The sequence below is a fragment of the Furipterus horrens genome, unplaced genomic scaffold, assembly GCF_987537825.1.
Source record: "Furipterus horrens unplaced genomic scaffold, mFurHor1.1.pri manual_scaffold_11, whole genome shotgun sequence".
Lineage (NCBI taxonomy): Eukaryota > Metazoa > Chordata > Mammalia > Chiroptera > Furipteridae > Furipterus > Furipterus horrens.
In genome coordinates, this window is record NW_028327181.1 from 46,407,123 (window position 1) to 46,517,093 (window position 109,971).

General features: G+C 48.2%; 1 protein-coding gene, 4 long non-coding RNA genes and 1 pseudogene across 8 annotated transcripts; 3 read left to right on the forward strand and 3 right to left on the reverse strand.

The window, feature by feature from the left end:
• Positions 1–7,510: 7,510 nt before the first annotated feature.
• On the forward strand, positions 7,511–86,367 carry TNFRSF13B (TNF receptor superfamily member 13B). The gene is made up of 7 exons (XM_090257479.1): positions 7,511–7,538; positions 7,725–7,996; positions 46,944–47,021; positions 48,919–48,984; positions 81,921–82,032; positions 85,302–85,499; positions 86,022–86,367. Exons 1-7 carry the CDS (start codon positions 7,511–7,513, stop codon positions 86,273–86,275), a joined length of 1,008 nt encoding a protein of 335 aa, XP_090113605.1. The 3' UTR covers positions 86,276–86,367.
• On the forward strand, positions 53,441–57,953 carry LOC149997503 (uncharacterized). 3 transcript variants are annotated; one of them, XR_016514257.1, is made up of 5 exons: positions 53,441–53,734; positions 53,837–53,991; positions 54,467–54,584; positions 57,350–57,484; positions 57,794–57,953. It is a non-coding gene; the product is annotated as an uncharacterized LOC149997503 (long non-coding RNA). The 3 variants fall into 3 exon arrangements; XR_016514256.1 differs by lacking the exon at positions 54,467–54,584 and having other exon boundaries at positions 53,456–53,734; XR_016514258.1 differs by lacking the exons at positions 53,837–53,991; positions 54,467–54,584 and having other exon boundaries at positions 53,476–53,734.
• Positions 86,368–89,557: 3,190 nt separating the features above from the next.
• On the reverse strand, positions 89,558–90,200 carry LOC149997504 (uncharacterized). The gene is made up of 2 exons (XR_016514077.1): positions 89,945–90,200; positions 89,558–89,863 (listed from the first exon to the last, which is right to left on the reverse strand). It is a non-coding gene; the product is annotated as an uncharacterized LOC149997504 (long non-coding RNA).
• Positions 90,201–90,257: 57 nt separating this feature from the next.
• LOC149997505 (uncharacterized) lies at positions 90,258–93,001 on the reverse strand. Its single transcript, XR_016513938.1, has 3 exons — positions 91,479–93,001; positions 90,701–91,382; positions 90,258–90,604 (listed from the first exon to the last, which is right to left on the reverse strand). It is a non-coding gene; the product is annotated as an uncharacterized LOC149997505 (long non-coding RNA).
• Positions 93,002–95,394: 2,393 nt separating this feature from the next.
• On the reverse strand, positions 95,395–108,292 carry LOC149997506 (Golgi apparatus membrane protein TVP23 homolog B-like; annotated as a pseudogene). The gene is made up of 6 exons (XR_016507229.1): positions 108,176–108,292; positions 106,413–106,495; positions 105,097–105,241; positions 100,221–100,310; positions 99,135–99,266; positions 95,395–95,406 (listed from the first exon to the last, which is right to left on the reverse strand). The product of XR_016507229.1 is annotated as a Golgi apparatus membrane protein TVP23 homolog B-like (transcript).
• Positions 108,293–108,365: 73 nt separating this feature from the next.
• Positions 108,366–109,727, forward strand: LOC149997507 (uncharacterized). The gene is made up of 2 exons (XR_016514099.1): positions 108,366–108,464; positions 109,502–109,727. It is a non-coding gene; the product is annotated as an uncharacterized LOC149997507 (long non-coding RNA).
• Positions 109,728–109,971: the final 244 nt, after the last annotated feature.

The following is a 109,971-nucleotide window of genomic DNA, read 5'->3' on the forward strand; positions in this document are numbered from 1 at the left end:
GCCTGGATTTGGGGGTCAGCCTTGTGCTGATTAAGAGAAAGCAGAAGAGATACTGCACTAATGTCAGGCCTAGCCTCTATGACAACTGGTAGCTTCTGCTTCCCACCTCTTGGAACACTCTGAGGAATGCTGAGGAGGGACTTAAGAGACTTGGGGAGAGCCCTGGCAGAGTGGTTGGAGTGTCCTCCAATACACCAAAAGGTTGTGGGTTCGATTCCTGGTCAGGGCACACCCCTTGACCAGTAGCAGGTTTGAACCTGGTTGGGGTGCATAGAGGGAGTGGCCAACTGATGTTTCCTTCTCACATCGATGTCTCACTTCTCTCTTTCTCTCTCCCTTCCTCTGTCTCTCAAATCAGTGAATGCATCCTTGGGTAAGGATTAATTGATTAATTAATTAAAGATACTTAAAACAGAGAGAGAGAGACTCAGGAAGAGACCATGGGGAAGGAGAAGCTCTGAGGAGCAGGGAAGGGAGCAGTTCAGCCTGGTCACCACCTGATTGCACGCGCATTAAAGAACCCCAAGCAGGACTCAACAGAACTGCTCAGCTGAACCCAGTCAACTCACAGAACCATGAGAGGCAAAAAAACAGTGGTTAAGCCACTGCTCTCAGTAGGGATGGGGTGGTTTTATGCAGCAACAGCTACCTGAGACGTGACCACCATTGGGATTATCCTGAGTCTGTGTGACCTCAAAGCCTTTTCCTCTCTACTGTCTCTTAATCACTGGACATCAGAATCTCCCAACCAAGAAGCTTTTTCCAGATGTCAATTAAATCAGAATGTCTGGGAATGGGGGCTTTGAGTAGATATTTTTTAAATCCCCCAGGATTTGAAGACCTTGGCTCCAATCACTGTTTCTAAAACTTACCTAAAGATAAGAAATCCTGCCTGGCACACTTATTAAAAAAAAAAAAAATCCTGGAAGTTCCGATTGTTTTGTTTTGAGATTAGTTGTGATCCTTTTTATGGTTGTGCGAGGAGGCGAAGTGTGTCTACCTATGCCTCCATCTTGGCTGGGAGCCTGAAATCACCAGTGCCTCATTGGGCCCGTGTGTTGCAATTGCCATGTTGCAGCCAACAATCAAAAATTTAAGAAAGAAATATTTATCCAGATGACCCCACAAAGTGATGAAACGGGTCACCCAGCACTGACAAATACCTAAGCTCTGCCCCTTACAACATAATAGGATGCCAAGTAGCTCTACTTAATACACAGGAACAAACACAGGGAGGCTGCCAAATTGAGGAGGCAAAGAAATACAGCCCAAATGAAAGAACAGATCAAAACTCCAGAAAAAGAACTAAGCAAAACAGAGATAGCCAACCAATCAAATGAAGAGTTCAAAACACTGGTAATCAGAGTGCTCAGAGAACTCATCGAGTACAGCAAATGCATAAGCGAAGAAATGAAGGCTACACTCAGAGAAACAAAGAAAAATCCATAGGGAACCAATAGCAAAGGGAAGGAATCTGTGGTTCAAATCAATGACTGAAACACAAGGAAGAAATAAACAGTCAACTAGTACAGAATGAATAGATAAGAATTCAAAAAACAAGAAGAGAATAAGAAGACTCTGGGACATCTCCAAAAGTGCCAACATCTGAATCATAGGTGCTAGAGGAGAAGAGCTTCCTCTTCAGCAAGAAATTGAAAACTTATTTAAAAAAATAATGAAAGAAAACTTCCCTAATTCAGCGAAGGAAATAGACATACAAGTCCAGGAAGCACAGAGTCCCAAACAAGTTGGACCCAAAGAGGACCACACCAAGACACATCATAATTAAAATGTCAAAGGTTAAAAAAGATAAAGAGAGAATCTTAAAAGCAGCAAGAGAAAAGAAGATAGTTACCTACAAAGGAGATTTCTCAAAAGCAACTTTGCAGGTAAGAAGAGACTGGCAAGAAGCATTCAAAGTGTTGAAAAGCAAGGACCTACAACCACAATTACTCTATCCAGCAAAGCTATCATTTAGAATGGAAGGGCAGATAAAGTGCTTCCCAGACAAGGTAAAGCTAAAGGAGTTCATTATCACCAAGGCATTATTACATGAAACATTAAAGGGGCTTATTTAAGAAAAGAAGATCAAAACTGTAAACAGTAAAATGTCAAAAAACTCACAAAATTTAAGAACTGAATCTGAAAAAATAAAAAACAAAACAAAGCAAACAACTAGAACAGGAACAGAACTGTAGATATGGAGATCATATAGATGGTTGTCAGCAGGGAGGGGGCATAGGCAAATAGGTGACAAGATGCAGGGATCAAGAAGTATAACTGGTAGGTACAAAATAGGGGGATGTTAAGAATAGTAAGGGAAATGGAGAAGCCAAAGAGCTTATATTGCACAACCCATGGACAGGAACTAAGGGGGTGGGATTGCTGGAGGGAAGAGGGTACTGGGAAGTGGGGAGGAAAAGGAAAAATAATTGGGACAACTGTAATAGCATAATCAATAAAATATACTTAAAAAAACTAGATTCCTGAGCTCCAAAAGATATACTGATTCAGAATTTCCATGAGAGGGCACTGGTAATCTATAGAGTTTACATGTGTGTCCCCCACCCCACACTCCTGCCTGGTGAATTTTATTATCAGTTATTAAAAGATAAAAGGTAAGAGGAGGTCCTGCTCTCAGGTTGGGAGAACTGTTTAGCAGTTTCCTATTAAGGTAAATATACATTTATGTTGACCCTGAGAATCAATGTACCTGTTAAGAAGGGCTTCTGGTGGCTGATTGGGTTCAAATTTAAAAACAGAGCCTAGCAGCCATTGCTAAAGACACTTGCAAATCACACTTCCAGGAGAAGCCTGCACTGAACTGCCTGCCTGCATGCACTGTGTTCCTGCCCTCTGAGCCAGCCCTTATAAAGGAATTTCTGGAATCTTATTTCAACCAATAGGACTGAGTCTTTCCCTGTCTAATGGGAGCTGTGCTACTATAAAAGTCTCATTAGCCTCTTCACCAACCAATTAGAGTGGCTCCATTCTGACCAATCAGGGCAGTGCTTTCTGGATCAAACTGTGAGGATTTGGAGTCCTTATTTGAATGAGAATGGATCAATCAAGGCCCAGGGCTGGAGATTTCTGTCTCCATAAGTAAACTCGCCTCTGGCTCAGAGAGCAAAGTCTCAATTCCTGTTGAAGACTATCTTTCAGGCTCTCACCCTTGCCAGGAATAGCCATGCTGTTCCATTATTGGGCTGTATCACAGTTGTGCTATTACATAGCCAAACTACATTACATTTGAGATGTTTTCAGGCAATAAAATCTCTCCCCCTTCACTGAATCCCAAACTGGGGACTCCTGTTGTTATTGAGTTGACAACTATGATCTTTGGTTGACACCAAACAACCCCACAATCCCCCTCTTGGGTGTTCCCAATGGAAATAAATACTTACGTCCACCAAAAGACATGTACAAGGATGGTCTGAGATCTTTATTCATAATGGCCCAAACTGGGAACATCCCAAACGGCCAACTACGGAAGCATGGATAGATGAATTGTAGTATGGTACTTCCACACAGGCCCTGGCTGGTTTAGCTCAGTGGATTGAGCGTCGGCCTGCGAGCTAAGTGTCGCTGGTTCGATCTTCCAGTCAGGGTACATCAGAGAAGGAAAACTCTGACTCCAAAAAACCTCCGCTGCCTTGCGGCATACCTCTTCAGGGGAAAGGCTAAGGGAGTAAACCCCGACAGAAAATCCGGAGCCGGAGTCCCTAAGGCGGTTTGACGTTGTAGTCAACACCGGCAACTCCTGCGGCGCACCTGAAGCCAAGCTGTATTGACTCCGTCTTTCCCTTGGACCCTTCAGCTGCGAAGAGAGGGGGGGTCTGCTGCATGGGCAACAGCAGACCCTCCATATCACCCTGCCCAGGCTCTGTAGCTTCAGTTTCACTGGAGAGGACACTCCAGCGTCATCGCAAGATGTCGATTCAACACGGGAGGAGACAGATACCGTGTCACTCCCGAGTCGGACTGCACAGCCATTCTCGGCGGTGCAGATGGACTCTTAAGAAGCTACACCATCGTCTCTCGAGACGGACGGCTGCCGACGACGACTTCCACACAGTGGACTACGTGGCAGCATGAAGTACCAGCACACACAACACAGATGAATCTCACAGACCTACTGCTGAATGAGAAAAGCCAGACACAGAGAGTGAAGAGTCTACTGATAGAAAGTTCAAGAATAGACCAGACTAATATGTGGTGATGGAGATCAAATAGTGGCTACCTTTGTGGGTGTGTGCCTATGTATGTGTGTGGGGGTTCTATAGCTTTCTATGAGAGTGGGTACTCCTGTATGTAATTCTGCTCCCTCACAGGATGCAGGGACACTTTCCCGTGCAGCTGTCAGGTGCACAGAGCAGAATTTACCTGCATTTGGGGCCCACTTGAGAGCCCTTTGCATGTTTGTTTCTTTGTTTATTATTTTTTTGAGATGTACATTATACTCATACATTGAGATGTATACAATAGTGTGAACACACCTTAAGTGTACAGCCCATGAATATGTTCATGCTATTTGCCCTTGTGCATAGTGTTGTTCTAGGCCCCTGGAAATGGAACCCAAGACTATAAAACATAGACCCTTTTCCATGGATTTTATAATCTGGGATGGGAGATATGAGAATAAAAGACAGAACAGTAAGTTTTCATTTATTTACTTGTTGTGTACTTTTTGAGAGTCTACCCTGTGCCAGGTACTGAGTTCGGTACTAGAACTGCAGCAGAAAACTGGATCCAGTCCTGCCCTCATGGTGTTCATAGTATAGTCAAGTTTTGGAGATAGTACAGTAAAAGGTTAAATGTAGCTATTCCACCTCCTAAATATTTCCTACATTCATTCTCTTCTCCCACTGACCCTTTACTTAGTTCATGTCCCTACCTTCTCTACTCTCTGGGCTATTGTAGTAGTTTCCTGATTGATAGTGTTTCCAGTCTTCTGCCTCTGATTCATTCTCCAGAACAACAGCACTTATTATTTTTATCTTAAAAAAAAAAAATGAGTTAATGGTCCTCCATTGCCCAGGCAACTCTGGTGTCAGCCTGTGAGGGTTTGAATCCTCACTTAAAAGGTCTATATTCTGACCACAGTTAAGTTCTTTAAATACCCTGAGCCTCATACGTGTTTTCTGTAAAATGGTGATAAAATAATAATTATACAATAATAACACCCATCTCCCTGAAGAAGCTGAGCTCTAATCTGCTAAACCTCCACATGCCTCATCTATTTAATCCTCCCAATCATTCTCATTGCTTGTTACTCTCATCTCTCTGCACTACCCAGTAATATCAAGGTGCTTGTATTCATGGACACACCCACTGCTTTCCAGGCCCTGAGCCTCTACCCTGAGCTCCTCTCTGGAATGCCTTCCCTCTCCCTCCTCCTGGCTGGATCTTACTCAGCCCAGGCACTGCCTCCTCCAAGGAGCTGTCCCTGAAGCCAAACGTGCACCTGGGTGCCCTTGTCTGGATAGCCGCAACACCCTGGATGGAATTTGTCTGCCTGCTGATTCTCCACTTGCTCAAGTTGAGCTCCTTCCAGGCTTGAATCAATTGCTTCTGTATACCCCCAGCTGTGGACCCGTGCTGTGCAGGGCAGGTGCTGGATGTGTCCACTGACTTGAGCAGAATATGCCAAGCATTTTCATAAGGGAAGTGGCCATTGAGTTGACCTTGAGGCATGGATACAACTTCTAAAAATCGTTTTAAAACAAGTCGTACATTCATACAACACCAAATCCAAAGGGAACAAAAGGGCTTACAGTGAGAATTAAAAGTAGGTCACCTCTCAACCACCCAGCTCCCCTCCCTAGAGGCCACCATTGGTATCGGTTTCTGAGTATTCTATACAGGCAAGAATTGTCTGTCTTCCCTGACACACACACACGCACACACTGCAAAAATTTAAACCAATAGAAAGTCACATTAATAGTACAATCAATACCCTTTTTCTAGATTCACAAATTTTCAAGCATTATATCAGGTAATGCTCAAAACAACCATACAATCATGCCAATTGTGTAGGCGAGGTAACTGAGGCGGTAGGCAGGAGAAGGGATTTACCCAAGGCCACAGAGTTAGTGAGGGGCAGAGCTTTCTCCCTCAGCCTGCTCAAGACTTTGATCTAGCTTCCCTTAGTTCCCTTTGGAGGAAAGCATCTTACTAAATTGGAATCTGTCTCCTGAGATAGTCACCAGATGATCAGTGGAAAAGTACCAGCTCTGGAAGTGCTTGCTACCTCTCCTAGAACCTTCCCATTCCCCAAGCAACAGCTGCTGTCGCTGCCATTAACACATGCTTCAATGTCACCTCCTCTGTAAGGGCTCAGTTAGCTCACTCCCCCTGTTTAGATTCCCATGGTTGACTTGTGACTGTCAGCGCGACGACATTTATATGCCTTAGGTTGGAATCCAAGACCCTGGGTGACCTGGCGGTCGTGAATCCTTTTAGCTTCAGCCTATCTACTCCTTTCTCCTCAGTCTCTCACCATCTGCATTAATTTCCCTACCTTCCTGAAGAGCCCCTATATTATCAAAGAGCTCATTTCCCCCTCTTTGGGCTCCTGACTCTTCTGCCTGTGCCTCCTTTACATTCTTCCCCAGGTGGTTCCGGAGACTGCACAAGTTAATTCGGGCGTCTGAGTCTTCATTCCCTCAAACACACAACCGGGATGAGAGTTCATACTTCAGTGTCTGGCGCAGAGTCAGCCCTCAATCATCTCCCACAATAGAACTCACAGCTCTAGGAGGCTGACATCTTCTTTTACTCATCCCCTGAAACCCTACCACCTATTTCTTAAATTCTCTGCCCCGCAGTTTCCTCGTATGTAAAATAGGGATGATAAGAGAGAGGCCGTGAAACTTTAATGCACATCAAGCACTTGGAATTGAGTATGAGTCATACGATGGAGGTGGGGAGGGCTGGCACATAGTAGGTGTTAAAGCAACGCTAGGCTTGTGTATCCAGATGGGGACGGAAAGGCTACGCTGGAAGTGAGAGGTCTGCAGAGAACCCGCCGGGAGGTCGGTTCCACCCCTTCCCTCGGTGGGCCCCCGCCCCCGCCCGCGCAGCTGTCAGTACTCTGCTGCCCGCGACACCAGTCCACCAAACCTGAACGTCCCATCCCCGCGCCCCACCTTCCTTCTTACACAACTTACCTTACTCCCTGCTGCCCTTTGTCCCCGCCCCTGGCTTCCATTGGCCGAGGGGTTTCTTTGTTAGCTGAAGATCGGCGCTGCCATTGGCCAACAGGGCCGCCGATCGCGTCGTGGGGGGGGGGCGGCCACGCCCCGCGCGCTGCCCCTCTGGCTTCCTCCTCCCCCGCGCCCGCCCACCCGCCTACCCCGCCTCGGGAGTGCGTGAGGCTCCCGTACCATTTGCAGCGGCTCGCCGGGCGCCCGGGGCACTGGTGGCGGGCCGAGTGCAGGGACCCGCAGCGGGCCGGTACCTGAGAGGCGGGCCGAGCGCAGGTAGGCAGCGGGCCCAGGAGGCCGCGTCCATGGGCCCGCGACAGCGGGGCGGTGGCTGTACGGGCGGGCGACAGGGACCGCGCGCTCTGTTGGGGGCGCGGGGCCCGGCGCGGAGGTGCCCGGGCGCGCGGTGCATCGGAGCACCGTCGTGAGAGGAAAGGCCCGGGCCGAATCCCAGCGCTTGCGAAGCCACCCTGACCGCCGGGGGCGCGCTCCGGCCTACGTTCCCGGCCCGGCTCTGAGGCGGCGGCCGGCCGGGGCATGCCGCGGAGCCTGCGCTGAGCCCGGCCTCAGTCTCCCAGCCTTCCGTGTATGGTGCCGCTGCCCCTCTGGCCGCCGTCCGCCGCGCAGCGCGCCGGACCAGGCCGTCGGGCCTCGCCGCCGCGCCGACCTTGTCGGCGGCCAAGGAGAACCCGTGCAGGAAAGTCCAGGCCAACATCTTCAACAAGAGCAAGTGTCAGAACTGCTTCAAGCCGGGCGAGTCGCATCTGCTCAACGACGAGGACCTGACGCAGGTGAGCGGGCGGGGGGTCCCAGGGCTGCCCCAGAGACGGAGAGCCAGGCCCCGCGCAGTGCAGCCGCCGTCCCGGGCGTCCCCTTCGGGCTGTAAGTTCCCGGGCGCGGGCCACCCCGCTGAGGGTCTGGAGGGGCCGGCTGAGGCGGGCAGAGCGCCTCGCCCGGGGTGCAGGCGACCCCCCCCTCCCTGGTCCCGACGCCCGTGAGACCATAGTCCTGCTGTGGACAAGCGAGCGGACGTTGCCTTGTGCCCGAGGCGGGCGGAGGTGGGGGTGCATCTGAAGGAAATGGAAAAGGAGCAGAAAAAATGTGCGTGAGTCCTTGGGGGAGGGGGCGGGGGGGAGGGCGAGAAGTGTATTGATAGACTCGGGACAAAGGGAAGATGCTCGAGTGTGCCGAGAAATAACATCCTTTCCCGTTCCCGTAGCCCTGCCGTGTGATTCGTGCTTCTTGGGTGACTCAGCAACGCCTGGTTTTTCTTAGTAGGAACAAGGCGCTTTAGGAGGTCTTGCTGCCTCACGGTCCCCCCCACCCCCCGAGTCTGACTTAGGGCCGCACTTAGACTTGTCCCCCAGCGGGCCCGGGGTGTCCCTCGTGTCAGACCCAGCCTGCCCTTGCTCCGCGTCATCGCCCCTGTCGGGGATTGCAGAGTTGAGGGGTCCTGAGGTCTGGGGGGAGGGCCTTGCTCTTGAACTTCACCTGGGGCTCCTCTTCTGCGCTTGGGGCCCAGCTCTCCAGTCACTTTCGAGGACTGAGGAGCCTGTGGGTCCTGGGAAGAGTCGTTCCCTTCCTGCTCTATCCGCCAGGCGAGGGCTTTAGGGGAGGCCAGTAGCTCCCAAACGTGCATCAGAGTCGCAGCCTTGAGGAATACAGAGCCCTGGGGCGATGTGGGACATGGGGCGTTTGTGTTGGTGGCAGCTCCCCAAGAAGTGGGGCTGTCGACCCCACTGGCCTTCGGGAGCCAGTGTCCTGGAGTCTCTGGACCCTGGGAGGGCTTTGGCACATGCTGATTTCTTGGGTTTCCTGATGCAGCCCCGTCTGTGTCCCCGTGGGGTGTGTCCTTGCCCTCTGCCCTGCCTGCATCCTCTTCAGAGATTTTTCTGCCACACCCCTGAATCAGCCCAGGGAGCTCCTTTCACATTCCGGGGAGTGTGGGGGCTGGTTTAGCCGCTGCTGTTCCAGAAGAACCCCTTCGAAGGAAGCCGCTGCTTTCAGGTGCACCCGCCTGGCTGTCTCGAGTGCTCCTTGAGTGCCCACAGGGCCGCGCGTGTTCACGGGGCTGAGGAGAGTGGAGGGTTGGGTGGAGGGCTCACGGCCTGGGACTTCGTGCCTCCCTCTGAGGTCAGGTTCCCACTGGCCAGGAAAAGACTCCTTTCATCTAAAACCAAAAAAATTAGAAACCAAAAAACCCAAAACAGAACTGCGTCAGCAGACACTGACCGCTGCAGTCACAGGGTTGTTAGGACCAAAGGGCCAGGTCCTCTCGGGAAGGCAGAGCTGCTTCCTGGTTAGGTGTTCGGGGCTGCGGGTAGGGTTTGCAAGGGAGATTCCCTCTTCTTGGCTGGATGCCTTTTTCTGAGAAGCAGTGGTGTGGTGATGAGGGTCCTGGGCCTGCAGTCAGGACACCTTGCTTCTAGTCTTGGCTGTCACTCGCAGCTGCGTGACCTTGAACAGTCCCTTTGCCTCTGTATTGTTCATTTCTTTTTCTGTACATTGGGACTAGAGATCCCTGACTTACGTCACTCACCAGGCTGTGGTGAAAAGCAAGGGCTGATAAAACTTATCAGACTTTTTGTACAGTAAAAAAAGAATCACCTACAGAATAGTAAACTTGGATTTAGGAAATTCATTCCTGAGCTTGGCAAGCATTGTTCATATATATATTTTTAGAGGGAGGGTTGATCCACTTATTGATGCATTTCATTCATTGGTTGATTCTGTATGCGCCCTGACCATGGATCAAACCTGCATCTTGGTGTATCAGGATGACGCTGTAACCAACCGAGCTACCCACCAGGGCAGCAAGGGTTATTCTGAGGGTTTCCTGGTTATTTCAGGCAACTACCAAAATTGGTAGATTGGGTCTTATTTTTTGATTCTTAAGTTTAGATAAACTAGAATGGAATCTGCATATTTGAGTTGAACCTGTTAAAAATTTTTGAAAAGTCTGTTAATTATTAATTTGATTCAAATGAGTGGGGTCACAAATTTAAAGTATGTTAGCTTTCACTGTATCGACCGTTGAATTGTGGGTTTTAAAACAGACCTGAGTTCCAGGGCACAACTGCAATGGTAGTTTCTGAAATAATGAGTGGGGTTATTTGTGGTGGGTGCGATTAAGTCAGCCCTCTGCCTTCTGGGATCTTTCAGGAAAAAACTGCTCTTGAAAAGAGGAGGGAGACTCAGGGATGTTGCCAACAGCCTTCGCTGCTTGCTGCTCTCTGCATCTGTTCCCCTTCCCACCCCTCCCCCTAGTTCTTCCTCTCATCCTCGTGGATCCTTTAGAAAAGCTCAGCCAATTGGTTCTCATCAGTCTCCTGCAAGCCCCTGCTTCCTGCTGCCTTCTCGGTCCTGAGTTTATTTTAGGCCATCAAGCCAGGGAGATAGAGCGGTGATAATCGAGGCCACCCCCTCTCTAAGAGGTGAGGGCACTGAGATCAGTGAGGCAGTGAGAAGGCCTTTTGCCCTGGGATGTCATCGTCCCAGGGGCAGACATTTCTCTGAGCCTTCTGCTCTGAGCTTATTTCCACAGCTGTGGGTTTTGTTTATTTTTCCCCCAGAGTGCTACAGAAACCTCTCCCAGGGACTGCATCCTAGCATCAGACCTGGAAGAGATTTGTGATCAGCTAAACCACTTTTAACCATGAGAAGACTGAACCCCAGAGAAGAGAGACCCTTGCCTGTACAGGGACACAGTTAGGATTCTTCAGCCACTGTTCTCTCCCCTACTCATATTAAGGGTCTGTAGTGGCCACCCCATAAACACATGGCGAGGAGAGTTGTGTCAAAGAGGATTATGTTACAAAAGGTGGCTCGGAGGGCAGGCTTCGGGGATCCCACCAGGGACCCTGAGATGACTGGTTTGGAGCAGAGGAGTTCCTGATTCTTTCCTCACCACTGGAATTCAGAGTGATCCAGGATAAGGAATAAGCAACGGTCCTTTATTACTTGTCATGGCATCCTCCAGCCCCAGCCCCTGTTCACAGGGTGGCATTTATCCTTCAGGTCTCCTGTGCATTTCTCTGCACATATATGGATTTAAATGCACACTTAAAACCTTTTTTAACCTAACCTGTTGGTACGTATTTGCAACATTATTTTTTTCTGGATGGCAACATGTCTTACTTCTCTTTTTATGTTATTAAGTACAAATATACCAAGATCATTTGGTAGAGTGTACCACCAGGTATGTATTACAGTTTTGCTCTATTGGTGGCCAGCAAGGTTACTTCTCGGTTTTGCTGCTTATAAACAGTGAATGCTTCAGTGAACAGCTTTCTAAATGCTTCTGGGTGCATTGTGCCTGCGTGAAAGCAAGTATTTCTCTGGGGGCAAATACTTAAAAAAAAAAAGACGGGGTTGACATCAAGTGCATTACATTTGTTTCTATTTTATTGATTATGATATTACAGTTGTCGTAATTTTTTCCCTTTGCCCCCTTCTGCCCAGTACCTCCTTACTGTCCAGGAACTCCCCCCCTCCCTTAGTTCATGTCCATGGGTCGTGCATATAATTTCTTTGGCTTCTCCATTTCTTATACTGTTCCTAACGTCCCCTTGTTTATTTCGTACCTACCAGTTATGCTTCTCGATACCTGCACCTATTCCCCCATGATTCCCTTTCCCCCCTCCCACTGACAGTCCTTCATATGATCTCCATATCTATGGTTGTGTTCCTGTCCTAGTTGTTTGCTTTGTTTTTGTTTTTAGATTCATTTGTTGATAGTTATGAGTTTGTTGTCATTTTACCATTTATAGTTTTGATCATCTTTTTATTAAATGTGTCCCTTTAACATTTCATGTAATAAGGGCTTGGTGATGATGAACTGCTTTAGCTTTACCTTGTCTGGAAAGCACTTTATCTGCCCTTCCATTCTAAATGGTAGCTTTGCTGGCTAGAGTAATCGTGGTTGTAGGCCCTTGCTTTTCATCACTCTGAATGCTTCTTGCTGGTCCCTTCTTGCCTGCAAAGCTTCTTTTGAGAAATCAGCTAATAGTCTTATAGGCACCCCTTTGTAGGTAACTCTCTGCTTTTTTCTTGCTGCTTTTAAGGCTCTTTACCTTTCACCTTTGGCATTTTAATGATGACGTGCCTTGGTGTGGTCCTCTTTGGGTCTAGCTTGTTTGGGACTCCCTGTGCTTCCTTGACTTGTATGGCTACTTCCTTTGCCAAATTGCGAAGTTTTCCTTCGTTATATTTTTAAATAAGTTTTCAATTTCTTGCTCTTCCTCTTCTCCTTCTGGCACTCCTGTGATTTGGACGTTGATACTTTTAAAGTTGTCCCGGAGGTTCCTAAGCCTCTCCTTGTTTTTTTATATTCTTGTTTCTTGATTCTGTTCCTGTTGACTATTTATTTCTTCTTTATGTTCCAAATTGTTATAGATATCATCAAACTGCCTTTCTAAATGGCTGTGTCATACCATTGCCAGGATTGGATATTATCAAATGATTTAATTCTTTAGTATTTTCCCTAATCACTAGTGAGACTAAGCCTCTTTTTATAATATTTATTTAATATGTTTTATTTCTTTTGTGCATTGCCAGTTTGTATTGTTTGTCCATTTCTTCAGTCTAGTTAGTTTCCCTGCCCCTCGCCCCTGGTGATTTGTAGGAGCTTTCTGTATATACTCTAGGTCAGAGGTCCACAAACTTTTTCTGTATAAGGCCAGATAGTAAATATTCTAGCCTTTTAGGTCGTATAATCTTTGAGGCAACTGTGCAATTTTGCCATTATAGCACAAAAGCTGCTGTGCAAAGCCACCATGGACAATACAGTATTCCCTCACTTATCGTCGGTATTACGTTCTGGGCCCCCCCGCAATAGGTGAAAATCTGTGAAGTAGGAACCTTACATTTATTTTAGTATTTATATATATATATATATATATATATATATTTATATTTTTAAGGCTTTATAAACCCTTTCCACACACTTATAAACCGTTCCCAGTCCCTTATTAACCTTTCCCATTCCCTTAACCTTTTCACACTTTTATAAACACTACTTATGTTCTTAAACATATTCTGCACTCTTAAACCTACGTAATTTTAACAACATACATATACAATACTGCAATATCCGCGATATAGGGAAAAATCTGCGATAAATAATTATATATAATATTTTTTAAAAATCCCGCAATACAGTGAGACCGCGATAAGTGAACCGCAATATAGAGAAGGACGACTGTACATTAATGAAAAATGGCTATTTCTAATAAAACTATTTACAAAGTCAGGCAGTTGGCAGGATTTGGCCTGTGGGCTGTAGTTTGCTGACTCCTACTGTAGATATTAATGTGATACTTGTCTTTTAATTTTTATGTATTGTTATTTCTCTTTTCATATGGTAGTTTTAAGCATGAATGCTATTAAATTTCCATGTTTCCCTTTGTAGTTTGTAGTTTTAATCTCATGCTTACGAAGTTCTTCTTTCCAAGACTGTAAAACAAATGCTTTTATGCACATGCTCATAACAGCACCATTCACAGTAGCCAAAACATAGCAGCAACCCAGTGTTCACTGATGGATGAATGGATACATAAATTGTAGAATATTATTCAGTTATAAAGAGGAATGAAGTACTGAGACATGCTACAACATGATTGAACCTCAAAAATAAATGAGGTAAAGTGGAATAATCAGACACAGGGTTACATATTGTATGATTTAATTTATATGGGATATCCAGAATATGTAAATCCATAAAAACAGAAAGCATATTAGTGGTTGTCAAGGTTCTGGGGGAAGGTGGAATGAGGAGGGCCTGCTAATGGGATCAGATTCTATTTTAGTAGTGATGAAATGTTCTAGAACTAGATAGATGTTCCGGTTGCATAACATTATGAATGTACTAAATGCCACTGAATTGTTCACTTTAAAATGGTTAATTTTATGTTACATGAATTTTCCCTCAATAAAAAAATGTACAAAAATCAAGGGCATCCACATGAGCACACACACAAATTCCAATTCATTTGGAGTGAATATCTAATTGTTTCTGGAGTCTAGATCAGGGATTGACTTTTTCTTTTTTAAGTGCCTCGTAGTAGATACTATTTTAGACCAGTGGTCCCCAACCTTTTTGGCAGGAGGGACTGGTTTCATGCAAGACAATTTTTCCGCAGACTGGACAGTGAGGGGTAGGGAGACAGGAGATGCTTAGGTAGAAGTGGGAGGGAAGCTTCACTCACCTCCCTCTGTGCAGCCCGGTTCCTAACAGGCCTTGGGACCCGCACTGGTCAGTGGCCTGGAGGGTTGGGGACTTCTGTTTCAGCCTTTGTAGACTAACAGGCTACATCAAGGAGTTTACATAGGTACTTATACAGTATAACCATTTAGAAATGTAACAGCCATTTTTGATTTGGGGCCTTAAAAAGCCAGTGGGCTAGATTTGGCTTCCCAAACTTAGCTTGCCAACCCCTGGGTTAGACTAGCCACATAGATGTAATTAAAAATTTTTCCAGTTGCCATATTGAAAAAGTAAAGAGACACAGGTGAAGTTAATTCTATTTTATTTAACCTGACATATCCAAAATATTATCATTTCAACACGTAAAGAAGTTTTGTGCAATTTTCCCTTAATGGCAGCCTTCAGTTCAGACCAACCGCTTTCCAAGGGCTCCACAGCCACGAGAGGCTGGACCCTACAGTGTAAGACCAGGCAGCTGTAGCTGCAGCCGCCTGGCCACGGCTGGGCTCTTTAGGTCCCAGGGTGGGAAGGCTGTGCTTGCAGGTTTTTCTTCTCCGTGGCGGTGGTGTACAGACACTGGTTCTCTCAGTACTTCCTTTTGTGTCCCCCACCCTTTCAGTGTCTTTTCGCCAACTTTTAGGCTTCTTTCTTTGAATGTTAGATCATCTTTGGTGACTCTTTTTAGTGTGGTTGAAAGCTCTGGGCCCAAGCTGTCCTGCCCTATGGAGAGAGAGAACCTGGAGGGCTGGCTGGTGTGCCCCTCTAGGCTCGTTGCTGGATGTGGTGACTGCCTCTCACACAGCCCTTTGTCTTTGCTGAGTGTTTGCAGCTGTATCCTAGCTGCTTTTGCCCCCCCCCCCCCCCCTGCTCTAGCCTGCTACTTGACCTTTGTCTCCAAATTCTTTTCCCCTTGCTACACAGGACTACAATGGAAGACCTATGTTCTATTCTTGGCACAAACTGTGCAGAGTGACCCAGGAAGGTCACTTACGTTCTCTGCACCTCGTTTTCTACCCATAAAGCGGGTGCCTACACATATTCTGTGTACAGGGAGTGGTGTTCTGTGCTAATGGAATGAAGGGAGGGTGTTGGCCAGGTCAGTGGAGGTCGCTGCATCCCCTTTGTGGTAATTAATATTCCAGGAAGCATCCTGAGGACCATTCCTGTAGGGATAGCCTTCCTTTGGGCTGTCTCCTGATTATTAGGACTCTGATGTTGATTAGCTGAAATAGGGAAATTTCACTTGGAATGTTTATCTTTAAATTGTTCCCAAGCTGCCATTCAGCCTTGAAAGAGAGGAGAGTGCGTTGCAGCCAGGGAAGAGACACAGGGAAGTAACTTCTACTGTGACACGCTAATGCTGTGTGGGAGGGAGGGTGGGTGGGCAGGGAGAGGTGTGGAGAGCACTGGATGCTAATTTGGAAGCATTCAACCTGAGAAAGCAGGCTCTTCATTTATCCTTGGAAACTCACTCTCTCTCCAAGCCTCACTTTCCTGTGTGAAATGACAAAGTTGAACCACGTCAGTGGTTTTCAAACTCTTATTACGTTTGGGAGCCTTTTACTCAAAGGAATTGCATGTGGAAATGCCATGTATTGAAACAAAAAGAGTGACACAGTTCTGGGCTACATGGGGTAGGAACCTGGAGCTTGGCTTCTTGGTTGGCCACCTCTTCTTCTCATCCCTGTGGCTTCCTGTCACTTCTCTAGATTTTGTGGTTCTTCCATTTTTAGCATTTGAGGTTTCTGTGAAATCACGCTAGGTGGTTTCACAGCTGCCCTGGGATGGACCCCCTGAATGCCCAGCTCCACTTCTCCCATCGTGTTATCACTTCCTTTGGGAGTGAGAGAGCCAGTGTGTTGATTCGCTGGCATTTTGTCTCTGTAGACTGAAACTGGGATCTTCCAGCGATTCACTGTTTTTTTTCAGTCAGGGTCATCCTAGTTCACACGAAACCACAGCCTAGTTTTTGCCTGGAGCTTGTAACCCTCTGGGTCCTTCATTCTCTCCAGCTCAGTTTGGCGTTTGCGTGTTGTGCTGGCGGGACAGTGGCCTGCCCAAGGCGTTGGGGCAGCTGGCAGTGAGAGTGAGCGTGTGGGCCTGTCGGATCCTCGTAGGCCTCCACTGCACTGAATCGAGTGTTGTACACCGTGATCTCGTTCTGCCCTTGGCAGCTGGGGAGGAGAGTAGGGCTGGTGGCAGGATGTCCGCCAGAGAAGTTGGGTAGCCTGCTCAAGGTCCCCGAGCTGCCTGGCTGTTTACTGTGATATAGAACTCGGGTCCATGAGGCCTCATGCCTGTCTGTGTCTCTGTGGCCAGGAATCTGTCCTCCCTTTCCTTGGGAAAGCCACTTTGACTTGTAAACTTGTACTGTTTCTATAGAAGGCTGAGGTATTGCAAAATAAATTAGAGCTATTTAATGGACTTCTAATTTCCAGCCATGGGAGCAGGGACCTGCAGGGGCTGGGTGATCTCTCTCCATTAAGCAAGTGAGGGATTACCCCCAGTTAGCCAATGGAGCTGCTGAGGCTCAGAGAGATTCCACAACCGGCCTCGGCCACAGGAAGGCCAGGGAGGGTTTTTCCAAAGTCGTGTTTGTCTTCCCTGTCCGATAACCTTTGCTATCAAAAACAGGGCCTTACTCTGACTTGGCTTCCTTAGTTGCTGGGGTGTATGGGGGTACCTGTGGGGAGTCTGGCAGTTCAGGGCGTTTTGCAGTTCCTTGTGCAGGTCCTGAAATCTCTTCAGCCTTGGGGTATCCCGTATTCCCCAGACAGGCTGCTGGCCAGTGGCAGTGACCACACCTTTGGCATAGTCCCGAGCAGGAAGTATTGTTTTTCCCCCTGAAACAGGAATTCAGAATCAGGAAATAGTTGTATCCTTGATCTCTGTAGTTCCTAAAGCACAGGTTTTAACAGGCAGACCGGCAAGGCTCCTTGCGCACCTTCAGACCTGGTCTCTTACCTCCTGATAGTCCCGGCCTGTAGCTAAAGGGGCCGGGGACAGTGGCCGCTGAGAGTCCGATTTGAACCGCAGAAAGAGGCTGCATCTCTTAGGTCTCTGGGTGCTGCACCTAGAGCCTTTCTACTCAGGCTGCTGAGTGACCCGCGTTCCGGGAGCCTTGGGCTCAGTTGGGTTATCTTCTGTCTGGGGACCCACTCTGACCTAGAAATGTGACACAGTTCCACTTTTCATTTAAATGTGTTCAAGTAAGGGAGTGAAATTGGGGGCCGGGAGACTACCAGCACACAGATTTGGGTTAACCTCCTGGCTCCGTTTTAATGCTGATTGAGCAAGCTACTCAGAGTTTGTGTCTGTGTTCCTCCTCTGAAAATCATATTCCGGGTGCCCGTGAGGATGGTGGATGGTGCAAGAAATAGCAAATGCAGAATTTGTAAATACTTGGGTGTACAGTGGGTGCTCAGTGAATGGGGCTCGTTTTGCAAGCACTGCCCCAGGGAGGGACCTGCCTCTGTGCCTCTGTGGATGGCTGACTTTCATTCTCTTTCTGTCTACCCCACACCCATAGAACAAAGACCCTCCTCTCCCACTGTGTCGGTTGGCATCACCCTCGCAAGTTCCTCATGTTAGCCCCCAGGGATTGGAAGTTCCATAGTCATTTTACTTTTTGGGGTTTGATTTGTCACCATGTTTTTAAGTATTGGGTTGGCCAAAAAGCTGGTTTCGTTTTATCCATATGATGGCTGTGGTAGTGCTTAGTTGTCTTTCACTTCATTTGAAACAGTTTTGTTAGATTGTATTGTGACAGCTGTCATATCAGTGTGAATTAACAAAAGCTATTACCTGTCATATCAGTGTGGCTCAGTGGATTGAGTGCCGGCATTTGAACCAAAGAGTCACCGGTTCGATTCCCAGTCAGGGCACATGTTTGGGTTGTGGGCCAGGTCCCCAGTTGTGGGTGTGCGAGAGGCAGTCACACTTTGATGTTTTTTTCCCACCCTTTCCCTCTCTTTGAAGATAAATAAATGAATAAATAATCTTTAAAAAAATTAAAATTGATGAATTTTGGGGCAGCCATTTTAATATTGAAGATGGAAGAAAATATGCCACATTTTCAGTGTTTTGTGCTTTATTATTTCGAAAAAGGTGAAAACACAACCAAAACACAGAAAAAGATTTGTGCAGTGTGTGGAGAGGGTGCTGCGACTGATCGAACGTGTCAGAAGTGGTTTGCGAAGTTTAATGCTGGAGATTTCTCACTGGAGGATGCTCCACGGTCGGGTAGACCAGTTGAAGTTGATAGAGATCAAGCCGAGACGTTAATTGAGAACAGTCAGTGTTATACCACCCGGGAGATTGCCAATGTACTCAAAATATCTAAATCAGTAAAGTTATGGGTGAAAATGAAAAACGTATCCTTTATTTTATGGAAAAAAACTAAATGACTTTTTGACCAACCCAGTGGAAGACTGAATTGGTTTTAAGAATTTTTAGTGGGCGGGAAATGAAGAGGACAAGTGCCACCCACCCAAGAGTTCACATTAGAGGGAGGTGCTGCTTCAGGATACAGTGGCTGCTGGCCAGCACAGCAGCCACCCCGAGCCCCTGTCAAGTCCAGGGAAGTGCACAGGTCCTATGAATAGCAGTGGCAGATCCCGATTTCAGAAGTCACTTTGACTGGAAGTGTCTTGAGTTACCATCAGCAAAGTGGGGGAATTAAGAGAAGCCGCTTATCCCACTGGTATCCCTGGGAGCAGTTGTCTAGGAATCAAAGTCCTTGTGCTGTGGGGCCTGGGTGAATTTGCTACATGAGGATAGAGAGCAGCCAGGTCCAGCCCCAAATCACTGGGCAGGTGGGCAGGAGATCTGGCCAAGATATGTCCTGGCCCTTTGGTCACCAGCGTTGATTTGGGCCAGCTAGCATGGCCATGAAGCCTTTTACGGTGCAGAGGTTTTCCCATATTTAAGTCAAAGGAGCAGCTGACATGCTCGGGAATATTCATTGAAATGGTGGTGCCATTCATAGCAAACTGTAATTGCTGTGTGCCAGGCCACTATTAACTCATTTATATTCACAGCAGCCTTATGAAGTAGAGAAATTAGAAAACTGAAATAGAAAGAGATCATTGTAACTTGCCCAAGGGAAGTATAGTTAAGGGGTAGACCTAGGATGCAAACCCAGACGGTCTGACTCAGGGCCTCCACCTTCCACTGTTTCCCACGCTAACTGGAGTCAGATCAGGGGGCCTTTTTGGATGCTAGATCTCTGGCTGTGTGTGGCCCTTGGCCCCTCGTGTGCAGGGGCAGGGGCTGTCCTGCCAGAAGTGTGTGTGTGTGCTGGGAAGGGTGTGGTTGGAGGATGAGGCTTGGGCTGAACTTACTTAGATTTCTTGTCCCTTTTGTTCCTACCTGTTTTTAATGGAAGCACTGCTTTTTGAAGAACGGGGTGTGACCCTTTCATGCAAAGCTGTTGCCCCAGAAATTTGTCCCCACGCATTCTCTAGCATTCCTCCCTTCGCCACAAATGGCATCATGTTCCCAAAATCCCATGGCCATGGGCTCCTTGTCAGGACCAAACAGGGAAGAAGCTTTTTAAAATGTCACTTTCCCCCTTTTTCTTTAGCTGCTGCAGTCCAGAGTGGGGTAGCCTTAAGCAGGGCACGTGTGTGCGCAGAGGAGTGAGCGGGCAGCCGAGTTGGGGAGTGAGGGGAGCACGAAGAGCAAGCCAGCAGCTGTGTGTCTTTGCCCTCTCTGCGCCTGGGGCCTAGTGAGTTCTGTGGGGTGGGGGTAGGTGGAATTCATACAACATGAAAGTAACCATTTTAAGGAGGACAGTTCACTGTATTTAGCGCTTCACAGTGTTGTGCAAACACCACCACTCTAGTTTAAAACATTTCAGCACCCCAGAATAAATACCAGCAGCAATTCAGTGGTTACTCTCTGTTCCCCACTCCCAGTTTACAGCAACCACCAATCTGCTTACCGTCTATGGATTTACTTACTGTGGAAATTTCATCAAAATGGAATCATAGTATATCTGACCCTTTGTCTGGCTCCCTGCACAGCATGTTTTCAGAGTTTATCCATGTGGTAGCATGAGTCAGTACTCATTCATTGCATTTTATGGCTGACTAATAGTCTACTTTAAGGTACATTTTGTTTTTCTGTTCATCTGCCAATGGACATTTGGGGTGTTTCCACCTTTTGGTGTCAGTAGTGGTGCTGGGAACACCTACTGTCAGTTATTCTGGGTGCAGACCTGAGGTGCAGTTGCTGGGTCCGGTGGTAACTGCGTTAGTGCTGTGTTTTGAATCAGCGCTTCAAGCCAGGCATCAGCACTACATGCTGTTGTGTGGGAGGACAGTGGAGCAGGTGCAGGAGGGAGTGGTGGAACCTGGGTGGGGCTGCCCAGAGTTCAGTGCTCCTCATCTGGGGGGGTCCAAGATGGAGACGTGGGGCCCAGGGCCACCCTCAGGGGCGCAAGCACTGTGCGTGGCTTTGAGGTGGTGGCAGCTGTGGCTGTGCGCTGTGGCTGTGCGCAGGGGTGGCTGAGCCGCTCAGCTTCATCTCCTCCTTCTCTTTTTCTTTAATGTGAAGATCAGCTGAGCTGCCAACAGGGAGCTAAGTTGGGGCTTGATATTGTTGAGAACGGGGCTGAGGAGGAAGGGACTCGAAGGCCAGACAGCGTCGGGAGACTCTGGTGCACTGCAGAGGGGCGAGGTGCGCGGGGAGCTGCTGGTGAGAGGGCCGGTGGGGTCGGACAGAGGGAAGAGGCCGACTCTGGCCTGTTAGCCACTTCGTTACTGGTTTTCAAACTTTATTTCTCCAGCCGTAGAACGTGGGACCCCTGAGACGTGATGGGGAGCTCGTGTGTGTGAAAGCTGGGAGGAGGAGTGGCGCTGCCTGTGAGACCACCCATGCTCTGCCGTGGCCTTTGAAGCACGGCCCCTAAGAGTCTTCGCTGTTCGAGGAACACTGATGAACCCTTGCGTTAATAGTTTTTACTATAATGAAATATTTTACATGTACAGAAGAGCATTGAATAGCATATATGTACAATATATGTACAGTATTCCTGCAGAATGCCCAGGGTATTGGTGTTTCTGCCTTAGTAGCTGGGATCCAGGGGAGGGGCCCCACAAGCAGGTGTCACCTGCATAGAGTTTAGCCCCCTCTTGAGCCCGCCTCTCAACGGCAGAGGCTTGCTTTGTTGACAGGAAGGTTTCTCGGCTTGGTGTGTGGAGGAATCTGTTCATTTCTAGAGGGGCTGTGACACAGCTGCCGGGGGCAAGTCTGGTGTGAGATGTGGCCTTTTAAGGTAGTACTGAGAAAGGACGCTGAGTGGGGACCTGGAGACTGACCTGAAGGCTCGTTTGTGTTTGGTCTGACAGAGAACCGGGGAAGTGGGATCAGGCTGGGGCAACCCTACTAATAGATCAGCGAGAGAAGCAGGGGTGTTGTGGGGGCAGGACAGGACAGGACAATTATGAACTAAGGATGAGCCACTGTGGGGGTGGGGCAGTTGCCTAGGTCAGTGGGTCTCCACTTTTTGTTCTCGGGACCCCTTTTAGTTCTTGATTATTGAGGCCTTCAAAAGGCTTTTGTTTATGTAATATGGTACTCACTACATTAGAAAGTCAAACTGAGAAATTAAAAATTTCTTAATTTATTTAAACATAACCTGCTACATGTTCACATATATAACAGTTGCATTCTGAAAAGTAGCTTTTCTGAAACAAATAAAATTTTCTTTGAGAAAAGTCATATTATTTTCCCTTTTTTCCAAATCTCTGCAACATCTGTCATAATGAAAGACGGCTGGATTCTCACATCATCTGCATTTAATCTGTTGCATTATCAAGTCCTATAGCCTCTGGAAACCCTACTCTATATTAGTGCAAGAATGAGAGTGAAAAAAGCAAATGATGACTTAGTACTTTTATAAAAATAGATTTGGCTCACAGACCCCAAGAGGGTCTCTGGGACTCGGGCCGTTTTCATGAAGGCCCGAATGCCTTGATAGGAGCCTCAGTGAGTATGCCTGTCATTTTGGAGTTGGTGCAAGTGCAGAGTCTGGGCTGACACCCGAGTGAGGTGTCACATGGAGAGTAACAAGGGGGCCACTGCGAGGAGTGCCTGCTGTCTCTGGCAGCCCACCCTTCCTACCACCAAGGACTGTCTGAGGCATAATGAAGTGCTAGGAAGGTGTAGAGCATGTGGTAGGGAGTCCATGTGCAAACAGTGGGGTAGCGTTTATTCTTCTGACGATTAGAGGCGTTTGAGACTTGGAAAAGGAAGTCGCTTTGCATAAAAGATATTTACCACTGTGCTCTGTAGCTTTCAGAAGGGAGGAGTCAGAGATGACTGGAATGTTTTAGGATGGAGGCTGGAGCAGCTACTGGGCCTGCCCGGTTGCCCATGTAGGGCTTGGGAGGCAGCTGAGGATTTACAGCCTGGGTCAGTCAGGCCCTTCTCCTCCTGGCCCTGCCACTGATTTACTTCATGGCCAGAAGGCAAGATGACCCCAGTCTTTTCATCTGTTCACTGAGTGGTGCGTGATGATTTCTAAGCCCCATCCCAGTTGCTGACCTGGAGCTTGGTGTTTGGACACACGAGTAAGAGGCATGGAAGTAGCCAGGTGGAGTGCCCCTCTCCCTGGAGATAGAGGGTTGGGACTAGGGTCGGAAGTCACGGTGGAGGGGGAGATTTGGATTCCTTGGTCTAGGAGTGATGGTGGAGGCCTGCTCCCTCTAAACATGTGGCACAAAGTGGATTCAAAGGAATCTTGGAGAGGTGACACATTGGGATTTTTAATTCTATTTTTGGAGAAGCTTGGATCAACCCTGAGAATCTGCCTCGGGAAAATTGCCTGTTCTCTCTTTGGAATTAAAATGCTCCTTAAGTCCTGGCCCTTGGATTTGGTGACTGGACAGGAATTGTTATGTGTCTAATGTTAATGAGAACTATCCCCATGGAGTAGGATCTTTTAGTTACACTACTATTTTTGTTAAAGAAAACATATTTCCTACTCCTTCTTCCTTTCCTGTTCCCTCCTCCTGCCTCTGCAGCCCTTCCCCGTCCTTGTTTGTTTGGAAGTCTTTGTGGAAAGGCCTGTGTAGGTTTCCTCTGACAGGTTTTCAGCTTGAGCCTGGTCTGTGTAGCTGGAGCTGCCCAAACCCCAGGCTGCTTATAAGGAACCTCTCAGGACCCCCCTCCACCTTTCCAAACCCTCTTCAACCCTTTTTTCTTTTTTTGCTTTTGAGGAGCTAATTGTCCAAACTTCAGACTGAAAGTGGTGTTTACTTGTTTGGTTTCTTAATTAAAGGAGGTTTAAAAACAGTCAGCAAACTTAAAAGGATGTTAATAGCCACCAAAAGGGGGAAACAGCCCAATCTGCAGCAAGTGGGGAATGGATAAAAAATGAAAGTGTCACATCTGTGCAATGAAATATTATTTGGCCATAAAAAGGAATGAAATATTGACAGATGCTAGACATGGGTGAACCTTGAAAACATTATGCTTAATGAAATAAGCCAGTTGCAAAAGGCTGCATAGCTTCTGATTCCATTTACAGGAAATGTCCAGAAATTATCAAGCACCACTCAGCGAGTGAACAGAACTCTAGAGGCAGAAAGGAGATTAGTGGTTGCCAGGGACGAGGGTGGGGGTGGGGCACAGAGGGTTTGGGAAATGGTAGCTGAAGACTATAGGGTTCCTTTTTGAGGTGACGAAATGTTCTAAATTCATTGTTGTGATGGGTGCACCACAAACTATTGAATTGTACATTTTAAATGGGTGTGTCGTATGGTATGAGACTTATACCTCAAAAAATTTACAGCCCTAAATAGTTATTCCCCTCACCTCATTTTGGGTTTGTGCTCATGATTCACATTATGCCAGACTGGTACAGGAATAGCGCATTCTATTGCACTTCACTTTATCGTGCTTCCCAGAGACTGCATGTTTTCATAAATTAAGGCTGCAGCAAGCATGCATCAAGCAAGTCTATCGGTGCCACTTTCCCATTAGCATTTGCTAATTTCATGTCTCTGTCACATTTTGGTAATTCTTGCAAGATTTCAAACTTTATTATTATCATATTTGTTATAGTGATCTGTGATCAGTAATGTTACTACTGTAATTGCTTTGCAGCACCAGAAACTGCCCACATAGGATGGGGGATTTAATCAGTGAATATTTTGTGTGTTTGGTTGTTCTACCGACCTGCCGTTCACGCATTTCTCTTTTTCTTCATAGTTCTCCCTCAGTCTAGTAGTGATGGTTCAGTCCTGCTCCCTCTAAACATGTCTATAGGAAGGGGATTCAAGGGAATATTGGGTAGGTCTCAAGTGACACATTGGAATTCTAAATGTTGGTTTTTTGGGAAGCATCACACAACAATATTACAATTAGGCCAATATGTGTTCAGGTGAAAGGCAGAGTCACACGTCTCTCACTTTACAACAAAAGCTAGAAATGATTCAGCTTAGTGAGGAAGGCATGTTGAAAGCCAAGCGAGGCGAAAGCTAGGCCTCTGGTGCCCAACAGCCGGGTTGTGAGTGCAAAGGAAAAGGTCTTGCAGGAAATTAAAAAGTGCTACTCCAGTGAATACATGAATGATTAGAAATTGAAACAGCTTCATTTAAGCCAAGAGGGAGAAAGTTTTAGTGGTCTGGATAGAAAAGCAAACCAGCCCCAACATTCCCTGAAGCCAAAGCCTGGTCCAGAGCGAGGCGCTAACTCTCTTCAATTCTGGGAAGGCCGAGCGAGGGGAGGAAGCGGCAGAGGGAAGCTGGAAGCAGCGGAGCTGGTTCCTGAGGCCGAAGGAAGACGGCGTCTCTGTAACCTGATGGCGCAAGGGGAGGCGGCCGTACAGGTGCGGGAGCAGCGGCCCGGGAGCCAGAAGATGTGACTGGGGTCATTAGCGAGGGTGGTGACATGAACGGCGTATTTTCAATGCAGACAAAGAAGCCTTATACTAGAAGAAGACACCATCCAGGACTTTCATAGCCAGGCAGGAGAAGTCAAGGCCTGGCTTCAAAGCCTCAATGGACAGGCTGACTCTTTTGTTAGGGGCTAAAGCAGCTGGTGACTTTAAGTGGAAGCCAATGCTCACTTTCCGTTCTGAAAACCCTGGGACCCTTAGGAGTTATGCTAGCTCTGCTCTGCCTCTGCTCCGTAAATGAAACAGTGAAGCCTAGATGACAGCACAGCTGTCTACAACATGGTTTACTGAATCTTCTCAGCCCACTGTGGAGACTTCTGCCCAGGGAGACACTCCTTTCAATGTCTTACTGCTCAGTGACGACGCACCTGGTCCCCCAGGAGCTCGGACGGAGGGAGGAGGACAGTGAGATCAGTGTCGTTTTCACGCCTGCTAACACAACACCCACGCTGCAGCCAGGGACCAAGGACTAATTTCAACTTCCATGTCTTATTATTTAAGAAATGCACTTTGTAAGGCTACAGCTGCCGTAGATAGTGATTCCTCTCATGCATCTGAGCAAAGTAATTGAAAAGCTCTGGAAAGGACTTACCATTCTAGATGCCTTTCAGATATTTGTGATTCATGGGAAGAGGCCAGAATGTCAACATTAACAGGAGTTTGGAAGACGTTGATGCCACCCCTCACGGATGACTTCAAGAGGCTCAAGACTTCGGTGGAGGAAGTAACACGTGGTGGAAAGAGCAAGAGAAGGAGAATTACAAGCGGAGCCTGGACACGTGACTGAGCTGCTGCAATCCCATGGTGGACCCTGAACGGGTGAGCAGTTGCTTCCTGTGGATGAGCAAAGGAAATGGTTTCTTGAGATGGAATCTGCTCCTGGTGAAGATTTTGTGAAGACTGTTGAAATGATAAAGGATTTAGAACATAATGTAAACTTAATTGATAAAATAGCGGTAGGATTTGAGAGGATTGACTCCAGTTGTTAAAGAAGTTCTCCTGTGGGTAAAATGCCATCAGGATAGTATTTCATGCTACAGAGAACTTGTTCATGAAAGAAAGAGTCAATCGATTCAGCAAACTTCATTCTTGTGTTCTTTTAAGAAATTGCCACCCCAGCACCCACCACCCTGATCAGGCAGCAGCCATCAGCATTGAGGCAACACCCTCCACCTGCAAACAGATTATGACTCATTGAAGGCTCAGGTGATGCCTAGCATTTTTTAGCAATAAAATATTTTTAAATTAAGGTATTATTAGCTATAATGCTGTTACACAGTTAATAGTTATGTAAACATAACTTTTCTATGCTCTGGGAAACCAAAATATTCAGGTGACTTGACAAATTCATTTCCCATCCCCATGTCTTTTCCTCTTTGGCATTTGGTGCCCATGTGTAGCTTACGCCACAGATGCTACCACCATTCTACTCTCTGTCTTGGTTACCGTGGGTCCCCAGGAACGTGCTGTGTGGGCCTGCACTCTCTCACACACACTTGTGCATGTGTACACGCGCGCGCGCGCACCCACACACAGCTCGGGGTTCAGGCATGGTCAGATGTGTGGCAGCATTGGTGGAACAGGTTCTGTGCCAAAACAAACAGGCCATCAGATAACATTACTTAGAGTTCTGGTCCTTGTTTCACCAAATATATATTGAGTATCTTTGTCTCCACGCCGTGCTGCTTTTGCTTGAGCAGAGGGGTGGGACTGTCAAGAGCTTGTTCTTCGGTTTGGGGCTTTTGTGGTAGCTCTGGAGGAGTGGGCCTTGAAGACACCAGGGCTTGTGGAGTTCTTGGGATGTGCCCTTCTTGGTATGTCTTTGAACCCCAGAGCCCTGACACACTGCCAGGTGGGGGCAGCACTGTGTGTAAAAGCTCTGCCACAGGCTCTGGAGGGCATTTCGAATCTCTCAATGTACCCGCTGACCTTGCGCTGGCTCTGTCGTGCTGCTTGTTCCTGGCTTTCATTTCTGAGGTTGGTCCTTTGCTCATTCCTCATGGAAGTCTCCCCCAGACCCTGCCTCTCAGTTCCATTGTGTGGAGTTCCTTTCCCTTTGCTGCACTTTTTGTGCCTTTGTTTCATCGTGGGTGTTATCAGTGGCTTTGTCATCTTTGTAGTACCAGTCTTTGGCAGCAAAGGTTGATAGTCTGCATTTCTTCAGAGTTCCAGGGCCGCATGTCCTGGCATAATTACTGGAGTCCCTGTTCATTCCCCCAAGTGTACCAATTTGGATCATAAATTTTAGGATTACCCTACTTATGAGGCTCTCCTTTCCCTGGGGTAGGGCAGAGGTGTGAGCCTATGCTCACACTTACATCTTTGTACAAGGAGGAGGCACTCCTTTTGGAAAAGAGCCCCACTGTCTCTGTCGGCTCCTTAACACCCGTGGGGACCGACCGGTCTGGGTGGGCAGCCCCATGGAAGGGTGGTCTGTGGTTGATGAGTTCCGTAGAGGGGCCACACACAGGCCGTAGGGCTCAGCTTCAAGGGGGCTGGGGACGGCTCTGAGTGATGTGCTTGTCAGGAGTGGACTGCCCAGGAGAACATTCCGCCTGGGAATGTACTTGCTGCTGGGATGGCTTGTGCCCTCACCGTCAGGAGTGGCTTACTGACGTTGAGAGGCCGTGTCGGGTATTAAGGGCCAGATATGGGACCAGGTGGCCTTGGTTCATACCCTGGCTCTGTGGCCGTAGGTGGCTTAATCTTTCTGTGCACCTCCGTTTCCTCGTATGTAGAATACAGTGATGTAGTAGTGGTATATACCCGATAGGTTTCTTGTGGAGATTGAAGAGTAAGTGATGTGAAGTATTGGGTTGTCCAAGAAGTCCGTAAAATGAAAGACACATTTTTCATTTTCACCAGTAACTTGATTGATTTGGATTTTTTGAGTATGTTGGTTGTCTCCCACTGTTGGCTTCTAGTGGGTAGGGGCCAAGGGTGCTGCTAAATATCTTCCAGTGCATAAGGCAGCCCCACAGCAAAGAATTATTTGGCCAAACTGTCAGTAGTACAAGAAACTTCACAAACCACTTTTGACACATTCGATTGGTCACAGCACCTTCTCCATGCACTGTACAGATCTTATTTCCTTTTTTGTGTTTCAGTTGCGTTTTTACCTTTGTTGAAATAATAAGCATAATACGCCAAAAATGTGTATTTTCTTCCATCTTCAATATTAGAATGACTACGCAAAAATTCATCAATTTTGTTGTTTTTTTTTAAATGCACACTGATATGACAGCTGTCAAAATATGATCTAACGAAATTGTTTCGAATGAAGTTAAAGTCCAATAAGTGCTGCTAGAGCCATCATATGGAAAAAACTAAACGAACTTTTTGGCCAGCCCAAAATGTGGAGCCTTATTAGCCATGGGTGTTAGCCGCTGACAGTGGGGTATAGGACAGATGTGACCGAGAGGGAACTAATGGGCATTTTAAACAGACTACCCAGCGTGCTCACTTAGATCAAGTGTGTGTTCTCTAGGGCACACACATGATGCTTTCTGCCAGCTGGCAAACGGTAGCCTTTTCTTACTGTGGAGGCTGGACTTTTCACTCTGGTCACATGGCTCTGGGTCCTGATCATGTTGAATCATTTGCAGAGGCCATGGCCTAATTATGAGCATCTTTGCGTTGGCCAGTTGTTCTCTGCTGACTTTTGGAGGCAGGTGACGGGCCCTGGAAACCTGTGTTAACAGATGGTGCCCGCATTGAGGGATATAGTTTGGGTTCAAAACAGAATGGTCAACAGGATGGTATTATCCAGGGCTTCAGATCCTCCAGCATGATTTGGTTCACATGGCACTGTGGGACAAGTTTGTGTGTGGCCTGTCAAAGAGTCTGTAGTGATGGTCAATGCTTATTGGCCCTGGCAGGTTTGTTCTAAAAGAGAAGTCCCAGTTTCCTGTGGCTCATGGCCCTAGTGGGCTTAGTCAAGGTGTGTGCTGACCACTGGTGTGGGAAAAACTTCCCTCCTCAGTGTACTTGGGCTTAGAACTGTCAGGTTCTCTTGCCCTCCTTCTGGGTGGCCACAGGACACAGCTAGGTCTCGGCAGGAGTGCAACCCAAGACTGGGCTTTGACATGTGCTCCCATCTCATTTTACTGACTTATATCTAAATGCCCCAGAATACAGGTGACCTTGAACTCTCCTGTGATTTACCAGCTTATAAAGACGGCCAGATGGCCGCTACCCAGGCATTGTTTCTCCTTTTGGAATCAAAATGTAGAAACTATTCAACAGCCTGCTTGCTGTGAGTGTGGAAACGTTTCCACAGAAACTCTTGGAAAAAAGGAAAGGGCAAGGAACAACCTCAAAACCATTGAAAATATATTACTTGTGATTTACACACATTCTTCCCGTAGATCTTTCAATGAACCCTCCACCCAAGGGCCATTGACCTCCTACTTAATGCTTGAGTGCAGCTGCCCAACCCCCACCTTTGGCCCAGAGAAACTTATTTGCCCCAACAATTTCCCTAGAGCTGGGATACTGGTCCCTTCTGGTATGGATCCTTCTTCAGGCCTGTGTGGGACTTTTCCTTTTGAAGAGCTTTCATGAGGACAGGTACTCCGCTTGGAATTCCGGCATTCAGGCTGGTGCGAGGCAGCTTGTGTGGGCTTTGCATGCTCTGCTCTTGCCCTTGGAGTCGGGAGCCCTGGGCTCCAGTCCCTCTGGATTGGCCTCTGCAGTCCTGTCCATCACACTGTCTGGGACCCCCACTTGCCATCTCCACAGTAAGACCCACTCCCCTGGACTCCGGTAGCCCCCAAGCCCTATTCCCAGATTGGTTTGAGCAGCAGCTGGGATGTATGTTTCTGATTCTGAGGCATTCGTGTATGACGTAGCTTTTAAAAATATGGAAAGGATGTGTGTATTTTTCTCTGTTGTAGATGATGAAACTGAGGTTCACAGGGATAATGCCTTGCATTGGGCCATATAACGGCTAAATCATAGAACCAGGACTTGAACTTGGGCCTCCTGGTTTCCAGGCCCGGTCTTGACACTACTGAGCTGCTAGGTCATGCCATTGGTGGAGAGTGGCGTATCGGGTGCCACGTAGCAGCATTACTTTATAAAAATCTGTAAAAATAAAAAGCCCTTGAGACTTGTTCATGATCCTGACAGTTAACACAATAGTTGTTTGCTTGTTGATTGTCAATCTTTCTCCATTTATATGCATTTTATAAACAGAGACCATGTTTTCACACTCCATCCTGGTTGCTTGTTCCCATGTCGGTCTTGACTAGACCTAGAGCCCCTTGGGAGAGGGGCTGTGTGCGCTTCATGTTATTATCTCTGATGCCTTGGTGAGTCCAGCTTCAGAGCAGCTCCTGGGGACATTCTGCCTAATAGCTCTAGAAGGTGCCTGTCACCCAGGAGAACGAAATCATCTGGCTCTGTGCAGGAAGCACTGGCTTGATGGAATCCTGTGGGCCATACTCTGGAGGGTTTCTTGAATTCCTTAGTTATTTATAATTAATAGCTGTGTAATTGAGTGAGTTTATAAATTACCATTCATTTAACCATTTTCCCTATGGGACATTGAGTTCCTCCCAAATCATGAGTGGAACTTTTTTCTTCTCTCTGTGGTGTTTCTTTAGGCTCAGTTTCTGGTCATGGGGTTACTAGGGCAGGAACATGGAAATGTCAGTGTTTTTGCCGCGCTGCTGCTCTCTAGGAGTGCCAGCTTTCCCACAGCGCTTCTGGTTTGCCTGGGCCAGCGTGGCGCACGTGCTGCTGTGACTGGGGGTTGGATTTAGGAAAGGGAGAAGTATAGTTGAAATTCCGCATGTCTTCTTGCTGGTTGTTCCTCGGTGCTGCCCAGTCTGTCTCCTAGTGATCTGGGAACTCCGTGTGTGGAAGTCAGAGGTGTGGTTCGGGCTCACCATCCTGGCTGGGAAGGCCTTGCCAACACCACTTGGACAATAGTTGGGGAGCAGTTCAGTTCTCAGCTGGGAGGTGGTGACTAATAAGTGTGTCCATTGAGTGATTCCTGTGTTCACTCGTTCAGTCACTGGAGCCCTTTCTGACACTGGGCACTTCACTGAACGAAGGTGAGGTTCTCGTCCACATGGAGCTGATGTGCTCTAAGAGAGAAGGAGCACAGACGGCTTGGGGTTGGGAGGTGAGACCTGGGAGGGTGGGCAGGGAGCTGCCAGCAGGATGGGATGAAGAGCCCACCACACAGAAAACTGCTTGTTCAAGCTCAGAAGCCTGAAACATATTTTTCATTCCCCGGGGAGGTGTAAGTGAAACAGAACAGTTCAGAGAAGAGGGAGGCAGGAGTGTCCTAGATTAATGGCAGCAGCGGTCACAGTAAGCCCTCAGTAAACAGTTAGCTTTGGGCCAGTTACTGTATTTGAAGGGGGCGTGAAATTTTGAGGGGGCCTTTCTGGGAGACAGTGAATCGCCCTTTTCCAAGTAGAAGGTATTTGTCTGTGGAGGTGAGCTTTGGACGGTGAGGGGGCACCCAATGATAGAGGGACTTCAGGACGATGGGATGTTTCCAGTGAGATGGGAAGGTGGGACCCTGTTTGCATTGATAACTTTGGGTCTCTCTTCTTTAGTTGCCATATTATGTGACATGTCTGACTGCTTGTGTCAATGCCACATGCTTCCTGAGGTTAAGTCAGGTTAAGCACCTGTTAGAAATCCATCACGGACTCCCTCCTCCCAGCTCTCTGAGCCACAGACAGAACACATGGAGCTGAGAGCCAAGTATGTGAAGTTCTGGATGCCTTGGAGCTGGTTGTGATTGGGTGGCTGCGTCCAGAGGTCTGTATGTTTCTGCAAAGCATCAGTGTGGCAGCTTGACAACGCTGTGAGAAGCAGACCGGGACGCCTGCTCCTTGTCTGCCCGCGGCCTGCCCGTTTGGCCTTTGTCGGAACAGCTGGAGCTCTCCTTGGTGCAACCCCGATCTGCCCGAGGAAAGCAAGAACCGTGCCGTGGTCAGGTAGACAGGCCTGAGAGAGGGTATGTGCGTAAACTTGTATGTAGTCTCCAGAAGCTGTTGGAAAGGCCCGGGGAACTCAGGCAGTGTAGCGGAGGGTCCTGGCAGGTAGCCCTCCTGGGCAAGACGCTGGCGGCCTCCAGTGGTTGCTGAGGCCTTAGTGGCTGGAACCTCTGGCTCTTAGGCTGTTGGAGGTCCCCCCTTCCAGTATAGTTTCTGTGTGTGTGAAAAGGAAGTTTTGGGGAAGTAACAAGTTTGATTTCTTTTTAATTAAACTTTTTATTTTGAGGTCATTGTAGCTGCCACTGCAGTTGTAAGAGACACTACCTAGATTTCCCCTGTGTCCTGCCCCGAGGCCCCCAGGCCTCACAGATTTACAGCAGGGCACCCCTGCCGCCCCAGGGCCCACCCAGCCACCTCCCGCCCTCCCAGCCCTGCGGCCTGCTCAGCTCGCTCCCGGCGGGGCCCACGTCTCAGGACTGGCGTGTTACCGGAGCCGCACGACCTGTAACCTTTGGGCGTTCTCTCGTTCCCTCCTCATGATTTGCTGGTGGTTCATTCAGGTTGCCTGTGCCGGTAGTTTGTTTCTTTTCATTGCTGAGTAGTATTCCAAGGCGTCCTGTCCCTCAGTTTGTTTAACGTTCGCCCATTGGCGGACATCTGCCTTGCTTCCGGTTTTTGGCTATTACAATAAAGCTGCTGTAATTATTTGTGTACAGTTTTTGTGTGAATGTAAGTTTTCATTTTTCTGGAATAAATACCGAGCAGTGCAGTTGCTGGGTTGTATGGTAGTTGCATGTTTAGTTTTTTAAGAAATTACACTTGTCCAGACTGGCATACCATTTTACATTCTTTCCAGCAATGTATGAGTGATACACAGTTGACCCTTGAATAATGTGGATGTTAGGGGTATCGACCCCAACCCTCCCCTCTGCACATTCAAAAAACCACATATAACTTTGGTTCTCTTAGAACTTATCTGTTTTTTTAGTATCCTCAGGGGGTTGTTTCTAAACCCCCCACCCCATACCACAATCGGAGGATGCTCAAGTCCCTTATATAAAGTGGCATAGAGGCTCCAGCCAAGATGGGGGCTAGGTAGACACACTTTGCCTCCTGGCACAACATTAAGGATTACAACTACCTGAAAACAAGGAAAACAACCAGAACTGCCAGAAAACCAAATTGTATGGAAGCCCAACAACCAAAGATTTAAAGGGGAAGTGTTCATCCAGTTGGATAGGGGTGGTGGAGCTGGGTAGCCAGGGCGGAGAGGACGCATGTGGGGGTGGTGGGCAGCGGTGGCAAGGCAGTGATTGCAGCTGGTGGTCAGGAGGGACACCTGGGGAATGATCCCAGCCCCAGGCCAGACTGCCCAGCTCATGGTTCCACTGCCAGGGAAAATAAAGCCTCATTGCCTCTGGCTGTGAAAACCAGTGGGGGTTGGGGCAGAGGAAGAAACTTCCGGTCTCTCAGCAGAGTTCATTTGTTGAGAGGGCCCCCACAATCCCAGAACATCTGCAAAGCCACCCACTCTGGGAACCACAGCCAGGGCAACAGCTAGAGCAGTGCCAGTTGCATACAGGAAGCGGGTGGAGTAACTGGAAAAGGGGCAAGTGCCAAGCAGGCAGCATTGTTCCCTCTCTGACCCCTGTCCTACATACAGAGCCACAAGGTAGTGAATGGGTCTTCCTGCACTGATGAATACCTGATGCTCTGATCCTTACAACATAACAGGTGCGGCTGCTCAGCCTAATACACAGAGGCAAACACCGGAAGACTGTCAGGTTGAGACAGGGAAGTACGGTCCAAATGAAAGAACAGAACAAAACTCCAGAAAAAACTAAGTGAAAAGCAGATTGCCAACCTGTCAGCTGCAGAGTTCAAAACACTTATAATAAGAATGCTCAGAAAAATGATTGAGTATGGCCACAAAATAAAGGAAGAAGTGAAGGTTATATAAAGTGAAGTAGAAAAGAATATGCAGGGGACTAGTAGTGATGGGAAGGAAGTCGAGATTCAAATCAACGATTTGTAACATACAGAAGAAATAAATATTCAACCAGGACAAAATGAAGAAACAAGAATTCAAAAACAAACAAACAAACAAAAAAACAAGGAAAGTTTAAGAAGACTGGGACATCTCCAATAGTGCCAACATCTGGATCAAAGGGGTGCCAGAAGGAGAAGAGAAACATCAAGAAATTGAAAACTTACTTGAAAAAATCATGAAAGAAAACTTCCCTAATCTGGGGAAGGAAACAGGCATACAAGTCCAGGAAACACAGAGTCCCAAACAAGTTGGACTCAAAGGGGACCACACCAAGGCACATCATAATTAAAATGCCAAAGGCTAAAAATAAAGAGAGAATCTTAAAAGCATCAAGAGAAAAGAGTTACCTACAAAGGAATTCCCATAAGGCTATCAGCTTGATTTCTGTAAAGAAACCCTGCAGGCTAGAAGGGACTGGCAAGAAGTATTCAATGTGATGAAAAGCAAGGACCTACAACCAAGATTACTCTAGCCAGCAAAGCTACCATTTGGAATGGAAGGGCAGATGAAGTGCTTCCTAGACAAGATAAAGCTAAAGGAGTTCATCATCACCAAGCCATTATTATACGAAATGTTAAAGGGACTTATTTAAGAAAAAGAAGATCAAAACTATGAACATTAAAAAGACAACAAGCTCACAACTACCAAAACTGAATCTAAAAAATAACAAAAACTAAAACTAAGCAAACAACCAGAACAGGAACAGAATCATAGATATCGTGATCATTTTAAGGGTTATCAGTGGAGAGAAGGAAGGGGGAGAATTTGGGAAATGGTGCAGGGATCAAGAAGCACAATTGATAGGAACAAAATAGACAGGGGGAAGTTAAGAATAATATAGGAAAGGGTAAAGCCAAAGAACTTATATGCACGACCCATGAGCATAAACTAAGGGTGAAGGGATTGCTGGAGGGAACAGGGGTACCGGGTGAGGGGGACAAAGGTGGAAAAATTGGGACCAATGTAAGAGCATAATCAATAAAATTACCTTAAAAAAATAAAGAAAATAAAAATAAATAAAATGGCATAGATCAATGCATACAGTCAGCCCTCCACATCTATAGACTCCCAACCACAGACTGAAAACTATGGGTATTTATTGAAAAAAAAAACAAAACAAAACAAAACACAAAACTGTGTGTAAGTGGATCTGTGCAGTTATAACCCATGTTCAGAGGTCAACTGTACTTTCTTCACATCCTTGCCAGCATTTGCTGTTCTCACTGTTTTGTTTTGTTTTGTTTTAATTTAAGCCCTTTTGATAGGTGTGTGGTTTTAATTTGCATTTTCCTAATGGGTAATGATGTAGAACATAATCTTTTCATGTGCTTATTTGCCAGGTATATATCTTCATATCTAATGATGTGAAATATCTTTTCATGTCTTTTGCCCAGTTCTAATTGGATGGTTTGTTTTTTTACTGTTGAGTTTTGAAAGGTTTTTATGTATTCTGTATATAAACTAGTCCTTTATTAGATATTGGTTTGCAAATGTTTTATCCTACTTTGTAGCTTATCTTTTCACCCTCCTAAGAGGGTCTTTTGTAGAGCAAAAATGTTTAAATTTAATGAATTAATTTTTGTATAAGGTAAAGGTTTGCTTATTTGTTTTTTGGATCTCCATTTTTGCTGCAGCACTGTTTGTTGAAAGGCTGCCTTCTCTGTTGAATTGCTTTACTTAGCACCTTTGTCAAAAACTAAGTTTGGGCATGTTTGTGTGGGTCTGTTTCTCGTTCTCTTCTGTGTCAGTGATGTGATATGTCTAACCTTCCACTAATACTACACAGTCTTAATTACTGTGGATAATGAATAAATCTTGTAATTAGATGGGTTCCTCCCTTTATATTCTTCTTTAATTTTAAAAAATTATTCTAGTTTCTTTGCCTTCCAAAATGCATTTTAGAATAATCTTGTCTATATCTACAAAAAGTCTTGCTGAGCTTTTGATAGTAATTATGTTAAATCTGTATATCAATTTGGGGCAATTGTCATTTAGAATTTTCTACTCTATGAACACAATATGTTTCTCTCCATTTATTTAGATCTTCTTTAATTTCTTTCATAACGTTGTATAATTTTCAATGTGTAAATCCTGAACATGCTTTGTTAGATTTACAAGTATTTAACTTTTAAAAGTGATTATAAGTGGTATTATATTTTTAATTTTGGTGTCTGCATATTTATTGCTAGTATAGAAATGCAGTTGATTTTTTATACCAGTCATATCTATAGATTCTTTGTGGTTTTCTACATAGTTAATTATGCCATCTGTAAATATTTTATTTCTTCTTTCTGATCTGTATTCTATTTCCTTTCCTTGCCTTATTGCACTGGCTAGAAAGTCTAGCGCCGTGTTGAGTATGGGTCTGAGAGTGGGTGTCATTGTGCAGTAACTGGTCCTGGAGGGGAAGCACTGGCTCTCTCCCCACTGACCACTGTGTGCAGCACTGGCAGTCTCGTTGTTTTGTGGATGCTCATTATCAGTTGAGGAAGCTCCCTTTTATTTCTACTTTCAAAGATTTTTTGTTTGTTTTCTAAATCATGAATATGTGTTGAATTTCGTCAAATGCCTTTTCTGCATTAAACGATATGATCACAGAGTTTTTCTTCTGTAGGCTATTAATATGGTGGATTACGTTGAATTAAAAAAACAAAAACTAAAACTAAACCAGCCTTGCATCCCTGGAATAAACCCCATTTGATCATGGTATATAATTCTTTAAGTGTGTTGCTGAATTCTATTTTGCTAATACTATTGATTTTTGCATTTATATTTATGAGGAATATTGGTGTATAGGCCTTTTTCTTCCCCCTTTTTAGTACTGTGTCTGATTTTGATATCAGGTTAATAATAGCTTCATAAAGTGACTTGGAAACTATTTTTTATTCTTCTATTTTCTGGAAAAGACTGTCGAATTGGCATTAATTCTTCTTTAAACGTTTGGTAGACTTCTCCAATAAAACCCTTTCGGCCTGGAGATTTATTTGGGGGGAGTTTTAAAATTACATATCCAGTTTCCTTGACAGTGATAGGGTCATTCAAATTATGTGTTTTTTGGAGAAATTGGTGTATTTTATCTAAGTTGTCAAATTAATGTTTGTAGAATTGTTTGTAATATTCCCTTGTTATCCTTCTGACATCTGCAGGATCTATAGTGATAGATCCTGTTTCATTCCTAATTTTAATTTGTGTCTTCTTTCTTTTTCTTTGTCAGTTTTTCTTGAAGTTTATCACTTTCATTGATCTTTTCAAAGAATCAGTTTTCTATTTTGTTGATTTTACTCTATTATTTCAATTAATGGTAATTGGGTTTTGCTCTTTTGTTCTGGTTTTTGTTATATTTTGTACTCCTTTTTTGGGAGGGTCCTTGAGGTGGAAGCTTCTTGATGGGAAACCTTGGCTTTTTTTTAAACTAAGCATTTTACTGCTGCTGAAACATTGCCTCTCAGAACTGCTTAGTTGTGTCCCACAAATTTTGATATGTATATATATATATATATATATATATATATATATATATATATATTTTAAATTTCCTTTGGGATTTCCTCCTTGACCCATGGATTATTTAGAAGTGTATCTTTTAGTTTCCAAATGTTTGGAGATTTTCCTGTCATCTCTATCTTACTGATACCTAGTTTGATTTCATCGTGGTCAGAGAACATGCTCTATGATTTTAATTCTGTGAATCTATTGAGGTTTATTTTATGGCCCAGGATGTGATCTATCATGGCGTATATTCTATGGGACTGTTCTGCTAACTGTCAGCTAGATTCTATTGGTTTATTTCTTTTATTTCCTTATTGATTTTCTGTCTAGTTGTTATATCAATTGTTGAGAGAGAGGTGTTGAAGTCTTCATCTGTAATTGGGGATTTTTTTGTTTCCTTTCAGTTCTGTTTTTCTTCATAGTACTTTGCAGCTTTGTTTCTTGGTGCATATTCATTGAGGATTGCTTTGACTTCCTGGTGAATTGCCCTGTTTATCATTGTATAATGTTCCTTTCTGTCTCTGGTCATTTTTTAAAATTTTGAAGTCTATTTTATCTGATGCTAATCTAACAACTCTGCTCTCCTTAGATTATTAATATTTGTGTGATGTAGTTTTTCTATTCCTTTACTTTCAACCTGCCTGTGAGTTTCTTCTAGGCACTATATAGTTGGATCATTGTTTGAAATCCACTTTGTCAGTCAATGTCTTTTAACTGGTGTATGTAGACCATTTACATGTAATCTAATCTTTGATATGTTAGGCCATAATTATTTTTGCTTCCTGTTCTCTGGCTTTTATTTCTCTTCCTGCTTGAACTTATTTTTTTAGAATTTTATCTTTTATGACAGATTTGATGACTTATAGTGATCTTTTTTCGATGTAGATTTTTTTAGGGGTTGCTCTAGGTGTTACATTGTACATACATAACTTATCACAGTCTACTGGTAGTGTCATTTTATCAGTTCAGTTAAAGGGAGTTCTTCCCTTAATACCCCTTTACCATTTCCTGTAGAAGTGTCTTAAGTATTTCCTCTGCATAATTTAGAACCACATTAGATAATGTTATTTCTAATTTTTGCTTCAGTTGTCAAGCATAATATATAAAATTGAAGGAAAGCCTGATTATATGTATTTTGGCTATGTCCCTGCATCCTCTATGACAGTCCAGGGTTCCTTCTTTCATTGTTTCCTTTCTGTTTAGAGACCTTTCCATAGCCATTTTTTAGGGTAGGTCTGCTAACAGATTCTTTTAGTTTTCCTTCATCTGAAAATGTCTTGATTTCACTTTTATTCCTAAAGGATATTTTCACTGGGTATATGATTCTCGGTTGACAGTTGTTTTCTTTCAGTATTTGAAAAGTATTGTACCACTTTCCTTAACCCTCCATGGTTCCTGATGAGAAATCCATTATATTTGTTTTTCTCCTATCAATAGCTGTTGTTTTTCTCTGGCTTTCTTCAAGATTTTTTTTTTTTTTAAGATTTTATTTATTTATGTTTAGAGAGAGGAGAAAGGAGGGAGAAGAAGAGGGAGAGAACCATCAATGTGAGAGATATAGCCATAGGTTGCCTCTTGCATGCCCCCAAATTGGGACCCGCCCGCAACCCAGGCATGTGCCCTGATGGGAATCAGACTGGCAACCTTTTGGTTCACAGGCTGGTACTCAATCCACTGAGCCCCAGCCAGGGCAAGATTTTTTCTTTGTCTTTGGTTTTTAGAAATTTAATTTTGATGTGTCTTGGTGTGACTTTCTTTCAGTTTATCCTTTGGCATCCCGCAGCTTCTTAAGTTATAGGTGGCTACTTTATGGGAATTTTCCAGCCATTCTTCCTTAAAGTGCTTTTTCTGCCCTACCTTCCTTCCTTCCTTCCTTCCAGGACTCTGGTGACACAAATGTTAGACCTTTTGTTACAGACCCACAGGTCTCCATGATTGTTCTTCTCTTACTTTTATGTTTTAGTCATTTCTCTCTGTTGTCTCATTGGGTAGGTTCTATTGTTTTGTCTTCCAGTTTGCTGATTCTTTCCTTGGTTCTCATTATTCTGCTGTTGAGCCTATCTGTTAAACTTTTTATTTTAGTTATTATATTATTTAGGTTAAAAATTTCCTTTTGGGTCTTATAGTTCCTGTTTCTTTGCTGAGGCTTCCTGTATCTTCATTTATTCTAAGCATGTTCATAATTTCTTCTATTAAGGTTGTATCTTTTTATTAAAATATATTTTATTGATTATGCTATTACAGTTGTCCCAGTTTTCCCCCCTTTGACTCCCTCTGCCCAGTACCCCCCCTTCCCTCCAGCAGTCTCCCCCTTAGTTGGTGTCCATGAGTCGTGCATATAAGTTCTTTGGCTTCTCCATTTCCTGTCTATTTTGTTCCTACCAATTATGCTTCTTAATCTCTGCACCATTTTCCCCATTCTCCCCCTTACCCCCTCCCTGCTGATCACCCTCCAAATGATCCCCACACCTATGATTCTGTTCCTGTTCTGGTTGTTTGCTTAGTTAATTTTTTAGATTCAGTTGTGGAATTTGTCATTTTAATGTTCATAGTTTTGATCTTATTTATTTTCTTATAATAAGGGCTTGGTGATGATGAACTCCTTTAGCTTTGCCTTGTCTGGGAAGCACTTTATCTGCCCTTCCATTCTAAATGATAGCTTTGCTGGGTAGAGTGATCTTGGTTGTAGGTCCTCGCTTTTCATCACTTTGAATATTTCTTGCCAGGTCCTTCTTGCCCACAAAATTTCTTCTGAGAAATCAAGCTGATAGTCTCATGGGAACTCCTCTATAGGTAACTCTCTGCTTTTCTCTTGCTACTTTTAAGATTCTCTCTTTATCTTTAACCTTTGGCATTTTAATTATGATGTGTCATGGTGTGGTCCTCATTGTGGTCAGTTTGTTTGGGACTCTTTGTGTTTCCTGTACTTGTATGTCTATTTCCTTCACCAATCTAGGAAAGTTTTCTTTCATGATTTTTTCAAGTAAGTTTTCAATTTCTTGCTGTTCCTCTTCTTCTTCTGGCATTACTATGATATGGATGTTGGTATATTTGGAGATGTTACGGAGAGTGCTTATATGATCCTTATTTTTTCTTTGCGATTTTTTTCTTGCTGTTCTGGTTGAATGCTTATTTCTTCCTTATGTTCCAAATCATCGATTTGAATTCCAGCTTTCTCCCATCCACTGGTGGTTCCATGTAGATTTTACTTTATTTCACTTAGTGTAACCTTCATTTCTTCCTTTATGCTGTTGCTGTACTCAGTGAGTTATTTGAGCATCCTGATCACCAGCATGTTTTTAACTCTGCATCTGATAGGTTGGCTATCTCCATTTCATTTAGTTCTTTTTCTGGGGTTTTGTTCTGTTCTTTTTGGGGGGCCATATTTCTTTGCCTCTTCAACTTGGCAGCCCCCCTGTGTTTGTTTCTGTGTGTTAGGTAGAGCTGTTTTGACTCCCTGTCTTAGTAACATGGCCTATTGCAGAAAAGGCACCTGCAAATTGTGTGGGGTGGAGCCTTAAGTACTTGCCGGGGTGGAACAACCCGCTTCACGCTTTTGTGGCTCTGTGTCGAGGGAGGGCTTGAGAGGGTACTGTGCTTCTTCCTGGCATCTGGAGGTGCCCTGTTCCCAGTTACCTCACCGGGGGTGGGGAGGGCGGCGGCAGTTTACATACATTCTAGGTCCATGCAACCCAGTTTACATACATTCTAGGTCCATGTAACCCCTTTAAACGGAGGCTCCTGAAAATCTGGCAGTTACTTCTGCAGCTTCAGCTCCCACTGATTTTTACAGCCAGAAGTTACAGGGATTTATCTTCCTGTTGCTGGAACCCTGGGCTGTGCAGTCTGGCCTGGGGCTGGGATCGCTCGCTCCCAAGGTGTCCCTCCCGATTTTTATCCACCGCATGTGAATGTGGGACTGTTGGTTCCACCACCACCGCCGTCTCTCTGCACAAGACCACGTCTCTGCACCTTTCTGCCGGTTTCCACAGCTCTGCCCCTCCTTCTCACCTGGGTGAATGTGGCTTTTTTAAGTCCTTGATTGTCGGGCTTCCATACACCTTGACTTTCTGACAGTTCTGGGTGTTGTTTGTTTTAAGATTTAGTTATAATTCTTTCTACAGTTGCACTAGGAGATGAAGCGTGTCTACCTATGCCTCCATCTTGACCACACCATAATTTCTTAATGAAACATTTTAGCATGGCTACTTTAAAATTGTCATCAGATAATTCCGACACGTCGACCTCGGTATTGGTTTCTGTCAAATATTTTTGTTCATTCAGTTTACGACCTTAATGGTTCTTGGCATGATGGTGATCTTTCGATTGAAACATGGAAATTTTTGTGTTTTGTTAGGTGCCTCTGGATTGTGTTTGACACTTCTCTTTCAGTTGGATTTTTCTGACACTACTTTAGCAGGGGTAGGGGAGCCACAGCCTTTTTATTTTTAGGTAGAAGCACAGCTACCCCCACCCCCACTTGGCCTCCATTGACACTTTAGGTGGGAGGTGCCTTGTTACCGTGGGAGTGGAGGGGGAGTTCAGCACCCCACATGTCCTCTGACATTGCCCCAATAGGGAGAGGGAGGGGGCCTTGTTAATGCTGGGGGGTTGGAAGTCCTAGCTCCCTACCTGGCCTCCTGACACTTCCCTTGCAGAGTTGCTGGCCAGCAAGGTGGAAGTCTAGCCTTTGTTGTCATAGTGGGGGTCAGGCTGCACCTTTTCTGTGGCGTCTGCCTAGTGTAGGGTCGTTACTGTCTTAAGAGTTTTCTGTCTTGCTAGGTATCTCTTCCCTGGATCTTCAGCTCAAGAGAACAGGCTTTTGTTTTCTTGTCTGTGCTCATTGGCATTTCCAGGTTGCCTACTCCTCCAGGCCCCCGCCTGGGACAGTGAGGCAAAAATAAAAGCCAGGGCACATACTTCCTTGTTATTTCTTGGGTCCTGAAGTATCTCCATCCACTTTTCAGAATCTTCTCTGGTTTGTCTTATATACAGTGTCCAGGGTTTAATTTTTACTTAGGAGGAATAGGGAAAATTACATCTACCCCATATTCCAGGAAGCAGAAGTTTCAAGGAACCATATTTGGAAGGGCTTTGAGTTGAGGTGTCTGCCCAGACCACCAGCAGCCTCCTGGCAGAGACCAGCCAGCAAGAAGAGCAGCCTCTGCTTTCCTGGATCTGGGAGGGGAGACTGAGTTTCCTTGGAAGAGAAGCTTTCATGTGTTAGCCCCTACATGGGCTGTATAGGCTGTTGGGTTTTCTCCAGGGCAGCCAGCCTGAAATAGAACTCAGTTCCATTCTTTGGGTCCTTCCAGCCCAGCTTGGATCATCGATATTAACAACAGATACCTACTTCTCCTGAACACCACCCCCTCCAAAACCAAACAAAAAGCCAAGCCAGAAAACAAAAAAACTAGAGCATACTCCTGCATTGTCTGTTTCAGAGTTTGCGTTTCAGGTCGTTAGGGGTTCTCAGGAAGAGAATGCCTCCCAGCCTGCTGGAGGCCTTTCCCCAGGAAGAAAGGTGACAGTGGCTCTGCTTGGTGCTTCTGGACTTCCTGACACGGCTGGGTCTGGTCCTTCCTCACCGCCCCAGGGTGCAGTCACTCCTGCCCAGAGTCCTCTCTTCCCCAGGCCATCCTCCTGTGTGCACAGAGGGGTGGGGGAGCTCACCTCCTTCACGGTCATTTCTGCCTCCCAGTTTGCTCACTTTGGGTGGTAGTGCAGGGCGGCAGGTACCTTGCTGTCTCCTGGGATCCTGAAGTTGCACAGCAGAGGCCTGGTGGTTCTTGTCATTCAGCTGTAGGCACCGAGTCAGCCCCGTAGGTGCTTCTTGCTCTACTCTTACTCTGTCAGGACTGTGCCTGCCGCCTCTTGCTCCCCCTCCAGCGTCTGTGCCTGGCACGTCCCACCTCCCTTCCTACAAACTGATGGACCAGGTTATTGACCTTTGAAATCTTTGTCCCTGTCTCTCTGAATGAAGTTTCCCAAATGTCAAGGAGGAGGAAGGGGATGGGGCAGAGTCACTTGAAAATTTACAGCGACATGTTCCCTGGCCACTCCCCTGATATGGTCTTCTTAGGTGTGGGAAGAGGATTCATTAATTGACATTTCTTTTGGACTGTGAGCCTGTGAAGATAGGAGCAGTTTCTTATTTATCTCTGCTCTCCCATTGCCTGTCACAGTCCTTGGTAAGTGATTTTGTTTAACAGCTTTATTAAGATAATGTTCACATATCCTGCGATGGACCCAATTTGATGATTTTCAGTGTATTCCCAGAGGTGTGCAGCCATCACCACATCAATTTTAGAACATATTCATCATTCCAAAGGAAGCTTTGTACATCTTTGCTGTCACCCCCCCCCCCCCCAAGTCCTTCTATCCCCTGGCCATTATCAGCCATTAACCTGCCTCCTGTCACTGTGACTTTGCCTTGGTAAATGTTCTTGATGGAACGGTACCTCCTTCCCAGCCTGCTGCTCCTCCCGGAGCACTTGTTCCTGGCCCTGTGCCCTCCATTGGCCCAGGCTTCCTGTCTTTCAGGACATCCCGCACCCCTGGAAGGGGCGATCTGATCTGTAGAAGGAGGTCATAGCCCAGCAGGGTGGGTGCAGGCAGGCCGTGGGGCTGTGCACACAGCACACTGAGGAGACATTTGTTGAGTGAGTGACACTGGTGGTGGCCAGGTTCTGAGGAAACGTGTGCCAGTCCCTCAGGTCTCCCACTGTCCCTTCAGGGACAGGTTAAGTAGATATAGCTGAGAATGTGAAGTTGCCCCACAGTGCTGCAGCCAGGGACTAGGAGGGTGGTGTCCAATGAAAGCTAGACCCAAGTGGAGGAGACATGACTGGACTAACCTCCTTATTTTCCAGGTTGGGGAACTGAAGGCTGATGGGCAAAGTGGGGTTCACCTGGCCCAGGATACCCACCCCAATGCTTTGTGCGGGCTTTTGTGGGGTCTGCCGAGTGTGCACATCCCTGAGTGATGTGGGAGAGAGACCGGGCGTGCTCGCTTGCCTGGGGATGGCTGTGCGCTGCTGGTGTTTACTGAAAAAGCAGGCCTCTACTCTCTTTGCTTCTGCTTTCTCAGGCAGAGTTTTATTCCCTGCTCAGACAGTGGCCTGCCTGAGTCGTGTCCCTCTAACCCCTGGTTCTCTGCCAGCACCCGTTTCCGTGTTTCATCAAAGCCAGCCACCCCCTTCCTTCCTTCTGCCCACTCCACACCCCTTGCCCACAGCCCCTCTTACCTGCCCTGTTCACGCTCATGGGGAGAAGCCGGTGTGCTTCCCCTGGGGTCCTTGAGGACCCTGCAGAAGCTAAGAAAAAAATGTTCTTGGCTCATCAAGATACTGTGTGACCTCTGTCATGTGACCTTCCTTCTCTGAGTCACAGATTCCTCCTCAATAAGCTGAGGTGGTGTGACAGCAGAACCCTTAAGGCTTACCCAGAGATCAATCCTTATGTGTAAGGTGGGGGTTTACTGCCCACCAAAGGGTAGTGGACAGATAGGCCTGCTTATGGCTTTCCCAAACCCCTTCTCACCGCCTGGGTGTGGCTAAAAAGGGAAGCAGGGCCAGAGTACCTGTCCGGATCTTTTAGTTCATGTTGAGCTCTTTACTGCCAGGGTCTTGGATGAGGGGGACTCTTTGAATATGAAAATATAATAGTAGCTAACATTTATTAAGCACTTACAGGCCAAACACTGTACTCAGTATATTTTTTCCTCAGTTTATTTTTAGATATAATTTACATAAAATTCGTCCTCTTAAAGTGTACAATTCAGTAGTTTTTAGCATATTCACAATGTCATGCTACCATTTCCACTATCTAATTTCAGAACATTTTCATCACCCCCCAAAGAACCCCCATATCTGTTAGTGTTCACTCTCCATCTCCTGTCCCCTCCCTGTCCTGGCAGCCACTAATCTGCTTTCTGTTTCTATGGATTTACCTGTTCATGTAGGTGGAATCATGCTGTACGTGGCCTTTTGTGTCTCTCTTCCCTCACTCGGCATAATGTCTTCAGGGTTCATCCGTGGTGTAGTGTATGTGTGTATCAGTACTTACGCCTTTTTTTTTTTTTAAGTATATTTTATTGATTATATTGTTACAATAGTTCCAATTTTTTCCTCCTTTACTCCCCTCTGCCCAGCACTCCCTTCCCCCAGCAATCCCACCCCTCTTAGTTCATGTCCATGGATCATGCATTTACGTTCCCCGGCTTCACCCTTTCCTATATTAGTCTTTTTTTAAAAAAATTAAGTACTTACACCTTCTTACTGCCGAGTAATATTTCATGGTATGGATGTGCCACAGTTTATCCATTCCTCTGTTGATGGTCGTTAGGTTGTGTTGCCTTTTGGTCATTGTTTATAGTGCTGCTGTGAACATTCATGTCTGGGTTTTTATTTGCGTACCTGCTTTAAGTGTTCTTGGGTGTATATAGCTAGGAGTGGAATTCTGGGGTGTATGAAATTCTACATTTAACCTTTTGAGGAACTGCCAAACTGGTGTCCACAGTGGCTACACCATTTACATTCCTTTGCATTATCTCCATCCTCACCTAAGTTTCATGAGGTGTAGATGTAATTATTATCCATACCCCTTTCAAATGGGAGAATTGAAGCTCAAGGGCATCTCAGCGCAAGGTCACACAGCTGGTCACTGGATGCTGCTTTGGCCGGTGCTGGCTGTGATCACTAAAGCCGGGTCTCTTCTCTCAGACCCTGTTTTTTACTGTCAGGATGAGGGCTTTGGACTGTGTTGTTCACGTGATACCTAGTGCCTAGCGCACATTGGCACTCACCTGGTTATTGAAGAAAATGCCGTTTTTCTGATCTTGGTGACTTGATCAGGAAGTTGAGAGAGGTGTCTGCTTTCTGAGGAGTTCCTGTACTCTGCAGTTTCTCCTCTTTCCCCTGGGCTTTGTGTTCCCATCTCTACACCAGACACTACAGGCCTCCCGTGGCCCCTTGCTGTCGCATCCTGGGGCTGGGGGAGGCGGTGTGTGGGGTGTGCTAGGCAGAGGGGATTTCTGTTTCTTGCAAGTGCTTATCCTGAATTTGACTGTTGAGACCTGTCTTTTCTCTGTGGTCCAAGGCCTCTGACGACCTGCCCTTTTCTCCTCCAGGCAAAACCCATTTATGTTGGCTGGCTGCTCCTGGCTCCAGATGGGACGGACTTTGACAACCCAGTACATCGGTCTCGGGTAAGGGAATCAGTCAACTCCTGGGGTGGGAGGGACCAGAGAGGGGCTCTGCTCAGGGCGAACTGACAGAAAGGAGGAAGGAGATGGGGAGTGGACAGGGGGCCACCGAATGGTAGGATCCGCAGGAGCGCTGTTCGGCAAACTCGTAGGACCCGTAGGCAGTCTCAGTTCTGTGTAGCTAAGCCTGGTGCTGCCTTCAAAATAAGCTCTCACATGGTGTTGCCTGTTTCAGGGGTCAACTTAACTCTAGAAATAGTTAAATGGAAAAGGCAAAAGTTCAGCAAATGTTTGCAATTATGCTAATTAGGCTCCTAGTTTCTTCAGTGCCAAGGCCCTGCCTCCTGCAGCTCCCTCTTCCCTCTTCACTTTCCTCCCCTCCCATCCTCCCCAGCTAGAGTCTCAGAAATAAGCGCTAAGGAAGGGATGAGGGTCTTGAGGACTCGCTTTTACTCCTGCTCCTGCTCCTGCCCCTGCTCTCCTGGGCACTCCAGCCCAAAGCGGTTCCTGCTGTGCACAGGCTGCTGGAGCCTTGTCCCTGACCAGTGGTTGCTTCCTCTGCCAGGGATCCCCTTTGGATTGGACTCCAGTGAAAACAGTGAGCTTCCTTTCTCCACTTTTCCAGGTGTTGTTGCCCACACCCTGCACATTGCTGCAGCTCTGCCCCTTCTTGTCCCCTGCTCGCCCAGAGAGCCTCTGACCTGCCTCTTGGTCTCTGCTGCCACCAGCCCGAATGCCACACTCCTGGGTGGGGGTGGCACCCCACAGACCTGGTGCTGTGTCTGGTCCTTTGGGATTCCTTCTGGGATGGGTTTTGTCTTTAAAGACTACAAATAGGGGCCTTGGAAATGTTTCCTGGGAAGAGCTTCCCCATGGACACCCAGTGTGGAACAGTCCTCTACAGGTCCTCTTGGTGAGGCCATTGGACTGTCCTGTTTCTGCCATCCATGCCAAGGACTGTGGTGCAGTGCCTGGGGTAACCAGTGGGCAGCTCCTTTCTAAATGTATTTAGATCATACAGGATTGCCATTCCCAGCTTCTCATGGGAAAGTCATTATTCTAAATGATGTAATTCTGGCCCAAAGCAAAGAGACATGATATTCTAGGTAGTTCTTGTGGCCTTATTGCCAGTAAAAGTATGAATTATGTTGGGTTTTTTTGAATGCTGAAAATAGGTCATGAGATCCTCATGAGGAAGGCACGTAGCCTCATGGTCTTTCTCCTTCTGCTGTCAGTGCCACTGGACCACCGATGGCCCCCAGCACCGGGCCGCGGCTTCCGAGCAGAGGGCAGGCACCCTGCCAGTCGCACACTCCCTGGCCATCGGAGTTACTCCCACTGGTCTCATACCTCCTCAGTTTCGGTTTTTGTTAGCTCGCTTCTCAGTGAGCGTTGGGGCTTGGCTGCCTTTTTCCCTCTCTCCCATTCCCTGTGGGTCATCATAACAACCTTTCACAGCAGTTTCCTAGATTTCTTCAGAAGCAGGGAATCAGTGCTTCCTATTCTCAGGTTATTCCATATCATGTCAGATGATTCATCAAATAAATATTGATACATGGTATGTGATAAGCTCTGTGCTGCGTACATCAAGTATACAAAAAGGTGACCAAGACACATCTGCTCCTGAGGAGCTTGCAAATTAAAATAAAGCAAGCATCTTGTTAAATCTCAATAACTTACATGGAAACTCACTATGTGGCTTGGGCCTCTCCTCTGGTCCAATCCTGGGTAATAAATCACCATTCTTCCACATTGGGACCCTCTTTTCCTGCTCTCTAGCTCCGAAATGGAAGCTGTGGAACCAGCGTCCTTTAGCTAGAGGTTTGTCAGACTCAGGGACTGAACACATGGAGATCAGGGCCAGGACCCTCCTAAACACCTACTCTCGGTTCCTTTGCAGAAATGGCAGCGGCGGTTCTTTATCCTGTACGAGCACGGCCTCTTGCGCTACGCTCTGGATGAGATGGTGAGGCCCTCCTCTGCCCCCGCCCCACCTCTGTCTTCTCCAGGCCACTTTATGATGGCTGCGTTGGCATCATCTCTGAGCACAGCATCTGTGTACTCTCACTTGGGCTTCTCTTTGGGAGCCTTGTTCTCTTTTGAAGAACTTGTGGTGGTTGGTAGAGATTACTCTTACAACCCAGACCTCTGTTTTGAGATGTCTTCAGTGGTCACGGTTGAGAGTAAGTAGAGTAAGTAGTGAGGGAGGAAGTCACTTCCCTCCAAGGCTCATAGATGTTGGTCTTGGCCGTTGCACTCCCAACGAGACATGGAACAGGCTGGGGGCCAGCGGGGCAGGTGGGGGTGGGCCCTGGGTGTGCATGTGGAAGTTGAGCACACACGCCTCCACAGGCTGCAGTCCCAAGACTGCCTCTCACTTCCGTTGCTGTAACTGGCCTTGCTCATCCAGTGGATCTGCTGAGGCCTCCTGGTCATCGTTGTTCTTCTGGTCTCTAAGCCCGAGCACGCAGGTTCCTTCCTGCCACGCTGCCCGCCTGGTTTGCTTCTTGCTTCCTGGGCTGGGTGACTGTTTACTGCTCTTGGTCCAGAGGCAAACCTGAAAACCAAGCAGGCAGAATGTTCTGGCTTTTCTTTTTCCAACCCATTTTGTATCCTGATTTTTTTTCTCTAAAGGAGATTGGTCTCCTAACTAATCTGAGATATGACTGAATTCTAAACTTAATAAAGGGTTGAAGATGGAGGATTTGAGCATCTTTTCTGGTTCCATTTGAGTATGTATGTGAGCGTATGTGCATTCATTTGGACAGCATTTTAAAATAGGGATTATCCTAGAAAATCTGGTCACACCATGTAAAATATGTCGGCCCCATCCCACCCAGAGTTCATTTCTTTGCTTTAAGGGTGAAAGCAGACTCCAGAAGTGTGAGCAGAGATGCCTGTCCTCCCTAGGACCGCAGAGACTGTGTGCACTTGGAGTTTAGGGTAGTTATTAAAGCTCATAGGTGAATAGGCCCTAAGTGGATCCATTTCCACACGTATGTTCTAATTTTTGTGTTTTGATGCTTTCTCTTTTACTTCTGGGATAAATTAATGGGTCGACATCTAGGTATGGAATTAATAGGTATGACACCTAGCTCTTAATTGAGTATCACTTCATTGGTTCCTTCTTAAAAAGAATTTTTGTCTTGCTCCTTCCTGTGAGCATATTATACAGTGTGGATGGGCCACAGCGGTTTTTGCCACAAAAACATCTGTGGTCCAGAGTAGTTTGAGGTGACTGAGTTAGAGGTGTGTGCCAGTGGTGTGGTGGTGGTGAGAGCAGGGGGACTGATTTCACTGGGACCCTTGTTTCCTTTGAGGAAAGGAAGCAGGCGTGGAGGCTAACCCAGGGCTGCTTCCATGTGTGATCCCAGCTTAGCTGTCATTTCTGCAGTAGCTCTAGGGGGAGAGCTGGGCTGCTAGGAGCCTTGAGGTTTGCTTGTCCTCCCTCTGCCTGACTGACCTGTTCTGAAGTCCTGCAAAGGCTGACAATTAGAGGAGGAGCCTCAGAGGTCAGTGGATTCTATTCAGGCTGGACTGAACTTCCCTTGAAGACCAGGTATTCTGGTCAGGAAATCTCTCTTTAGGTCTAACTGGAGTCCAGCACAATTCATTACTCCCCTCAGCTCAGCTGCACAGCACAGAGGGGGTGGCCGCTGGAGACGCCTTTGTGTGTGGGCACAAACGCGATGCACATGCTGCACCCCAAGGGCCATGGAGCCGTGAGAACTGACACCTCGAAGGACGTTCTGGTCTCCCAGCAACCTGGATGCTGGTTGGGTGTTATTTCATGCACTGCTAGGGCCAAAGTGGAGCTGTGCTCAGTGACACAAGACAAGAAAGAAGCTTCAAGAAAAACTTGGGACTGCAGCCAGGGCTTTGGGGGAATGCCCAGAGGTGAGAGTTTGGGGCCATGGGCCACTTTTTGGCAGATGACCTTGGAGCTTAAGAGTCTGACCCCATGAGGCAGTTAGTGCTGATCTGCCCAAACTGTGGGCGGTATAGGTACACGGCACCTTTTGGGAGTAAAGTCACATTACTTCTTTGAGTGAAAAACCAGTGGTGGTTGCTTTGAAATACCTTTAAAGCAACACTTAAGTGGGTAAGGATTTTCTTTTATGTATGGGGAAGGTTACAAGGAAGCATTAGGGTTACACTTGAGAAGAGGCTGGGTGAAGGGGGCAGTCGGATGCCAGCTGCCCAGTGGTCAGCATCAGGGCCTCTGCCGTGCAGCTTACAGGTGGGCTCCAGTTCCCCGGTGGTTTGCATGGGTCCTTGTCCTTCACGGCCACTCACGAGATGAGCACAACCTAGAACCCTAGAGCTCCAGCCCAGGGTCACCTTTCCCGAAGCTTCGACTCATGCCTCCACTTGGCCAGCAGGGTCCCGAGACCTGAAGCAGGAGAACTTTTTAGGCAGTCTGTGTGTGAACTGAATTCTAGCCATGCTGGAAGTCTTCTGTTTGAGTCTCTAAAGCTGTGGTCTTCAGTTGGGGCCCATGGTGCCTCCAAGGAATGGCACGGTCTGGAGTCATCTTTGATTCTCACAAGTGCGTGGGGTGGGGGGGGTTGCTACTGGCACCTGGTGGGTGGAGGTCAGGGATGGTGCTAACACACTGTGATGCACAGAACAAGCCACTCCGCCTACAGGACCATGATCGGGCTTCAGATGTCAGTGGTGCCAAGGCTTAGAAAACCTGCGAGACCTTGTCGGTAACTTTAAAATTTTCTTCAAGTGTTTTTAAAGTAAAATATGAGTTGTTATCATCCCTGTTCTTAAAAGGTACAGAAGGATTCAGTCATCAGATTTTCTGGGAATGAGAGAAGTGATAGGACAAGCTCAGCCTGCTGGCTGGTGTGGTAGGTGCCGGGCAGGGAACAGGGAGGGACGGTGTCTGGTGTGGAGGGGTTTCCACGGCGTATCCCCGCACATCAGACGGCCACAGGGCTAGCAGGACTGCGTCTGCATGGCTTTTTCCCAGGGAACACATGGGTACCCTTTACTGTGGCATGCTTGGACCATCGTGCCTGTGTAGTGGCCGCATCTTGGGGTTGGCCTCCCAGAGCAGCAGCCCTGAGCAGCCGGTTCCACCACCACCACCAGCTCCACCGCTCCTGCCCAGCTTCGCCCCAGCGCTCCCCTCTCCCCTGGGCCTCCCTAGCTAACCTGCGTGCAATAACTTTTGTAGCATTTTATGGCTAGACTTTTCCCTTAACACTTAGTCAAAATCTCTTTCACGTTGTTACTTGACTTTTATACAACATTACTATTTCTTTTAATTTGCTCAAATGTTATCTTAGCAACTAGATTTTTTTTTTTTCTTTTTTCTGTTTTATTGGGGGAGGCCCCTGACAATTCTTGGTATCTTTCTACATTGTCTGGCCTGGGGCTTAGATGGCAGAGGCCCAGTAAATATTTGGTCAGTGGAGCTAGCCATCCCTGTAAATGCATTGTTGCAGAATTTCTGCTTTCAGCTTGAGAAGGCCAGAGCTGGGAGAAGGTGGGAGAGGTATTAGGTGTGGTAAGGGGGTGCAGCTCCTCATGGTTCCTCAGCAGAGAGAACCAGACAGGGGGGTTGTGTGGGCCCCGTTCGCAAGGACCAAGAGGGGCATGGCAGTTGCTGTGCTTGTCAGGAGTCCCAGGAGGAGGAGGGGCCTTCGTCCCTGGGCACGGGCCTGCCTTGGGGGCTGCTTTGAGAGCCCTTTCTGCTTGGGCTCTTCTGCTAGGTTTGGGCCTTCTGGGGACTGACTGTTGCCTTTCTCGTCCATGCCGCTTTCAGTTAGGACTAACCTTTGGGAATCACTTTTTCTTTTTTGGGAAGTTTTTTGTTGTTGTTGCTACACCCACGTACCCTGTAACTGGTGGGTGTGGAGGAGAGGCAGTTTTCCCAAAAAAGGAAAAGAAATTTCCCAAATGTAAGCAGAGGCGTGGTAGGCTCAGGGCAGCCTCACAGGCAAGTGGGAGCCTGAGCAGCCCGGCTGGGCCTCTGGTTTCCCAGCAGTGGGCAGAGTGAGGAATCTAGAAACCCAGACTGCTGCTTCTCTCCTCTACTTTTGGTTTTCTTCCTACACCAAATTCTGCCACTTCTTTTTGAGCTTTTGGGAATGGATGGAAGGCTAAGGTGCTGGCATCAGCAGAACCCAAAGGCCACTTTAGAAGGCTTTCCCGGAGAGGCACCGAGCTCTGCGGGGAAGCAGAGTTCGAAGTTTTAGGCAGAATACAGTGGTCACTGAAGCTTTGGGGCCCTTGCTTTCATGTTCTCTTCCTTTTCCCTCCTGGAAGTAGGCAAAAAGATGGTCTAATGTTTGTTTCTAATTATGGTAAAATATAAGTAATTGAATTTACCATTTTAACCATTTTTAAGAGTACAGTTCTGTAGCATTAAGCACAGCCGCACTGTTGTGCAACCATCGTTCCATCCATCTGCAGAACTCCGTTCATCTTGCAGAACCGAAACGCTATCCCAGTGCAACACCCACTCCCCGGTTCCCTCCCCGCAGCCCCTGGCAACCCCGTTCTACTTTCTGTCTCTGGTTTTGACTTCTCCAAGTTCCTCATATAAGTGCTGTGTGCTTTTCTTGGGAGGCAGCTGTGGATTTGACAGTTCTAAAGGATGCAAAGGTCCAGCCGGAGAAGTTATTCTGGAATGTGTGTGCTCGTTTGTAAAGCTGTGAGCTTGGTCTGAACACTCTTCGGATGATGTCGCATCCTAACAGGTTAGGTTTCTGGCTCCTTGACAGTTTGCTTCCTTTAGGACAGAGGCCTAGAGGTTGTTTTGACATTTGGATCTTTGCCCACTTTATTCTTGACAAATTTAGGCTACTTCTGGCAGTGAGAACCCTGAGGAGGACGCAGATGCTCAAAGGCTGTAGAAGAGCGGGGAGGAGGAGCGTCACTGCTCAGCCCTACTGCTTTGAGGACCTGTCTTAGAGGTTCCCCGGCTCCTTTGCAGCTGAGCCCTGTATCTCCCCTGGTATCGTTGTGCAGACTTTCTCCCGCATGAGAATATCCTGAGGGCAGGCCCAAGTATCCACAGTTTAACCACTTCCTGTGATTTTTTAGGAAGCACCCAATATTGAGAACCCCTTTATTAAGCTCTGGCTTTGCTTCCCTCCACCTGGAGCTTTTCTAGACAGGCCAGTATGTGTGACTCATTGGTAACCATGGTGGCTGTTGTATCCAAAGCAAAGAGCTGCAGGGCACTGGCATGTGGCCAAAAGAAGGTCCCTCTCTTGGTGAAGCTCACAGACTTTTGAGACCCACATGTGCATGTGAAGATTAAATACCAAGCAAAACCATGATGTGCATGTTGTTCAAGGCAATATGTGATCTAGGGAGTCAGAGATGTCTTCTGGGAGGAAAGATGGGGTCTTGGCCTCCTTCCTGCTTGTTATGATGGCTGGGAAGGAGCAGTGTGCTCGGCTCAGTGCTCTGTGTTGGCTCTACAGGCACAATTTTTAGTGTGGTCCCCACCACAACGTGGATGGCACAGATGGAAAAGCCGAGGCCCAGGAGGTTCATGGGGTTGCTCAACTTATGAGTGACAGAACTGGGATTTGTAAACAGGTGAGATGCTTTCTGGGAGAGTGATGGGTCTTTTCCCCAGTGGTCCTGTTTGCTGGCTCAGCCAGCCTCTACTGTCCGAGCACAGGAGGAAAAGGGCACAGTGGCCCTGGCTGAGGGCCAGGCTGGGCTCTCAGTGTCTTGTCCACCCCCCACAGACTGGCAGTTACAGTCATTTCCCTTGGGTCTTCAAGGTTGTTGTCCTAATTTTAGACCTACTAGTCCCCGTGCCTGATTGAAAGACAGGGAAGCTTCCTCAGACACGGAGATCCTTCATGTTCAAAGGATGGGGCAAGATGGAGAATCAGAGAAGATATTTCACACATTAGTTTCATGTTTTTAGATTTGCTTTAAAGTCTGTCGTGTGTTGGGCCTTGCTTTGACCTTCGTACTTATTTCCTCATGGTTTCAGTCTCCAGGGCATGGAGGCAGGCCTGTTGTGGTAGGTGCCGGAAGCCCGGGGAGTGTAAACAGTCCAGGAAACGTGGGTTTTAACCAAGTCCGTCTGTTTCTGGCTGAGTGGCCTTGAGTAGGGTCCTCCTCCCTGCCTGTTCTCCCTCCATAGGAGGCTTGCAGCATTACCAGGCCTGCAGAGAGCCTGGGAGAACCTTCCAGTTCTTTGCTTGCTGTGATAATAATGGTAGTTTTAAAAAATTTATTTTGAACTCAGAAGTGTTTTCATCCTTGCACTAGTCCATGAGCAAGGTGGGGGTGTAAAGAGGGAGAGCAACCCCCACGTCCCTGTAGATGCACTGTGTTCCTTTGAGGTCTCTGGGGGCTGTCACACACAAGTCGGGAGGCTTCTGTCATGCAGAATTCTGCACCGAACCTTAATGCAAGTTTATCTTTTATGTTGATCATTTTTAGAGAGAAAGACAGACGCACAGAAACATCCATTTGCTGTTCCATTTATCGATGCATCATTGGTTGATTCTTGTCTGTGCCCTGACCAGGGATCGATCCTGTAACCTTTGTGCATTCCAAGCTTTAAAATGGATATAGTCTGGAGCTACTTGAGTTGAGGTTGTGAACTATTTCCAACCCCTCCGTCCCCATCCCCTCCGCAGTGCTGACAGTGTCCTCCTAGGGCAGGCTGTCCGTGTGCCTGTGTGGACAAGGCACCGCTCCCTGCGTGGATCATTTGATTAACCTACTTTGTCACAATAATTAACTTGTTTTTTGAACCTTCTAAAAGTAGTAAGTGCTTGCCAATGTTGGTTGGTGCGTGAACAGCAGTCTTCCTAGGTAACCTTTGAGGCCAGTGCAGGGGCTGATGTGTAGGGAAACGTGGAGAGGAGCTGGAAGACAGGCAGGGGCTACTGGCAACTACCTGCACCAGGGCCCAGTGTGCTGGCTGTCAAGGCCGGCACGATCTAGGGGTGGGTGTTCAGGAGTTGAGGACCAGCCACGGGTGTTCAGAAGGTGTTTGACCCCCGTCCACTTTAGTTTCCTTAGACCTGAGTCCCTCATCCCATCTTTCCTTAATCAGGACAACTAAAAATACTTTTTATCTCTCTGGGATGGGTGTTAGAATAATTTATTGCTTAATGACCCTTTGAGTATGTTAAAGATAAACTGGAATCTCTAAGTGTATGTTATGCATGCAAGGGCTTCCTTGGCTGGAAGGTGAGGGACCAGTGCAGTCCTTGTGGTGTTTGTGTGGCCATCTTGTGGCGGCAGGGAGCAGGTGGCGGGATGGGGGCTCTGTGCTGGGAGGGGCCCTGTGCTCAGCCTATGGGCTTCCTGCAGGCTGCTTCTCCTTAGAGCATCTTTAGGCCAACCGTCAGTTGTTTTGAAGTGTTAAAGTGAGAGGGTGAGGTATGGCATAGATGAACCCAGCGGCAGTGGGGAGCTCTTCAGAGCCTACAGACAGTGGAGTCCTGTTGTCGAAAGATCAGCGGTGAAGCTTCCATGTGCCACGTGCCTTTTTTCCCTAAGAGTATTCACTGGGATGGATGAGACTTTGCCCATTAGAATGAAGCTTGTAGATGCAGGGGCATTTTCTGTGTGTCTCTCTGGGATCTTCAGTAAACATGTTCTCTGGAACCTGGGAGTTGAATTGTTCCCTCCTCTCCCCTATTTTTAACCTGAGAGTTGGGTAGGAGCTTGGAGACATAGGCTTGTTAAGACGTTTGAGCCTGGTACCTATTAGAAAGTGCACCGTTCTGCGCTGGGATCTTTTTCTGGTCATTTACAACTCTGCATGCCCAACCAAGTGACATTTTCCACCTAGGGAACAGCTGGGGGATAGAAGCCACCAACGTTTAATAATGGGACTGTTTGGATAAAGAATAGAGCAGATTCTGGGGGTGAGATCAGGGGGCTTTCTAGAGGACCCTGTTCTAGACCTTTGTTTTGTGGGTGGGGAGACTCAGCACAGAGGGTCGCAGAGACTGGCCCATGGGGCCTCAGCTGATAGGTGTGGGGTGAGTAGCTGGGTTCCCTGTTGCTTGGTCTCCATCTAAGTAAGGAGTGGGCAGGAGGGAAGGGCTCACTGTTTCACATGCTGGAGCCTGAGTCTGGGGTGGTACAGACATTTGTACTTAGGGTGTTGGGATCTTTCACATGGGTGGCCTGAGTCTTGGAGAGGGAAGAGTTAGAGAAGGACATACAGGAGCAAGTGACTAAAGAGGGTCAGGGGAAAGGGAACAAGCTAATACCAGTCAGGTGGGGTAGGAGGGCTGTGCAGGTAACTGTGAACCATTCTCAAGAACCAAGAGAAGACCCAGGTCACACGTGACCTTCCTTCCTCTGTGCCTTATCCCCAGGACGCTCATCTCATGAGGGCCTCCCTCTACAGGACAGTGAGCACCTTGAGGCAGGGCCTGGTGTTGGCCTGCGTAGACAGGACATAGAGTAGCAGTCCAGGTGTGGGAGAAGCTCAGCACACTGCTGGAAGGCTGGTGAGTCATTCTGCCATTGTCCTTGGCTCTGGTGCTTGAGGCTGTTGTAAACATTTTAAGGTCTCCCCCTGAGAACCTGCCTTCTTTGACTTTCACATCACACTGAGAGGACTTGGCAACTCCGGGTTGCTCAGTGAGTGCCCTTCTGTCTCACTGGGACTGTCCCGTGTACTCAGCTTTCTTCTCAGTGACATAAGTGGTGAGTTGAAGACAGAAAGATAGTAATCACCTGCCTGCCTCTGTTAAGTGCCCATGAGCCATAATGAGATACCTGCGTTCTTCTCTCTGTCTTCCCCATTGTGCCTGCAGCTCCTGAGTGGGGAGACTTCTGGACACCTACGATTAACAGAGGCGGCTGACGAGAGCCTGGGAGAACCTTCCTGTCCTCCTCCGCTCAGCTCCTCTTCCCCAGTCCTTTGCTTGCTATGATAATAATGGTAGTTTTAAAAAATAAACTTTGAACTCAGAAGTGTTTTCATCCTTGCACTAGTCCATGAGCAAGGTGGGGGCTGCTAAAGAGGGAGAGCAACCCCCACGTCCCTGTGGATGCACCGTGTTCCCTTGAGGTCTCTAGGTGCCGTCACATGTCTTGTTGTCCATTTAGGTGCCATCTGTCCAGCTTTTTGAGTGTGCACAACTCTTTTAGTGTGGAACGAGATGAGAGGGTGGTTGGAGTAGCAGTTCTCTTGGGCTGGTGGAGGGATTTTTGCAGTGCACTGGGTTAGCAGCAGAGGATGGGCCTGCTGGGCACCCTTGTTGGAGATCTTCAGAGCTGTGAGTAGACTTCTCTGTGGCAGCTCTGACTGTGGCCTGCAGGCCAAGTGTTTGTGGTAATGGGCTGGGTGGTTCCCTCCCCACACAGAGAGAAATGACTTTAGGGATTAGGAAAGTAAACAGCTTGAAATAATGGGTTAGGAAACTAATTAAGTAGCATCAGGGAAAGAACGGTTGGAAAGGTCATTTCATGGAAGTTAGCAACAAAAAACATTTGTGTTGAAAAACAGCCAGGTAAATAGTACATGTGTGTCTGTGTGTGCATGAAGTGCTCACACAGTCACAGACACGCTTGCCTTGGCAGCATGAAGCCAGGCTGCAGAGTCTTCCAGGGCCACGTCCCTGCACCCTTACTTCTCAGGCCCCTCACGCTCTACCGCCTCCTCAGGACCCCACCCTCAGGGCACCCAGCTCTTCCTGCCTGACCATGTCTTTTGCTTTGGACCTTCCTGGGAAGTGGGCAGTGCTAAAGTGTCTGATAAGCCAACCCACTTAAGGCATTAATTGTGTGTAGGCAGATTGCCCTCCCTCTACTCCACAAACACTTGTTCAGAAGAATCTTTTCTTTGGCAGGGAAGGGGATGTTCTTTATGGTGGGAAAGGTCTCTAAGCCCAGGGAATGATTCCTCGGGTGGAATCTCAGAAACAGTGGTAAGCAAGCGGGGCTTTATTAAGGAGGAGGGTGTCCTTTACATGTACTGACCTGTCCTGAAGGGCTGGCCCAGCCCATATGCGGGTGCAGATCCATGAGTCATTCATTCACTCACATCTGTTGAGTGCCTGAAGTATGTCAGAAGTGAACTTCAAGGTGGATACTGGATAGTACCCATTATAGTAGGTATATTAGTTTCCCGTGGCAGCTATAACGAATTGCCACTACCTAGAGGCTCCACACAACACCGATTTGTTCTCTTACAGGAGTGTAACATCAGGTTCACTGGGCTGGGCTCAAGTCAAGGTGCCTGCAGGGCTGGTTCCTTCCGGAGGCTCCAGGGGAGGACCTGGGCCCTTGCCTGCCTGCCTCCCTCCCTCGGCTCGTGGCCCCTAGCTCACATCCGCTCCGTCACTCCATCTCCCCCTCTTCCGTGTCAGATCTCCCTCTGCCTCTCTGTCATGAGGACATTTGCAATTGCATGTAGGCCCACCCAGATAAGCCAGAACAGTCTCCCCATCTCAAGATCCTTAATCACATCTGCAAAGTCCCTTTTGCCAACTAAGGTCACATTCACGGGTTCTGGAAACTGGGAAATGGGGATCTCTAGGGGCCATTTCTCAGCCAACATAAAGGGTGAGACCAGAGGAAGCCAACGCAAAGTGCTCTGGTAACAGAGTAGGGCTAGCAGACTGCCTGGAAGTTTGCAAGGAGGAGATGAACTGAGCCGGGTCTGAAGGGCTGGAGTGGTACCGCCTTGGACCAGGCTGGGAGATGAGTGGGAAGGGCTGGCCGCCTTCCTGGGAGAGGTGTGACTTCCATGTGGCCAGAGGGGGTGACTGCCCCTCTTCCTGCCATTGCCTTCTCTGGTTCTTTACGCACTCTCGTTTTGGGCAAGACTGATTAGTGGTCCTGGCTTCCGCTGCCAGGCCTGAGATGTAGGCACCAGACACAGGAAAGGCAGTGCATAGATGAGGGAGAGGGAGAAACAGGGGCCACCAACAGTGGTCCCTGACGGCTTAGTCCCACCAGGTGTTGCACATCCTTCCACAGCTGCTGGGTTGCCACAGTGTATCAGTCACAGCATGTCAGCGTAGGGAAGGACCTGAAAGGACCAGCCTCTCGTGCTAATGAAGGTGTTAGAGAAGCGAGTTAGCCCCCATCCTGTACCACGAAGCTCGGATGCTACTCCGACTTGAGTCAGCCTGTTGAGACAAGCCCCTCAAAGTGACAGGTGCTATAAGTAGCAGGGCCCAGGATCCTCTTCGAGGGGCCCCAGGGAGGTGAGGGAGGGGAAAGGGTCTTTGTGCTGTCCTTGAGGAGTCTGCGGTCCCGTTGGTGAGATGGGCTTTGTGTTTTATTTCTAACAAGGGTGGTGTGCTTACCGCGCCGTGAGACACTCAGGAGCATGAAGAGGACAGTGCAGGCGGCAGAGGACAGAAAGTCCTTGGACGCTATGAAGGCTTTGGAGGACCGTGCAGTGCCGATTATGACCCCCCTCCAGCCACATGGGAGCACCCCTGTCCTGGAGCAGAGGAGGGGAGTGTAGGAGGTGGATTCCAGCCCAGTGTTTACTGCACCTGCTCTCTGCCCCTCCTCAGGGAACCTTCCTTTTGGGCTTCACGGATGGGAGGGCAGAGGGCAGACTGCTCTTCAAAGTCTAATGTTGGTGCAAGTGATTCCTTTTCCTTCCCCTGAGCCCACTGGGGGGTTGCACCCATCTCCCTGTCAGCCAGTGAGGACGTGGTGGCCCAACAGTGCTTCGAGGCGCCCATGTTTCAGGTAGAAGGCAGTGCGTGAGGGTGCTTGTTAGTGGTATCAGGCTGTCTATTCAAGGGTGTGGTGGCTGTAGCTGGGACAGAAGCCTGAGGCTCACTTCCTCCAGGTAGCCATGCACTGTGTTTGGAACCAGCTTGCCTATATGGTAAATGTAGAGGTAAAAAGAAAGTACACACTGGGTTCACATTCGGTCTTTAAAATGGCCTTGTGGGGAGAGCGGTCACCTGCCTGAGGATAAGATGTCTTCCCTGCCAGGCTGGGATACTTGCATGGAGTCACAGGTCAGAGACCTGGACGGTGGAGCTGCTCTGGCTCAAGGACTCTGGAGCCTTGTGTGGTTAATGTTGGAAGATCTCTCACAGGGCAGGATAAACTGTCGCAGAAGTCTTGACCCCTTTGTGTGTGATTCGTGCTAAATCTGTTGGATTGCTGATACCTGTTGAGTGCCGCAGCATTCCCAGCTGGCACAGAGAAGTGACAAGGGGCAGTTAAAAGGCTAGGCTGCCTCTTTCCTCATTCCAGTGGGGTGAGGGGAGGTTTCACTTCCACCTGGGTGTGGAGGACGTGCCCAGCCCTACCGTCCGGTGTGTTCGCAGGAGCAGACCCACTCCGCTCCGTCACACGTTCTGGTCCCAGTGACGGAGGAGGCTGCCCCGGCTGTATCTGAAGGGGCTGGGGCATGGTAGATGTAGTGGGTTGGCAGGGTCCTTGGAGGCACCCTCTAGTCTAGCCCTCACCTTTGGCTGCTGAGGAAACTGAGACCCAGCGGGGAGGAGGGGCCTCCACAGTCACCTGTCAGTAGCTTTCCGAGACCCCTCTTCACTCCCTGGAGTGGTTCTCCCTGCCTGGATTCAGGTTGCACGAATAGGGCAGCGTCCTTTCTTAATAAGCTGTGAGTTCCTGAGAAACAGACACACCCATGTGTTCTGTGTGCCAGCAGGCCCTCATGTCGTCATTGTGGGTGGATCAGAACTCTGTTGCCCAGGGTCATCCAGCAGCTGTTGCAGCACCAGGATTGACAGCCCACCCTCCTCCAGGGCCCCTCCTCACTGGGCCCCACTGCTCAGCCTCCCTCCCTGCCCCACCTGGCTGACCTGCTGGGGCTCTCGCCCTCAGAAAAGTTGAGGAGGGAGGAGGAAAGTGTGATGCTGTGGTGGTGGGCGTGGGTTGGGGTGGGAGAGCGGAGGCATGTGTGTCGGGAGAACGCATCAGGGCTTCTTACCTTTGGGGGCCTCCTTTTCAAGGGAGGAAGGGAACACACTTCATGCTCTATGAGAAAAGGTTAGGAAAGCAGTCAGCCCTGCCCAGTGCACCCGGGCATGGCTGCTACCTAAGTGTTAACGTTTGGGAGTGTGAAGTGCAGTCAGAGTGTCACTGTAAGGAGTTACACTGTGTCATGGTGATGCTGTGGCAGCTTACACTGGAAGAGGGCGGGCGCTGGGGCTGAGCTTTAGATGACAGCCCTTAGCAGGAAACAGCCCCAATACCTCGCCTACTCCTACCTAGCCCTGTGCTCCCTCTGCTGTCCCAGGCACCTCTCCCCCTCCCCCACCCTCTCCCTTATTTTGAAATGCACATATTATCTCATTGCTTACCTCCAACATATTCTCTAAGGCATCCTCTCTCCCTCCTCCAAGCAAAGGCAGTGTTACAGTGTGATGTGTGTCAAACTTACTTCATCCCTGTAGCCAGGTTCAACTTGCTCTACTTCATATCCTGAGACTTGTTATAATAGTGTGGAAAGCTTGTATTATGTGATCAGGAAAAGAGTAACTGCTGTGCGTCTGAGTCAGATACACACTGGTTGTAATTTATTCAACACAAACAACAGCCCTGTCCTCAAGGATTGGGTTTAGAAAGGTACACATCTGTAATCCTTTGTCTTCTCTTTCTTTTTATGGTGGTGGGAATGGGGGAGGGGACGGCCAGAACATGGTTGATGGAATTCATGAAGGTACCCCTGATGCTCCTTTCTTTCTCTTCATTTGCTTCCCTTGGTCTGCTGGAGCAGGCCGCTGTTGCTGCCCAGGTACCTGAACTCTACCTTGTAAAGCAGGAAAGGAGGAAGAGCTTCCTCTGAGGTCACTCAGCATTTTTCCTGTGCTTTTTTATTCTGCGTGGGCCCTGTAGGGAAAGACACAAGCTCATGTAGGTGATGTTGGTGGACTTCACACTGTCTTCTTGGATGAGACCCTGCACCCTATCACTGGAGGGGGGTGGAGCATGCCGTCCCTGCTGCCCAGGGGGGAAAGGAAGGCCCCGCTATGTGCAGAAAGGAATGGACATGGAAACATGTGTCCATTCTGCTTGCTCAGGCATCAGCCATTTATGTGGAAGTCATGGGTGCTGGTTCTTCAGGGTGCTGTGAGGTAGGCCTGGGTAGTGAGGTGAGGGGTGGAGGGGGCGAGGTCTGCCGTGTAGAACTTTCAGGTTGGTGGTGTGTATGAGCATCTGAGAGCCTGGCAGCAGTTTGGGTCATGCTGATGTCCTCGTATGTTATTAGCCTCATCCTGTCGGAGAGAAAAGCATTTGCCTAATTTTCGAACACATTCAGTTATTTGGTTTAAACTTTATATTAAACCCCCAAATCAAGTGTTCAAACTGTAACAACCTGAGAAACTATCTTTGTAACTCCTTCAGGCAACACATAAACTTTCCTCCACCAAATGCCCTATTTGAGGTTATTGACTTAGGGGAAGGGTTCTTTATTTCTAATGGCTTTGCCCAGTAAAGAAAATAATACATGAACACATCCTAAAGAGAAGGAGCACCCAAAGCCAACTGCTCGTCTGAGGGCACAGGAGGTCAGTCTCTCAGACCTGTGGAGGTTAGTTTATATTCTCACTGACGTGACAGTTGGGCAGTATATTGGAGGGTTGTGGAATATATATCCGTCTCTCTTCCCATAGCTCAGTATTTACCTTGGGGTCTTACTCTGCTCCCAGACATACGGCAGGGCTGAAAATGGGCCACGTGGGAATTTAAACGCATCATTGGGGCTTCCCCCTCAAAATAATATAGGTGTGTATTTTACAGTCAAGTAATATAACCAGAGGCTTGTAATAGGAGTCCACTCCCCTGCCCTGTGCTTCCTTACTCCCAGGCCTGCTCCCAGAGGAAGTCACTTCCAACTCACGTAGCTAGAGAATTCTAGTACTTACCTCTGTGCTTGTAAATCATGTTTATACCGCTACTTCTTGAGTTTTTAAAGATAGGAATTAGTTAACACACACCTACATATGTGCAGACACATATGTATTGTTGCATCTTCTCTCAACCTTACTCTCTTCTACCAATGTAGTTAAATTAAATATTAGGATTGAATCAATAGTGTTTAAGTTATTATGACAATGTAGAAAATATGTACATTCAAGCCATGTAGGGAACTGTGATTATATTTCTTTTCACCTTTGGTTTCTCTTGCATTTAATAATCACCTCCTGCCCCCTTTTCATTGTTTGTCTGTTTCACCTTAATTGAACTCTTAACTTTTTGACAGAACTATAAAACATCTCTTAGTGTGGGCAAGTGCCTAGGACAATGATTCTTTCTTTCATGGTAACATCCTCATGAGGCCTTCGATCCTCTTGTTCCAGTTGGGCTGACTCTTCTCCAGACCTGCCGCAAAGCTCTTGACCTGGGTTTTGCCTTCCGCCTGGAAGTTCCCTTTCTTCTGGGTGCCTTCGATTGATTTCTTTCTTTGTTTACTTCTCCATTTGATGAAAGGCGCATGAGAAGAAAAAGTTTTGAGGGCTTGCATATCTGAAAACGCCTTTCTTACCCACACTCTTGATTGGTAGCTGGACTGGTTATGGAATGTTAGATTGGAAGTAATTTTCCTTGGGAATGTAAAGGTGTTCTTCTCTGTCTTTTAACTTCCACCATCACTGCTGTGACATTCATATACAACGGAGCTGATTCCTGATGCTTTGTAAATGAATGGAATTTTTTCTCTGAAAACTTTCAGGAGCTTCTTGAATTGAGTTCTAAAATTTCATGAAGATAAGCCTTGGCATGGGTCTGCTTTCTTACACTGAGCTAGAAGTCTGTGTATTTACCAGTGTAGGTACACATTCTGTCCTTCCGGTCCAGAAAACTTTCCTGTGTTTTTCCCTCTGGTAATTTCCTTTGCTTCGTTTTCCTAGAATTCCTATTATTTGGCTGTTGATTCTTTTGGAAAGAATCTCTAATTTTATTATCTTTTTGTATTGCTTTGTCTTGCCTGAGATTTCATTAACCTTGTGTTAAACCCTCTGTTTCTTATTCTAGCTACCATATTTCAATATTTTTATTCTGACTCTTATGCCAGCAATCATAATTTTAGAGCTCATATTTTGTCCTCTGTGTAATCCTTTTTATCTTTTTATAGCATCTTATTCATCTTTCATGGCTGCAATACTTTTAATTTCAGTTATTTTGAAGTTTTATTGTCTCTGGTCTGATTTTCTTTCTTCTTAGTTCCCTTTCTGCTTTTGGTCTTTCTTGGGCTGTCTGAAATGAGTGCTGACCCTTGGCTGAGAGCTTATGTTTAAGAAGGTGACTGCAGGGTGTATGTAGGAGTATTGACTGGTTGGCCTCGCCTTAGAAGGACAGGCAGGGAACTGGTGACTTTGGGGAGACCTTCAAATGTCTCCAGATACAGATCCTCTCATTTCTAGGCTATGGAGAAAGCCAGGTAGTGGTCTTTCTGATGGCTCTCTGGTTTCCCCGGACAAGGCCCTTTCACCTCCAGTCCACGGAGATGTGTGGGCAGCAGAAGGACGTGGAGTTGCGGGGGACCTCAACTCGCAGCAGGGGGATGTCTACCGAACTCCCGCTCCCTCCCCATAGCACTGCCTGCTGCTCCCTAGGCGAGAGCCTTTCCAGACAACCCCTCTCTGGTTGCTGTTGGTGGGACTGGGGCCCTGGGGTGTGTGCTCCTTCCACAGGTGCCGACCAGTTCTTCAGCTCTCAGCCTCCCTGGCAGTCGGAGATGCCAGGCCTAAACCTTCCTAGTGGTCCAGGACAGTGCCAGCCTTTTTCCTCCTGGCGTCCCTCTGGAGGCTTCCTCTGCTCTCCTTAGTCACTTCCCATGCATGCAGCCACTTCCTACATTCCAAAACTTAATTAATATTCCCATATCTGCTGCTGTCTCCTCTCTAGTTTTTTTGCCCTTGAGAATTTATATCTTTAAAAAATTCATTTGTGGTCATTTTTATTAGGGTTTAGGCAGGGACTTGAACATGCTGTATTCATGCAGCCATGTTTACCTGGAGGTCCCACTCCTGCATTTCATGACTCAGCGTGCACACTGAGGGCACGTGCTGGTTGGTGTCCAGAGTGGGCATCTCCTTCCTGCCTCCCCACCCTGTTTCTGTGCTGCTGTTCCTTTCAGTTTTCTGTCCTTGTTCAGTCCTGTGTGGGTCACGTTCCTCTGGGTCTGTGTAGCTCTTTGTGTGTGCGTGGTGCTGGTGTGTGTGTTTCTGAGACTGAGTGCACACGTGCCTGCCAGGAGATGTGTGTATTTTCAGCTCCTGAATTAAATGTATTGTCTACACCTTTTATTGGGCAAGAGATACTTTCATAAACAGTTGAAATTATGGATTCTTCTGGGTCGAACCCAAGGGTTAATAATGACTGCTGTTCCAAAAAAGTGAAGAGAGACAGTTTATCTGATCTCCTCTGGTGAATAAGGCCCTTTACTGATGAGGCCCAGCCACCTACTTACACCAACAATAAGACCCTTGTTGTCATGGACCAGTCAGGCTCTGCAACTGATACTCTGGCTGCCTTGAGAAATGCCATCAGGGAGATCTGTGGCTTAGGCCCGTGCTTATCCCAGGGCCACACAGACAGGCCCACATAATGCTGTTGTACTTTCCTTCTTCCCACATGAAATGTTTTCCCTATGACTCTCTCCTGGGGACCTGTGGAAACCATGAGAGAGGTTGAATTCATTCATTCACTTGTTTCCTTGCTGTGTGCCATGGACAGGCTGGGAGTTGCAAAAATGAAGTTGAGAAAGGGTCCTTACCCTCCAGAACCTAATAGTCTATAGTCAGAAAAATGGAGAGGTCAGCTGTCATGGGGTACATTAAGTGCTGAGAGGTGGAGGGGAGAGATTGAAACACACACACACACACTCACACACACTCACTCACTCAGCCACAGGAGCCAGGCTGGTGAACTCTGGGGCTTCCCAGGAGGAACAAATTGGGGATCATCTGGAGGTGGAGAGGGAGGTGCTTCTAAGTAGAGGGAGTGTCCGATGCTGAAGGTGGGACCAGCCAAAGCACCGAGGTGGGGGGAGAAGATGGGGCTAAACAAATAGTGGTTTTTCACCCCTACTGCCAGAAATAAAGTATGTTCATGGTGAAAACTTTGGGAAACAAAAAGCATAGAGAAAACAAAGTTGCCTGTGTATCACCCAGAGATAAAAATCTGTTGATATCATGGTTTGTTTCTCCTCTTAGGGTGTCGTATACTTACATTTTTAATAGAACTGTTCCAGCACTCCCCACGTCACCCTTGGAAGCATTTGATAGCTACATGCTCTTCCATCAAACGGCTGTTTGCTGTAGTCCTTATTGTTGGGCGTTTGCTGTGGTTTCAAGTTTTCTCTTTTCTTTTTTTAATATAATTCTTCAGCACACACTCCTGGAAGTAGAACCGCTGGTCCAGAGCGTACATTTTGCAGGCAGTGCATAGCTGTGGCCAGATCGTGTTCTGGAAACGCCGCACTCCGTCAGTGGTGGGAGGGCGCCGTGGACGCTCGCTTTCCCCTCCGTCTCCTCGTCTGTGGGCCCCCCACCCTGGTTTGCGTAGCTCTTCGGGAGACTGAGGTGCCCCGCAGACCATGTTGTGGGCGTAAAGAGCTGAGGGAGCCTGACTCATCGGGAGCCCGCAGGTCATTGAAAATCCGTGTTTTGCATTTGATTCTTCCACTTCAACCCGAGTCAGCACGGAGGGCGCTGTGGGTACTGGCGCCTTACCCCACTCTCTTGTTACTCACTTCTGCTGAGGGCACCCTACACTGGGTGGGGGGGTGGTGCGCCCACCGTCCTGCCCTAACTCAGTGCCACCCAACACTGCTATGAAGTAGTGACATTTGCCCAGCTTTTATAAATGGTGAGACCGACTACAGGAGCAGCAATGAGAATGGAGTGGCCCGCAGGGAGCTCAGCTCAGCGCCTTTCTCCTTTTCCCTTAAGTCTTACCCTGCCCCTGCTACGCCCCAGGCCTCTCAGTCTCTTAAGCGCCTTTCAGAATTGGGATTGAAGCAAAGTCATTTCTGGCCCCAGAAGGTCTCTGCTCCCTTAATTCCCATGTCTCTAAAAATATCTGAACAGCTTCCTGCCCAGTCTCCTCCCTACAGAATCTGATTCTCCCCCCACCCCTCAACTTGGGGGAAGAAATAGGATCTCCCTCTCATTGCTCTCTCCGGGCTCAGAATGGAATAAATAAGAAATGTTGGGTTTCCACAATTAAAAGGGGGAGAACTGCTTTTGTTCCCATTTGGAGGGCTGCCACAGCGCCGGGATCCAGGTCTACATTGGAGGCTCCTTCCTCCTGCTCTAAGAAGAGATTCAAGGAGGAAGAAAGGGGACAAGAGCATGGACCCCTTTTGTCCTTCTGTGCATGGGGTGGCAGGGAGCCTGCAGTGAGTCTTGGTGTGGGAGTGAGGCTGGGCTCTCCGGCCCCTGGCCGTGTGCCTGTTTAACAGACCAAAAAGGAGTCTGTGGGAAGCTTCCAGCCTCTGAGCAGCTCCAGGCTTCCAGAGCTTTCTCAGGCATTTCTGCATTGGGACTGGGCCTTAGACCGCTGCCCTGCCCCACCCCCAGTCCTTGGATGCTTGCCTAATTGAGGCTTTATTTCCACATTTTCCCAGCTCTGTATAAAAACACAAGCAAGTGGGTAAGGCCTAGGGACACTAGTAAGAGTATGGGGGTGGAGTAAAGGGGTGGCTGGGGGGAGAGGAATACTCAAGAGTCTGCTTCCTTATTTCTGGAGAGCTATGGAAGGGAGGGGCAGGGAGGGGGAGCTAGGACAGAGCAGCTGCCAAGCAGGGCAGCTGTGGGAAGAATTTCTCCACCCCACCCCCACCCAAAAATAGCCATGTCAAAGGCTTAAGCCTTGCAAATTGGGATCCAGCTGAAAACTCTTTGCTTCTCCAGGCCCTCCCCTCTCCTCATCCCTCCTCCCTCCAGGCCCCTTCTTTCTAACCTTTTGCCAAGTCACAGAAGGAATGGGTCCCCCAGGACTGTGCCCTCCCTGGTTCATGCAGAGAACTCCCCAGTGTAACCAAGTCACATCTGAGTGCACTGACGGCACCATGTCCTTATGGGAAAAGCCATCCCTTCATTTGCTTTTCTTGTAACTCTGAATTTTCCTATTCAGATTTCTTAAAAGTGATGCAAACTTTTAGCTAAAATGTAGACAATTAAACAAATACATAAAGACTGGTTTGGATCTTGAAACTAAGGGCAGCACTCACATGCAAGAGAGTAAATGCCATAAAAACTGCTGCTTCTTCCAATTATAAAATTGACATATTTATTGTACAGACTTTGTAAAATCAGGAAAGCACAAAGATGAAAAGATAAACTGACTGTCCACAGAAATCCTCTGATGTGAACATTGTGGAGTTTAAATGATAACAGGCCCTGTTTTGGTTTACTTGTTTAGAGTTAGTCCCAGAGGAGAACTCCTTCCCAGAGTCACCCCTCTGACGTCAGCCCGTCATGTGAGCAGTCAACAGGGGGTGTACAGGAATGCACCAGCCTTCTCGAGAGGCTGTGTGTGTGCTCCTCTGGAGGCGGGGGGTGGGGGGGGGTGCTGACTCTCTGAAGCTGTCCTAGTTCATATGGGCTTGTACAAGTACCATAGACTGAGTAGTTTATAAACAACAGCAATTTATTTTTATAGTCCTGAAGTCTGGAAGTCCTAGGTTAGATGTAGCATGTCACTTTCTGGGGAGGGTCCTCTTCCAGGCTGCAGGTGGCTGGCTCCTCTCCTCACCAAGCACAAAGCAGAGAGAGGTTGCCAGCTCTCTCCTAGCTCCTAGAAGGGTACTAATCCCATTCATAAGGGTTCCATACTCATGGCCTCATCTAATCCTAGTCACCTCCTAAAGACCCCACCTCCTAATACCCAAACAGAGTTTCAGCATAGGAATCTGGGGGAGAGACAGACGTTCAGTCCATCACAGAGGCCTTCGGTGACTCTGGCCAGGCTTTGCCTCTGCACAGCCGCGGTCCTGGGCAGAGCGTTGCAAGAATGGACACAAGAGTGGGCGGTAACAAGTTACCCTGGGAATCCGTACCTCACCAGCCCAGAGGGTTTCTGACTTGAGATCCATGTTGTCCAGAGGGCCTTGCTGCTGCTCCTGAATGCCCCAGGTAAACCTGGCCAGGACTGGAGTCTAGTGTGCACGCTGTCATTGGGAAGAGGGCACAGGCGCTTGGGCGGTCAGGGTGCACAGGTGGCCTCAGCCTCGACTTTTCCCCACTTGGAACCTGTCAAAGTGGAAGTAAATTGAATGAGAAACCTGTAGGAAATAATGGATTGAGATATGTGGGTTTGAATTCCAACTCTGCCATCTGCTAGCTGACCTTGAACACTTTCTTAACCTTTCCAAACCCCAATTTCCCCATCTGTGGAATGGGGCGAGTAATAACAGCTTTTTAGGATGATTGTGGACATTAAACGAGAACTCAGTGGAGCTGCATTTCCTCGCCACCCTTCTGTTTCATTGGGGGATTCACCTCAGATGCTAGGGAGATGGGAGGGAACTTGCGGTCACGTCCCGCTCTGCTCATCTTGGCCCTTCAAGCAGCAAAGGCCTGCTTACTGCAAGGGTGCGCCCTTCCTCGCAGGTTCAGGAGTGCCTGCCAAGTGGTTAACAAGCAGAGCTTAACATTTTGGTGGTAGTATATCCAGGTTTTTAAAAAACACGTTTTCACATGTTTTGTTAAAGCAAAAACTTAAGAAGCATCTTGACAATGCATAGACAACAGCAAGGACTCCAATTGTGCATATATTTTCCTATTTTTGGAAATTATTTCTTTGGGATAGACTTCTAGAACTAGAACTTAAAAAGGACCGAGGACGTTGATGCTTAGGGATTTTGATGCAAGTGTGTAAACTGCTCTGGCAGCGGCAGTGGGAGGGCCTGCCCAGGCCACCAGTCCCACAGCTGTGCCTTAGAGGGCCTGTGGGTGTGTCTCCCCCGCTGTCCCCTAGGAGGTTGGGGGCCTGGCCACCACAAGGATGGTCTACCTGGCTTTGCATGGCAGTCCTAGGAAGATGAGGCCTATAAAGGAAGGAGCCTCTGGTTGGGGATAATTATCTGAGAGGTATTTCTGGGTTTTCTCTCCCTATTCTGAAGGGCTGTTGGCCTTCACAAGGACCTGCCTTGTGTTCTGTTCTGTTCTGTGCCACATTACGGGAGACCCCAAAGAAATAAACCTCTGATGCTGCCCACTGCCTGGCCCCAAAATGCATGGGCCTCCAGAAGCGACGGTCTGGCTTTGCCTCTTTTCCATGCCTTTATGACAGGGCCAGTGAGTAGCCCAGGGTTGAGGCCTCATGTGTCAGCCCTGTGGGAAGGAGGAAGGACGTGTAGAGAAGGTGTGAGTGGCTCCATGTGTCACTCCTCTTCTGTGCACTGGTAACGTCCTCCACCGCAGGGCCCGAGGTGTCGAGATGGTTGATCGAGCACCCCACGTGCTGGGTGCACACATCTCTTTTGCTGAGGTGGCATCTGCTGGTGGCACACGCATCCTCCCTGTGTTCTGCATTTCCAACCCAGCTCCCAGGCACCTGTTGGTTGGGGCTGTGGCACCCAAGTCTCTGGGAGAAGCTTCTCTAGGGTTCGGGCATGCAGGGCAGCACAGCACACAGGCAGACATTCTGCACCATTGGTTCTGGGCTGACCCGTGGAAAGAGTTGGATGGGATTCTTCTTGCTGCCCTTACCCCACCAAGCCTCATGTTCTTTTGTGGCTTTACCTTACTAATGTATCCCTTTTGTAACCGTTCTGTCTAGCATGCACCCCTAGAGCTAGTATTGTAGAGCTGGTATCATTTTGGGCCTCACACACCTGAAGCAGCATGTGTGCATAATGCACCCTTGGCCATCTGTGGCTGGGAGTGCGCCCAGCTCCAGGTGCAGCCCGCCTCTCCCGTTCTGACTCCTGCGGGCCATCGTGGCCAGTTCTCTCTGTGGGCTGCTTCCTCTCTCCTTGCCCCGCCCGAAGGTGTTGAATCTGTTCCCTCCACCCCCATGAGGTCTTGTCTCCCTTCAGGCAGGTGGTGTGATAGAGCAAATACTGGACTGGGAGTCAGAAGTTCCGGTCACTCCAGGCAGCCACTGATTCACTTCTACTTCCTGACGCTTTGGTGAAAGTCTAGAGTAAAAGTTTTGGCAAAGTATAGAGCTAAGAAGTACTCACTGCCTCCTCTGGTCCAGTCAGCACCCATACAGAGGAGCCTGACACTGTGGCCCTACCCTGTCCTTGGCCCGGCTGTGTGGCAGCCCCGGGCTCTCGGTCCCTACTGCTGGAGGGACGCTCAGACTGGGTGCGTTCTGACCCCAGCGCAGCAGTGGCCTCATCTGTATCCAGCTGTCCTGTTTTGGAAGTGGTGCCTCTATTTTTAGTAAGCTGCCTAATTGGAGGCCATTCTGAACCTTAACGAGCTCACCACGTGTTGTAATCCAACTGTCTGTCCTTCTCTTTTTTTTGTGGGAAGAGTTGATGTTCATGCCCCAACCAAAACAAATCTGTTTTTGCTGGAGACAAAGGCTCTTGCTGTTGGAACCCTGCCCCTCCCTGGCCCCTGCTCTGTTTCTGAAGTAACTTCCCGTGGGTCGTCAGCACTGCTGCTGCCTCCTTCCAGACACGGTCCCTGTTGGTGAAGGGGCATCCCCTGCGCTTACCTTCAGGGTATCATGGGAGTGAAAAGCGTATTGAAAAATATGGAAGCATAATTTTCTGCAAGAAAACAGATTGATTTCAAGTATGATCTCCTTACATCCTGCCTCAGACAATGGCCCTTTGCACACCATTTCCCTCAGCTGTGATGCCCTCATTTTATTTTAAGCCGGAAGAATCAAATCTTTGAGTAAAGCGTCTTTGTTCCTTTTTAGCAACAGGACATCTCATAGGATGTGAGGCAGGGTGTTTTCTTGGGAACAGTCGTCATTTAGCTTTTCCCCTAAATAAAGGAACGTTTTATGACTTTGGCAGCTGTAAGAATGTAGAATATATTCACAACCTGAGTAAAGGGTTTCATCCTGCGACCCCAACATCATCTGGAATTGTGGGCCAGCGTTTCGGAGACAATTGAGGACATCCATCCAGTACCTTCCCCTGGCTTCTCAGCTCATCCCAAGTACAGAGTCCTGGGACTGACGTTAACGCAAGGCATTTAATGAGCTTCAGAGGAGAGGTGTGTAGCACATGTGTTGTGCTAGTGAGGGGCACTTCACGTGTGCCTGGGAGCGTCATTAGCGGGTAAGAAGAACTTTAGAGGCAGCGAGACGGGAAGCGGTTTCCTCAGGACGCCTCCAGAGATTCATTGCTTGTGAGACAGCGTTGCTGTGTGGGTGTGGGGTTGCCAGTGAGACCAAGGGTCCTTGCCGCCTTCTTACCTTGCCCCCTCCTTTTCGCCCTGACAGCAGAGTCGTGCCTACTGTGCTGGTTGCTGTGAGGAGTACGTTGGAAAAGCTTCCCGGCGCAGCTCCCTCACTTGGGTATGACGGGGTGCACGCTGCATCACAGTGGCCGGCACCTGCTGCTGCTTGTGCCAAGTGTTCCAGAAGGTCAAAGACACAAATGACTCCTGTGAGGTGCTGGACCTGGCACACTGACCTGGGCGTCATAGCTCCCAGCCTCTTTCTAAAGGGCATTGTCTGGAAAGGGAGGCAAGTGAGGTTGTCTGGCCATTTCCTTGGGTGCTTTGTGTTTTGACAGCTGCCCTGAGGAGCACTGGGTAATACACCCCTGAGCTGCGCCCTCAGGCCCTTGACTCTTCTGTTGGAAAGGAGGTACCTGCTATTGGCTTGCTTGTTCTGCCACTGGTGATCTGTAAGCGTCTTACTTTGTTTCTGCTGTTTTTCTAGGAAACAGGAGGGGCCCTTCTTTCTGATCTCAGGGAGCTCAAGGCCTTGCTGGGGAGCAGGCACATGGACACTTGTAGAGGGAAGTGCTGCAGCCTGCTGGCAGATAACAGCTAGGGGGAGCTGAAGAGCTGGAGGTGTGGGGGACCCCTGAGGAGGTGAGGTCAGAGAGGCATGCACTGGAGAAGCAAAGGTGCTCAGGAGGAGAGATGGGAGTTTTCTCATCCGCAGAGTGAATTGACTAGGCTGCCCAGGGGAGCCGGTGTGAGGCAGGAAGGAGGTGGGGACTCCTTCCGGCCCCTGCTCTCTACATCCCAGATATTCCTGGTGTATGTAGCCCGTGGTGAGGGAGTGTGTGTGTGTTTTACACCTTCCTCCTCCCTGCCACCGTGTCCTAGATGAGAAGCAGGTTATATTTGGATGGCGAGGATACTGGTCCAAGGCCTGTGGGGGGGGAGTGGCTCTGCTGAAGCCTCCAGGAACAGGAATGAGGTTGGATGGATCGGTTGAGGTCAGGATCCTATGTTTGTTGGGAATGTGAACTCTCCCCATGGCAGACATAACACTGTTTGACTTTCTATTTGGCATGGGCTGCAGGAGTTCTTATAAACTCTGATACATGGAGGCACCCTGGCTGGTTTGGCTCAGTGGATTGAGCGTCGGCCTGCGAGCTAAGTGTCGCTGGTTCGATCTTCCAGTCAGGGCACATCAGAGAAAGAAAACTCTTGATTCCAAAAAACCTCCGCTGCCTTGCGGCATACCTCTTCAGGGGAAAGGCTAAGGGAGTAAACCCCGACAGAAAATCCGGAGCCGGAGTCCCTAAGGCGGTTTGACGTTGTAGTCAACACCGGCAACTCCTGCGGCGCACCTGAAGCCAAGCTGTATTGACTCCGTCTTTCCCTTGGACCCTTCAGCTGCGAAGAGAGGGGGGGTCTGCTGCATGGGCAACAGCAGACCCTCCATATCACCCTGCCCAGGCTCTGTAGCTTCAGCTTCACTGGAGAGGACACTCCAGCGTCATCGCAAGATGTCGATTCAACACGGGAGGAGACAGATACCGTGTCACTCCCGAGTCGGACTGCACAGCCATTCTCGGCGGTGCAGATAGACTCTTAAGAAGCTACACCATCGTCTCTCGAGACGGACGGCTGCCAACGAACATGGAGGTATCGGGGAAGTGAAGGGAAGTGAAGACCAGTATGCCCAGAACACCCAAGAATGAGGTCTGTGAGAGGCCACAGAGGGGCGGTGAGGGCTGTGAGGGGAGCAGGGACTCTTGACTGTCAGACCCTGGCTCAGCAACTTGCGAACTGTGTAGTTCAAGTAAAAAAAATGTTTTTGGTGACAGTTTTATTGAGATGTAACTCATACACTACACCATCTGCCCACCTACAGCAAATAAGTGGTTTCTGTGCAGCCGTCATCACAGTCAGTGCTGGAGTCCTTCCATCGCTCCAGCGAGAAACCCCACACCCTGTAGCGGGCACTCCCCATTTCCCTCCAGTGCCTCTGGCTTCAGGCCACCCTCTGCTCCCCGGGTTTGCCTGTTCTGGACATGTCATGTCAGTGGAATCTTGTACCATTGCGGCCTTCTGTGTCTGACTTTTCTCCCTGAGTGCATTGTTTTCTGGGGTCTCCCATGCCGTCACATGTATTAGAATGTCATTCCTTTTTAAGGCTGTTGTAGGGATAGACCACATTTTGCTTTCCATTCACCTGCTGGTGGACATTTGGGTGGTCTAGATTCAGTTGTTGATAGTTGTGAGTTTGTTGTCATTTTAGTGTTCATAGTTTTGATCTTCTTTTTCTTAAGTAAGTCCCTTTGACATTTCATATAATAACGGCTTGGTGATGCTGAACTCCTCTAGCTTTACCTTGTCTGGGAAGCACTTCATCTGCCCTTCCATTCCAAATGAGAGCTTTGCTGGATACAGTAGTCCTGGTTGCAGGTTGCCTTTCATCACATTGAATTCTGTTTGCCAGTCCCTTCCAGCCTGCAAAGTGTCCTCTGAGAAATCAGCTGAGAGTCCTATAGGCACCCCCCTATAGGCAACTCTCCGCCTCTCTCTTGCTGCCCCCAGGACTCTGTCTTTATCTTTCACCTTTGGCATCTCAGTCATGATGTGTCCTGGTGTGGTCCCCTCTGGGGACCCTCCGTGCTTCCCGGACCTGTATGTCCATCTCCTTTGCAAAATTTGGGAAGTTTTCCTCATTTTTTTCTGTTCTTCTTCATTCTGCACTGGTTGACTGTTTTTTTTCTTCCTTATGTTCCAAATCATTGATTTGAACCCCAGTTTCCTTCCCTTCACCACGGTTTTGTGTGGATTTTCTTTCATTTCACTTAGCACAGCCTTCGCTTCTTCTCTTATGCATTTGCCATACTCAGCATATCTGTCAAGCCTGAGAGCATCTTTATCACCGGTGTTTGGAATTCTGCATCTGTTAGGTTGTCTTATCTCCTTATCTGTTAGGTTGGCTATCTCCTTGTCGCTTAGTTGTCCTCATTCTGACAGGCTCCTGTATTTGTTTGCCTTCGCGTCTGAGGTAGAGCTGTCAATCCTGTTACGTTGTAAGGGGCGGAGCCTTAAGGATTCGTCAGTACAGGGCGACCTGTTTCACCACGTTGTGGCGCTGTATGTGGGGGAGGGTCTGAGAGGGAACAATGCCACCTGCCCAGCACTCGCCCCTTTTCCAGGCACCTCTCCCACTTCCGCACCAGACTGGTGCCTCTCTAGCTGCTGCCCTGGCCGTCGTTCCCAGAGTGGGTGGGTCTGCGGATATTCTAGGACCATGGGGGGCCCTTTAAACGAGCGGATTCTGCTGAGACCGTCAGTTTCTGCCTCCACCCCAACCCCCACTGGTCTGCACAGTCAGAACCAATGAGGCTTGATTTTTCCCGGTGCTGGGACCGTGAGCTGCTAGGTCTGGTGAGGAGCTGGGCACGCTCCCCAGGTGTCCCTCCTGACTTTAAAACATGTGACTGTGATTTCTGCCGGCCTGCCACTCCTGCCACCACCACACCTCGTCCTCTCCGCCCCGGCTCTGCCCCTCCTACCTGTCTGGATGAGTATTTCTTCTTTATATCTTTGTTTGCAGACTTCCATGCAGTTTAATTTTCTGGAACTTCTGGTTGTTTCTAGTTTTGAGGTAGTTGTATTCCTTCTTAGTTGTAGCGGGAGATGCAGTGTGTCTGTCTAGGCCTCCATCTTGGCTGGAAGCCCCCCCTTTTTTTTTCTTTGCTGTTGCATTGTAAGACTTCTTTATATATTCTGTATATGAATCCCTTTATCACATATGTGAGTTGCGAATATTTTCTCCCATTCTTTGGATTGCCTTTTCACTCTCTTGATAGTGTCCTTAAATGCACAAAAGTTTTAAATTTTTATGAAGTCCAATTTATCCATTTTTTTTTGTTGTTGCTTATGATTTCAGTGTCATATCCAATCACTGTCAAATTCAGTGTTATAAAGCTGTTGCCATTGATCTTCTAAGAGTTTTATAGTTTTCGCTCTTACATTTAGGTCTAGGTTGAGTTCATTGTTGTGCATGGTGTAATGGGCACTTGGTTCTTGTGAAGTTCTGCTACCATGCTGGTTGGGTCCAGTGAGGAGGTGGAAAGCGATTCTTCCCTGCATGACTCTCTCTTGGCTGGGTGGTGAAAGCTTCCCTGGCAGCGGGTCCTTCGCTGCTTGGTGGGAACCTGGGCATCTTGCTGCCCAGCCAGCTGTCTGAGCCAGCAAGCCAGTCTGGCACAGCAGGTACAGAAAGCAGCTTCCTGGTCCTGGCAATAAGCAAAAAGGGTCCTTGTTGTGTTCTTTTTTTCTTTAAAAAATAAGTTTAGCTGACCCTAACAACCCCAGGAATGCAGGGAGTTTGGCTGGCTGATAAAGCCCTGAATGGGTCACTTCTGTCTGGAACATGGGGTTGGGGGGAAGGGGCATTAAGCACCCTTCCAGCCCTGGGTTGGAGGCAGCAGCAGCGAGTGTTCTTCCCCACAGGAAACTGACTGGAGCTGCACAGGCTTCTCTGAAAGGCTGGCCTACTGGCTGCCATACCCACCTTAGTTATTTTCTGTATCTGTGCGATATTTTATTTTTGAGAATACGCGTCATTGTCTTTAAATGTAGTCACAGGGTTTTACAGTCATCACTACAATCTAATTTTAGAACATTTTTTCATCCCCCCACCCCCAAGAAATCCTGCATTCCTTAGTTATCACCTCATAATTCTCCCTCAGCCCCTGGCAACCACTAATCAATCTACTTTCTGTTTCTATTCACTTACCTGTTTTGGACATGTAATATAAACGGAATTATGCAGTATCGCTACACCCACCTCTTGCCTTTCACCTTGATTATCCGCTAGCTGCTACAGTCCTGGCTCCAGGTGTGGCTGCAGAGCGGTACCGTGAGCCCCTCGAGGTGGGATTTGCTTTTTGGGACCGGCCTCTCCTTCACATCAGTTCCTCCATCTCATGCCTCTCAGGTAGTGGGAGCCTTGTTACTGCCAGGCCTTTGCACAAGTATCAGCTTGCTATTTGCTTAACAAGTGTGGGGTTTGGTAAGGCTGGGTATTCCTATTTTATAAATAAAACATCTTCATAAATAGAGTATTTATTATATATCGTATTATAAAATATTTAGGAATAAAGCATAAATATTTGTTATAAATGAATCTGCAATATAATTTTAGAGGGTTTGTTTGTCCAGATATCATTCAAAATATATACTGAAGTTCATTTTGGGCAGTGCCAACATAGGTGTATAGAGGAAAATCAAATTAGTTTTATCAAGGACCTCACAGTCCAGCATGGAGAACAGATGGACAGTCTCATAAATGAAGTAGGGACTACATGTACCGGCGTCTCCTTCAGAGAGGACAGGGTGACTATCCAGGAGGTGAGGGATGTGAGGCAGGCATCTCTGGCAGGGGCAGGTATAAAGGAGGTCAGCCTGTTTAGCAAGCAGCTATGGGTCTCCCAATTCTGTGAGCAGGGGCAGGAGGAGAAGCCGGGATGGTTGAAGGCCCCAAACACAGGGCCTCTTGGTTCCCCTCCACTCCTCTGCAGTGTCAGAAAGCATAGGAGGGGTGCCGTGTGGATCTGTAATCACTTGGCACTTACACTGCTCTTTGCTGGTCAGTGGAGAGACAGCAGGCCTTCGGCTCCCAGGGTGCCTGCTGGTTTCTCTCCGTTGCTGTAACTTTCCTCATAATAACATCATTTCTGGGCGTCCAGGGCCTCGTGCCAAGATACCAGAACTCAATGGCTTGTTATTCCTCATGACTCTGGGGTTTGGCTGGGACTGGTTGTGCTCAGCTGCCTCAGCTACAGGCGGCTTGGCTCTGCGTGTCTCCCATCTTCCTCCTGGGTCAGTGGCCCGGCAAGGTGGTCATGGTGGCAGGAGCAGAAGCGGCAGAAAATGCGAGGCCTCCCGAGGCCTAGGCTGGGAACTTGCATCACCTCATGGCTTCTGTGTTCTGATACTCAAGTCGCAAAGCCAGCCAGATTCAAGGAGGGGCAAATAGATGCCACCTCTGGCAGGGAGAAGAGGCAAACACTTTGTAGCCATGGTGAGTTTGTTGTGGGTTTTAATCCAGCACAGCCTCTTTCTTGTGGGAGGAACTGCCGGTCCCCGTGCGGCAGGCATCGGTACAGGGGTGATGAGCTGAAGCATGAAGGCAGGCGCCGCACCCACTGCCCCGTGTCTGGTGACCTGTATGCCTGCCCTGCGGTTGGTGACATATCTGATTCTTCCAGCTGAACCTTGAACCTTCCCACCTCTGATGCAACAGATTCCCAATTGGATCAATCCTACCCGCTTTTCAGATCAAGCAACCGAGTCTCAAAATGTGACGCCACTTGCTGCGAGCTGCACAGCGAAGCCATGTGGAGCTGGGATTCAGGCTCAGTCTATGGGTTCAGAGCTTCCCCGCTCTGAGAGCAAAATCCCAGAGCAGCGTCCATGGAGGCCACTCCCCGAAGCTGGCCTGCTGCCCATGGGACACACGTCACCATTCCTGTTTGTGACCACCACCACCCCAAGGCCCATCCTTGGAGGGCACTGGGTGGAAGCTGGGAGCCTCATTTTGGTTCTAGGGATGGATCGTCCAGTAGAAGGGGTCGTGTAAGAACATGTTGGGGAGAGGGGTATGTGAGCGTGGCCATGCCTGAGCCTGCACCAGCGCTCCCCTCCTCCCGTGGCCTGGCTGTGCGACACCATGAGCCCTCATGGAGCCCCCAGCTCCCTGTCCCGCTGTGTCTGCCCTACTCTCGGTATCTCCACAGTTCCGGGGCTTAGGTCCGTTCTGCTCTCTCCTCGGACTGGCAGGGCAGCAGCTGGGATTGGTATAGACTGTAAACAGAAGTACGAGGCCTCATGCCCAGGTGAGGGGTCAGGTCTGGATCTGTTTGAGGGCAGGGACTGCAGGACACTATGTGACCAGGCTGTGTCCAGCTGCACACACTGGTGGAGCTGATCTGTCCCTTGTCTTACTTGTGGGTTCCCCAAATCCTGCCACCCCCACTCACTCCTCACCAGCTCAACCCTGCATCAGGTGGCTCATGCGTCTTCTCAGACTGTCATTCCTTTGTCAGGCTCATAACTGCAGAGGGCATAATGTGCATGGGGGAGGTGGCCTGAGCAAGGCCGATCTTGTCTCTGACCCCACGAAGTCACAGTCTGATGGGACAAAGAAGATGGACCAGACTCATGCAAATGATAAGTTAATCTCTGTGCGTGGTGGTGCTTCCTTGCCCCCATCACAGCCCAGGCAGACTGGGTGATGGCTGGGTGTTGGGACCCAGCTCCACGCCTCAGGGACTGTGTGACCTAGGACAAGTTACTTCACCTCTCTGAGCCTTAGCTCTGTGAGACTGAGGTCATGTGACTTTATGGAGTTGTGAGGATTTTAAGAGATTAGTCCGTGACAGTCAGTGAGAGCCCAAACAGCAGATAGTAACTGCCCTTTTAAAAAGAAAACGTGTGTTTAAGGGACAAGGTGGAGGAAGAGTGTTCCAGGCAGAGGGAACAGCCTGTACAAGTGCGATGAGGGGTAAAGGCACTGAGCCACGGAGGACTGGCCAGAGCTTTGTGCTCGACACTGGGGATCTGAGGAGAAGGAGACTAAACCCGGCATCAGGGCGTCCCAGGCTGAGGGAGCGTGATGGCCACTCTGCGAAAGCAGGAGGGGCCCCCACCAGAATTTGGGGTGCTTTGGCTACTGAGACTGATGATGCCATACGCTGGCCCAGAGGGCGTGGAAGGCTGCGCTCCACGATGAGGCTGTCAGCGGGGACAGCAGGGCCGGCCCCCAAGCTTGTCTGCGGTGTGTGGTGGCTGGGGCGGGCGAGCGAGTGTTCCCCTGTGAGGGCGGGCCTGCGCAGCTTGGATCTGCCACGGGCACCCAAGGGCGGAGCACGCAGGCTTTCCTTCCAGCCTTCCCAGGCGTGGGCCGGACGGGGAAGCCTCGAACACCAGACGCAGGGTCGACTGCTTACTCCAAGGAGATAGATGGGTGCGTGACCCCAGGCCCACAAGATGAGCTCCCTGCCAGGGGTCGGGGACATGGAGGGAGCCCCTGCCTCTCCCTGAGGAGGCTGCAGGGCTGCGCCCCGCAGCAGGCGCGCCGTGGTCAGGAGCAGAGGGCTGAGACAGCAGGCAAGCTTTCTGGGCGGTCGGTGAGGGCCCTGGGAGGGGTCAGATGCCAGACGCCACAGGGACCTGCCTGCCGGACCCAGACCGGGGAGACAGCGCGCTCCTGGAGTCAGGAGCGCGGCCCTGGGACAAGAGGCTGAGCTGGGCTGTATGGAGAACCCCTGACCCCCAGGAGACAGAGTAGCCACGCAGCAGGGACCCTGTGAGAGGCCGCTTCTGGCCAGAATGAGGCCGCAGATGACAATGACCTGGACTGGAGGCAGAGGGGCAGGGGCTTGGCGGGACGGAAGGGCCCTCGTGTTGGGCCAGCGCTGCGGGTGTTGCGCCGCGGCACCTTGGCCCATAAACCTTGGAATAATGTTCTGAAGTGCATCAAACACAACACACAGGGTTACAGATAAACCAGTGATGTTTAGATACTGAAAAAATGGCACCTCAAAATATTAAACCAAATTAAATATTAAATAATTGCCCAAAGGTTGCCCAAATTACAGTATCAGAGGGAATGCCTGAGTGTCTCCATCAATGCACCGAGGAACCCGATGGAGCAGTGCACTGGGCGATAGACAGCAGGGACTCCACAAGCACAGGTGACACTTGGGGGAGCCCAAAGTCGCTGCGGGAAGATGTGAAAATGTCTGTGACTCTGCTGGTGACAGGGGCACGGTCACAGCTCAGAGTGGGCCCTGGGGCCTCTGCTCACCTCAGAAGCAAAGGCTAACTTTCAGGTGGGCACCAGTGAATGTGAAGATCTGCTTTTCTTACCCAAGGCCCCAGAGCCCCCAGACGCTCCCCAGGGGCCCTGGAGTCCCAGGGCCTGAGCTCTGGGTAGGGGTGCGAGCCAGCCCTCAGCAACCCCACCTCCTGGGCAGCCCACTCGTGCCTCAGTGTCCACAGGAGTCCCACGAGGCCTGAATCCCTCTGGGTTTTGAGAGCGCAGGACAGCGTCCGGCATGTACTGGGGCCTGGAAACACAAACCTGCTCTCTCACGGTTCTGGAGGCCAGACGTCTGCGGAAGCTCTGGGGGACGATTCTTCCCGCCTCTTCCAGCTCCTGCTGACTCCAGCCGTTCCTTGGAGTGGTCCCCTCACCCAGTCTCTGCCTCTCACATCACATGGCCTCTCCTGTGTGTCTCTGTCTGTCTTCTCTCCTCTTCTTCCCTCCCAAGGGCATTGGTCACTGAATTGAGGGCCCAGCCTAATCCAGGGCAATCTCATCTCCAGACCGTTAACTTAGTTACACCTGCAAAGGCTCTTTTTTCCAAATAACGTTGTATTTGCAGGTTATGGGGGGCATATCTTCGGGGTATGGGGGTTGGGTACCATTCAGCCCATTATGCTCATTACATGGAGTAAGGAGGCGGGAACCCAGGAGCTCTCTGAGTCAGGCCCTCTCATGGGAGGGTGACGCCAGCTGTGGGGGCAGCCACACAGGTTATAGACCTGGGGAGGGTCTCACCGGGTGAACTTGGACTTCACAGGCCTAGAAGATGGCCGTGGAATGGAAAAGGTTACCCAGGGACCCACGTGTGAGGAGAGGAAGGACTGAGGTGGAAACCCTATATGGGGGGTCTGCATCTGAGGGTCAGGAGAGGGTCCGCAGAGGGCCTGGGACGGAGAGGAGCCTGGAGGTCCGTGTGTCCATGAAGACAAACCAGGAGGAAAGTGCTTGCAGGAGTTGGTCACACCACAGAGAAGGGTGCAAATGTCCATCAGGTCTGGCCACAAGGAGGTCAGGGGACCCTGTGAAGGGCCATTTTCAGGTGTCCTTGGGTGGCGGTGGCTCCTGACCAGAGAGAATGGGCAGGGGCACTGGGTTCTCTACCCCCACCCCCCCACAAACACACAGGGATCCTCTTTCTGACGACCCCTGAGGCCACGGGCCAGGCCTCTTTCTCTCCTCTTCCCCATTTAGCTTCATCACCTATCAGTCCCTAAATGTGCTTGGTCCATTTTCACCCATTTCTACCAGATCAGAAGGTGCAGGGCAGGGCCCTGCTGGCCCCACTGTTCTCCGGGCAGTTCAGAGTGCCCAGCCTGCGCCCAGAGCCCCACGGGTGATTGCAGGCAGTGGGGCTGAAGCCAGAGAAGGGGCGTGAGGAGCTGGGGTCAGCAGTGATCTGGGCAGCGGGCACGGGGGTGGGGCGGGGAGGGGAGCAAGGCGGCCAGGGTGGGCAGGCGGGGTCCCCAGCATGGTAGGCATGCAAAGCAAACCACAAGGACCAAGGTTAGCTGGTCTGCATGCCATCTGCGCAGGGCGGGAGGTGGCTGTCTTCTTGCTGAGGTCTCATCCAGAAAAGGCAGGGATCAGCATTGCAGGGTCAGGGACAATGTTGCTTTTGTCCTAGGAATTGTGAGAGGTTTCCTTTCATCTGGGAACTGGAGCTAAACCAGGCACTCACTCTGCTGCTGGCTTTAGCTTATCTCAGGGTGTGAGCCACTGTCTCTCTGTCGCCTCCCTTCCTGTGCTCCCGCACCCTGACTTCAGCGTGTGATGTTGGCGAGGCAGCCCCACCCCCCTTTGCCTTCCAGGGCTGACCAGTGAAATCCGCTTGTCGAAAGAGAAGCCAGAGAGCGGAGGGTGAACAAGGCGGGGGCGGTGTGCAGAAAAGGAGGCGACTCTGGGGAAGGCAGGCTGTGGAGGGAGAGCTGGCAAGGGCAGGAGCTGGGGTTGCACTAGGGGGCACTTCCTTTGTTACCTACAGGACCTTGGACCCCTGGGAAGGCCGGATGAACCTCGAAAACATGCCAAGTGAAAGAAGCCAGACACACAGGTCACCTGTAGTCTGATTCCATTCACATGAAATGTCCAGGACAGGCAAATCCCCAGGGACAGAGAGCAGCGCAGGCATTACCAAGGGCCCCGGGAGGGTTCAGGCAGTGGCCGCTAGTGGGTCCTGGGGGAAGCAGATGTCCACAAAGGAGGTAACGGTGACGGCTGTGTGGCCTCGTGAGCGCACCATGAGCCACTGAGGTGAGCACTTTTAAACAGTGAACTGATGGTGTGTGAATTATATCTCAGTTTTTATAACGGATCATCAGTCCTCCTTCCCGGGAGCAGGGGGACTGAGGGAGCTGCTGCAGGAAGTGTCTGCACACAGTAGAGCTTACAGGAGGCCCCGATAATGAGTGTGTTACATACACGTTAGATTATCTCGGGTTCACCTGCCCTTCTATTCTGGGGCCAAGAAGGCGCCCCAGTTCCGGAGCCCAGGAAAAGCCTGGATTTCGGAGAGATGTCAAGGGGGAGGCCTTTGGCCCTGGGCTGAGTCTTCCTCTGGTCCCTAGAGCAGAGCTTCGAGGGCCTGAAAGGTAGGGTGGCCAGTGCCCCACCTTCCAGGGCTCTCCTGCTTCACACCTGCTGTCCAGACTCAGCGGCAACTGTACCTGGCTCACTGCCGTGGGGTGTGCTCCCCACTTCTCCTTGGAGGTAGGTGCAGGTCAGGGCAGACAAAGACTCCCCCCCCAGACTACCGTCCGTTCATTTGTCCAGTCACTTGTCCATCTGCCTCTGGCAACGCCCCACTCCACACGCTCACAGCAAGTGGAGACAGCCAAGAGGCCCAGCTTGAGAGGCGCCCTTTCTGAGGACCTGGAAGAAGCCGCTCTCAGCCTGGGGTAGAGAGGGTCAGTGTCGTGCAGGGTCCGGGAGCACGCCAGCCAGGTCTCAGGGCAAGGCAGGGGTCCACCTCCAGCAGCCAGGCAGGCCCACTGCAGGAGGTGGCGGGGGCTCTGCTTGGCCCGAATGAGGGAAAAGAAAGACTGTGGGGCAGAGGCACCCATCTAAAAGCGGGGACACTTCAGAGAAGGGTCCTGGGCAGTGACCCTCCTAAACTCAGGTCTCACTGGTATCTTGCAGCTGCCCCAGGGCTGAAGCTGAGTGCTGACCAGCTGGCCCCGGTCTACAGCAGCCTGGGCCTCTGCCTGGGCCTCTGCCTGGGCGCTGTCCTCTGCTGCTTCCTCTTTGCTGTGGCCTGCTTCCTCAAGACAAGGGGGGACTGCCCCTCCTGCTCGTGCACCGCAGGACTGTGCTGCACCCCGGCCAAGTCTTCCAAGGGTGAGCATGAAAAGGGGGTCTTCCCCTCCCACTGCTTGTGGGACAGTGGCCAACCAGTGCTCTGTCCTGGCACCGCCTCTGCTTCTAGTGGAGAGCATGTGGCCAGCTCTTCCTGGGAGAGGGCTGAGGCCCTGCAGTCTTTTCCCTTTGTTGGTGAGATCAGTTCCAATAGGAGGCAAGAAGAGACGGGGCACCTGAGGAAGAGGGGGTGTAGGGTGAGGTCATGGGCTTGGCAGGGGCCTGGGCAACATTGGGAGGAGGTGGATGGTCTTCTTGGGGGCTTGGGGGCAGAATGTCAGCCAAGGAGTGAAAGCCTGCTCCTGCACAGGCCCCAAGCAGAGGGGGGCTGGCCCTGGCAGCTGGCCCTGTGGACATGGGTGCTGTGGGGTACAGGGTGGCTCACTGTCTGGGGGAAGCATTTCATTCTCCCAACAGCCCAGCTGGCTGTCCCTGGGGTATCGGCCTGAGGAGGAGAGGTTGGGGCCGAGGCCAAGGCCAAGGCCCTCTTCCCTTCCCACACAGATCACAGGATGGAAGCTGGGAGCACAGCGGCCAGGCTGCAGGAGCCAGTGGAGACCTGCGGCTTCTTCCCCAAGTGCGGGGTGCCCACCCCGGAGAGCGCGGGCCAGCCGGGGGCTCCCAGACCCTCACACACTGGGAGGTATGGGTGCCCCAGCCCTACAGAGGCTGGGAGGGCCTGCACCGAGTCCCTGTCCCCAGAGGGCAACCTTGAGGCTGTGTGCTGGCCTGCCCAGGAGGGGGACCCGGCTGCGTGAAAGGGAGGGGAGGGAGATGGGATGAAGGGAGGAGAAGAAAGAGAGGGAGGGTAGGAGGGAGACAGAGAGGGAGGGAGAGACGGGGAGAGACAGCCAAAGACGGGTTGGTGAGGGAGGGATGGGGGGAGAAAGAGGAAGGGGCGGGAAGAGAGAGGCAGGAAGGGCCATAGACAGGGGGACTGAAGTGGGGGGGTGGGGGGTCCAGGGTAGGAGACCTTCACTGTCTGCATCCCTGGTCTCCACTGTGAGTCCCCATCATCTAAACGTGTCTGCAATAAAGTCATCTGTGCTTGCTGGACTCAAGTCTCACTGTGGTCCCGTCGTCCCCTGAGATGATTCTGAAAGGTCCCACCTCTCCAGCTGCCTCCCTTGGCTCACGGCCCCAGCACAGCGCAGCGGCAGCCCCCTGGTTTCCCAGGACCTGCATACTCGCCGCCCACCACGCCCGGAGAGGGCCCGCTGAGGTGCGGGGCTGGGCGGCACCCGCTGCCGAGAGGGCGAGCGGAAGAACTGCCGGCGGAGCGTGTGCGCCTGCAGCTGCGCCCGGAGCCCGGGGCTGGGCCGCCTCTGCTGGTTTTACAAAACGGCTCCCCACCGTGCGTCCTCAGGAAGGGCAGAAAGCAGTGCGCGCGTGTCAGTGTGCATGTGTGTGCCGGGGCGAGTGTGCGCGCGTGGGGTGCGCGGGGCATGCGGGCTGAGCTCAGCCGCGCTTTCATGGCACCGGCCTTTGTCCGTCCCTACCCCCAGCCTGCACTGCTGGTTGCTTAATACTGTTTTCTCCCCTAACTCACCTTTTCTTCTAGACCTACTCTAATTTCAAGCTGAATTTCATGGACTCTGACTGAAAACAATAAGCAACTCACAATTTAGATGCTACCTTTGTTTTATCTATATTCTCATTAGCATTGAAACCTATATTTTAGTAGCATTGAAACCTTAAAATACATAGCTATTCTTAGAAACATTTTCTTAGTAAGATAAATACCTGATTATGTAAATTAAAAGTATCCTGTGCCACCCCAAGTTACCTTGCGCACCTACATGCACCAAAGGCTCACATAACACACTGGGGGGGGGGGGGGTGTAGACAGGAAACCCGAGGCCCCGTCTGCTCACACTCCACGGGCTGGCGAGCCGTTTTCACTTCCTAGGGTGGCGGCAACAAAGTACCACACATGGGCGGGCGATTTAAACCGCAGACTCTTACTGCCTCCCAGTTCTGGAGGTGAGCTGTCTGAAATCGGGACGCCAGGGCTGGTTCCCTCGGAGGACTGGGCGGAGGACCTGTTCCAGGCCTTGCTCCTTGGCCTGTGTCTCTCCCAGTGCGTCTGTTTCTAAATTATTTCTTTTCATAAGGACACCAGTCGTTAGGTTAGGCCCACCCCCATGACCTCATTTTAACTTGGTCACCTCTGTAAAGACTGTCTGCAAACAAGGTGTGTTGAGGTTCTGGGGTTAGGACTTCAGCACGTGAATTTTGAGGGGCACAGTTCAGAGCCCACCCCTGCTTCATCGCTGCAGGCAAGTTGGCTTCTGAGGACTGTGTCTGAGTGAGACGTGTGTCTGCCGCGGAGTGCAGCCTGCCCAGCGGGCAAATGGGGGCGTGCTGGCTGCAATGCTTCCCACCATGATGCCCAGTGCAAGAAGCTTCTTATGGTCTTACAAGGTAGGCCTAAAACCCCATACCAGGTGCAGACAGTAGGTGGGTGCCGCCCAGCATTGGTGCCGCCTAGAACATGAAGGCTCGTCAGAAAGGCCCGCGGCCGTCTGTTCTTCCTGTAGTTTTCCAGTTCTGCTCATTGGAACCTGGAGGAGGCCCAGCTCTGCCTTCCATCAGGCAAAAGTAATCTGGGTTGTTCTTTTGGTCAGTTTTTTAATTGCTCTTTTAGGTTTATGTTTTTTGTTTGCTTGTTTTTTTAAGACAGGGATCCATCCCTTGCCAGAAAGTCTATCTGAAACTGTCAATACTGACCTCCTTATCCATGCTCTGTGTCTGTTGGTTCTCTCTCCAAAATACACTCTGACTCCTGCCCCTCATTGCAGCCACTGGAGGCTGAGCTCCCGTCACTTCCCACCCACGACTGCACCAGCCCCCAAGGAAAAGGACAAGAGAGAAAATGTCTTGGACTCTGGACCACATGGTCCCCTCTGCGGTGCCCGCACAATCAGTCCCATCAGCCATGGTGGAGCCAGCACAGCTTGAGATGACAAGGAAACAAGCAGGGTGACCGCTGCTCAGATAGAACTGCTCAGGAAGACAGTGGCGTCTGGACTGTGGGCCATGGCTTGTCAACCCTGCCCTACTTGGTGGCTTTCTCGAGACATAATGGACACATAATGTTGTGTAAGTTTAAGCTGTTGTTTGGATATTTAAGTTGCAAAATGATACCACCAGAGCATCAGCTATTCACTTAGCACCTTTCAAATATATAATGGAACATTATTAGCTATACTCACCATGCTGTACAGAGACCCCAGAATTTCTTATTCTTGTACTTGTAACCTTGTGCATTTGACCACCATCTCTCCTCCCCCAACCCCTGGTAACCAACACTCTACTCTCTGTTTCTCTGAACACTGATCTTTTACTCATGCATCTAAATGTTCAATGGTTAACAACAGACGTCTTTAATCACAGTCAACCCTCAGATCCTAACACTTCACGCAGCATGAGAACCTTGCAGCAGCATCGTCCCAGCGCCATCCTCGTGCTGCTGTGGCCATGCATTTCGCCCTTACAGGCCACAAAAGGATTGAGAACACCCTGCTTTTGTGCACCCCCCCTAGCCGGGGCCTGGGGGCCCTCGGTGTGGGGCCAGGCTTCCCTCAGCAGGACGCTTCCCTGCTCTCAGGGCGGTGAGCAGGCTGTGGCCAGGGCAGAAGCAGGAGTCTGCTCCCCAGGTGTCCCGCTCCACCGCTGGTGAGTGGTGTCTCAGGGCCACCGCGTCTGTGGGGCTGCGTGGGGCTGGCTGGAGGGCTGGACCGGAACGGCTGCTCCTTCTCCGGCCTGGAGGCTGCGGCAGCCCCTCGTGCTAGAATGTCCACGGGACATCACCTGGGTCCACCCGCTCACGATAGGAGCGCAGGCGGGCAGGATGGTGTGGCTGAGTGGGTGGGCGGGCAGGTGGGCGGATGAAGGAGTAAAAGAAACTCATGCTGAGTCAGCACCTCCCTCCCCCAGCCACGCGAGGGCTGAAAGCTGCTCTTTGTTGCTTAGGTTTACCTTTCAGGCCAGAAATTGAGTCTTTCACAGGAAACACAGGGAACCACTCACTACAAAGGTGAATGGAAAATAGATTTATTTGTAAAAATGAACCTGTTCTTGGAAATAGAATCGAGGGCGCGGCGGGTCTGCAGGCTGGTGCTCCGGAGCTCCGGCCTCCTCCCACGGAGCTCTGTGCCCGTTCCAGTCCCAGGACTTTCTCCCTCCAGACTTCGGACGATGCTACCGATGCAACCGATGGACGTGTCACCCCAACTCCCTTATTATACGGGGTTCCAAGGTCTGTCTTCTCACCACCGGGCGGCAGAGGCCGGGAGACCACCGGTTAAGTTTGTGATGACAGGAGTGCAGGTCTGTCTCTGCGTCTGTGGGGGTGACCACAGCACCAGCGTGGCGGAGAGCCGACGGTGGCCTCTGGGGTGCACCCTGCGGGGGCCCCCGCTCACCCTCAGCGCGTCTTCTCCTGGACTCTCCACCACCTTCCCTGGTCCTTCGACTGCAAGCTCTGGTTTCTCTGAGATCTTAGGTTCCTCTCCCCCCATGTGCTGTATGGAAGCTTCCCAGAAAGGGGTGGTTTTCAGGGGAAACTGGTGAGAGGAAAAGAGAAAAACTGAGCCGGCTTCCCCCACGTGGTGGAGCACGGGGGTCATGTCCCCCAGGCCCCCGCCAGCCAGAGACGGGTGTTCCCTCCGCAGTTCAGGAGCTGACCCGGCGGCCATGGCTACAGCGTCAGGGTAGGAGCAGGGTCCAGAGAGGAGCAGGGCGGGGAGAAGAGAGGGAAGGGTCCCCAGGAGCCACCCCTCTGGCTGCGACAGCCCCTCTCCCATCCAGCTCTCTGAGCCCGTCCTGTCCCGGCAGCGGAGCCGTGCTGAGACTCACCGCCGTCAGAACAGAGCCGAGGTGCACGCAGGAAGCCCACCCGCACACCGCCGTGCCGGTCACCCGTCCAGTTCTGACTTCCGTCCCCAGTCACCACGCTGCTGCTTTCTTCCCGAGTCCGGGGACACTGCCTTCTGTGTTCTGTCCCGAGCTCGTGGTGCTCATCGGTGGAGGGGCGGCTGGCTGTGGAGCTGCTCCACGTCGGTGGCTCCAGAATGAGGTGCTCTCTGTCATCAAGAAGAAGAAAAAAGGGGGGAGAAAGTGAGTCTGGACAGTGAGCCGACTGTCGCTGGAAACGAGTGGACAGTGTTGTCTTTACTCACGGGCCTCGGAAGGGCTGCGTTGGTTGGCGTGACGTCCCGTTCTCTCATTCCTCTCCCCGGTCACGCCTCCTGGAGGAGGCGGACGGAGTCGGCCGCAGGGACAGGGACAGGAAGACAGGCGGCCGTCCCGGGTGCGCAGACGCACGGGGGTCGTGCTGTCCTGCATCTCCCAGGCCGCCCGCCCTGCGGTCCAGGTCCGCCCAGAGGCGGGACCGGAGGGAGCAGCCCTCCCGGGCCTTCCTCCCACTGCCGGTCCGTGGGGCCTGCGTGCCGCTGGTCCGTGGGCCTCGCCAGCTGAGTGTGGAGGGGCAGCCGGCCTCCGGGGCCCTCGCTGCAGCCGCAGAGCCGAGACGCCCCGCGTCCCTGAGTCACTGTGTGGAGAGGATGAGCCGCGGGGGCTCCCTGGCCCACATCATGGGACACGAGGAGCAGGGGGATTTCACTGGGTTCAGACACTGAAAGCCCATCGTCACAGCCTGACGTTGTCACCCTCACCAAGGGAGCCTTTGATGGGAAGTTAGACTCCCTCTGGCTTGACGGCTGAGTCCGTGTTGGACTTCGGACGAGTCACGTTCTGTCTCTCAGGTTCCTTTAAGCCCTGCCTAAGGCGGTGCGTTGATTTCACTCACGGGCGTTCTGTATCTCTCCTCACCGCCGAGTGCAGAGAGGAACCCGAGCATCTCTGGAAGGGGGATGCATATGAAACCAGGTATTATTACCACAATTTTGAGCACCGTTCTGCCCAGTACACAGAGAAAAGTTATGAACTATCCCTTACCTTACACTGAGAGGAAGTACCGTCTGTGTGGCTATGACGTGCAGGCGGTGCCGCTTCTGTCGGATGACCGTGAGCCCCGGAGTGGCGTCACTCACGGGCTCGGTGCCTGGAGCTGCCGGGACCCGCCCTTGGCGCCGAGGTCTTCTACGTACTTGGTGAGGTTTCTTCCTGGGTTTGCTGTTGTCTTTTGATGCAGTTGTCAGTGGGGTTGTTCTCTTGGTTTCTTTTTCTGGTAGTTCGTTGTTGGTGCCTAAGGATGCAACCGATTTCTGGCTGTTTGGTTTGTATCCGGCTCCTTGACTGGATGCGTCCATCAGTTCTGGGAGTGTTGGGAGAGACCTCGAGGCTCTCTGTGCACAGAATCTGCAAATAGCGACCGCGTCACCTCCTCCTGCCCAGTGAGGATGCCTTTAATCTCTCTCTTCTCCTCGCCCGGTCGCTGTGGCTAGGACGGCTGGTGCCGTGTCGGATAAGAGCGGTGAGAGCGGACATCCCCGTCTTGTTCCGGATCTGCAGGGAGGCGCTCTGAGTTGTTGCCACTGAGTATGTTACTGGCTGTGCGCTGGTCACATCGGGCCTTCATGCTGAGGTGTGTTCCCTCTCGTAGCCCTTTGCTGAGACATGTTACCGGCACTGGGCGTTGTATTTTATTAGATGGTTTTTCTTCACCTGTTGATATGATCACGTGACTTAATACTTGATTTTGTTTCTGTGGCGGATCGCGTTTATTGATTTGCGGATACTGTACCAACCTTGCACCCCTGGGATAATGAAATAATAAAGCCCTCTCTCTGATTAAGGTGCATAATTTTTTGTTGTTGTTGTTGATAGTCTTTTCAAGGTATTGCTGGATGTGGTTTGCTAGAATTTTGCTGAGGACTGTACATCTATATTCATCAGGGATAATGAACCCAAAAAGCAAATTATCAAGTAGCTTTGCATCATTGTCCATCCTTCCCAAGACCCACACGTTCCCGACTGACAGACATACAGATGGACACCTCAAAAGTGATGCTTACTTGGGGGTACCTGTGGGTAGTCACCGAATCTTTAATTTTTGTCCAGCTTTACACATTGAATCTTATTCTTCTTCTCCACTCATGTCCTACTAGACACTTCTCATACTAGACTCTTAGAATGACTGAAACATCCAAGTTTTTCATTTTAACACACTTTGAAATTACAACACATGAACACCAGTTGGAGGTAACTTGGCCCATTATTATAATTTGGCTCATGTTTTATTTGCAAACGTGCTACCAAGACTCAAGCTAAATAAGCCTTTTCTTTAAATATGATATCATTTTTGGTTTCTATGTTCTTCCAGAACATTCTCAGAAGGCCTTGGTTTACAGATTCAGGTGGTCCTTGAAAACCTACAAAGTTCTAGAAGGGCTGATACAGGCTAGCATCTCAGACCAGGCCCATTGGAGGTGCTAAGCTTTAAAATATGTCACAGTTTATTCTTATGAAGCCAGGAAGGAGCAGAAATCACTACTTTTATCACTGACTATGATAAGAATAGGGTAATTTGGATAATTCCAAGGTTACTACATCTTTATAATGGCAAAAATTTAGAGGTGATCAAAATGAACAAAAGTAAGTACCTTACTAAAAAACAATTATACGAAGAACATACAAACATATACCAAAACAGTGTGTCCATTTAAAATTATATCTCAGAAGACTATTTAATCATTGGAAAGGTATGCACAATATAATGTTGAGTGGCTAAAGCAGGTCAAAAATGTGCACAATATGACCTTGTTTTTTGAAAATATGCATTTTTAAAACTATGATAAAAACAAAACTATAAAATAACAGGTGATTTTTATTTTCTTATTTATAGTTTCTCTATTTTCTTTATGTTTGACAGAAAAATAAGTGTATGACTTTTAAAAAAAGAGAAAAATTGTTTGAATAACTGGTCCCAATGTATCTCCCATTGGGGTTACGAAGAGAGGCTACAGCTTGCAAGACATTCTTGTATTCATGTCAGAATAGAAGGTGGCAAGAGGTGACCCAGGAAGCCCGTGGTGGCCCAGCACTAAAGTGCTACAGGAAAACCACAGACCTACCAGTTACTCTCAGGAGCTCAGAGTCTGCTACCCAGCTGGCCAAAAGCTAAAGCCCCACACATGAGGAGGTGGGGGGCTGGGGCAAGGGCTTCCCCTTCTCCTGTCCCCCGAGTGGTACCTGTGCCCAGGACATGAACCTTGCTGAAGTCTCCTGGGATCAGGTACAGCTGGAGCAGCCTGGGCCTCAGGCAGAGCCTGGAGCTGCTCCTCATGTGTGCACCCCACCAGGCAGCCCACTGCACTGCCCTCTGTCGCCCACCTGCTCTGCTGTCTGTCCCTTGCCTTCTCCCCCTCCTCAGGTCTCTTTCCACCACTCCCAAAGAAGACCTGCTTGCTCCACCCCAGACTGTTGTTAATGCTAGAGAGTTTCCTGCTCTTTTCAGGGCCATGTCCCAGGACGACAGAAATGCACCCAATGTTCCACGCTTTTCTGGGGGAGGGAGTCCCTGGAGTCTGAGCAGATGGGGAGCTCCAGTGGGGCACACGTGGGTGCATTTCTGGGAGGAAGCCGGGCACCACCCGCTCTTACTAGCTGCCATCCAGCGTTTTCTTCCCCCAGTGAGTCTCTTAATTTTGCTCATTTATCTTAAAGAGCTCTGTGATCGAGAGCGCCGGGGGCTCTGGTGGGGGCCGCACTGGGGCTCCGACACCGACCCCCACGCGGCCTCCCAGAGGAGCCATCTGGCGTGGACCAAATCTCATTTTCCTACAAATAGTTTGTCAGAAGCAGCAGGGCAAGTAATAAATCACCAAGAGCGAGAGCTGAGGGGAGGGGAAGAGAGAGAGGGGAGGCTGGGGGCGCAGACAGAGAACCCGGCAGGGAGGGGCACCAGGGGAGGAAAGCAAACAGAAAAGGAGGGAAGGAGATAAATAAAAGAGACAAAGAGAAGAGGAGGAGGGAAGGCTCTGCGATGCTGTGTAAGAGGAACAAAAGAACTTAAGACGACTAACTAACCAGCCAGCCCACCACCCTGGACTCTACAAGTGTGTGTTTGCAGAGCAGACACCTAAAGAGAACGTCCCTTTCCAACCCAGACTTACTCGCCTGGACAAGCTGGACAGGTGATTTTAAGCAAGTGAGAGAACGTAAGTTCTAATGAAGGAATAGGTTCAAAGCTTTAGTAAAGAAAGTATATAGTTATGCTTTCTGTTTTAAATTTATGTTTCACAGAAATAAACATGTTAGAATTATGTAAGGTTGCTAGTCACCTAAATAAACATAAAATTATGTTTTTCTTTAAATAAGTTTCCTTGGACTTCCCATGCTTCTCACACTGGGACACCCCTGGGTACGTGTGACCCACAGGCCGCGGCTCCTGAGCTCGCAGACGACTGGCTAGGAGTGCTGCCGACGCATCGGCGCTGTCCAGCGGCAGCCGATTTGAAACTGTATTTAGGAGTTAAAACAAGCAGACTATTTGCTTACAATGGTGTAAACCAGAGAAAGCCAGATATCAAGATCTCCCTCCCGCTAAGATATAAACAGCAAAAACGCTTTTTAAAGGCAAATAAGCTGGTACCAATAAATACAAAAAGGGCTGGCTGTCAAGAGAGAGCCCGCTCGGTGTTGCTCTGTATAGCCCCTAACTGTCCAAGAAGCTCTAAGAAAGAAATTTACTAACCACCACCCCTAACAACTTAGAGGCAAAAGGCCAGAGGATACAGAAAACCCGAAGAAAAAATGCAGAAACAGATGTGAGAGCAGAAGCCCCTTCCAACCAATAAAAACCCAACAGAGGCAGGAAAATGCCTGCAGCTTGACATGTGATGCCCTCCCCCCTCCAGGGAGGGGGAGCAGGGACGGAGGAGGAGCAGCAGCACAGAAGTACCACCAGTCATCAGCCGATGCCCTTCAGAGAGCACAGCGGCAAGAAACTCATGAAGAGCCTGGGTGATGCCATCTCCCGCCCTGTGGCCCTAACGTGAGCGCAAACCACTGTCACATGGCCTTTGCCGGCTGTCTTAGGGAAGCGGAGCCACTGCTACAGAAAGACTGGGCTTTTTAGTTTGCGGTAGCCCCACCTGTTTCTCTTTTCTTTATTTCCATCGTTTCAGGAGATATATCAGCAAAAATAATGCTCTGATGGCTGTCTGAGATTTTACTGTCTGTTTTCTTCTAGGATTTTTATGGTTTCAGGATTTACACTGATGTCTTTTATCTATTTTGAGTTTACTCTTGTTACTGGTGTAGGTGACCTAGTTTCCTTTTTCTGCATGTATTTGTCCAATTTTTCTAAACGTTTATTGAAGAGATACCAATTTGAAAGAATACATACACTATGTTCACAGCAGCATTATTTATAATAACCAAGATCTGGAAACAGCCCAAGTGCCCATCAGGAGATGAGCAGATAAAAAAGTTGTGGTGCATTCACACAATAGAATACTATACAGCCATAAAAAAGGAAAGCTTCCCTTTTACAGTAGCATGGTTGAATCTGGAGATTATTATGCTAAGTAAGCCAGTCAGAGAAGACAAATACAATATGGTCTCACTTATATGTAGAATCTAATGAACAAAATTAACTGACAAAACAGAAACAGAGGCATGGATACATGGAACAGACTGGAGGGGAGCGGAGAGGAGGGAGACTCGATGAAAGAAAGTGGTGAAGAGATTAGCCAAAGACACATACACATGCATGACCCATGGACAGAGACAGCAGTGTGGTGATGGACAGAGGGACTGGGGAGCTGGGCCTGGGAGCAAAGGGAGGAAAATGGGGATATCGGCAACCATGTCAACAATAAAAATAAAGGAGAAAAATAAGAAAGACTGGGCTGACCTTCCCAGATGGACAGTAAAGCCCCAGCCCAAAGGAGCCCACTATTCTCTCCCTTGCACGCTCCACTCTTACCTTGTATCATTATCTTTCTAGACACCTTGCTCTCTCATTTACTGCGTGCCCACATTATCCTCCACTGAGAACATAAGCTCTGTCAGGGCAGTCACCTTATTTATCCAGCCCTTAACAGTATCTCCAGTGCCAAGAACAGGTCTGGCATATAGAAGACTCTTAAAAATATCTGCTGAGTAAATAAACAGAAGAAAACCAAGAGGTCGAAGCAATTAAAGATGGTAGATAAGAACAGATAAAAGTGATCCAACAGAGATAACACCTCAGAATCAGAGAGACCAAAAAATAGAACATAAATTTAAAGACTTGACAGAACACAATTTTCCTGATTCAAAGCAGAACCTGTGCCTGCATATTAGAGGCACACAGTTTCCAGAAAAATCAATATAGAATGACAAACACGAAGACATTTTGGTACAATTTTAAAACCTCAAGAATAATTTAAAAATTATTTGTCTAGGGAAAAAAATGATTCACTCACTTACATGGAGGTTAAGTAAGCCTGGCCTCAGATTTCTCTGCAAAATTCAATCTAAGAAAATAATGAAGTAATGCCTCCTAAATGACAAGAACCTGTGACCCAAGAATATTCATCTAGCCAAGTTGGCGTTCAAGAATAAAATCAATAGACTCATTCTTAAACATGACAGAGCCAAAGGAAAACAACACCTATACATTTTTGGAAAACAATCACCCAACAATGAAATTTAGCTAACCATACAGGAGGTAAAAGGAAAAGCTGCAATATAAAGATCGAATCAATGTATTTAAAAATACTGTAGATCAAAGACTGAACAGCCAGTCAGAAATGTCATTCAAAAGGTAATTGTTCCAAACCTTGACAACAAGAATAACACTGGAACAAACAAAACTCAGGCGACAGAAAGGGACTATTTCATTTCCTTTCTAAATAAAGCCTGTTAAGTAAATAAACAGCTTTAAGTGTACTAGGTAAAATAACTAAAATAAGACTATGTAATCAAGATTTTGGAAGTCAAAAGTTATACACAGATTTTCAAATGCATTGGGGGGGTCAGCACCCCTAACTCCCATGTTGTTCAAGGGTCAACTGTATAATCAACAAAAATACAGAGGTGGAAGCAGGGAGGAAAGGTGCGAGAACCCTTGAGTGTTAACTTGACCATCTCCATACCATAGCAGGAAATCAATGGCTATTAAATACATTTCCTAATTCATGAAAGAAGGTATGATAGAAACATATAATACAGATAAATACTAGAAAAACTAAAAGTAAACAATAAACCTTCCAAACTGCAAAAAAGAAAGTGTTTATGTATATGTACACACAAAGAAAAAGAGAACCTATATAGCAAAACGGGGACAAGAAAATAATAAAAAATGGGGGAAAAAAAAAAAACATAAGTAAAGCCAAAATATATCTGCTATCAATAGTTAAATGAGACAAAGTTAACTATTAGAAGAACAAGACTCACAGTTTGGGGCAAGTAACAGATCACGTTTTTGAAAGATGGTAGCAACAGTATCTCCTGTTTCACATCCTCTCCCAGACCTTCTTTAACCCCTCTCCCCATCAAGGTGGAAAGCCGAATTCCCATTCTCTTGAATATGAATAGGTGGCAAAGTGATGCTGTGACTTCTGAGGCTAGGTGGTTATTATGGGCTGAATCATGTCCCCTAAAAGTGCCTACGTTGAACTCCTTACCCCAGTACCCCCAATGTGATTATATTTACAGATGGGGTCTTTAAAGAGGTAATTAAAATAAGATGAGGTCACCAGTGCGGGCCCTAATCCAATATGACTGATGGCCATATACGCAGAGGAAAAGAGGACACAGACACGTGCAAAGGGAAGACCACGTGAGGACAAAGGGAGAAGACGACCATCTACAAGCCAAGGAAAGAGGCCTCAGAAGAAACTACCCTGCCTACATCTGAAGGCAAATATCACTCAAAGCTCTGGACAGGCTTCCAGGCTCTAGAACTGTAAGGAAATAAGTGTTGTCTAAGCCGCCCAGTCTGCAGTACGTTGTTATGGTAACCCGAGCACACTCATTCAGGTGTAAAGGGTAACTCAGACTGTGAGCTGGAATTCTCTTAATTGGAGCTTGACCCTCCAGTAAGCAGCCTAACTGCCACGGGGCCACCAGGCTATGAGAAAGCCCAGGACGTATGTCCAGGCCGCACGGGCGGCCACGGGACTCATGCAGAGGAGACACCTTACAGCTCCCAGCCACACCAGCCACGGCTGCTGGCCAAATGCAACTATGAAGGATCCCCAGCCAGAGCTTCCAGACAAGCCCTTTACGATGACTGCTGATGTTTTAGGACACTTAAGTTTTGAGATTTACTATATAAGCAATAGATAGCCAGAAAAGGTTAGCAACCAGTATTTTCAAAAAGACTACTCTGTTAGTTACAAATTAAACTAAACATGTTTGTTTGGAGTTTACTGAACATCCTCATCCAACAGGATAATAATCTGATAAACACGGTCATCTCTATATAAGGGGATTCAACTAAAATTCTACTAGGCACCTGCAGAATTGGTGAAATGGGATCTTTAACAGGACTCTGCTCACCAATATTTAAAAAGTAGAGCTAGTAAATCAATCGTGGGAAATACATGATCAAGCTGCCTATTCAACACAGGCCCCTAGTGTTAACCTACATGGCTGCTTACTATGATCGTCCCTTAGGCATCTTAATGGATTATTCACTAGTTCTGCCCTGATACTCACCAGCCACTTCACTCTGAAGGAGAAGAGAGCACTGAAGGCAAATATCACTCAAAGCACTGGACAGGCAATAAGTCCTAACCAGAAGATTCTCGATTCAGCCTCTGAAACAGTTTTATTCTCTTGAGAAGATGCCTATAAAAGAACATGAATTTAATAATCAATATTTTGTGATATTCACTAGTAAGAAGTTTAACATTTTTGATGAAAAACATCTTACCCTCAAATTCAAATAAATTAACACAGATAACCCAAGTCCTAAATCACAAACCCCCACCTCCACCTCCATCCAACACCCCAAAAAACAGTAGATCTACCACTACTGTAATTTTAAGAACTGGTTTTAATATACTTTGTTTTAAATCAAGAATTTTGCAGTTTCAGGGCAGAGCAGACAGTTTAAGGATGGTCTGATAGGCTTCTATTCGATTCTTCTTACATTTATACTGTTTATTCATAGGGAAGGATCAAGGAAATCAAGTCTCTACTCATCCTAAAAGGTCAAGTCAGGGTCCAGTAAAAAAAAAAAAAAATGGAATTAAGGGATTCTGGACAATGACCAGAGTATCTTAGGAATTTAAAAGAGTAGTGAGTTGTTTATTCAGTAGATTTTATAACACAAAGGAACGCAGGCTCACTGAGCACACTGCTGCTTTCTGAGAAATACCTGTCAAGGCATTCTAAGCAGGTCAGCAATATCATTGGAACTGTCTCCAAGAATTTTGTCCTCTGCCACCCAAACCGATTGCCACAGGAAAACAATGTTCACCATAGATAAGCAAACCACCGAAACAGACCAGAGCCCCCTAGGGCCCCTGAAGGTCCGACTTCAAGAACAGATTGCTCTGATCAATTCAGACTGCAATCCTTCTATTTCTTTTTCCTGCCTTCTTCCTATACACACATTGTTTCTGGTCTGAACTAGTCAGAAAAATGTGATTAGTTGTAGAAGGCTGTCTGGTTTAGTGTTGGCATGTCAAATGTTTGGGGTAGTACTTTTAATCTTAAATACTTCATCTGTAAATATTAAAATGTAATCTATACCTAACTTAATGAATGACACTCAAAAAACAGGGAGGGGGAGTTTACCTTCCTGGACTCAAACACCCAGTGACTTTTTCCATCTTCGCCAATGTGATTCCACCAACGCAGGCCAACCATTAATCTACCTGTGACATTCTGGGAAAGATTAATACACACACATGAATTTTAAAAACATTATCTGAAGACCTACCGTAAGGTCATGTCTCAGTGTAACCTCTCACAAACAGAGCAGCATCAGCGTTACCGCCATAACATTCAGTTTTCCACGGTGACACACCAGGCCTGGACAGAAGAACAAACAAGACGGCAACGGCAGGTCGGCAGGGGCGGAGGTGACAGAGCAGGCCTCTCCAGAAACGTCACCCGCCCCTCTTCCCTCATGAACTCCTGTCCTTTCTCCGGCTCCCGACCGTGTTCCGAGACCCCTTGCTCTTTAGCTGTTCTCACCTATTTTTCCTATATATCCTGACTGGAGCTACATATATTTTACAGCTGAATGTCGCTAAAAATGGTTGTCACGGACTGAATGTTTATGTGTCCCCAAAGTTTATATGTTGAAGCTCTACCCGCCACCATGTAATATTAGGATCAGATGAGGTCATACGAGAGGAGCCCTCCTAAATGGGATTAGCATCCTTGTAAGAATCAAGAGAGAGCTTTCGCCCTCTCTCTGCTCTCCACCAGTGAGGATACAGCAGAGGCCAGGGTCTCAGGAGGGGGTCCCCACCAGAAGTAACCATGCTGGCACCCTGACCTTAGATTTCCAGCCCACAGAACTTGGGAAATAAAGTCCTGTAGTTTGTAAGCCACCAGTCTACTACCGTAGTGTGCTGCATTACCGAACATGCTAAGTACTGTGAGGGGGGAGCGTGGGCCTTAGTAGTCTAACAGGGAAATACGATCTAGTCAGGAATCAGAAAATGTCTCCGAGGAATCGACATTTGGAATGAAATTTAAAGGACAAGTAGGAATCAATAATGCAAGAAATTTTTAAATCAGCGGTGTTCACTAATAGATTCAGGGGTTCTGTGAACTTGGATGGGGAAAAGTGTGTCTTCATTTTCACTAACTTCTGGCTAAAATTTAGTTTACCTTTAAATTACGAATGTAGACAGTTAACCACAGCAGAATTAACAGTACCTGTGGTTTTGTCACAATAAAAAACAGTTTTTCATATTGTACTGGACTTGTTGCAGATATCACAAAATACTGTTTATGCTCATCACTGCTTTCAAAGTCATTACACCCGCTCCTAGATCCCGCTATTGAATGCCTGAATAAAGTACATACTACTAAATTAGAAATTTGCCTTTTTAATGTTTTCATATTTCAATATAACTTAGTGATACTTAATGTATTTTATGTATTTAAAAACACTACTGATAGCACAAGAGGAATCCATGGCACAAAAAAGATTAGGAATCCCTGAGTTCAGGCAATGTGTAAATGGAAATATGACACGTACGTAAGCAGGCACGGAAGCCCTTAGGAAGAAAGTCAAATCTATGGGTTTACGGGACTTGGTGATTACTTGACATGGGGTACAAAGAAAACAATCCATATATTTTTGGTTTTCTCTTGTGAAAAAAACAACTTGATTCAAGGCCCTATGAAAGGGAACGTGGTGGAAGAGCAGCATTTGGGGGGCTGGAAGAGGACAAGGAATATTTCACACATGTTGAATCTGAGGTGCTCTCAGAAAGCCAAGTGAAAACACCAAGAAGACAGACGGACAGGTGTGGAGCAGCAAGGACAACCCTGACCCGGAGATACGGATCTGGGAGTCAGCCTGGCTTCAAGATAAGCAGCTGAACTCAGAAGCGCAGATGACAGTGCTTTGGAAAAGAGCAGAGAACAAAAGGAGGAGCCTTCGAGACTGATTAACTTTGTAGAAATGCTAACATTTATGGGCTAAGTAAAAGAGAAGAGCTGGCAAAGAACGAGACCCCCCAGAGGTCTCTTTATTGGCATTTTCAAATAACGGCTCTTAAGACTATTTCGTCCTCCATTTTCCCATTTTCCAATTCTTTACTTTCCACTTTTACCAATGTGAGTTTATTTTCCTAATTTCTCTCAAGCTTACTGCTTTTGTTTTAAAGCTTCTGGACCTGCCCTGGCTGCTTGGCTCAGTTGGTTGGAGTATTGTCCCGTACGCCAGGTTCCATACCTTGTCAGGGCACATACCTAGGTTGTGGGTTCGATCCCCAGTAAGGACGTGTACAGGAGGCAACCGATCAATGTCTGTCTCTCTCCCTCCCTCCCTATCTAAAATCAATAAACATATACTCAGCTGAAAATTAAAAACAAAATTTAATTTATAAAAAACTTCTTGACCTCTATTTAATAATAAAAGCCTTTAGTCTATTTTTTTCCCTCTGAATTCAACTTCAGACACATTCTACATTGCGTGCAGATGATCACTGTCATTACGTATCAATAAGCTATTATTTATAGTTTTTAAATGTCATTTGGTATAATAATCGATATTATCTGTGGTTTTTGTTTCCTTTTTAAGCCAAGAGATTTCGCAGGTTGGCTTTTTAAAATTCCAGTATTCACAACCATTTTAAATTAATTTCTAGTTTTGTTGCACTGGGCTAGAAAATGTAGCTACTCTGAGCAATTTATTTCAATTTTCTTTGTAGTGACATCTAATTAATTTTTGCAAATGTTGCACAGAAACTGAACTGTCATTAAATTATCCTTGTACATAAAAAGTTCCAAATACTGCTATTAAATTGACCTTGTTATTTCATTCAGATCCTTTAGACCTTCCTTATTTTTTGTTGCTTCGATCAGAGACAGTGTCTTCTTAGACCCCAACACAATGTTCCCTCCATTGCTTCTAATGTTTCTAAGTTTTTTACTAGACAGTTTGACGTAATGTCATTCTGCGGATAAGCCTCACTGTGATTTATAAAATGGCCTTTTTGCTCCATTGAATGCTGTCTTGCTCCCTTTTCTATTTTCTCTAATGATAATATTCTACTGCCAACTTTCCTTTTGTTTGAAGTGGTCTGATGTTATCTTTGCCTTTTATACTTTCTCTAATGTCATGATTTTAGTTAGAACTTTTTGGTTGGACTTCTGATTTCTGACCCAATCTTTAATAAGAGAGTTTAATCAAATCACATTTACTATTATAACTAATTTGCTACCACTTCCATCAGTCACCTTGTATTATGCCTTTATAAGCTATGTTTTAGTTGCTCTTACCTTCTCTAACATCATGGAAGATACACAATTTATTTTGTTTTACTAATAGTTACCATTGTATTTTAAAAACTATTATTAAACCTTTTTTACTCTGTCAGAGTAAGGAATAAAACAAAAGCACCATATAGGCTCTAACAGTTAAATTTTTTAAAAGATTTTAATTTTTTCTTTTTAAAACTATTTTACTTTTTAATGATTCTATCTCTTCTTTTGACAATTATATAAAGATTCATAATAATTATGACACAGGTATGTCCTTACTAGGTTTGGAACCCTGCCTACCCCCTTCCTCAAGTTCACTTAACAATTTCCCCATCTTGACTTTTTAATTGCGCTTCACATAGGAATGGTTTGGATAGTTGTCTTTGCCACAGATAAAAGGGTGACATTTTTAAGCCCTCATTTAAAAAAAAGAAAAAAAAGCACTCATCAGAAAACATACTTTTTGGCCACATTTTAAAAACCCTAAACCCAGAAGGATTAATTATAAGAATTTGGAAATCACAAAAAAGAACTGAGTGAAGGCCATGTTCTATGTGCTCAACAGAAATTACGCAAAGAAAAAGGAACATTCCTCAAAGACAAAATTGTGACCAGGATACAGTAAACACTTCAGAGCATAAAGCAACAGAAGAAATTCAAACAAAAACAAGCCAAAGAAGAAATGTACAAAGAAAAGCCTAAAGAAAACAGACTTGCGCAATCTTCCTTCTCAGCATGTTGTGGCCTATGGAAACTGGCGACCAGCAGGCCAGTCACCTCTGATACCTGTAAGAATCAAAAGGTCTAAAACGGCTGGGTTGGTGGGTGTGACCAGACTTGTAACATCTTACAGGCCCTTGAATTGATATACATCTCTCTGAAATTACAAAATTAGCTTTTGCTTTTTTTTCTCCTTTGATTCTTCCCCTACCATTTTGCTATGAAAATTTCCAAAGACACAGACAAGTCTAGTTTTACAGTGAACACACAGGGTCTTCAGTTAATATTTTAAAAGTTACTATATCACATATCCATCTATCTATGTACTTATCCATCTGTCCATCCCTCTACCATTGCCTCTGAGTTTGAAACCGTTTCTTAATGCTCCTCTCTAGCCTCTACAACAAGATTTCTCAACTTTAGCACTACTGACATTTTGGGCTAGATAATTCTTTGTTGTGGGAACTATCCAATCTGTGCAGCTAAGATGTTCAGAAGCATCTCTGGCCTCTACCCACTAGCTGTTTCAAATAGCACACTTTCCCCACCTCGGTTGTGATAACCAGAAAGTCTTCATACAGTGACATATGTGCCTGGGGCGCAAAACTGGCCCTGGTTGAGAAGTACTGCCCTAGAGCCTTCACAAAGGATGGGTACTCCTGAAGTATTTGTGAACAAACTATCCTGGGGTCTTCCAGGAAATCATACATGGGACAGCTGGAGGTGACCCTGAAGCAAAACTGGTAACCTGGATTAGAAACAGTATGTAGGGTCTGCAGCTTCTAGTCACATTTATTTGTATAATTTTAAAGCTGATGTAGGCTGGCATAAGGCACAGGCAAGTGAGTAGAATAACCTACATGTGATCTGATACACCTGGCCCTTTAACAAAAAGATAGTTTAATGCAAATCCAAATGCTAAGTTTCATTTTCTTTTTTACTGTTCATATACCATTCTATCTCATCATATTAAATGGTTTCAAATAAAAATAATGAAACCTACCTTGACTGCCCAAAAGTCACATGACAACAACAAGATAATCGTCACCATACAGGCAATAAAGCTGCTGCTGAACAATTCACAGAGAAGATAGACTACAATTGCACTGACTCGGAAGAATAAATGAAAAAATGATGCCATTGGATGTCTGAAAACCAAAACATAAAAAAAGAAATGCAATTACATTTCAGACAGGTATTGCGGATATAGATGAAAAATGCTTGAGCCATAGCATAACCACGCAGTTTGGTCAAAATAAAAGAGATGACTCGGGGAAGAAGAAACCACAGACCTCTCCTTTTTTTCCAAAGTCCCATTATTTGACCAAGCCCTGCAGTCACAGCAAATACACTATGTAAACATGACTTTAACACGTCATTGAACATAAACTTTTACAAAATATGTAAGAAGAAACTTTACCAAGCTTGGAGAAATAACAGAAACCATATTCTTAGGATTGTATCCTACTTTCATTATGTCCAAAAATCATGACAAAGGCCCTCAGAAATCACTTCAGGCATGAAGACAAAGTACCCATCAGGAAGAGCTGTTTTTGTTTTGTTTTTTTACAGAGATATTGAGATATAAGGCACACGACATTCAATTCACCCACTTCAAGTACATAATCCAATGGTTTTCTATGTATTCACAGACTGTACAATCATCACCACAATCAACTTTAGAACTGTTTCATTACCCCGAAGGAAAATGTTCCCCATCTACCCCAACACCATCCCTTCTTCAGCCCTGGGCAACCGTTAATGTGCCTTTTGTCTCTATAGATTTGCCTATTCTGGACATTTCACATACATGAACTTGTATAATATGTGATCTTTTGTGACTGGCATCTCTCAGCATAACGTTTTCACGATTTAGGTAGAATTTGATGTCATTAAGTGAATTTCTTTCAGAAAGAACTAAATTTGGAATAAAAATGTTTGCCTTGATATTTTCATGGTAGTTTATACAAAAGATAAAATTTTGAAATTCGCACAATAAATCAAAATGCCATGATGCATCTACAGAAACCATCTAAAGAAATGGTGCATTCTTAGTAAACCAGAGCTAGAATTAACGCACCAGTGTTCACTTAATTGTATTTGCAGATTTGGAAACTCAGTGTTGTATAAAATTCCACATGCCAGTTATTCCCAAAGGAAATACGAAACACCATTTTTGACCAGACTAAAAATCATACCAGTGATGTACAATATCCGCAAGTACATCACAACCACCTGCCTTGAACCCCATCAGCTGCACCAGTCTGCAGACAGAGCAGCTCTGGACATTAACACAACTCTTAAACGTTATCTTCATACCTGATTTTGGATTTTCTGGGCCTATTAGCTGTTTCCTCTTCTGCATCAAAGAGTGCAACATCTTCACTGTCATCGTTACTGTCCTAATAAGGAAATAAAATATCCACGAAGCACAATGGATTCACTATGTGCGTGCCAACTGCATGCAAGACAACATGCACATCAGGATGGAAGGCAAGACGGAGACCTGGTCTAGCCATCTGCAATTCACAACTAGGAAGAGGGTCTGTGCAGTTCCTTCAGCCCCATCCCAGTCATCTGGCAAAACCCCCACGTGGAGAAGCTTCCAGAAGGAGTTTATCAGCTGGGCCTTGACAGAACAGCAGGCCTCCTGCTCATTGAAGCCCCTCGACAGGGTGCATTTTCAAAGGTACACGAGTGAGAATACACACGCATGTACAGGGAAAGGCCAAGGAACCCACAGAGCAAGTGAAAAGGGGAAGAAGGGAAGTAGGAACTAGAGCTAGAAAGGTAAGATGAATTCAGATCCACGAGACAGTGCTTCTCAACCTTGGCTGCAGGCTGGAATGATGTGGGGTGCTTTAAAAATAAATAAATAAATAAATAAATAAATAAGTAAGTAAGTAAGTAAGTAAATAAATAAATAACCAACCAGAGCAAACCCGACACCTGGGTCCTACCCTGAGGTTCAGGTGTCATTGGTCTGGGGAGTGGTCAAGGCATAAGGATTTTTCAAAGCCCTCCAGATGATGGCGACATACAGCCAAGACTGGTATCTACTGTGTGACACTCCCGATCCGGAGTCCAAGCTCCATGAGACCTTCCCACACTCGGTCATATCATCCCCCTATTAAAACCCACAGCGCTTTGGCGGAAAAAACTCTCCTGTCCCAACAGGGCCACTGCCCACCTCTGTGACCTTTGCTCCCGCCATCCCCCTGCATCATGCTTCCTCTTCCTCCACCAGAGAAGTCCAAGTTCTAATCCCTGGGCGTTATGAATATGTACATTTTCTTGACAAAACGAATTTTGCAGAAGTGATTCATGATATTGAGATGGGGGCCATCCAGGTGGCCCCAATGACGTAATTACAATGGTCCTCGCAAGAGACACACAGGCGGGTCAGCGTCGGAGGAGGTGACAAGGCGAGGAAAGCAGAGGTCACAGGGTGAAGGCAGAAAGTGCCCGCTGCGTTTCTCCCAGGTCATCGGTGACCTCAGCTACAGCAGCTTCAGTGTGGCCGGGCCTGGAACACTGCCTGGGCCACGAAAATCCCTCCGACGGGGAAAAATCACCTATGATCGTCTAAGCGAAAGAGCACTTTATAGTAATCTTTTTGTAATAGGAAGAGATTATCTACTTATTCCTCCTAGTCTCTGGTTGTAAAGCTGTGGACTGGAAACGTGCGGCGCCTCCCGTTACTGCAGGACCGCAGCGCGCGCCTACGGGTCAGGCCGCTCCCCAAGGCCGGCCGAGAAGACCACCGCCACCTCCCACGACAGCGTCTCAGCAGGCCGGCACCGGGGTGACCCAGCGCTCCGCGCTCGTCCACAATGCGCTTTTCCACACCGACGTCTCTGGCCCCTGGGCCCCCTGGGCCACCGTCCACTAGAGGCTCCGGGGCGCCCAGCCGCGTCCCCGGACAAAGGCCCGCGGCCCTCCGCCCACGGCGCCCCTCACCCCACTCCGGCAGCAAGCCGGCACGCAGACACGACGGCCTGGGATGCCCCGCTGGCGCCCCACCCACCTTCCAGGCCGAGCCCCAGGGACCGCAGCCCTCAGAACGCATCGCCGCAACTCACCTGCGGCGACATCGTGGCCCCGCGCCAGCACCACTTCCAGGAGCCACGTCAGGCCAGGGGGAGCCAAGTACAGGTGCATCCGGTTCCCACTTCCGCTTCTAGGCGCCTCCAGGGAGGAACGTAACGGGGCGGGGCGAGCGTGGGTGCGGGGCGAGCGTGGGGGCGGGGCGGGGCGCCCGCGAAAGGGAGGGAGTGAGCGGGGCGACCCAGAGACCGGCTGTCTTGGGGGCCCGCAGTGCGCGTGGTCTGGGCGAAGTGCCGACCGCGGCGGAGGCCACCAGGGATCTGGGTGAGCCGTGCCATCCGAGGCGAGCGCTGATCCAAGCCCGAGCGTAAAACCAGCTAGGAAAGGATCCCTGTCCCGCTGTTGGCTTACCAGGGAAAGCTTCGTGGTTTGTCGCCTGGAGATGTTGTTGCTCCCTAAGAGCTGCCATTCCCACCAGCATCGATGTCCTGAAGACGGGGTTAAGGTGGAGGGCTTTATGTTTCCATAGCTGCGTTCTGTTTGAACGGTTTATGGGATGTATTTTCCTGTACAGTATCATATTTGTATTTTACATTTTAGAAACTGAAAAAATATTAATGTGCTCCTGAGAAGGGGTAAAAAGTTCCTAAGAGGAACAAAGCAGGAGGACTGAGTAAACAATGAAGGGTTTTATTATGGGAGGAAAACAGAAACCAGGGAAAATAAGAAACAGAGTGAGAGCTGAGCGCTGGAGTTTGAGCATCTGGTTTGGAGCGGGCCCCATCACCCCCTCACCTCTCCTCACCCCGCCCCCACCAATTAGCTGACCTCCATTACACCTTTCCTCAATTGTAAAGTGGGGCTGATAACAGTATCCTACAATGTAAGTACGTAGTAAATAGAAGATGGTATTCTTACCGTTGTATAAGCTTAGCTGCTAATAGTATGATCTCGTGACAGAACAATAAGAAGCTAGGAAAATTCCTGGGCAAGTGGAATGGGGAAAGAGATAAGAAAATTAAACAAGGCCAAACAGTACGAGCAACTGACAGCTGTTAAATCACAAGACTTTATCTCCCCTAACCAAGGACACGTGAGAGCAAATGGTTTCTATCTCTTCTCCCTGACCAGAGAATACATAGCTTAGATCACCCTGGCCTGGGAGCTTCCTTTGATACTTCTTGCACTTGCAAGATACCATAGGTGTCCAGAGAAGGGAGGAATGTTGGGCAGGAGAGATAGCAAACCAAGTCAGGGATGGGAAGAGAGTTGGGTCTCACCCATTAATTCAGCAGCCCTGTTCCAAAAATCACAAGAGAAACACAAGATAAACAACTAACCTTTATTTAACTTATCCACAGCGCTTAAAGAAAAGGAAAACGAGACCAGGGTGCACATGTGGGGAGAAGATCACATTGGTCAGCACCCCATAGCCATAGAAACTTATGCCAAAATGGAAGAGCCTACTCCCAGCCTCTGACCCCAATAAAAAGCCTGAGCACTCACATGCAGGTATGACTCTGGTTGTGATTCTCAAAGTTTCTGCTCTCTGCAGAGCTGAAATAAATCTTATTTTCATTATCGTTATCCCTGAGTTAAAATTTTTTATTTGGAAAGACAAGAACTCAAAGTGATTCTGGGTTCGGTTCGGTAACAGTTTTGCCCATATGAAGGACCTGAAATTCAGGGACTGTAAGTCATGTATGACACTGACTATAACAACATCCTATTTGTATGGTTTATGGTTCAAACTGCTGTGGAAGGCTCAGGGAATAATATGCACTAGCACATTTCCTTAATTGGGAGGATTCTTTCTATTCATATCACTGTT

What these genes read in the sequence shown, in the direction of transcription:
- TNFRSF13B (XM_090257479.1), top strand. Translation starts at nt 7,511, where the DNA reads ATGGGCCCGCGACAGCGGGGCGGTGGCT. An exon ending in ACGACGAGGACCTGACGCAG is followed by an intron (nt 7,997 to 46,943) that starts GTGAGCGGGCGG and finishes TTTCTCCTCCAG; the next exon opens with GCAAAACCCATTTATGTTGG. An exon ending in CAGGGACTCCACAAGCACAG is followed by an intron (nt 82,033 to 85,301) that starts GTGACACTTGGG and finishes GGTATCTTGCAG; the next exon opens with CTGCCCCAGGGCTGAAGCTG.